The 127004-nt window shown below is 43.3% G+C and overlaps 2 protein-coding genes across 3 annotated transcripts; one reads left to right on the top strand and one right to left on the bottom strand.

Moving 5' to 3' along the window:
• Positions 1-5597: 5597 nt before the first annotated feature.
• Positions 5598-60449, bottom strand: ALOX5 (arachidonate 5-lipoxygenase). Of its 2 annotated transcripts, XM_070492979.1 has the most exons (14): positions 60150-60449; positions 52301-52499; positions 49388-49469; positions 35718-35840; positions 25240-25346; positions 23027-23199; positions 19288-19434; positions 11557-11760; positions 10730-10816; positions 8943-9121; positions 8511-8632; positions 8038-8138; positions 7495-7665; positions 5598-6329 (listed from the first exon to the last, which is right to left on the bottom strand). In XM_070492979.1, exons 1-14 carry the CDS (start codon positions 60297-60299, stop codon positions 6150-6152), a joined length of 2025 nt encoding a protein of 674 aa, XP_070349080.1. In that variant the 5' UTR covers positions 60300-60449; the 3' UTR covers positions 5598-6149. The 2 variants fall into 2 exon arrangements, with proteins under 2 accessions (XP_070349080.1, XP_070349084.1); XM_070492983.1 differs by lacking the exon at positions 7495-7665 and having other exon boundaries at positions 60150-60425.
• Positions 60450-112993: 52544 nt separating this feature from the next.
• Positions 112994-115473, top strand: LOC106846740 (olfactory receptor 13A1-like). The gene is made up of 2 exons (XM_014865712.3): positions 112994-113011; positions 114493-115473. The coding sequence occupies exons 1-2, from the start codon at positions 112994-112996 to the stop codon at positions 115471-115473; spliced, it is 999 nt and encodes a 332-aa protein (XP_014721198.2).
• Positions 115474-127004: the final 11531 nt, after the last annotated feature.

Below are 127004 nucleotides of genomic sequence, written 5' to 3'. Positions count from 1 at the left end.
AGGCCTGGAAGGACAGCAGGCTGGAGGCAGGTAAGAAGGGACCCAGGGCCCGGCACCAGGAGCCCAGCACAGCTCTGCCCCTGGCTCTGCCTAGGACTCGCTTGCTGCTCCTCACCGCTTGGGGTGTCAGGCCAGCGGGAGGAGGATGACCCCGGGGCTACAATCGAGCTGACCAGATGGCCAGGGGGCTGGCCTCTCTTTGGAAAAGATGAAAGGTCTGATGAAACACTCAGGGTAGGGGCAGGGCTTAGGACAATCAAAGCTGTCAGCATGGTAAAAGCAAAAGAGGAAGGAAGTCAAACTCAGCCCCTTTGCCAGGGGAAGGCCCTGGGCAGGAGCAGTGCTCGGCCCTGCTGGGAGGGCAGTGCCCAGGCTTCTGAGCCACGGTCAGAGAGGCATGGCATCACATATTTCATGTGTAAATGAAGCACGATGCAGTCACGTGACACACCACTTCACAGCTGGCTTTTTCCCCTAACAACCAGTCTAATATTTTTCTAGGGTGGAACATACATATCGACCTTATTCTAACTAATGCAGAATTTAGTTAACTAAATTCACTAAATCCTTATTGATATAGATTTTTAAGTGTTTAATATTAGAAACGAATTGTTGTCATTAGAAACAAGGCTGAAATCCACATCCGGGCCGTTTATCTTTGCATGCTTGGCTGCGTGGGGTTAGAAGGGAGGGGTAGTTCTGAAGATAAATTCCTAGAAGTAGAAAAAAGGGGTAGAGACATTTTAACTTTGAAGTTGCAAAACTGATCTCCAGAATTATTCACTTAGCTTCCCACTGTGAGAATGTGTCTTTCCTTACATTGTCATGAGGCTTTTTAAATTGTCACTAAAATGATTGATTGGCATTCCCTTGTGTCTCGTTGATGTTTTTTCACTTTGCATGTCTCAGATAAATGAGCTGGAGCATCTTTTGTTTACTGCCCATGTCTGTTTAAAGTTTTTTAATTTTTAAAAAACCCACAATAGATCTCTTTTCATTGTAGATAAACACAAATCCAGGCATATTTTTCAGTCTTTCAACATTCCTATCATAGGAGGTTTAAATCCTGCCTCAGCTATTTACCAGCTGGATGAACTCAGGCAATTAATCTCTCTCCGATTTTCCTTACTCAAAAATTAGTAATGATAACCTCAACTCTGAAAGGTGGTTGTTGGGATCAAATAAGAGAATATCCATAAGGTGCCTGGCCCATAGGAGGCTCTCCACAAATGGCAGCTACCATTTTAATTTTTATCTTTTTTATTGAGGTATAATTAACAAAGTTTCAATAGTTATATAGTGAGAATACATATATCCTAGATTCTACAATTAGCATTTTGCTATATACGCTTTACCACATTATCTCCCTCTATTCATCACTCTATCTTCCATCTTTTTTTTCATGCATTTCAGAGGAAATGGAAACAGTAAGTATACTTCACCCCAACCACTTCAGTCTGTAGCATTACCTAGAATATTTGTTTATGGTTCTTTATGTTCTTAGGTAAAATTTACATACAGTGAAATGCATAAATCTTCAGTTAGGGTTTGATGAGTTTTGACAAATGTATCCACCTGTGTAACCCAAACCCCTATTAAATCCAGAACATTCCCTCAATCCTGAAACTTCTCATGCCCCTTTCCAGTCCACCCCTGTCCCCATACCTCCCAAGGTAAAGATTGTTCTGATTTTTTGTTTTCAGCTTGCCCTAAAATTTAATTTTAACAGAGTCACACAGTATATACTCTTTTGTGTAAGCGTTCTTTCAGTCAGCAGAATGTTTCTGAGTTTCTTCTATGCTATTTTATTGGTTAGCTCATTCCTTTTTATTGTTGAATAGTATTCCACTGCATGGATATGCCAGTCTCTTCATCCATTTTCTTACTGCTGGATACGTGAGTTGTTTCCAGTTTTTGTCTCTTATGAATAGAACTGCTGAGAACATTTTTGTGGACATATGTTTTCATTTCTCTTGGTAAACACCTAGGAATGGAATGCTGGTTCAGAGAGAGTAGGGATATCTTTGGTTTTATAAGAAACTAAACAGATCTTTTTCCAAAGCAAGTGTACCATTTTATATCCCCACCGACAATGTGTGAGGGGTCCAGTTCTTTCATTTTCTTGCCAACATCTGGTGTTGTCAGTCACCAACATAAAATACAAGAATTTTTCTGTTCTTATAGATGTGTAGTTGTATTTCATTGTGGTTTTAATTTGCATTTTCCTAATAACTAATGATGTGGAGCATCTTTTTATGTGCATCTTATGTGCTTATTTGCCATTTGTAAATCTTCCTATCTGTCTCTTTATGTCAGGGGCTGGCAAACTACAGCCCGCTGGTCAAATCTAGCCCATGGCCTGTTTTTGTAACACCCTTGAGCTAGGAATGTGTTTTACATTTTTAAGAGATTGTTTTTAAAAATACAACAGATTGTATGTAGCCTGCCAAATCTAAAGTATTTTACAGAAAAAATTTGCTTCCCCTGCTGTATATATTTAAAGTGTGTATCTTGTATAAAGCATGTTGTTGGGTATTGATTTTTAAAATCTATTCTGATAATCTCTGCCTTTTAGTTGGAGTTTTTAGTCCACTAACATTTGATGTAATTATTGATATGGTTGGTTCTTTGTCTACCATTTTATTGTTTGATTTGTTTGTCCCCTCTGTTTTTCTTTGTTCCTCTTTTCCTACTTTCTTTTAATTATTTATGTATTTTTAGAATTCCGTTTTAAGTCATCTATGGGTCGTTAGCTATACATTATTTTTAGTGGCTGCTCTAAGTATCATAATCTACCTATTTAAATTTTCACAAGCTACTTAGAATTAACATTGTACCACTTGATGTAAGATGTAGAAACCATTAGACCAAAAAAGTCCATTTAATACCCATTGTCTTTTATGCTACTTCACATGTGTTATGCTTACGTGTATTATAAATGCCACATGACAATGTTACAATGTTTGCTTTAAACAGTCATGTGTATTTTAAAGGAATTAAGGGGGGAGTCTCTTCATTCACCAAATATTTACCATTTATAATAGTTTTCTATCCTTCTTGAGGATCTGAGTTTCCATCTGGTGTCATTTCCCCTCAGCCTGAAGAATTTCCTTTAGCATTTCTTGTAGTGTGGATCTCCTGGTGATAGATTCTCTTAGTTTTATTTTACCTGAAAATGTCTTTATTTTCATACTTGAAGGAAGTTTTTGCTGATTACAGAATTCTGTGTTGGTGATTGTTTTCATTCAAGGCTTTCTAAAGCTCTTCCACTGTCTTCTGGCCCTCACAGTTTCTGATGAAAAGTCGTCTATAATTCAAATCATTCCATTATATATGTCACTGTTTTGAAGACTTTTCTCTGTAACTCTGATTTTGAGGACTTTGAGACTGAAATACGGTTTTCTTTGTATTTATTCTGTTTGGGTTTGGCTGAACTTCTTGAAGCTATAAATTTATGTCTTTCACCAAATTTTGGACTTTTTGGACTTTATTGCTCCACATATTTGTTCTGCCCCATTCTCTTTCACTTCCCCTCTTCTTCTGGGACTCCAATTACATGTTTGTTAACTTTTGATATTGCCTACAGATCTGAGGCTCTATTTATGCAAAAAGAAAATTCTCTCTGTAGTTCAAATTGGATCATTTCTATTGATCTATCTTCAAGTTCACGGTCTCTTTGCTCTGCCCTCTCTGTTCTGCTAGTAAGCCCCTTCAGTTATTCTTTTCCATATATTTTGAGTTCCATTTGGTACTGGTTCTTCCCCTCCTCATTCTTCCTTCTTTCTTCTGCCTCTTCCTTCCCCTGCCCCTCCTTCTGCTTCATCCCTCTCCCTCTCCTCCTCTTCCTCTTCTTCTATGTTTAATTTTCTGCTGAGATTTCCTATCCTTTCATAAACTGATAGCATATTTCCTTTAACTCCTTGAGCACAGCTATAAAAACTTCATTAAAATCACTGTCGCCTAATTCCAACATCTGGGTCATCTTGTGATTAGTCTCTGTTGGTCATCTTTTCCCTTGAGACTAGGTCACGTTTTCCTAATGCTCTGTACGTTAAGTAATTTTGGATTGTGCTCTGTCTGTCGTGAATGTTATTTTGTAGAGATTCTGAGTTCTGTTATACTGCTTGGAAGAGTGTTTTTTTTTTTTTTAAGCAAGCAGTTAACTTGGTTGGAGTTAAACTGAAAACTGTTTGAAAGATCAAATCTCAGTTTGTTTTATCTTCAATTGAGCTGTTTGCAGTTGGCTCCATGCCTGGGTGGCTGAGGGGTCAGGCAGAGATTTGGATGGTGTTTATGCACAGAATTGGGGCTTTTCCTCCTGTGGCAGCAGTGGAGCTGCGCTACTCAAATATCCAGCAGCAGAGAACAGAACTGACTCACAACTCTGGTTGCTACACCTTTGGATCTCTGTGACACTCATGCCTGCATCATTTTTCTCATTCCTGCTTAATGCAAGATTTCGGTAATGGGCACCTTTGTTTGAGGACTCCCTATTAGCTGGAGCAAGACTTTCTTAGCAGTACACTGCAATCTGAAGCCCTTTATACTCAGTCTTTCCTTCTCTCTCTTCTTCCACATGTCAGACCTGCATCACCACCCTTGCCTGCTTCTCTTCCTCCCTGCTCCCTCCTCCTTTCTCGCATGGCCCTGTGGGTAATAAAAGTTGGTATGTTGGCTCTTGTGGGGACATGGAGCTGAGTGCCTCCACCAAGACCATTTGTTTATGGGGTCTGTCACCAAGGTCATTCACAAGTTGGTGGGCAGTTCTCAGAGGGATGGTAGGAAGTCTTGGGCAGTAAGAGGCTGTACCTCAGTCTCTCTAGTACCCACCCCAATGGCCAAGTTTCCTCAGGGGGACTTGTGGTTTCAGGAACACATGCACACCTTCTCTCATGCCATCTTGGCCCTGGTGGAAGCCTTTTACCCAAACACTGAGCTGCTGGCCTGCCACATCAGGTACACCTTCCAGAAATCCTGGAGACCTGTGGACCCAATTCTGAAGCCAGTGCCCGGGGGCTGTGGGTTGGGTATGTGTGTAGGAGGAGACACTGGATCACCGTGCCCAGGCTCAGGGCTGGCTCTGCTTCTTGGGCCTTGGGGAAAAAAATACATTGTTTTTTTAAGTCATGTTGAGTTCCCTGCTGTAGAAGAAAGCAGTCCCCAGCTCCTGAGACAATGTCTGGAATCTTTCCGTTAGGTGCCCTGCCAGGAGGAAAATGAGGGAGCAACAGGCTGGTGCCTTATGCCAGTTCTGGGCCAGCGCCAGGCCACAGAAACAAGTAAGGTAGTTTCTTTGTCCTCCAGGAGCTCGGAGGACCACATAAGAGGACAACAACAGAGGTCTGGACAAAGCCTTGGGGGAGAGATGAACTCTATCTGGGCAACCAAGGATGCCTCCCCAGAGGCGATGACACTGGGATATGTTCTGAAGAGTCGGAGCTTTCAGGGCAAAGAAGAGGAGAAAAGCACCTTCTATCCGGACTGGGGTTGGGGGCGCCTTTTGCCTAGATGGAATCACAATGATTATGGCTTTTTTTGCCGAGGGGAGGGGCATGAGTTGTTTGGGGCAACTGGAACATAGCATGTGGAAGGAGACCTATTTTTAAAAGCACTCCTTTATTTTTATGACAACCAATCCTTAATTCATGTAACAGAAATTTATTTGGGAACCTACTATATGCAAGACATTGGACGAAGCATAAATAGAACAGAAAATAATCCTTCCACGTCTCCAACAAGAATGAACGTCTACCAGTTAGCCTGATTGGCTGTTGCTGCCTGGTGCGGAAGGCTGAGCTGGGCACAGGGTAGGAAGCTACCCAGTCCTGCCCCGTGTAGGAGGGGTCCCCGCGGTGTTTACACACTTTGCTCCAAGAATGAGATTCACCAAAGACTGAGGAGCGAACAGGAAAATGCACCAAAGCTTAGCTAAAACGTGGCCCAACCTGGGGCAGCCTTTGGTTTGAAGCCAGTCAGCCTGGGGCCTGAGGGCAGAATTCCCAGGAATCTGGGACCTAAGGAGCGAGCTGCCAGGAGGCCTGCCCGTGGCCACCCCAGGATCCCGCCAGCCCGCGCAGGCTGGAGTCTGGGCGCCACGCCCAGCCTTGAGCAGCTGGCTGTCCTAAAGTGAGACCGGCTCAGGCAACCACTCAGATAGCCACACTGTTGGGAATCCGGTCTGGGGACAAGTAGTAATACGGCAGCTTCTTGTTCTTGTTGCGCTCGGCGATCACGCTGACGATGGCGTCAAGGTTCTTGCGGAATCGGGCCATGGCCTCCTTTACAGGCTTCTCGATGAAATGCTCCTCTGGGTACATGCCCAGGTATAGCTGAGGGCCCAAACACCGACAGACGGGCCTTGAGCCATCCCCACACACCGCCCCTTGGGAGGCGAGGGAGGGAGCCTGTACCCATCTTCCCATGTCCACCTTCTGCCGCCTGCTGAGTGAACCCCAAGAATGCTCCTGGGCTGAGGCCTCACAGATAAAGGGAAAAATGATGGCCCTGCTACAGCTGTAGGGTGGCTAAAAGGACATGTGATGGTGTAGGCGAATGGGGAGGTTGGCGGTGGTCCTGGCTGTGGGGGCCTGTGGCTGTGGAGCCCTGCTCCGCCCTGTCCTACACAGCACTCCTGCCTTCCCCCCGGCCTCAGGCCGCAGGGACGCAGGGCCTGCGCTGGCCTTCTCTCCAGCCCAGGACAGCCACAGCCGGGCCCTAGTGGGGTGGTGTGCTCATTCACACACTCACACTGGTGTCTGCAAATTAAAACTGGACATATCTTTTAAAAAACAATTGAATTGTTAGAATTGGCAAGTTTCATTCCTAGGCTGGAAAGGGTGGGAGAAACATCACATGCTATTGATGGGGTTTGGCATTTAGTTTGTGGCGGGCAGTTCAGTTTCAAGCAATTCCTCTACTAGAAATGTGTCCTCTGGCCCCACTGAACACACAGGCAGAGACACATTTACAGGATGTGAGTGAGGGACCAATGCATTAGCAAAGGCCCCAAGGCAACTTCAACACCCATGAAAATGCCAGGGCTCTGGGGCTGGTTGGACTGGTCCAGTCATTCTGTGCAGCACTGAGCCAGGGGGCTGTGTCTACAGGGATGCCCAGCTTCGGGATTAGGTTAAACAAGGTGTACGGTTATGCACTGTCTCGAAGGAGACCCAGGAAACTCTCAGTTGTTGCCTTTGGGGTGTCGGGGAAACACATGTGAAAGAGCTTTGTCAGTGGCTGGGGGTGTTGGGTGTGCCCTGATGGGAAAGTCCCCAGTGGAGCAGAGTCCCTGTGCTCACCTGCCCCACCCCCCCGAGCTCTGGCCAGGCTCAGGCCTGAGGACTTCCCGGGCCCCTCCAGCCTTGGAAGTCAGGATGCCTGGCTGGCAGGTGCCCAGCCTGAGCCCCGCATCACAGACCCCTGAGGTTGAGAAATGGGTTAAACCCAGGTAACCTGCCCACCAGAGGAGGCAGAACAGCCTCTCCGCCACCTCACCTCATTCTCCTGGAACTGGCTCAGTGCCCACACTGCACCCAGATGCCAGCAGGAGCGGCCGCGGTCTGGCAGTGTGTCCACGATCTGCTCGATGGTGACTATGCCCTTGGCCGTTGGTGGCGGGGCCCGCATGGTGGGGGGGGCATTGGGGATCCAGGAGCACCAGTCATACTGTGGGGGCAGCCACGGACGCACGTGGGCCCTCCTCAGCCAGCCGCTGCCCACTGCAGCCGGCCAGCCCACACCTGCCCGACTGGAGGGCAGCGGCCCGGCCACCAGTGTCTCCTCCCCCTGCCCCCTTCTCCCGCCGCAGCAGGGCCTGGGCCGTCCCTCCACAGGCCCTCTCTGTGGCCGAAGCCCTCAGCTTTGTGGGCAGAATTCCCATGGGAACACCCGGTTCCTGGCCCTGGGGCTGCCAAGGTACCCCCCCCCCAACCTCCCCAGGGAAGACTGGGAAGAAGGCCGCCCCGCCCGGCCACCAGGAGCAGTCAAGGGGACCTGGGCAATTTCCGGCCTGGGGGGGCTCGCCCTGCCCTTGCCCACCTGGCCAAAGTTCACCGCTGCGTGCTGGGCCGAGGCCGTGAAGATGACCACCGTCAGGTACTCGCACAGCTGCTCCCGGCTCTTGAGGGACTTGGGGAAGCCTGGGGTGGAGCCACCGGCTGGCTGAGGCCCCATCCCGGGAGGGACACCTGACCAGCGGAGACCCACCTCACCCCTACCCCGACCCTGGGTTCCCACACAAGTGCTGGAGGGCCCAGGCAACAGCAAGATACATTGGGAGGGGACAGCAGATTGGCCCAGTGTTCCAGATATTTCTGACCCGGGCTCCTAAGGGCCACAGAAAGCCTCTGAGATGTCCCCGTGAGGCGTACTGGTAGGCAGGGGTCCCTTGGGGGCTCTGGCTCCAGCATCGGGTGCTAAAGTGGAGGCCACAGGCCAGCACTGTCCAAGGAAAGTCGGAGGTGCAGGGAAGAACAGAAGAGGAGCCGTGAGGAGAGCCAGGGCGGCCCTACCTGAGGCCTTCTTGCCTCGCATGCCGTACACATAAACGTCCTTCACGAAGTCCTGCAGCTCCTGGTCCTCCACCACCACCTGGTCACTCTCATAGTAGATGTTCACCACGTCGGCCGTGAACCTGGCGCAGGAGGAGGGGCCCAGCTAGGAGTGGGTGACCTAGCCGGGGCCTGCAGAGCTGTGCCCCCGCGCCCCAGGGCAGGGCATCATGGTGACCCTGTCACTTACTCTCTAATGTCCAGACTCAGGTCGCACACATACCTCCCCCCACACACCCCCATTCCCCCATCAGTGCCCTGACAATGGAGCCAGGCCCCTGGCCCACTGAGTCAGCAATCTAGGCATCGGGCCTGGTCCGTCAATGCCCGCGCCCACTCCGCCAGGCCCTCCGCTCCTGCGCAGAGCGTGTCCCACAGCCCCCACGCACTCACGTCTTGATGGCCTCCCACACCAGGAGCCCGTCGTCCCGGTAGAAGTAGTAGGGAATGTCCTCTGTGCTGTCCATGCCCCGGGCCTTGATGGCCTCCGGGAAGCACAGGGAGGGGTAGGTCAGGTCCCGCATGGCCTTCTGCACCATCTGCACGTGCCCACCGCCCCCTGTGGCGTTGGCCTTGAGTGGGAGGGGAGAGGCGCTGTGAGCTGAGGCCGGATCCCCATCTCCAGCCTTACAGCCCCAGAGCTCGCCATGAGAATCTGTGCCAGGCATGCAGAGGGGCAAACCAGTGTCCTGTGAGGCGGGGTAGGAGGGACGTTCACTCATAGAACGCCAAGGCAGCCAGGTGAGGCGGTTTCAGGGAGGAGCCGCTGCCGGATCTAATGCGAGGGGCTGAAGCGGAGAGGGAGGGGCAGGGACTGGGGCAGTCACAGGAGGGAGGGGCGAGCTCCCAACCCAGGAAGGCCGCGGGGATGCCTGGCAGCGTGGGGCCTGGGCTGGGGCAGCCCTCGGACCTGCTCTAGTTCTGAGCACAGGCTGCTCAGGGTCCGAGCACTTCTGTCAGTGACCTCATCTTTCGGCTAAAGAGAAGGGCAGATTGCCAGCCCGCGGGACCCACTCAACTCTGCTGAGGGCCTGTTGTGTGCTTAGGTGAGGGCTGGAGAGGTGCTCAAGGTGGGACACTGGTCCTCCTCCCAGCTGCAGAGAGGCAGGCGCACACACGTGCTCGCAGGCCTGCACGGGCACACACTGTGGCTGGCAGTCGGGGCACAGAATCTTCAGAGGAGGACTGGGGTGCTGGGACCCAAGCAGGACCAATCAGAGTTGCTCCTTACTGTTTTCTATTTGGATGGGAGGTGATGGTCACTAGGAGGAACATGAGCCTGGAGCTCGCTGTGAATGGTTCTGTCCCCCTCTCATGGGGACAAGCCTGTCTGCAGAGCCTGCCTGGGAGAATGGGGCCAACACAGTTTAAAGAAAGAAAGAAATGGGAGCCGGCGTGCTTGCACCCTGGCGGCATCGTCTGAGGCTCCCTCACCCCATTAGGTCCAGGTGCAAGAGATAATACATTTCCTGTCCAGCTGCCGCTGGTGTGAGTTGGGTTTATCATTTGCAAACAGTGGCCCAACCTTGGTGATCATATGGCGGCTCACTAAGGGGAGGGAGGAAGGGGGGAAGGTCGCGGGGAGGGCTACCACGAGGGGCCAGGCTTGGTAAGGTTACAGAGGGTCAAAACGGGGTGGGGTGCTGCCTGAGAGAAGGTGAGGGGTGGGGAGGGACCAAAGGCCCCACTGAGGGGGAGAGCGGGTTGGGGGTGCTGAGCGCCTGGAAGGGCAGAGGGTGGGAGGCTGTGCTCAGAGTGATGGGCGGCAGAGCAGGAGAGGAGATGCAGGGCCCTAGTGTGTAGGAGGCGAGGAGTGGGTGCCAGGAGATAGGGTAAATACCCACACGCCTGAGGACAGTGTGGGGGGAGGTGACAGGGAGTCGACAGGGAGGAGGAAGAAATGTTGGGGAGCAGCAGGCAGAGCTGGGAAGAGGAGAGCTCGCCTGGGGGCTGCGTGGAAGGGGCAGGACACTGGCCAGAGGACCTGGGGAGCCTTCACAGGGAGCGCCTCCAGCGTCCCACCCTTCCCAGGCCTCCGCCCCTGTGACGCCAGGGGCCTGGTCTCCTGAGAGGAAACTTGGACCTCAGCTCAGGGGTGGCGGGGAAGTCACCGAGGCTCTGAGAAGTGGGTGCCCGCCAGGCTGGGCTCTTCCCGGCACGCAGGGGGCGGGGACACCCACCTTGTCAAACAGGCCGTACTCGCAGATGAGCTGCTCGCGGGCCTTGGTGTTGATGGCGATGGTGAACCGCACATGTGCCACCAGGAGCTGAGTGGAGGAGCAGGAGAGGATCTCAGAGAACGCCTCCTGACCAGCGCTGCCCCTCCTCAGGTACTCCAGGGACCCTCAGCACCCCCCATCCTGGCCCGCTGTGGAGGGGCGATGCTGGGGCTCAGGGAGGAAGCGACGGTTGCATGCTGACCTCCACGGCTGCTGCGTAGTTGCTGGAGGCCTGGGGAGCAGCTCGAGGCTTAGCAATAATGATAAAAATGATACAGTCCCTGCTTGTCTAGAGCTTGACCAGGGTCTGTTTTAACCTGTCTGAATTTATAACTACTTTAATCTTGACAATAATCCTATGAGACAGGGGTACTGTTTGAGCCCTGTTTCACAGATGAGGAAACTGAGGCACACAGAGGTATTTTTTAGCCTGCAGTCACTCCAGCAGTCAGTGCCTGTGGGATTCGGGAAGAGAGAAGGGCCGTGACAGTGGGGGCTGCCACCTGCGATCAATCAAGGGTCACGCTGAACTTATCTGCCTCTTCAAACTCTGCCCCCCAGCCACCAGGGTCTGTGTCAGGCCCAGGCCCTGTGTCCTCAGGAACCAGCAGGCTCCAAGCTGCTTTCATCCTCGGGGTCATGACAGTCCCCTGAGCATCTCTCCAGGGGTCCTCTCTGCTCAGCCGCAGTCCTCCTGTGAGGATGTCAGTGCCCCTCCTCCCTTCCTTCTGTCCCCCTCCCCATGTCTGGCTGCCCTCCCCAACCAGGTGGGGCAGCAGCTTGCTAACCTTGAAAATGGGGTGCACGGCAGGCAGCTGGCGGTACATGGCGATGCCAAAAACTTCAGACACCAGGTGTGTGCACAGAAGGTGGGTGATGGTCTGGTGGACGTGGAAGTCACTGGAGCGCACCCAGATTTTGGCCAGAAGCCAGTCATACTTTGCATCCGAAGGGAGAAAAATGGGATTCTCCTCTCCTGGGACCTGGTTGAGCTGAATACATTGGAGAAAGAAAACACATGGCAATATTTCTTTCCAGACTATAGCTATAGGAGAGCCTGGCCTCTCAGGAAATTCCAGAAGAATCCAAACTTCTTCAACAGTCACTCAGGAATCATGAGAGGATCATGGGGGAGGCAGAAGGCCCAGGGTTTATACTTCTCATCCCAGCTACACCACTACTACCTGTGGGACCCTGGACAACTTAGCCTCTCTGAGCTCTGAGGTCACCATCTGTAATAAGGGACAATATTTAGTCACGTCACAGAGTTATTATAGGAAGTGAATAGAGGGCATGAAGGGACCAGCATGGAGTGAGCACGCTTAGGTGTGCAGGGCTGTTGCTGTGGTCTCCCAGCCCCGCCCCCTCTTCTCTCCTGCCTTGTGTGCCCCCTCCCTCCCTGCTGGTGCCCCCCCACTTCTCAGACCCCTGCTGTTGGTCTCCTGCACTTTCCCTTCCTCTGCTCTTCCCTTAAATGCTGCTGTTCTCCAGGCTTGGCCTTGGTGCTCCTGACTTCCCTTCTTGCTCTCCATTTGCTCCTCCAGTTCCCAGGGCTCTAGGGCCCTCAGGATGCTGTGTCCCAGGTCACTGTCCCTTGGCCCAGACCTGCAGCCAGGTGCCGCCTCAGTAGAGGCGGGGCTTGTCTTCCTCTTTCCAGTTTCAACTCGACAGTGGACAATCTTTTCTAAAATGCAAATCATGCCGCGTCAATCCCTCTTTAAAAACACTCAGCAGGGGGTCGGGGGGGGGGCGCGCTGGCCCAGGGGCATAGTGGTTAAGTTCCCATGCTCCGTTTTGGTGGCCTGGGCTTCTTGGGTTTGGATCCCGAGTGTGGACCTAGGCACTGCTCATCAAGCCATGCTGTGGCAGCATCCCACGTACAAAACAGAGGAAGACTGGCACCGATGTTAGTTCAGCGACAATCTTCCTCAAGCAAGAAAAATAAAAGAAGAAGAAGAATGACAACAGACGTTAGCTCAGGGCCAATCTTCCTCACACATACACACACACACAAAAACACACACTCAGTCATCTGCTAATGCCAGAAAATAAAGCCCCCAAACTCCGTAATCTGCCACTGACAATGAATCCTGACGTTGACCTTCCCCACCCACTAGGCCCCTGGTCTCTCCCTCTGCCCATGACAACAGCATTCATGGCACCCGGCACAGCTTCAGGACCTGACAGCGTGATGGCCGGTAAGCCTGCAAGGTGGGTGCTGTGATCACCCCATCTTTCAGAGGACATAGAGCCTTGGAGGGTGAACATTCGGGATGAGAATGAACTGAGAAGACTGGAGGAGCAGCACTGGGCTGCAGGAACGGCCAGAGGGTGGGCGCCGGGCCAGACTCTTGGCTCTGGCTGAGGCCAGTGCGGCTGGAGCCCAGTGACCAAGGACACGAGAGCTGTGAGGAGGGCCAGACTGAGTGGGCTCCTCAAGGTCATGCTGAGTGTTCTAGAAGGTCATTTCCCTGTCTCTCCCTCGAAAATGGTGCTGCCCGGTAGAAATATAACGCAAGCCATATATGGAATTTTAAATTTTCAGGTAGCCACAGCATGGAAGTAAAAAGAAACAGGTGAATTTTATGTTAATACATAATTTTATTTTACCCCATATATCCAAAATATTTCAACATGAACATAATATAAAATTATTAAAGAGATATGTTATGTTCTTTTGTTTCTCTTTATAAGTCTTCGAAAGCAGATGTGTATTTTGCACTTCCAGCACACCTTAGTTCGGACTAACCACAGCCCAAGTGTTCTAGAGCCCCGAGGGGCCAGTGGCTCCAGCACCAGACAGAGCTGCTCCAGAGGCCAGCTGCACTGCTCACCCAGGGTCGACCAGTGTGGGGACGAGGGGAGAGCCGAGTTTGACCTTTACGGTATTCTTGTTTATTTGCTTATTAATGCAATTAGTTGTGAACCTTAAAATATCAGACAATTTCACATAAAAATTTGGATTACTAGGTTTTCCTGAAAAATTAGGTCTGTGAATTCTGCACCCATATTCTCATAGAAACATGCTCCTTCTCTCTAGTCCCAGCTCTCAGGCTCCCCACTGCCCCGCCCTGCCACTGTCCCACCCCTCCCACCATCCCCGCCCCTCCCCATACCCTACCCCTCCCACTGCTCTGCGTCTCCCCATCTCCCTGGAGCTTCACTCATGTGCACTAACTGCCTGGCCCCCCATTTTGTGCCTCCCAGAGTACGTGGGGTGCGGCCGCCCTCTGGAACATGCTCTGCTGCGTGCTGGGGGCTCTGCTTGTACTATCTCATTTATTTCTCACCATCACCCCGCAAGGCAGATTCCTGCCATTCCCATGTTACATGGGGGGAAACCAAGGCTCAGAGTGGTCAGGCAGCTCTCTCAAGTCACACAGTGGGTAGAGCTAAGCTGGGATGGGGCCCAGGGCTCTGCCCATTCCCCGGCAGTACCTTGGGGTCTTTCTCTCCACTCTCACTGCCTAGTCCAGACCCTCACTTGCTCTCCACCTTGAACTCCTACACAGGCCACTCCAATTTGGGGCTCCCCTCCTACCCATCCTAAACATCCTCCCCACTCTTGTCCAGGCCCTTAGTGACGCCATGGACACCAGAATGTGCCCTGAATGGCTTGGTGTTCTTGTTTTTTGGGTAAGGAAGTAGCTTTCTGTTTCTGATTAGAAAATAAGATGTACTTATTGTAAAAATTCCAGTCATTACAGAAGATCGTAAGAAAGAAAGCATCACTTCATAATCCAGCTTCTTTGCACATGTGCATCTTTATCTGTTTGACTTTCCATAAACTGAACACTATTATAATGAACTCTTTCTTTTGCTCACTTGTGTCCCAACCAGTCCATCCCAGTGTTCCCAACCCAGTGACCTATGTCCTTCTGCGCCTCCCCATGCCCACACGAGTACCTAGTCAGGTCCTTGAATTCAGTTGACATGGAGGTGATCATATAATCTTTCCCCTGGATCTTGCTTTCTGCTTTGCTAACTCCTCGTGGAAAGGCCTCCAGGTCAGCCCTCCAGGTCAGCTGGGACAGACCTAATCCATCCGTTTTTTGTTTTTTTTAAATTTTTTTAAAAATTGGCTCTGAGCTAACATCTGTTGCCAATTTTCTTTTTTGTTTTTCTTCTTCTTCTCCCCAAAGCCCCCCAGTACATAGTGGTATATTCTGGTCGTAGGTCCTTCTGGCTCTGCTGTGTGGGATGCCACCTCAGCATGGCTCGATGAGCACTGCTGTGTCCGCGTCCAGGATCCGAACCGGCAAAACCCTGGGTCGCAGAAGCAAGCGCGGGAACTTAACCACTCAGCCACGGGGCCGCCCCTAGCTCATCCGTTTTAAAGGCAGCATCACCTTTCACGGTCTGGGCACGACAGGTTTCACTCAGTCAGTCCTCTCCTGCCTTCACACTGACTTCAAGTTTGCTTTCTGCCCCGCAAACTCCTCTGCACAGTCATCCTCGCACGCGCATCCTTGCGGATCTGCTCTCTCATCTCTACTGCCTCGGCGCTGGGAGCCCGCGGAGCCGCAGAGATGCGGCCGTGCGACGTGGGTAGAGGGCGCCCCACTGCTGCGCTCCTTCCGCTGGGACGCACCAGTTCAGCGGGACTGGTTGTCAGAACACTTAAACGGTAAACAGTGGTGGCCAGGAGCCCCCCAGTGTCCTTCCTATCACACTGGCCACACCAGCCCCGCCCCCAGGAGCCTCTGACCACCCACTCTGCAATCCAGAACCTCCAGAGGCACACCTGGTGCAGCAAGCAGGTGCTGTGGACCTGCTCAGGGCAGGCCCAGGGGCCCAGGTACTAACTGCGCACTCCGCTTGTTAGGAGAGAGTGTGCGCGTCCCCGGCTGCGACAACTCAGGCTGGCGCGTGGGGGCGCCGTTCTTGCTGGAGGCTGGGTGTTACCACTTTTCTTTTCCCTGGCTGATGGGTCAGAAGCAATATGTCGTTGTCACTTTAATTTGCATTTTCTTAACTACTAGTGAGGTGGAGAATTTTTCCATCTACTGATGATTACCATCCCTCTTGTATCAACTGTCTATCCACATTCTCTGCCCATTTTTCTGTTGGGGTATTTGTCTTTGCCTTATCAATCTGAAGGAGCTATGTGTATATTATACATATTCATCTTTTATCTGTCACTATGTCACAGTTATTTTCCCCAATCTATCATTTGCCTTTTGGCTTTGTTTCTGGCCTATTTTACCATTCAATTTTTAAAACATGACACCATCAAATATGCCTATATTTTCCTTTATAACTTCTTGATTTCCTGTTTCTTCTTTAAAAAGTTTCCTTAGCACCCATGTTATACATTTTTTATTAAATTTTCTTTTACTTTTTTACATTTTAATCTTCACTTCATCTGAAACTTTTGTAAATAGTATACGTGTCCAATTTAACTTTTTCCTTGTGCAAAGGCAGTCACGATGGCCCCACTGCAATTCCATCGCTTTTCACTGAGTCAAATAACCACCATTGTCATACATTGAATTCTTATGTATGGGGCCTATTTCTGGACTCTTTATCTATATGCTGTCTGTTTTCATGTGTAGCATCCACTTTCAACAGTGACCTTATGGTATTCCTTGATATCTGGCAAAGAAACTCCTCTGTTTGCTCTTTTTCAAAAAATGTTAGCTATCCTTGAACATTTCTTTTTTGATATGAATCTTTAAATTCTTTTATTCAGTTTTCTCACCCTCCTATTCTCCCCCTCCTCAAAAAAGAGAGAAAACCTGACTGAAATTTTAATTGGAAATCCATTAAGTTTGTATGATAAAAGTTGGTAGAACTGACATTTTTATGATACAAAGTTTTCTTATTCAATATCAAAGCACTTCTTATTTCATTTGACATTCTTTAAAATAATTTTATAGTTTTTCTTTATATGAGTATTGTATGTTACTGTTAGCATGGAGGAAAGCTATTGGTGTTTTTGAGGAGTATATTTATTGACACTCTGCTAAACGTACTTATTAATTCTTGTAGCTTTTAAAAAAATTAGAATCTCTTAGGTTTTTTAGGTCCACCCTCAAATCATTACCACAAGAGAGTCTCCTCTGCTTTTTTACATGTTTATTGATTATTTTATTTTCTTATTTATCACACGTGCAAGGACCTCCAGGACAACACTGAATAACGATCATGATAGCAGCATTCTTGTTTATGACTTAAACAGAAATGGCTTTAGAGTTGCCATTTTTGAATGATATTTCCTGTCCTCATCATACATAAGTTTACTGTTTCTATTACTATTTTAATTTTTATTAATTGTGCCTACTAAATTCCCTTTCAGTGTCGATTGATATAATCAGAGGATTTTTTTCCTAATGAATTATGCTGATAGTTTTCTTGATATTGAAACATCTGGAATAAAGCCCACTTGGTGACAACATGTTAGTCACTTATTACACTGCTGCATGCACTTTGCTAATGTCATTCTTAGATTTCTTTTAAAATCTACATTTGTAACTTGTTTGGTCTTCGGCTTTCTCTTAGAGCCCACCTGTATTGGGTTTTGGTACTAAGGCTATGCCGGCTTCACAGAATGAATTCAGGGGCCGACAGACCTTACAGAGCTCTGGAAATGTCTGCTGTCTAGAGGTTGGCTAAAACTCAGCTGTTCATCATATTGGCCTCTCAGCTTTCCAATTGCTGGTGTGAAAATTGACCTTTTTTATATAACTTCTTCTTATAATTTATATTTTGCTAGGTTTTTATCCATTTCCACTAGCTTTTCAGATTGTTGCCACATTCTTTTTTTTTTTTTTTTTTTTTGGTGAGGAAGATTGGCTGTGAGCTAACATCCATTGTCAATCCTCCTCTATTTTGTATGTGGGATGCCTCCACAGCATGGCTTGATGAGTAGTGTAGGTCTGTATCTGGGAACCCGCGAACCCGGGCCACCAAAGGGGAGCACACTGAACTTAACCACTACACCAGTGGGCCAGCCTACACATTATTATTATTATTTTTTAAATGTGTGATTATCTTTTCTTTCTTATTCCTAATCTTGTATATTTTTGCTCTTTCTTTCAGCAGCCTCATAGGGGGGTTATTTATTTTCTCAGACAAGATTTTGGATTTATTATCCTCTGGCTTTCATTTGCATGGTTCTTTACAGTTTGCAAAGCTTCCATTTGCAGGAGAGGGAAGAGATTCAGGAACATGCTGTGACTTGTCTGAGGTCCCACGGACTGCTAGCAGGTGGCAGAGCCGGGACTTCAGCCAGGCCCTGACTCTAGGCCACTTCAAGAGGTCCCGGGGGACAGGCTGCTTCAGAGGCACATGCCGGTGGTAAAGGGCCCCTCTCCTTGGGTCTCCTAGCTCTGTTTACTTCCCTAACATCACCCATCCCTTTACCTTGTGCTCCAGTGTCTTAAGCACAGCATAGGGCTTCTCTCTGATAACACGCTGGGACTCCTCTGGGGGAGACAAGCCCCACAGACTGGGAGATGGGTGTGGGAATGGGGTCGGGAGGGTACAAACTCTGGAGCCAGACGGCCTGGTGTGAATCCCAGCTCTGCCGTTGTCTGTGTGCACCTGTGCCTCAGTTTCCTTAAGGATATTAGCAGTGTGTATTTTACAGTCAGAAATGTTAGTATTTCTGCAGTGAACATGTCTGATTGTAAAATATCATGTTGCCCCAGACCCGGGCCAGGGAGAGAGGTGTCACGTAATGAAGTAGACGCACTGCCAAAATCCTTAAAATCCTGGATTCTGAAACATTTGGGCCATCAGGGTTTCAGACTAGGACTTGCCTTTAGTCACGTGATTGTTGCCACAACCTTCCAACGTAGGCAGGCCCTACTGGCTACCTATCATTTTACGCAGATAAGGAAACTGAGGCACTGGTGCACACAGACAGTGGCAGAGCTGGGATTCAGACCTGGTTCTGTCCTGGGCGTTGTTTCCTGCTGTCTGCGTCCCAGATCCCACAGTGTGGCAGGGACCTGGTGCTGTGAGGAAGCAGAGAGCAGCCAGGAATGGGGACAGATGAAGCTCTGCCTGCCTCTCACCCAAATTGCTCCCCGCCCTCCTCCACTGCCGCTGGTGGAAACAAGAGCCCGTGGACACGTGAAGGCAGCATCCCAGGGCTGGCCCGGTTCCTGGTCCCAGGCCTCATGGTGCTTCTCTGTGGCCTCAGCCTCCAGCTCATCGCCCAGCTTCACCTGCCTGGCCCCTGCTGGTGTTTTGATTTGGGGCCCTGGCCAGGATGCTGGCCTGTGGGGCACAGTGCATCATCCTAGGGCAGGTCCTCCGCAGAGCACCTCGGCCTGCCAGGGATTTCACAAGTGTATCTTGGGGAATGGAGCCCTTTCCCTCTCGTGGACAGCGCTCCCCACAGCTGGCAGGAGGCCCCAAGTTCTTGTTTTTCCTGTCCAGCTTAGGAGATGCGAGGCACAGCAGCCTCTGCCTCCTGGAGGTTTGGCTGGAGCCACCCAGGAAATTCCTCCCCAAGCCCTGGCTGCCGAGGAGGGAGCTACCCAGGAAAGGAGCAGGGCCGGGCGGCCTACCTGGATGGCAATGGGGACAATCTTGTTGGCCCGGTTCTTGTACAGCAAGCAGATGGGCGCGGCCAGGAACTGCAGTGTGCAGGGGTCTGTTTTGTTGGCATCGATGCCGTCCAGCAGCTCGAAGTCCACGATGAAAATGTTCCCTTGCTTCAGGAGGCAAGAGGAAATACATCCCAATCAGTTTCAGGCAGAGACGGACCGAGAGTCAGTCCCAGAGGGCGGGAAGGTGGCTCTGGGGACCCCTGGCAACTCAGTGGAGTTCAGAATTTACAGTTCTCTCATCCTCCAGCTCAAAGGCTGATGCACATGGAGAGTTTTTACGGGTTGTGGAGGTTTTTTGGTAACACGAAGGGAGGCAGCCAAGTCTGCATTTGTGGTACCTGAAACCTGCTTGACCCTCATGAAAGATGTTGAAAAAACACCCAGAGTGACAGGTTAGTAAGAAGAAAGGAGACAGAGTTTAGGTGAAATAGATGAGAGAAGTCAAATACCACAGAGTGATGCTGCAGGACCCCACTGACATGAAGTTCAAAAGCGGGCAGACCCGAGGGGCAGGGGCAGGACAGGGTCACTCTCGGGAGAAGAGATGGAGGGGGGCGGGTCTGCAGGGGTGGGGTCCACAGAGGCAAGGGTCCACAGGGTCATGAGGGGTCTTCAAGGCCGGTGGAGGTCTTTCGGGGTATCTGCAGGGCTAGGGGGTGGTCGTGGAGCGTTCCGCATCCTGGTCTGAGGCTGGTGACACGGTGGGGTCAGTTGGGACATGTTCGCTGAGCTTGCTGACACTCCTGATTCGTGCCCTTTTCTATAGTTATTATACTTCAATACAAATGGATGTGCCTGGGACTTGGGCAAGGTAGACAGCTGCCCTTTTCAGACTACACTTGTGTCCTCTAGGGGGAGCCCAACCACAGCGCCGTGACGGCTCCTTCCGCGAGAATGGGGTCTGCTCAGGCCAGAATTTGGAGTTTGGGTAGATGGCCAGCAGTGCATCTTCCTAAGCGTTTCTTGTTTTAAGCGAGTAATGGAGGCAGGGGTGTGGTCTGGCTGGGGTGGGGGTCCGGGTTTGCGACATGGCAGAGACAGGTCACAGGCGCTCAGGTGAGATGTGTGTCCACAACTCTATCTGCAGAGGGCACACTGTGGCCACTGCGCACGCGCTTCAAGAATCCTGGCTTGGGGGGTGGGCCCAAAGATGGGAGAGGAGCTCAGAGCCTGGCCACCATCTGCCTCCTTTTCAGACAGGGAGAACCCTGGCAGATGTCTGACACCAATGATGAACTCTGAGCAGTCTGACCGCGACGTGTGTGGGCAGGGGTGGGGATGGAGGGATTATCCTGGTCACCAGGGCAGAGGGAGGGTGGGGAGAGGCTGGCTCCAGGAGAGCCGGGACCGGGCCACTCAGGACACCTTGTCAAGAAGGTGAAGACACCCTGACTGGGCTTCCATGATGGGCTGGGTAACAGGACTTTCAGAGCAGAGGTGACCATCAGTGACTACTGTGCCGAAGGAGCAGCTGCCAGTCAAATCTTGAGACAACCCAGGTTGGGTAACGTCATCAATGCTGGGCTAAAGGGAGGCCCTGGGAACCCAAGCCTGGAAACCAAATCCCAAAGCTGGGATGTGGGCCAACGTCGGGAACATTTCTCTGTTATTCCAGGCTACCTCCTCTCTCTGGGTCTCAGTTTCATGCTTCTGGAAAGGGAGGGGCCAACCCTGTCTCTCAGTTCTGACACTGCGGGATTCTGTAGCAGACACTGGCATTCCTGCTTGTCTGGTGTCCCTGTGCTCTCCATTTGGTCAGCATGCTCCATTCTCCTGGCCACAGTGGGTTGATTCAGGGAATTCGCTCTGGGCTCTGACACCTGCTGGGAATGTAGAGAAATAGGGACGTCCTTTCTGGCAGTGGGTAGTGGTTGCTAAACTGGTGGAAGGTAAGTCTGAAGCTGTTGGTGGTCCTCTTCCCCTCCACATAAGGAGATCCTCCTAAGAAAAAAACCCAACAGAGGCAGAGAACTGAGAAATGGAGAGATGATGCCAGGGGATTGTCTGAGCCCTGGCCCGGGCTCTGAGCTGTTAGCTCTGCTCCTACTGCTGCCTGAGCCAGTGCATTTCCTAGAGTAAGCCAGATGGAGCTGGTTATTGTGACTTGAAACCTAAAAATCCTCATATAAACTAAAGCAGTCTTGAAGAGCCGTAACAGTGAATCAAAACCAACAACAGGGATAGAATTTCTCTACAAAAATAAACCACGCAGGTGAAGACTAAAAAAAACTTAGAAGTTTTGGTAAGCCACAAGTCTAACATAGATCACTAAGATACTGCCAAAGAGACGTAGCACAAATGACAGTGGGAATTAAGAATTGTGCTGATGTGTGTAGGAGATGGGTGTGTGTGTGTGTGAGAGATGGGGCGGTGTGTGTGTAAGAATCCAGTCAATGGTGGCTATTAGATTATAGCTCCATGACCAAAACCACAGCTGAGCATCAAGACCATAACTCAAAGGACAGATGATGGTTGTGACAAAGCTGCCATACCCCACCTGCCCTGGAGGTGGCAAGGACTCCTGAGCAGAGGCTGTCACCCTGCCCAGGCGGCCGGGTGCTCGGTCTCTCCCAGTCCTAGAAGTTTCTCTGATTTGAAGTTGGAAGTGCACAGCCACGGAGTCACATTAATACATCCAGGAACAGAATGCAGAGGAATACTGTGTGTGTGCTCGTGAGTGTGCCTGCACGGGGGGCACTGTCAGCTGTCCATGTGATCAGGTAGTGTCCTGAGGCCGGAGCAGGTCCACAAGGGGCCAGGACTGCCTGCCCTGGGACCTCAGCTGGGCAGGTGGCCCTCCAGAGTGAGGTGGCAGGGTGTGGGGGCTGGAAGGTCTGTCCACAGATGGCACTGACCATGCCTTTCTGGCTGGGGCCCCAAGGAAAGCTAAGCAAGCAAGATGGGGGTGACCAGAAACAGCAGAAGGCCACCGAGACACCTGGGGGCAGGTGGCAGGAGGCCCAGTCATCCAGGCTCTAGTGGGAAGAGGCCAACTGCTGGGAGCCCATGGCCATTCCCAGGGCCTCCAGTCTCTGACACAGAGGGGCCTGACACCGAGTCCCCCCAGATCCGTGGAAGAGGCGGTTTGAACCCTTTCTGTCTCAAGACAAGCTTAGTCCTGGACATGGAGACAGCAGACCCTGCAGGTGAGGGCTGAGCGAGGGGGAGAGGGCGGGAAGTGATGACACCAACATTTCTAATTAGACCATCAAAAATTCCATCAGTGTTCTCTTTTTCTGTTCTTGTCCTGAGGCAAGGCTTGCTTCTCTCTCTGGTTCCCTCTCCTCTGCAAGGTGAGGGACAATCTGATGGCTGTGTGTGTAAAGCATCTCTCATGACGCCTGGCCCATACCAGTCCCTAGTCAGAGGGAGCCCTTTTAATTATTATATTGAAAATATTGAGATTATGCTCCAAGACTTGAGCATCATGGGGAAACATCCCCCTCAATTCCTCCTCCTACATTGGACAAGACAGTTTTCATAAATGCCCAGGAAAAGAAAGAGGCCACTTCACTGAGGGCAACTGATCTCACTATGGGCCAGACAGACAAGCCTGGAGATAGTGGCCTGGGGGCCAGCAAGCACTGGCCAGCAGGACGTGGTTTCCGCCCAGCAGAGTGTGACCTGGTTTTCTGACCCAGGCCATCTGAGCTGGGCGTCCGGCCTGGGCCGCCATCCCCAGCCACCTAGGTCCTACCTCGACCTCCTCCTCCAAGGTGAGCTGCCGCTCCAGGCTGCACTCCACCATCTCCGTGGTCACGGGGAGCTTCTCGGGCAGCTTCGTGCAGCGCCGGATCAACACAGGGTTGCAGCCGTTCAGGAACTGGTAGCCGAACATGAGGTCTTCCTGCCAGTGATTCATAACTCGCTCTACAGGGGAGAGAATCACAGTCCAGCCTGAGCTCTGAGTGGAGGCAGGCCGGGCTGCGGCCCTCCTGACCGTGGCCAAGGGCCAGAGTCCCTGCTGGGCCCCCTCTTCCAGGCATCAGCTGGCATCACAGCTGATCACAGGTTCCACCCACTGGGCCCAACTGCTTGACAATTGTGTCCGCCCATGGCACCACCCGCCATCCCTGAGCTGGCCTTTAGTGGCTCAGAAAGTTCCTGGGAAACCCCCCCACTTTTTTTTTTTTTGAGGAAGCCTGGCCCCGAGCTAACATCCGTGCCCGTCTTCCTCTACTTTATATGTGGGATGCCTGCCACAGCATGGCGTGCCAAGCAGTGCCACGTCCGCACCCGGGATCCGAACCGGCAAACCCTGGGCCGCCGAGAAGCGGAATGTGCGCACTTAACCGTTGTGCCACCGGGCCAGCCCCTGGGAAACCCCTTTTTCAAGTACAAAACCAAAAATAGACAATTGGGGTTGCATCAAACTAAAACGCTTCTACACAGCGAAGGAAACACTCAACAGTGTGAAAAGGCATCTATGGAATGGGAGCAAACATTTGCAAATCATATATCTGATAAGGGCTTAATCTCCAAAGTATATAAGGAGCACCTACAACTCAATAGCAAAAAAGCTAATAACCCAATTAAAAAATGGGCAAAGGACTTGAACAGACATTTCTCCATCCAAAGAAGACATACAAATGGCCAACAGGTGTATGAAAAAATGCTCAACATCACTAATCACCAGGGAGATACAAATCAAAACCATAATGAGATATTGCCTCACACCTGTCAGGATGGCTATTGTTAAAAACAGAAAAAAGACAATAAGTTTTGGCTAGGATGAGGAGAAATTGGAACCCTTGTCCCCTGCTGGTGAGGATGCAAAATGCGCAGCTGCTATGGAAGATGGTATGGAGGTTCCCCCAAAATTAAAAATAGAACTACCATATGATCCGGCAACCCCACTTCTGGTATGTGTTCAGGAGAACTGAAATCTAGAAGGGACATCTACACCCCATGTTCACTGCAGCACAATCCTTACAGCCAACGTGTAGAAACAGCCTAAATGCCCATCTACAATGGACTGGATAAAGGAAATGTGGTGCATACACACAGTGGAATCCTATTCAGCCTTAAAAAAGAAGGACATTCTGCAACACGTGACAGCATAGATGCACCTGGAGGACATTACGCCAAGCGAAATCGGCCAGACACAGAAAGACAAATACCACACAATTCCACTTATATCAGTTATCTAGAAGAGTCAAACTCATAGGATCAAAGGGTGGAATGGTAGGTGTTAGGGGCTAGGGGCGGGGGAGATGGGAAGTTACTAATCCATGAGCATAAAGTTTCAGTTAAGCAAGATGAAAAAGTTCTAGAGATCTGCTGTAAAACATTATACCTATAGGGGGAGAGAAAAAAAAAGAACTCAGGTCCTTCTGTCCAGGATGGAGGGAAGAGGAGGAGAGTGGAGGGCATCCTGGGGAGGCATCTGCAAGGGCAGTTTTTGCCCAGGGGCCTATTTCAATACCTACTCTTCACCCCGCCTTCCCGGCTCCTTGTCTTTCCGCTGCTGTTTTGTCCTTCCTGTGCCATCCCTGGCAATCACAAGGCTCTCGCTCCACCAAACACATCCTAGTCCAAAAGAACCCAGTGTGGCTTTTATGCAAACACCTAAAAAACAATCTAGGTTCTGCCTTTACTCTGTTCAGAAACATAAGTGATTGACATATATAAACACAAAGTTCCGGTATTTTTGAGACCTTTGATAATGAAATGAGGTTGAGGGTGCTCACCTTGAATGTCCCAGGAGGAGAAACTCTGGGCATGAGGGTGACCCCCCGTGAAACAAACTGCCTGGAGTACAGGGGATGCTGGCCGGGGTGATGGGGAGACCTGGACAGCTCAGCCTGGAGGGCCGGCCAATGTGCTGGAGCGGGTGGGGCAGCCCTTTCCAATTCCAGGATGGCATGCCCAGCTCCCCAGCACCACGAGAGCCCCCAAAGGCACACTCACCAGAAATAGTGTTGCTGATCTTGACGAAGATTTTCTCAAAGTCGGCGAAGTCATTCCAGGAAGACTGGAACATGTGCATGAAGCGGTTGATGAACAGGTTTTCCATCCTGCAGACCAGGAGACAGCATCACCCCTCAGACGTGCTCTGGCCTCGACTCCCTCTGCAAAGCCCTCATACCGTGGTCTCACGGAGCCCCTAGACACCCCAGGCAGCAGGGATTTGAACCCAGGGCAGCTCCAAGAAGGCAGCCAATTGGCCTTGTGGAACCAGGACCCACGCCTGATGCTCTTCCCACTGCACCTCCCCTGGGAGGAAGACTAGCTGCCTGCCCTCCAGAACAGTCTAGGGCACCTCTAATCCCATTCACGCCTGCTTTTGTCCATGCATGCATTCAGCCACTCGTCAAACTTTTGCTGCCCCACTCGCTGGGCCCGGTCCTGTGCAAGCTCCCAGGGACAGAGCGCCGCATCCCCTCGGCAGCTGCTCTATGGTGTCTCCTGGATTTGGGGGGATGAGTGGTTCCATTCCTCATTTACTTTCTGCCTAACCCTGGCTCTGTGCCTGGTGCTGGGGACACAGTTTCCCAATGCTCATCACACAGGACAGCCAAGGAACCAGGGACAAGAGCTCGCTGAACTCACAATGCGGGCCGCAGGCAGTGAGGAGTGAGGTCTGAGGGGGCCTGGGCAATCCCAGGGGCTTCCTGGAGGAGGCAGGCATAGGATGGGTCTGGGAAAGGTGGAGAAGAAGGGGAGAGGCTTCCCAGGCTTCTCTACATAACCCATGCAAGGCATAGGGCAGAGGTTTGGGAATTCTGGCCAGTGTTCATTGTGACAGTAGGCCTCAGTTTCTCTCTCTGGCACACACATGGCTGACAGTCCCCTCCCTGCCGTCAGCACTCGCTGCCCTCTCCTCCAGAGGTCACGCCTCCCCACCACTCTGTCTCCTGTAGGCCTGACTCAGGGCCTTTGCATGTGCGGTTCCCTTGGCCTGGCATGCCCTGCGCCCCTCCTTCTTTTCCTCCTGAGCATCCAGGGTGAGAGGATCTGGCAGGCCCGCCCAGTGTCCCCCACTCCCCCTTCCACGTGCAGGAAGCCACGGCTTCCCTGGACCAGGCTGGCCCTGGATGTGGTCTCTGCAGCAGAAGGCAGATGGAGGACAGACTCGACTGTGTGAAGACCCGCCTCTGCCTTAAGCACCAGGCGGGCGGCTGCATTGCTCAGTGCTGAGCCCAGGATCCAGCTGCCATCACTGTCTGAGAAGGTAGCACAGGTGCCTGGGGCAGGGCTGTGCTCCTCCAGAGGGCTCCCCTTCCTGCCCTCCTCCACCATGGGTGCCAGCAGAGCCCCTCCCCAGGGAGCAGCCCTGAGCTTCCCTGCACTGGCTCCAGGGGCAGCGGGCTGGCTTTGGCTGAGCACTGCCACAGGAAGGTTTGAGAGTCCCGAGCCTCCTCACGCCCTCCCCAACCAGCGGAATCAGGACTGAGGTTTGGGTGTTTTGTCCAGACTGGAACCTGGCTGATGGGGACAGAGGGCTCTGTCATCCCAGGGAGCCACCTGTGAGCATGCATGAGGGCAGCAAGTCCAAGTGAATGAAGGTGGGAACTGGGCAGACAAGCAGGAGACACTGGGGTCCCTCCTGCTCTGCCAGGCACAGAAAAGACACCGAGGCAGAACGTGACACGGGCTTGCAGACTCCCCTTCGGATTCCTCCCTAGTTTAGCAAACACCTCTCTCATTTGTACTGCCTGCCCTGGGACCCCTAGGAACCCACGCTGCCTGGGAGAGGGTCCTGCAGTCACAAGGCCAGTGACCTCTGTGAGCCTCAATTTCTCCTCTGTGAGGTGGACAAACCAGCTGCCTGCAGGTTACTGAGAGGCTGTAATGCCTGGAAGGTTCTGGAACACAGCCTGGGCAGTGGTGGCCACACACAGGTGGCACTCAGCACCTCGGAGCTGGAGAATAATGCTGGTGTCATGCCCTAGTCCGGGCTGGTATCTCCCTCACTTTTATCCCAGCCCCTCATGGGGAAGGAGGAGATTTACACACATGGTTGTTTCACACACATGCTTGTAGTGAACTTGCCACTGCTAGGCAGGCTGCCGGGGCCCAGGGACGCCCCAGCTCAGCTTCTTCCAGCCTTGTCCACTCCTTCCTCCCCCAGCGTCCGTGGCCCTCCTCCCCCATGGCCCTTGGTAGCTGAGCATCCTGGGAAGACACCCTTATTAAGCCAGAGGAGTAAACCTTACCGTAACCTCTAGTGTCAGTCTGGGTGTGGCAAGGACTTATTTCTGGAACAGGAGAGGCCTTCCCAGGCCTGTACAATCCTCACAGCCCTGAGGATGGCCCAGCACCAGGGGGTGCCCAGGAAAGAGGTCCTGGCCCCGGGGATCTCACGGGAACTGGGAGTGAGTCACAGCCCCACATGGGTCAGTCTCTCCAGCTCCGTCTCCTTAACCTCCAAACAGAAGCTTGGCACAGAAAACAGGGTGGATGTGGCAGGACTCAGAGGAAGCCACAGATCCAGGAAGAAGCGGTGTTAGTAGGAAAATATTTGCATGTCATCTCGAGGCAAAATATTTCTACATATAGTCATGAGCTGCATAACGACGTTTTAGTCAATGACAGACCACATATACGACGGTGGTCCCAAAAGATTAGTACAGAGAGCCTAGGCATGTGGCAGGTGGTACCATCTAGGTTTGTGTAAGTGCACTCCATGATGTTAGCACAACGATGAAATCCTACATCACTATACTTAAAGACAATCAGAATATGATATTAGGGACTTCAAAGATCTGTTGTTGCACAAAGAGCAACTTGCAGCCCAGAGAGGCACCTGGCTTGTACAGGGTCACAAAGTCAGGTAACAACACAGCCAGGTAAAGACAGAGCCAGGTAAAGACACAGCTGAGCAGGGAGCCACACGAGCTGCTGGCTAGGGGTGGGCACCAGCTGCTGGCCCTGTGCTGGGAGAGGCCGCAGAACTAGTGTCCTCTGCTTCCCCCACTACTTTCCTCCTTCTAGCAGCTTCTCCATTTTCTGTTTCATAGCTTTCCTGTTTGGAGCGAGGACAAAGCTTACTGAGAAGGGCTGGCCTTGTTCCAGGCAGAGCAGATGGCTTGGAGAAAATGAGTCGTCAGAGATACCCAGAAGTGGCACGGAAACCCAGTTGCCCAGAGTCGGAGGTTCAAGGGGGATGGCTTCTCAGTGACCTCAGCCTGAGCGTCAGTGTTCCACAGGCGGACTGGTTGGGCCACGGGCACGGTGGCACTGCTCGGATGTGAGCCGCAGGGACGCAGGCCAGGCCCTGGGTCTGCAGGCTCTGTCTGTCTATCAGGGACCAGCAGTGCAGAGCCCGCTGCCAGGCACGGGGTGGGTGCTGTTTCCCCATAAGACCACTAGGGGGCTGGACCACTAGGGTCTCGGGCCCCACCGTGTGCTGGGGTCTGGACACAGGAATCTTGGATGGGGCTGGAAGTCCACCTGCAGGCCCACGCCAAGGTGACAGGGCCGCTGAGGTGCTGGTCAGCACAGAGCATTGTGGGCCTGCCCTAAAATCCCAGCCCGATCACTTCCCAGCCACGTGGGCTTGGGCAAGTCCCTAACCTTGCTGTGCCTCAGTTTCCTCATCTGTGAAATGGGCATAATTGTTCCTGCCTCACAGGGCTGACATGATGTATAGAAAGCATTATTATATAAAAAGAGTTCAACGAATCTTAGCAACTAGCACCATGACACCCACCATGACCATCACTTACTGTTAATATTCAGGGCTGCAGCCTTAGACCGTGGCATTCTGGGGGCCCAGTGGGCAAGTTCATGATTACAGACTGCAGCACAGCAGTCTGCCCTCTCCTTTCCCCCGAGCTCTTCTAAGTCATTCATCCCCTTTCTTCCTTCACACCCCCTTCACAGAAGACTCTTCACCTACTGACGCCTCTTTACTTCCTCTCCTCTCTAACCCCCGAAAGTGCTCGCACCCAGGGCACCGTTGACTTCTGAGCGGCTGCATCTCAAGGGTCCTGGTCAGCCCTAAACTCCCTGATATCTCTGACGCATCTGACAACCAACCCCTTTCTCCTTGACACTAAAATGCCAAGGTCCTTGGATCTCGTCTCTGCTTCAAACCCCCATGGTCCTGCCCCCACCCCCAGGTAAAGGCCGGGACTCCTGCCCAGTTCCCTGCATTGGCAGCCTCAGTCCTACTCCCTACTCAGATCCCCAGTCTGGTCCTCCTGGATCACTGGAGTTCTCATTGCCCAGAATGCCATCACCTCCGCTCCTTTAATCAACGTGATGAACTCCTACGCATCCTTCAAGACCCAGATTGAGCTTCTTTTCTCTTAGAAAGCTTTTTTCTGATGTTGTCTCCCCAGACTTAATTCCTCCCCTGCCTCAAGTTTCCCCAGAACTCCTTTCCTAAAGAATATCTACCACATGCTATTGTGATGAGTGATCCACAGCTCAGTCCCCACTGGACTGTGAGTTTCTTGGAGCTGGGACCGAGGGGCCAGTTTGATCCATCTCGGGCCCCCACCCCCCAGGCAGATGTGGAGGTGGGGCACAGGAAGACAGAAGGCAAGCCTCCTGGTCCCTGGAACAGTCCTGGGGCCAGGCATACAGCAGGCACTCCATAAATGCCAGCTGAGCTAAACTGAAGCGCAGAGGAGGACACGGGAAGAGAGGAAAACAAGAAGGGGGAAGGTAAATGCACCTTTAGCCCTGGTTCTGCCACCTGTGCCAGAGGGACACCTGCTCTGGGAGGGGCCTCCTGCCCCAAAGGTAAGCCAGGCTGAGTGTGGAGAGCACGGGACAGCAACAGGAAGCAGATTTCCTTATGTCAGGGGTCAGGGTTTCTCAATCCCTCACGATCGATCGATAGTGTGGGGCACTGGTTCTCAGTGTGGCTCCAGACCAGCAGGTCCAGCGCACCCTGGGATCTTGTTAGAGATGCAGATTCCCAGGCCCCACCTCGGGCTGCCTGAACCAGAAACTCTGGGGGTGGGTCCAGAAATCCAGATTTCCACAAGCCCTCGGGAGATTCTGATGCAAGCTCTAGTCTGAGAACCACTGCTAAAGAGGCTGCAGTGTTTTCCAAGCTGATTTGACTGTAGAACAAACCCTTCTTTAGGGAAACACTACTTTATGCTTTGTGTTAGCTATGTCTTATTTTATGACCTTTTTTAATGACAAAAAAAACTATTTTAGCAAATATAATTAAAATTTTCCAGCTTTGTCTAACTTTTAGGTGAGATTTTTTTTCCCTTATATTTTCCTAACAAATTTATTTTCCGGTGAGACACATCTCTGATTTGATAACAAAATTCAATACACAGGACTGATACACAGGCATCAGTTAGAAGTAGGAGGAGATGACTTTTAAAATTTCCAAGGAGACTGGGCCTTCGGGTAGCATCTGTGAAGTTAAGGGGGAGAATCCTATGTTCCATGAGTGCTCTGGTGACGTGGAGCCAACTTGTTTCTGAGCTGGGGTGGCACTACGAGGGTGTAGGGTCTCGTGGCTTCAGTTTCCAAGCTACAAGAACGAGCTCCCTCTCTTGACTTCCCTCCTCTCCATCGCTTCCCTTCATCTTACCCTCTCTGGCTCCCTCCCAGACTCTGAGCTCCCACCCCAGCCTTCCCCTTGCTTCCTCTCTCCCTTCCCCCACTAGAACACCGCCCCAGCCACTGCCATCCCAGCTTTCTCTGGGCTCCTGCTCTTCATCTCAGGGGCCTGCTCTTTCCTTCATTTTACCACCAACTCCTTTCAAGGAGCTTTCAGATACATAATTTTGTTTGATCTCAAACATGCATCGGTGGCCTGTCTGTGGGGTTAGGAGCGGAGGTGGGGGGAGTTATTGCCATCAGACCACACTCCTCTCCCTACCCCCCAACAAAGCCTCTATCTTGCCCTTGACCCCCCTTTCCCCATCCCTTGTAGGGCTCCCAGCTTCACTTGGCTTCAATGCTCGCTGAAGCTTCTCTGTTTAGCCCTGAGCCTGCACGGCCCGCTGCCCGCTGGCCTCGCCACCCCAAGCTGCACAGGGCTCTCATACTCAACATGCCCCCAAACTGGACTCATCTTCCACTCTAAACCTCTTCTTCCCCACTTTCCTCTTTAATGACCACCCCACTTTCCGTACAAGCCAGACGCACAACATCAGGGTCCTCCCCTCAGCCTCTCCTTACTGTGATCTGAATTCCAACCAGATCCCAAGTCTGTCCATACAACAACCTGAGTCTTCCCTACTCTCCCGTTGTCTCTGTCTTTATTCAGCCTCTGTCCCACCCTTGAGCTCTCTCGTCTGACCCTCAAAGGCTGCCAGGTGGAGCTTCTGCAATGCGGCTCTGATTTCTCTCCCGTCTCCCCATTTCTCACTGAACACTGCAAATCCAGACCCACAGTGGTTGACCGTGGGTCAAGGCAGCATTTCTTGTATTGCCTTGCCAGGAAGATATCTGTGGTGTGGGTGAGGTGCCTCTGTGGCCCCAGGGAGAAGGATGCCCCTTCAAGAAGCTGCCCCCACCCGATCTCATCTGATGGGAAATGAGCAGTGGGTGAGGGTCTGAGCACCCTGGTCCTTGTGCGAGGCTGGTCCCCTCTCCCGGAACTCAGTCACATTTCTGCACTGTTCTACTCTACTGGGAAGGAAGCTCCTTTCTCAATTTCCTTTAAAGAGGACATCCCCTTATCAGCCCTGCCAACCTCCTGCAATCAAGCTCCAGGCTGCCAACGGGGAGTGGGGAGTAGATACATCAGCTGCTCCTCCTTTGATCCGCCAGGAAATTTCATGACTCACTTGTTTCTGTGACAGACCCAGCCATGTCCGACCTTTGCACATGACGCGCTCTCTGCCAGAGCATCCTTGTCTCACTTCTCTAGGCCCCCACCTGTGTCTGCCTGGCCAGCAGCAAGGCCAGGCCAGATACCCTTCTGCTGTGAAGGCTTCCTGGACCCCATAATGAGATAACACCAGGCAGAGTGGGAGTCCCTCTGTGAGTCCTTGAGCACAGGGGCCGATCTGAGGGAGCCTGGGCTCAGCAGGTGTGTGATGATAGAGGAGTGGGTCCTGGCTGGCCTGACCCCATTACCAAGAATGGATGAAGACTAAGGCTGTCTTTAGGGAGAAATTTCTCTGCGCAGGGTTGACATATGTGGCCTGTTATAGTCTCACAACAACCCTGAGTAGGAGCTCTGGCCTCATTTTTCAGGTGAAGATGCTGAGGAGCAGAGAAGTTAGATGGCTTCCCTAGGGTCACCTCCCACTGGCCCTGAGCCCTCCCCCATGCACTCCTGCATCTCTCAGGGTGGGGTCCCTCTGAGCTGGCTTGTGAGGTCCAGTCCCCTTGACTCAGGCTACACCTTCTAAATGCAGGGGTTGTGTCTCTCATCTCCTTCTTAGGGCCTCATGGTCTGTAGCTCACTGTGCCAATAGAGGTGGCGCTCAGCTGGCCGCTCCAGCTGGGCTGTTCCAGGAGGGGCTGAGACCCACCTCAGGATTTCTTTGCTCTGTTCCTGCCAAATAGTCCGTAGCTCAAGGGACCAAGTGACATGAAAGATGTGGACAAAGATAGGCTATGGTGTCACTGGAGAGAGAGTGGCCTGTGTGACCAGCATTAGGGAGCAGAGGAAGGAGACCTCACTCAGGCCCACGGGCTTCTAGGAGCTTCTGGGAGAAGGAGCACCTTCTGGGAGAAGGAGCACCTCACCCGAGTCTTGAAAAGTGATGAGTTGGACTTATCCAGGCAAAGGAGGGAAGAAGGGCTTCTGAGGCAGAGGACACAGTGCGTGCAAAGACAAGGGGGCACGAAGATGCTGTGCAAACTGGTTCCGCATGCACATGGCTGGAGTGTCCTATGTGTCGGGGCAAGAGAGGAGGCTAGGGAGGTGGGCAGACACCTGGGCCCTCACCTGCAGCTGGGGCAATCACTGAAGGATTCCGGATAGGGGAGTAAAAGAATTATATTTGCCTTGGTAGCAGAAGCCTCCAAAAAACTATACATGCACTTGAGAATGACCTTCCAACTGCTGTGTGGGAGGGAGTCTGGGAAAGCAGGTAGGAGGATGTTCCTGAAGGTCCCAGGGAGAGAGGCTGGAGCTGGGAGAGGAGGACATGCACCCTGAGACCCTAGGAGATGGACGTGATCCCACAAGCAACTGGGTGGAGGATGAGCCCAAGGGAGGCATCTAGGCCGGTGGTTTCAACCCTGACTGCACATTGGAACCCCCCAGGGAGCTTGAAAAATATACACATGCCTGGAATACAGATGCTGGATTAACAGTCAGGGTGCAGCGGGGCGGGGTAGACAGAGGCGGCATGGACTCTGTAATATGAAACACACAGCCAGGATTGAGAACACTGATCTTGGCTGCTGTTACCCAAGATAAGGATACATGAAAAGGAAAAGGTAATCATGTGTGTGTGTCTGTGTATGTATGTATGTGTGTGTGTGAGAGAGTGTATGTGTGAAGAGAGAGCCAGTGAGGTAGAAAGAAAGGCCCCTGGGAAGCCAGCTGGGTAACATTCAATTCATTTTGACAGACTTTAGTGAGCTCTTATTCTGTGGCAGCTGCTGTGCTAGGCTCCTGAGATTCAATTTGACAACGAACTTGAGGAATACTGAGCAGACATAAGAAAGGCATAGCTTGCCCTTCACTCAGCTATCTATCCATCCATCCATCCATCCACTTAACATCGATCAGCTCACCATCCACTCACCCTCCATCTATCCACCTCCATCCATCCATCCATCCATCCCTCCACCATCACTAAGCAGAGGTGGCACCACCCCCCAAAGCAGTATCATCTCCTCTGACCTCACTGCCTCTCCATCCTTATCATTTTCTCTCTGAACTGCCCGTCTCACAAGCCTTCTGTCCTGTTTGTCCCATTCTGGTCTAGGCTCTGCCCTACTAAAGCCACATGCCTGACTCAACACTGCCCATCCCTGGGTGGGAAGTGAGAAATTTAATTGCCATGATGTTTCCAGGGAGCCACATGTTGGATACTGCTGCATTACTAATCCAGACGTTCAGTTTCAATTTTTCTCTCCAGTTGATCCTGATTGTAGCAAGGGGAAACAAATCCCCTGCTTTGGACCCAAATAGACATGGATTCAAATCCTGGTTTTGCCAATTGCTTGACCTGGATTCAGCAGAGCCTCAGTTTACTCACCGGGGAACAGTACCTGCTTCCCAGCGTTGCCGTGAAGGTTAAGGAGATGACGGTATGTAAAAGCACCCACACCTAGTGAGCTGGCACTTGGCAGAGGTTTGATGAGTGTCAGGCAGTTTCTACTTCCTCCCCCTTACTTAGATGCAGCCTCGGGGAGACAAATGCATATGGTCATTCTGATGCAAGAGGATTCCCTGTGGAGGCTGATGGTGAGGCTCTGTGTGTGTGTGTGTGTGTGTGTGTGTGTATGTGTGTGTGTACAGTTCTTCCAAAATGTTCAAAGGAGGAAGGCCTTGGCTCAGGCCTGGGTGTGTGGCATCCTGCATTTTCCTTCCAGAAGTCCAACCAAACGAGGTGCACTTCTCGAGGGAAGCACCTATACAACCAACCAAATGTTGTCACAGAAACTGACTGGGTTGGCGGTTCTCCACCCCATCCATATGCCTCCTGGATGTGCCTACCTGGAGCCAGGGGCCCACCCTGGGAGACTCTCATCCTGGCTGTGGGGTCGCCTGGTCCTGGGAGGTGCCGAAGCTCCTCAGGGCATTCTAAGGCTCCATCAGTTTTCAGAATCATGGATTCAGGGTTTTCCAGATTTGCATGATTGTGAGAATTCCCTAAAGTGTCAAGGTGCAGATTCAAAGGCCCCTCCAGGAGCCCTAGGGTGGGGTTGGGGCTCCATATTTTTAACAAGCACCCAAGGAGTCTCAGGGTTCAGCAAGCTTTAAAACCCTGCAGCAATTCAACCATAAGGAGGGAGCACAGAACTCGGCTCTCTGCCATCTATGTGCAGGGGCCTTGGCCAAGGTATCTGACTTCCTTATTCCTCAGGTTCCTCAACTGCAAAATGGGGATAATGACTGTGCCTGCCTCATGGGTCGTTGTGATGGATGAATGGGGATGGGGATGCCTGCCAGGGATCAGCACAGGCATGCTGGCCATTATTACTGCAGAGGCCTGCTATCTAGGTGACAGCCTGGACACTGTCGACCCTTGAATTGGCCAGAGAGGGGACAAAATGTGGGTGGGGATGGGGCATTCCAAATAAAAACCTCTACTTCAGGCTGGAAACACAGCTTTGTTTGGTGTCTGGAGTTCTCTACAGGTTGTAACTTTGCATACAGGTTATCCTGTGATTGTGCACTGAAGATCCGCTCTATGGCCAAGAAATGACCAAATGCATTTGAGAAGAGCTGCTCCCCCAGCCCAAGGCCCCCACCAGGAAAGGAATGAGGGTCCCACCTCCGGCCCCGGCCATTGGAGGGGCTGCCCAGAGTCCTTAAGTTCTTATCAACTTACGCTTTGGAGTAGTTCAGAACAAAGTCCACTCCTTTCTCACTGTCAAACTGGATATCTCGGGGTAAATCCTTGTGGCATTTGGCATCGATACTCAAGGGGAAGCCAGGGTTCCACTCCGTCCAACTGAGCAGGAAAAAGAAAACTGGGTTAAATGCCTGGCTTTTGGGTCAGCCCCTCAGGCTGAAGGCTGCCCGTGTGGTCTGAGGATGTGCCCACCACCAGTCAACACTTTACAGCTGAGCATGCATCCAGTGAGGTTCTGGGATCCCTCCCAAGGTCCAGTGGCAGCCAACTTCGCTGTGTCCCAAGCATCACAGTGGGAGGCCTGAGGACCCTTATACCAGAGACTGGGCTTACAGCAGAGGGGTGGCAAATGGTAGGTGTGCACCAGTGCGTAAAAAGAAGTTAAAAGGGAAGATCTCATTTATTTGAGGCTGCACTCAACAGCAATGTCTCCCCACAGAGCTGCCTTGCCAGTCACTGGATGTAGAAGTGGTTGCAGCTGCCCCCCGACACCTGTCCTGGATGGCCCATGTCCCACCAGCTCAGCCAACACGCCCCCATATTGTGTGTGGTGGTAGGGGGAAAGGGAACAGGGGTCACGCCTTCCTAGTAGGGTGCACAAGGCAGCAGAGACGTTGGGTGAGGACCTCCAGGCACAGACCACTGCCAACAGTAGGTTTAGAGATTGTTATAATCAAATAGCTCCCCCAAAAGTCAGGCCATGTACTCTATCTGGCCAAAATCTTTAGATCCTGGTGTCCTGGAAACTTATCCTGCAGCACTGGGCATTTCTGTTTTTAGTTTTTAAAAAAAATTTTACTTCTTTTTTTTTTACTGTAAAAACAAAAGAAAACACTGTTAGTTTCTTCAGGGCTGGGAGAAAGATCTTGTAGTTGCTTAAAAACCAAAATTTACATTTTAGGATTTCAGCTTTTCCCTTTCTACTCCCAATTCTCCTTCCCTTTGAATCTGTTTTTATAAGAGGAAAGTAAAAGGTTGAGATTTTAGGTCATTAACAAGTCTTGAGTCTCTTTAATATCATCTTGTGCTTTTACTGTCACAAAATCCCGTTTTTTGTGGTGTCTGGTTGGCCCAGTAAGCCTCTCGTTAGGATCATAAGAGGTGAACAGGGGCTGGACCTGATTGCTCTTGGAGCAAACGCATTTTGAAAAGGGTTTTTTGATATATAGCACCTTGCATTTCTCACTGTTAGTTAACTCACAACATTCTACTTTCCTAGACTTTAAGGAAAATTTCTATTTTTATTGTTTGTATTAACACCAATGCTGGTACATTAACAGAGATAAAAATGTGGACAGGCATAAAATGTCAACTAGTTTATGGATTTTTTTCCCTTTGTTTTAGAAAATAATTCAAGGTATCTCCAACACATGTCTAAAATTGAGGCAGTCATCTGGTAGCCCCACTGGTATTAACTGTCAATTAGTCATAACAATTTAAACATTGCTAACCATTTTCTCCTTGGCACTGGGAAGTCCAAGGGCTCTAATGAATTTGAAGAGCCCAGCTGAGCTAGATTTTTTCAGTGTGTAAATATTGAGCCCAATGAGGACAAATGTGCCAGCAAACGCATTCACATCATCTGATGTGTAGGGTTTACGTGGAGAGTCATGGGGCATGTCTCCTCGGCACAGAAAGGATCTCCCAGGCCTTGGCAGCACATGCACAGAAATGCCCCACCTTGGGCTATCAGGAGATGATGGCCTCTCAGTGCACAGAGACAGGACAGTTCACCAGCTAACTTGCTCCTGGCCCCTGAAACCAAACAGCTCTGTCCCTTCCACTGCAGGTCACTGTTGCCTGAGATATGAAAAGCAGGGGCCAAAGGTCTTCATACCCACAGATAAATAGGCAAAGAGAAAACCACACTCTGTTGAGGAAGTCCAAGTTGAACAACCAGGCAGAAGGAAGGAAGAAGCAGAAAAGACATTTAATTTCTTAAGAAAAATGGAGAGAAGTCTTAAGAAGATGCAATTATAATGTAAAAAGAGTTTCTGCAACCACAAAACATGATTCCTGAATTGAAAATTCAATAGAGAAATGGAAAAAGAGAATAGTCACTGTGAGATCTGATTGGTCCCCTGGAAGACACAATTTATTCATTTGATAACTAATCATTGAGTTCCTGTTACGTGCCAGGCACTGCTCTGTGCAAAACGGAAGGAAATGTGACACAAATACAGAGCAAAACCTCAAAGATATGGAAGCCATGAATGAAAACATGGGAGACAAGAAGGCCAGGTACATAAGATTTAATATGCAGAGAATACAAGTTCCAAAAGGAGAGAGAGGAATATACGAAGTAAAAATCAGGGAAATAAGAGAAAAACTTCCTTAAGCTGAAAAGACCTCAATTTTCTGAGTAAATCCTAGGCAGAAAAAGAAAAAGGCATACCTAGACATATATGGATTAAATTTTTTTTTCTGCTTTTTATCCCCAAATCCCCCCGGTATACAGTTGTGCATACATATATATTTTTAGGTGTAGGTCCTTCTAGCTGTGGCATGTGGGACGCCGCCTCAACATGGCTGGATGAGTGGTGCCATGTCCACACCCAGGATCCAGACTGGTGAAACCCTGGGCCACCAAAGTGGAGCACGTGAACTTAACCACTCAGCCACTGGGCTGGCCCCAGTCCTGATTACATTTTAAAATGCCGAAGAGAGAGGAGAACGTGAAAGAGAGAGAGAGAGAGATGAGGGGAAAGGGGGAGGGAGAAGGGTAGGGAGGAGGCAGCAGAGGGAGGAGAGACATGCTTCCTAAACTTACAAGATTCCGGGAAGAGAAAAATAATCAAACTTTCATTAGGGTTTTCTCATTTGCGATACTAAAAATGAAGAGACAGTGTAAAGTGTTTATAGACTTTTCTTTTTAGATCATCATCTAAGCCTCTTAGATCAAATCAAGAAATCGACGAGGGCAGGAGAATCTTTTTGAGGGGTGGGGACGAGCATGGACTCAGATTGTATTACCCACGTACCCTTTTGGAGGAAATTAATTGAACACGTTCAGTCAAACAAAAATGAAATTAGAACAAACCAAGAATTTCATAAATACTGTAAACAGTGTTCATCAGAAAACAATAGCAAGTATAATTTAAAGTAACAAAAATATCAAAAGCATTTTCTCAAAAATCAAGGCCCAGAGAGGACTGATTCAATGATGCAATTTGTGAGTCATTGCTACTGTTACTTGTTTTGGCAATAAGGAAAAATATCAGTGACGTAAATAATGCAAAATAGACAAAATTATCATCTAGATAACATAATCTAATAACTAGGTAACTAAAAAGACTTAAAAATGATTAGATCTGATAAAAGAGTTTAGGAAGTTATCACAACAAATACTAAAAATGAGTAATTTATCTTTATTGCAGCAATATTTATTTACAACTGCAAAAACATCCCATCCAGAATGTAAAAGCTATACTTTTCCTTGGTATAAAGTAACCAGAAAGGTGACAGACCTGCATGAAGAAAACTAGAAATTCTACTGAAGGACATTACACAAATCTGGATGGAGGAAAGACACACTGTGTTTCTGGATGGAAAGATGGAGTGTCATTAAAATGCCAATCCATAACACATTTATATGTAATTTCAGAGCAATTCTTATCATGAAAAACTTAAAAAAGAATGGTGAGATAATAAAACAGCTATTAACATTTATTAGAAAGTTCTGATAGTCAAAGATGGCGCTGGGCCATAGAGTAGAAAAACAGACCAACACACGAAGTCTAGAAACAGACGCAAGAAGATATATGAATATAGTAAAAGACTAGTTAATACCTACTGAATGCTTTCTATGTGCCAAATACTAGTTGGTGTGTTTCATGCTTTCACCTATTTAATTCTGTCAAAACCCCTATGGGGTAGTAGTGTTATTTCCCCCATTTTACAGATGACGGAATTGAGGCACAGAGAGATTAACTGACTTGCACAGGACACAGAGTAAGGGGCAGTGAGTGGCAGCGGAGCCCAGGCATAGGACCACCGCCCTGTGCCAGGGCTGGCTGCCACAGGTGTCGTCCCAAGGCAGAGGGAAGGACTGCCTTGTGTAGTGAACAATAGACGGGGGCTTTGACCCCTACTTCACATCCTGTATAAAAATACATGGCAGATGAATTAAAGGCAAAAAGGCAAAATGAAAATCATAAAAGTAGTAGACAAAAATATAAGAGTATTTATGTAACATTAGCATGGGGAGTGCCTTTTTAAGCAAAGCACGAAACCCAAAAGTTATAAAGGAAAAACAATACACACAGTTAAGAAAATAAAGAACTAAAATCTGTGACAAAAGCAATAGAAGCCATGACATATGCTATACGTATCACAAAGGGACACTATCCTAACATGTAAAGCGCTCCTTTAGATTAATAATTTAAAAACCACAGAAAAATAAAGCACATAAATAGGCAATTCAAAGAAGAGGCTATGCAGAGAGGGTGAACTCTGGAAACCGAGCTGACAGAGACTAACGCACCAGTACAACGAAATGTTTGCACGAGGCTGCTTCTTGCAGCACTGCCTCTAATACCAAAACCAACCAAACATACGAGTGGGAAGCAGACTGAAGGTCCACCGATAGGACAACGGTTGAATAAATTATGGTATATTCACATAGAGGAAGAGATACGCGGCGACTTAAGACTGAGGAGAATCAGGAGATACTATTTCACACACCCTAGATCAACAAGAGTGAAATGCCTCAGGCGCGAAGTATGTCGACGACGTGGGGAAACAGCAACTCTCAGAAACGGCTCCTTGGGGCAAGAATTGGCAGAACCCTTTTGGAAAATAATCGACAATATCCAGAAAACTTGAAATGTGGTCTGCAACCCTGCAGTCTACGTCTAGGAATGTTCTCTAGAGTAACTCTTCTGTGAGAGCAACAGGAGACCCATGAGGAAGCCCACGGCAGCCGGCACGGCTTGTAACAGCCAGAAATGAAAGACAGCTCCCACAGGCATCAGGAGGAGAGTGGTCGAGCACGAAGGTTTATTCACAGAAGCTAAGATAATGGACCACACCTATCTGCGTCAACTGGTTGCTCTTCAACACAGAATGATGAGTGAGAAAAAGCAAGTCACAGAATGATTAGATTAAATGATGTAGATTAAAACCCACAGCACCATACATTGCTCTGTGTATGTGACACAGGCCACGCAGTCACAGTGGAAGGACATGGGTGGTGGGTTACAACCTGTGTTGACTTCTCCATCTCGCTGCCTGGCTGACTGAGTGACGAAGGCCAGCTGGACTTGCTGGCTTTCTGACACACTGGAGACTATTCTTAGTTGTTGTTTTATTTCTAAACCTTAATCTGGAAGCCCGAGAGTTCATGTAAAAGAGGAACTCCAAGATTATGCAGACAGCGCAAAGTTCAGCGTTTCCTGAGCGGAAGCAGAGGAGGGGGTTTGAAAAGGACAGATAACGTGGAAGGAGGAAGAAAAAATGACCGTTAGATCTAAGAAAGAGGCAAGTTATCTCGCCATTAAAGCCCCCTGCCCCTCTCCCTAGACCCTGCCAAAAGCTACACCCCTGAGAAATAAACGCAGCACTGAATCCACTTCTCCTGGTAAAGGGGCGTTCCCCACAGCGTGCTCCATAGGGTACTCGTTCTGCAGCACGCTAAGAGTCATATGTCAAATTCTCTTGGGAAACACTGGGTTAAAAACAAAACTAACTATGGTCCATTACCAGAGAACTTCTCAGAATCCTCAATGCTTATAGGCATCGTGAACCTCCAGGACGGGGATGTGATAAACAGTTTCCCAAATTTGTTTTACCATGGGACCCTTCTCTGGGGGAAAGTTTGGGGATTAATGCCCCAGGGCACACTTTGGAAAATACTGGGCTAAGACAATGTCAGTAAGACTAATGAAACTGACCAGCCATTAACATCTTAGTATGAATTAGTGTGGAACTGATAAAACTTGCTGTCCACTCACCTAACAGAACACAAACAGTTTCATATCACCACAGTCTAGGATTCCTTCCTTCCACCAGGCCAGAAGCACGTGAAGTGCTCATTGTACAGGCTTTGCCACAGGTGGTTGAAGTGGGGAGGAAAGCTGAGAGAGGAGCATAGAAACAACTACCTTTCAGGGTGGGAATGGGCGGTGCAGAGCTCTCAGACAATGCCTTGTGCACTGTTCCAAGTACAAACATTTCCAAACTCATCATACGGTGCCTGAGTGAGAGGCTTACATACCAATATTCTAAAACACATCACCAATTCATAAATCCCTAACATCACCCACAGTGTAATCAGATTATCCCCCAACCTGGACCTCGTATAAAGACACAAAAGTTTTATTTTAAAATGTTTATTGTGAAGTAGAACATACAAATCTATGCATGTACATAAACACACACTCACACATGCACAAAAATGCACAAAACATCTGTGTAAGTGACACCCAGATGAAGAATCAGAACATTGCCAGGACCCTCAGCCCCGCTTCCTGCTCAACCTTCCTCAATCACCATCTTTGCTTTTATGATGATCATTTCTGTGTTCTTGTCTATTTTCCACTGCTACATAAGTTTCCCTAAACAAGATAATTGCAAACTTTTAGGGATTGGCCAGACAAACTTGTGTCTGGCTTCTGTTTGCAACACTGTATTTGTGAGGTTCATCCATGCTGCTCTGTGCGCCAGCAGTTCACTGATTTTCCTCGCAGGGTAGAACGATCACAATTTTTTAACCTGCTCTACTGTCGATGGATATTGTGCAGCTTCTATATTTTGGCTCTCATAAATTCTGCTGTTGTGAACATCTGTGTCCACGTATCCAGATACTTATGCACATGGATTTGGATCCAGGAATAAATTGTCTGGGTCATAGATTCTAATGTAGCTTCAATTTTCTAGATATCGAAAAATTGTTTTCTACAGAGGTTGTATCAATTTATACTCCTGCCAGTAGTGCATGAGCCTTCCTACCCCTCCACAGGTTCTTTAACACTTTGGGTGTATGTGGTGTGTGTGCGTGTGTAATAATAGTGGGAGTTCATTGTGATCTCACTTTTGGTTTCCCTGATTACACACGAAGCTGAGCATCTTTTTTGTTCTCAAATCTCTTGCCTATTTTTCTACTAAATTGACAAGCTTCTTCTTAGAGATGTGTAGGGGCCCTTGGTATATTGTGAATAATAATTCTTGTCCATCACTCTGTGAATTGTCTTTTCACTCTCTTTGTGGTATGTCTCAGTGAGCAGAAGTTCCTCATTTCAAGGTAGGTGAACTGACCGTTTTCCTCTTATGGTTAGCGCATTTTGAATTGTGTTTGAAAAATCTTTTCCCCTTGAGGCTATGAAGAAAAATCTCTTAAAAGCTTAGGTCTAAAAGTTTTATAGTTTTGCCTGTAACATCTAAGTTTAATCAACCTAAAACTGAATTTTCTGAATGACAAGAAGTAGAATCCAATTTCTTCTTCTTCTCCTCCTCCTCTCTCTCCCCCTTCTGTACAGATGCCCCACCGCCCCAGAACTGCTCATCATCGGTGCCCTCCGTAATATATCAAGTAGCCATGTGTGTATGGCTCTGTTTCTCATTTATTCATTCTGTTTCATGGAAATGTAAGTTTTTCATGGAAAGGAGGACAGAGGTAAAGATAGTTTTGAGGCTCAGGCAATCACGCATTTCAGTGGGGATTTATCAACCACTGGACATCAGCGAGTTGCTGAGAGTGGGGGAAAAGAGGAGCTGAGAGATGAGAGATGCCTTGACAAATTAGAAAAGCTAACAAAAAGATACTGCCAGCTATGGCAAGTATTGGTGAAGTGGGTACCCATACACAGTTCGTGAAAACTGGTTAAAGATTTTTGAAGGGAAATTTGTCAATATATACTTATACTATTATACAATAACTTACCCTACTTGATTTAGTAATTTCATGTCTGGGCACCTATCCTAAGGAAATACTTAATAACGCACAAAAAGTTTCTCACAAAGATTTTCACATTGTTTATAAGAATAAAAAACTAGAAACTTCCTAAACGCCTAATCAGGCCGGTGTATAAGTAAATTATGGTGCATCTGTACAATGGAATATTATATAAAAGCTAGAATAATGTGATAGGATTTTTGTGATGAGATTTTTAAAATACAAGGAAATGATCCTGCTATACTTCTAAGGGGAAAAGAAAGGGAGGATGTCAAATTGTGTACACAGCTCAGTCTCAAATAAATAAAAGTGAAAATGGATGAATTACAGGTATTTTTCTGCTTCTACATTATTCCTCTTCTTTTGCTTTATTAGATTAAAAAAACCCTGATATACTACATATGCCCTGTAAGAAGTTAAACTATGGAGGAAGACGTGGAAAAGTGTAACAACCATCTCTCGCCAAACCCTGCCCCACCCCCGCCCAGCCCAGGAAACAGTGCTGAATGTTTAGCATGATTCCTTCCACCCCTTTCCCTTGGAAGGACTCAAACTTAAATTTCTCCAGGGGCCAAAGCAGGAAATGGAAGAAGCCTTCCTACAGACAGTAGACAGGTGTTGGACTGGGGACACCCAGAGAATAAAAGCCCTGTTTACTCAGAACTCCACAAAGGCCCATTAAACACACAAAGAGGCTGGATAACAGCCCACTGACCACCAGTTTCCAAATGTGCACTCTAGATCATGTATTATTTTTAACAACAGCTATATTGAGAAACAATTTACATACAATAAAATTCACCCCTTTAAAGTATCCAATTCAAAGCTTTTTAGAATATTTACAGAGTTATGCAGCCACCACCATAATCTAATTTTGGAATATTTTCACCCCAAATAGAAAGCTTGTACCCATTAATAGTCACTCCCCATGCCCTACTCCCCACTTTCAGCCTAGGCAACTACTAATCTACTGATCTTTGTCCATAGACTTGCCTGTTCTGGACATTTCATCTAAATAGAATCATACAATATATGGTCTTTTGTAAATGTCTTTTCCATTTAGCTAATGTTTTTGAGATTCATTCATGGTTTAGCATGTATCCACAGCTCATTCCTTTTTCATGCCAAATAATATTCCATTGTATGGATATACAACATTTTGTTTAGCTACTCATCAGTTAATGGAACATAGGTTGTTTCCACTTTTTGGCTCTTATGAATCACGTTGCTGTGAATATTTGTGTACCAAGTTTCTCATGTGGACACATATTTTCATTCCTCTTGTGTAGATACCTAGGAGTAAAATTGCTAGGAGGTAACTCTGTTTAAGATTTTGAGGAACTGCTAAACTGTTTCCCAAAGTGGTTGCATCACTTTACATTCTACCAGCAATGCATGAGGCTCAAGTTTCTCCATCCACATCTTGGCAGGACTTGTTATTATCTGTCTTTTTGATTCTATCCATCCTAGTGGGTGTGAAGTGGTATCTTGTGGTTTTGATTTGCATTTTCCTGATGTCTAATGGGGTCAAGCATCTTTTTATGTGCTTATTGGCCATTCATATATTTTCTCTGGAGAAGTGTTTATTCATTCCTTTTTATGGCTGAAATATATTCCATTGTATAGATGCACCACATTTTATTTATACATCCATTATTTAATGAATATTAGGACTATATTCACTTTTTGGTTATTATGGATAACACTGCTATAAACATTCATGTACAAGTTTTTGTGTGGACATGTGTTTTCATTTCTCTTACGTATATGCCTAGGTGTGCAATTGCTGGACCATATGGTAACTCTATATTTAACAGTTTGAGGAACGAGCAGACCATTTTCTGAAGCAACTGCCCCATTTTACATTCCCACCAGTAGTGTGTAACAGTTCTGATTTCTCCATGTCCTCACCAACACTTGTTATTATCTGACTTTTTGATTCTAGCCATCCTAATGAGTGTGCAGTAGCATCTCATTGTGTTGATTTGCATTTTCCTGATGAATAACAATGCCAAGCATCTTTTCATGTGCTTATTGGAAAACAAGGTCTATTCGGGTCCTTGTCCATTTTTAAATTGGATTATTTGTATTGTATGATTGAGTTGTGAGGGTTCTTTATATATTATGGATATAAGTTCCTTATCAGATACATGATTTGCAAATACTTTATCTCATCCTGTGGGTTGCCTTTTCACTTTCTTTTTTTTTCATTAAGGTTATGATAGTTAACAACCTTGTGAAATTACAGTTGTACATCATTATAAGTCATGTTGTAGGTACACCACTTCACCCCTAGTGCCCTCTCCCCAGCCCCCTTCCCCCTGGTAACCACCGATCAGTTCTCTTTGTCTTTATGTTAACTACCACCTATGAGTGGAGTCATATAGAGTTCGTCTTTCTCTGTCTGGCTTATTTCACTCAACATAATACCCTCAAGGTCTATCCATGTTGTTGTGAATGGGACGACTTTGTTCTTTTTTATGGCTGAGTAGTATTCCATTGTATATATATGCCATATCTTCTTTATCCAATCATAAGTTGCTGGGCACTCAGGTTGGTTCCATGACTTAGCTATTGTGAACAATGCTGTGATGAACATAGGGGTGCATGGGACTTTTGGAATTGCTGATTTCAGGTTCTTAGGATAGATACCCAGTAGTGGGATGGCTGGGTCATAAGGTATTTCTATTCTTAACTTTTTGAGGAATCTCCATACTGTTTTCCAAAGTGGCTGCACCAGTTTGCATTCCCACCAACAGTGTATGAGGGTTCCTTTTTCTCCACAGCCTCTCCAACATTTTGTCACTCTTGGTTTTGGATATTTTTGCCATTCTAACAGGTGTAAGGTGATATCTTAGTGTAGTTTTGATTTGCATTTCCCTGACGATTAGTGATGATGAGCATCTTTTCATGTGTCTATTGGCCATCCGTATATCTTCTTTGGAGAAATGTCTGTTTATGTCCCCTGCCCATTTTGTGATTGGGTTGTTTGATTTTTTATTGTTGAGTTGTGTGAGTTCTTTGTATATTATGGAGATTAACCCTTTGTTGGATAAATAACTTGTAAATGTTTTTTCCCAATTAGTGGGCTGTTTTTTTGTTTCAATCCTGTTTTCCCTTCCTTGAAGAAGCTCTTTAGTCTGATGAAGTCCCATTTGTTTATTCTTTCTATTGTTTCCCTCGTGTGAGGGGTTATGGTGTCCGAAAAGATTCTTTTGAAGCTGATGTCAAAGAGTGTACTGCCGATATTCTCTTCTAGAAGACTTATTGTTTCAGGCCTAATCTTTAGGTCTTTGATCCATTTTGAGTTTATTTTAGTAAATAGTGAAAAAGAATGGTTGATTTTCATTCTTTTACATGTGGCTGTCCAGTTTTCCCAGCACCATTTGTTGAAGAGACTTTCTTTCCTCCATTGTAGGCCCTCAGCTCCTTTGTCAAAGATTAGCTGTCCATAGATGTGGCCTTTTCACTTTCTTGATGGTACCCTTTGAAGCACAAAAGTTTTCAAATTTGATTACATCAATTTATCTATTTTTCTTTTGTTGCTTACGCTTTTGTTGTATCTAAAAATCCTTTGCCAAATCCAAGGTCACAAAGGTTTACCCGTCTTCTTCAAAGTTTTATACTTTTAGCTCTCACATTTAGGTATCTGATCCATTCTAAGTTAATTTATGTATGTGGTGTGAGGTAAGGGTCCAATTTCATTCTTGGCTTGTGGCTAATGAGTTGTCCCAACACCATATATTGAAATGACTATTCTTCCTCCATTGAATTGTCTTGCTGCCTCTATTGAAAATTAATTGACCACATAAGTGAGGGCTTATTTCTGGACTCTCAATCCTATGTCATTGATCTCTATATATCCATCCTAATGCCAACACCACACTGTCTGGATCACTGCAGGAGTGCAGTAATTTTGATATTGGGAAGTGTGAGTTTCTCACCTTTTTTTTTTCAAGATTGTTTTGACTATTCTGGGTTCCTTGCTTTCCACATGCATGTTAGAATCAGCTTGTCAATTTCTGCAAAAAAGTCAGCTGGGATTTTGATACAGATTGCCTTGAATTTGTACATTGCTTTGGGGAGTATTGCCGTTTTACGAACATTAGGTCCTCGGGTCCACGAACGTGAGATGTCTTTCACCTTAGTTAGAACTTCTCTAATCACTTTCAACAATGTTTTGTAGTTTTCATTGTACAAGTCTTGGACTTTTTTCGTTAAATTTATTCATAAATATTTTATTTCTTTTGATGCTATTGTAAATGGTATTGTTTCCTTATTTTAATTTTCAGATTGTAGAGTACCAGCATACAGAAAAACACTGAAATTTGTATATTTATCTTGTATCCTGCAACCTTGCTGATTTATTAGTTCCAATAGTTTTTTGGTGAATTCCTTAGGATTTTCTATATACAAAATCATGTCATCTGTGAATGGCAATGGTTTTACTCAGCATTCTTTAATGTGGGTGCCTTTTTTTTCCTCTTGTCCAATTGCCCTGGCTAGAACCTCTACCACAATGTTGAACAGCAGTGGTGAAAGCTGACATCTTTGCTCCTGGATCTCAGGAAGAAAGCATGCCGTCCTTCCCCATAAAGTATGACGTTCGTTAACTGTGAGTTTTTGTCAATGCCCTTTATCAGATTGAGGACGTTCCCTTCGATTCCTATTTTTTGAGTGTTTATTTTAATCATGAAAGGGTTTTGGATTTTGGCAAATGCTTCCCTGTGTGTTTATTGAGATAATCATGTGTTTTTTGTTCTTTACTCTATTTGCATGGTGTATTACATTAATTGATTTTTGGATGGTAAACCAACCTTGCATACTTGGGATAAGCCCCACCTGGTCACATTGTATAATGCCTTTTACACGCTACTGGATTTGGTTTGCTAGCATTTTGTTGAAAATGTTTACATTTACATTCATAAGAGATACTGGTGTACAGTTTTCTTTTCCTATGATGTCTTTGTCTGGTTTTGGTATAATACTGGTCTCATACAATGAGTTGAGACAAGTTCCCTTCTATTCGATTTTTTGGAAGAGTTTATGCAGGGTTGGTGTTAATTCTTTAAATGTTTGATAGAATTCACCAGTGAAGCCACCTGGGCCTGGGCTTTTCTTTGCAGGAAGTTTTAAAATGACTAATTCAATCTCTTTGCCTGTGATTGGATTATTTCTTAAGTCAGTTCTGGCAGTTTTTGTCTTTCTAGGAATGTGTCCTTTTCATCTAACTTATCTAATTGGTTGGTATACAGTTGTTCACGGTATACCCTTCTATTCATTTTAATTTCTGTGAACTTGGTATTGATGTTCCCTCTCTTATCTCTAATTTTAATAATTTGAGTCCTCTCATTCCTTTTTCTTAGTCTGTTAGCTAAAGATTTGTCAATTTTGTTGTAGATTATATATCAATTTTATAACTAAATTATTATTGGAAGACATAAAAAGTGAGGGGTAATCCTACAATGGAAGGTGGGAGAACATTACGATAAATCCAAGCTTTTACTGCCCCATTCCTTCTAAACGAAAATATGGCTGATCCTAAGTTTGCTCCACAACTCTCTTCACCATCTGTGCCTGGAGCGGTGCTCAGGTGGAGCCTGGGACTGAGGAGCACCACAGGGAGCTGGGGCCTTGGTCATCACTTATCAGTAGTGATGGGCCATAAGCTGAGGGCAGGGTTTATCTCATACCATGCCCCTGACATAGAAGAAACCATGGCCCTCTAGCCATTTGGTCTGATGTCATAACTCACCGGTACTGTTTTTGCCGCGTTTCCAGTTCTTTACGTCTGTGCTGTTTGAGGATGTGAATTTGGTCATCACGGGCCAACTTTGCTGTGAGGAAAGGACAAGTGTGAGAAGAGCCTCAGGAAGAATAATAACACCCCATATTCAGGTTTCCCTCAGACACCTTGCCCACGCCAAGTACTTCACACGCATCATCTCATTTAAACCTCAGCACACTCCCTCATTTTATACTGAGCAAACTGGGGCTTAGGCAGGTTGATTAGCTTTGCCCTTGAACTTTGCCCAAGGTCACACACCTAATAAGTGGATTTTCAACACAAAACTCAAATCCTATGCTCTTAGCCACTCCCTTTATAAAAGACAAATTCAGTTCCACCTCCTCCTGCCTGCTCACTCAGCAAGCCTGAGGGCTCTGCACCTTCAGGCCCTGAGAATCTTCTCCAGACACATGAGTCAGGCTTGGTTCTCATTCTGCTTTCCCGACATGGGCCAATGAATCTCTGCCTCTCTCCGGCAGCCCCACCGTGTGCCCATCTCTGGCCTGCCTGTGGATTTCCACGTGGGGGCTCTAACCTTCCACCTGGCCTCCAGGACACTGCTTCTGCCAACCATCCTGGGGTCCCTGGAGCAGAGCTGCCCTTCCTCTCTTCCTGGTCCTTGGTGGCTTTCTTTAAACCACTGCAGAGTAGTTCACTCCTCTCCCCTCTGCAATTTTCATGCAGAGCAGAAATGGCACCTGACTGCAGGCTTCCGTGTTGCCTGAGAGAGCAGCAGGGACTCATGTTTCTAAGTCCAACTGGTTGTTGCTTCCTGGAGAAACGTGTGACTTCGATCCAACATACAGACGCTGACACTATCCAGTTCCCTGTGGTGCCTGCACAGAGGACTGGGAACCAGGCTGAACTCTAAAACAGCATGTGGTGTCCTGCAGTGTGGGCTTTAGAAGAGACACAGCTGGGTTTGGGTGTGGACTTGGGCTGTGTCACCTCGAGCAAGCTGCCTTAGCTTCCTCACAAGTAAAATGGAGATAATAACGCCTATTTCTAGGGTCCTGACCCCCACACAGTGCTGGGCACTCAGTAAGTGCCCAGTAAATGGGAACAATAGCCATCGTTCTTGTCCTTAGAACCATATGGACCCGAGCATCCTCTTCCTCCCTCTAGGCCCAGACTGTAGAGGTGTCTCATCTCTCATTCCAGGAGTGGGGCAGGTGGCTGAGGGCAGGTGGTGCTTCTCAGGGCCTTTAGAGCAGGGAGGTTGGTTCACGATTACCCTTCATACTATTGTTTAAAGGGAAGCAGTGAACAGAGTCAACAGAGATCTGAGCAGCAGGATTCCAGAGCATCGCCTGAAAAGGGGGCCCAGAACAGTGATTTTCCAGCTCTCTGGGGTGAGTGTCTCCCCCACTATCTGCATCTCTGCTGGGGGCCTCAGCTCCTCCCAAGGGAGCTCGGTCTCCAGGACACACCCCTCTGGATTGTTCTGGCATTCTCTCTCCCCATCCAGGACTAGCAGTGCTAATGGCCCTGCACGCTGGCCTACACCTTCCTAAATATCCCAATATGAATGTGCCATACGTTTTTTACTGGAAAGAGATTCAGGGTCTGTGGGAAGAAGGACTCCACAACTGAGACGGTGGGTGAGAGGGGCAGGAGGGGGATTTGGAGCTAGTGTTTTTCCAACCACTGGAAAAGGAAAAGTGCCCCGTCTACAGCCTTCCACATTCTGGCCAACCAAAAGACAAAGTGAATCTTGTGATCTTTTTCCTGCCATGAGATCAGGGGACAAAACTCCTAGCCCCAATCATTTAGTTCAGGAATATTCTTGGAACTTGGTGTCTTAAGTTAAATTCCATGTCAGAAACAATGGGACGTGGCCTGAAAGTTTAGAAACACCAGGTAGAGAGGAACTTTTTCCTCCTTGGTCTCAGTTTTCTCAGTTAAAAAATGGAGGTAATACTCTTGTTTTACTGACCCCAGTGAACTTCTGTGAAGAACAATGGACAAGTGACAGAGAATGCAATGTCAACTAGGAGGCGTTCAATGGTGCCACCGGTAGAAGCAGCTCTTCTCTTCCTCGTTATTCTAGTGATGCATGGCATCTAAAGACACATCCTTCCAGGATTAGAGTGTGAGCAAACTGAAAGGCCATGACTTGAAGTAAGGCAGAACCTCGACCTGGACTGGACTCATGCATGTGAAGAGGCTAGTGTGCAAGGAGAAGCCATTCAGAGGGAGAGCGGCCTCAGCTGACCTCTGCCATCTGCCTCTTCTCTCCGCCTCCATACCAGGCCAGCTGCGTCTCTTATGAAGATTGGCCTCCTGAGGAAGGCCCAGATGGGCGTCTGCACATTTGAGGGTCTTGTTTAAGAGGGCAGATTTTAGGTTCTTTTCTCTTTCAGCAAAATGTGGTACTTCAGGTTTAACAACTGGTGACTGTGAACATCAGGCCTGCCCATGGCCCCTCCATGTGGGGTGCCCTGGAGCCCAGGCTCTACTGTGACCTCACAGAGGGCAGTCCGGGCCTGGGTGTCTGTGAATCTGGCCAGTGATGCCACTTCCCTGACACCTGGAGAGCTGCCCATGTAGGGGTATGTCCCAGGGGTATTTGTTACTAGGGACCCTAGTTACCATCTGACGAAAAGGGGTCATAATCTTCCCCCTGAAGGACCATAGCACAGAGGGACAACATGGCTGGCCATGTGCCTGAGGCCTCACACTCCAGTCTCTGAGCCTGGGGCTCATGAGCACCCTGAGGAAGGTCATGCCTTCTGCAGGTGCATTGAGGCATAGGGCAGGTGCTCAACCCATGACAGCATTGTCATTATTCCCGTGAATATAGTTCTTTGAGGAAGGTGGTCAGCAAGCCCTCTCGGTTCCTGGCAAGCCCAGGGAGTGGAAGGGGCCTGAGCAGCTCACCTCGGCCATCTCTCAGGACGATCTCGCCCTCGCCCGTGATCCAGCGGTAGCAGGGGAACTCCACGTAGTCCCCGGAGGGCGTCTTCAGTGTGATGTACTTGAGGTACCAGTCATCATGCAGCCAGTACTTGCGCTTCTCGATTTTGACCAGGTGGATGTCGCCCAGCTCTTCATCCACTGTCACATCATAAGAATCAACCTGAGAAGGAGAAAAGGCAAATCAGCCCATTGGGGTCCTCCGAGCGTTTGTATCACCCCTTAGTTCATTTAGCAAGGCTCTGTGCTGTGCCCTGGGCGACAGAGATGGAAGTCTAGTGAGTAAGGGCTGGCCCTGCTTGGACAGGGACATTCTGCTGTCTGCATGTCCTCAGGCTGGAGGAGGCAGAGACTGCAGGCAGGAGTCCCCTCTGCTAGGCTGTGCGGTGAGGGTCCTCTTCCGCTGCCCCCACTCACAAGGAGGGCAGCGAGGCTGCTGGCCTTTCCACCCTGACAGGCCAGAGGGGGCAAACTGGCCCTCACACACAGGGGTGACCCTTTACAACCTGCAAAGGGCGTGCTGAAGATGGCAATGGATCCCCACAACAACCCTGGGAGGAGGGGGCGGGTTATGACCCGTGTCACAGACGAAGATAATGAGTCTCAGTAAGTCCCATCTCAGCTATTCAGTGGCAGAGCTGGAATTCCAGTACAGCCTCTCCACCTCTCTCTCGTTCTCAGTGGCGTGAATAACTGAGTGAAAATGGGGAGGCTCAGGTCTAAGCGAAGTTGCATGGATTCAAGTCCTCCTGGGGCATCTGCAATTCACTGAGCCGCAGTGATGCCGAGGAACTCAGACCAAGCAGTTCCCCCTCTGTCTGGGGCATGGCTATGGGTGGAGGCTGGCCTTGCTGTTGAAAGGTGCTACCCCACGCCATGTGCAGCGCTGCCCCTCAGGCCCCTGGGACTGAGCTGCTCAGCACCCTGTGCTGCGAGGCTCGTTCCTCCAGAAGACAGGCAGGCACAGTGGCAGTGCTGGGCAACTCTCGCTGCCCCGTGGCTCCTGGATGGTCTATGTGTCTGCAGTTCTCAATGGCAAGGAAGGACGACGCCTCAAGCATTGCATTAGGCGTTCTGAAGACCAGCAGGTTTGAGAAGCCCTGGATCCAATTCCTTCCCAAGGCAATTTCTAAGCCAGATTTCACCAATCCTTGAACTTCTTCCTTGCCAGCAGAACCCAGAGTTGTCAGCATGATACTGAAGTAAATGGAGGGGAGGGGTGGTCATCCTGCACATGACCCCATGCGTCCCTATTGCCAACCCTCTCCCACCAACCTGCCAGAAGAACCCCTGGGAGGACTTCACAAGAGGAATGGGAAGTTGGATATTTCAGCAAACCTCTTGTCTCAGAGCACAGTGAGCAGCTCGCGTGCTGTGGTTGCCGAAGATGCCAGACGCTGCGGTTAGAAAGCAGAAGGCCCCTCCCCGTGCCCTGTGGTCTGGGCCTGGGTCCCCAGTTAGAAACAGTCTCTGAGGAGCCAGTCCTGTGTGCTGGGATGACATTTCCAAGTCCCTAACAGGTGCACAAGCTCATCTGTCCTGCCGAATGCCCCATCCTGCAGGATGAAACCCCCTCCTGCCCCATAGTCTGTCGTGCAGGAGAGCAGTGAAAGGAGGCCTGGGGAGGCCTGAAAGTACTGACCCCCAGGGCCTATGGGACCTCTGTATTGTGCTGACCCTTGGGGAGAAGCCGGCAGCCCAGGGATGCAGAGTTGGGAGAGGAGTCCCAGGGAGGGGCAGGCGACCTGAGGAGCGGGGAGGAGGGGGAGGGAAGGAAGGATGCAGCTCCTGTTGGGTGGCTTCTAGGGGGCAGGGAGAGAAGGGAGACCCCGGATCTGAGGCATGAGGGGGCCAGGGCAGGAAGGCTCTGATGGGGCAAGAGGCCAAATGTCCATCTGGAGAAGCAGAGTGGGGACTGGGTGGCCCAGGACTGGCTATCTGCAGGGTCCACCCCACTCTGGGCCCCGCCTGCCTTGGGGATCTACAGAGACCTCAGCTCTCTGTGAGGCCAAGGCAGAGATTCCGACCCAGGAGCATCAGGGGAGGGGAGTGAGGGGCAGAGGACAAGCTGAGCCCAGTGTCAAGACAGCACTGCCAGCCTCAGGGGGCCCTGAATTCACATCCTAGCACCAGAGTGACTGACCATGGGCCTCAGCAAATTGCTCCATTCCCTGAGGCTCTGTTTCTTCACCTATCAAGGATAAATAATGCCCGGCTCGCAGGACCACTGAGAGATCCAAATGACATGATGTCTGAGTGGGCTGCTTTTTCCAAGGGCACAGGCCATCAGCTGCTGTGTCTATCAGAACCACATGGTCCTCCCTCCCTGACTCCTGGGGGTCATAGGGCGTCAGGCTCCATACAGCCTGCGAGCAGCCATGAGCTAGCCTGGGTCCCCACACTGCAGTCCATCCTTGACTACACCTGCCCAATTGAGTAGCCAGAAGTAGATGTGGGAGAAAGAAACTGAGTTCATGAGCTCAAACCTCTTGGCTCAAAACCTGGAGGGAATTGCTGTGGGGTTGGAGAAGGGGCTCTGAGGCCAGAGTGAGAATGGGGGTAGGGGAGGGGCATTCTTGGTGTTGGCAGGGCAGTCTGAGCAAAAGGAAGTCAGAGTGTGGTGAGGCTGGGGCTGGGAGAGGCTGCTCCAGGGGAAGTGGTTTTCTTGTGGTTCCAGGGGCTGGAGGGGGCTGAAGGTGTCTGGGGGTGGATGCCAGGAAGGCTGGGGTGATGGGGAAGAGAACAGTCATTCTAAAGTAACAGGCACCATGAGCATCTGAGGTGGGCACTCTTATGGCAGGAAGGAGCCCAGCCCCTTGGAATACAAAGAGAAGGGGGATGAGGCTAAGGGAGCCTCACCAGGACTGGGGGATTCTCAGAGAGAGGGTCAGACGTGCAGCTGTGGGTGGTGACCAACAAGGGAGTGATAAAGCAGCTTCTCTGAGGGAATGGGACAGTGGGGTCCCCCTTCAGCACACCTGTGATGCAGTCACAGGAGAATGGGACCCTCTAGGTCCCCCTTCTCAACCCACCCTTGCAGGTGCTTGGTAGAGGGCCCTGGAGTTTCACCCGGGATGAACAGACTGGACAGACTTACAGGGACTCAATATGCCATCTGACAGTGTCTTTGGCAAGGAGAGAGGGACAGGCCTGCAGTGTGGCTTGTCTCTGGCTGACCTTGGCTTCAGGCCGGGTACTACAGGAGGTGAACCAGGCTCCAAGGAGTTCGGTCCAACCCAATTCAGGTAGTCTCAGGGACAAAGTCTGGTGACTGCGGCTCAGGCATCCAAGAAAGCCACTACTGGAGAGTCACAGAGGATAGAGAAAGGCCTCCAGGAAGATCTTAGGGTCATGTACATTAAACAGCAATGTCAGGCCTTAGGAAAGTACACAGAGTTACAAGGTGTGATGACCTCCTTCCCTCCTCTCTGTGGGTCAGTATGCTGGGCACATGCTGTGTTTGTCATCTATTTGCTGTGACACATTGACTTCTCATGTCTACTCTGTAAGGTGAACAATATTAACAGTGAATGGCCCATAACAGGCCCACAATAAATACAGTACATATGCATGGCTGAGTGGGAGATTATCCCATTTTACAGAGAGAAACTGAAGCCCAGAGAGGTCAGGCAGTTACTGTGCTATGAGTAACTGGTGGTCCCAAGATTAGAATCCACACCTGTGTAATGGCCCAGCCCCGGCTGCTGCTCCTGTTCCCCGCGGCCTCATTGTGGGAAAAGCCCTGGACTGGAAGCTAGATGACCCGGCTTTGAGCCCTGGTTCAGCCTCTTGATTGAGTATGAAGAGGCTACATGGGTTGGGGTGGAAGGACATGGAAAAGTTTCATAAGAGACGGCATGTGAGGCAGCTCATATGAGCTGGTAAGATTTCAGAGGTGAGGTGAGTGGGAAGGAGAAGAGGTGGGCGGGGCATTTCAGATGTAGGGAACTTAGAGCAATTCCCTCGGGTGTGGAATTCGCACACGGAAGGCAGAGGCTGAAGCATGGAGTTCCTTGGGGCAGAGGTATCAGGTGCAGTGGTCAGATGCTGGAGAAAGACATGGAGGCAGGGAAACATGCAATTCATCAGCCTCATTTCATGGAAGGGCCAGTTTGCTGATTTCGCTTGTTGCTCTCAATTCTATATTGGATATATGGTTTTAAGGCTTTTGAGTATTTCAGCAAAGTGTTAGCTGGTCAATTTTCATTTGATCTTTATATCAGCATTTTAAGAAAGGTTTCATTGGTCTCTGCCCCAGATCCCTGCTGCTGCTGGGACAGGGAGAGGGCTCTCTCTGCTGGAGCAAGGACAGTCATGATGTGGCCCTGCCTGGGATGCTCATCTTGGGGCAGGGGAGCTGATGGGGAGTGGGAGGGAAGAGGAGGAGGCTGTGGAGCAGAGAGAGAGGAAGATTAAGGGGTAGACAAGAGAGAGGGGAGACTACAAGGACGAGCAGGGGAGAGCAAGGGGCAGAGAGAGGGAGAATGGGGGCAGTAGTCAGGGAGACTGAGGAGCAGAGAGGGGAAAGTGCAGGACAGAGAGCCGGGGAATGAAGGCGCAGAGGAGGAGGAGCTGGGGGAGACTGGGAGAGAGAGAGGTAGGGAGAAAGTGGAGCAGAAAAGCAGAGAGAAATGGGGTATTAGGGGATTGTGGGAATAGGGAGTAGAGGAAGGATGAGGAGGAGGAAGAGGAGGCAGAATGTAGGGAAGAGATGAGACAAAGGGAAGATGGGGATAGAGACAGAGATTCAGGATGATAAGGAAATATTTATTCTTCATTAATATGTTCTTATTCTCGAGAAGGAGGTATTCTGGAATGTATTCTTCATGAATATAAGAATATTCACTGAATATATTTAAGAAGTATATATAGTTATAAGACTCATTTACAATGACTGGATATATTCAAGGACAATATATTAAACATCACTCTATTGCCCTAAGCTTTCCTAAAAGTGTTGTCATGGAACGAAAATGGGTCAAGTAGGACTTCCCAGAAATCTTCAGACCTGTTAAAGTCATCCGATCCAACTGGAATTACTTTAAATTCAGAGTGAAAGAAACAAGTCAGTTTGTCAAATGCGCTTAGACTTGGGCTGGACTCTGGGCTGTTCGAGTCCACAGTCTGGGCTTTCTGCAGCAGACCGAGGGGAGCCAGTGAAGGTGTGACCATCTACCGGAGAATCGCACCTGGAGGGGTTGGGATTGCCAGTCCTGGGGTCCTGAATCACTGTGAAGAACGCTGAGGAGAATAATCAGGGATTTGTGACCAACATATTGAGAAAAAAATCAGTCTTGTGCATTATTTGACTGAATTGTGCATGGAGAACTGGGGGTGTTGATCTGCCAATGACCTGGAAATGACTGAATTGGTTGCCCGGAAATAGTCTTTATTGTTGTTACGGTTACTGTGTTAACCATATTGACTGTAGCACTTTCCTGAGTACAGTCATGCGTCTCTTAAACAGGGATACGTTCTGGTTCTGAGAAACGCGTCATTAGTCGATCTCGTCGTTGTGCGAAGATCATAGAGTGCACTTACACAAACTTAGATGGTGTAGCCTACCACACACCCAGGCTCTATGGTAGTAATCTTGTGGGACCACTGTGTATAAAGCTCTTTGACCGAAACATTATGTGGTGCATGAGTGTCAAATGAAACAGCCGTACTTTCTTACCAAGTATTTCCTCTAAGGGACAGACTGACCTTAAAGGGACACTGGCTGGACCATGAGGAAGTAGCTCTGAGATGTGCAAGACAAAGTGTGGAGTAACTTTGCATCAACAGGAACTTTCTCAAAAGCTGGTTTTTTCAAAGAGCCTGTGGGAGCCGGCTGACTCCTCTGCAGTGCAGCAGCCCCCCCTGACCTGCCCTCTCTCACCTCAATGGAAATGTGACATGCAAATCGCTCCTGAAATTTGTTTCTGGGACTCTCACTGAGGTGTTTAATCACAGTGTCATTTGAATGAATTCTCAGGGTGGCGAAGCCAGAATAGAGGGAGGGAATAATGAACAGAGCAGGGTCTCACCCCTCCTCCAACGACCTGTTAGGGCCACACCACTCTGTCTTCTCCGGGGAGAAGCCACACGTGGGGTGCCTTGTGCTGCCCAGTGTGAGCCCAGCCTGTGTGGTGTGTGGAGAACGGGGCCCACGGTGGTCACTTATAAAAGGGAAGTAGTCTGTACCCTTTCCTCCTCCCCGAGTGTTGGCGGAATCCATGAAATAATGGGAATAAGTGAAGGTGCTTCAGAAATGGCAGCGGGTGTCATCCCCAGCAGAAGACTCATTAGGCCTTCGCACCACTGTCCTCAGGGCCAGTTCCCTGATTGGGGAAATCAAACAATAGATTCTTATCCTCAACACCTGACCCCCTTGAAGAGAAAGGCGCTCAGGCCAGGTTAATATGCTGAATTTTGCTAAGTGCCAGGCCAGCTTAGAGGGAAGTTCTGAGGCTCCTGGGTAGGGATCAAGCCCACTTTGAGTTTGGAATTCCGAAAAGGAGTGGACTATTATTTACTTACTTTAGGCTCTGCAGACCTAAAACATACTTCATGAATTTTATCCAAGACATATTTGGTTGAACCACAAGAAAATTGCCACTTTTCTTTGTCAAAGTCAGCTATGAGCAATTTCATATGCTTCCACCTCATAACCAACTAAGTGGTGACAGCTTTGCAAAGTCTAAATCTTTTTGGTCGAGGTCAGGGGCTGGAGGTGGTGGAAGGGAACAGATATTCCCTGGGCACCTGCAGCGTCTTGGGGTTATCACAATAGTCATCTAATGCTCCTCCTATGTGCTTGCCACTGGGCTGGGCACATCACTGAGTGCTTGGTGAGGACCTGCCATGTTCATAGAGAAAGCCATCAGGCTGGAATTCACGCCCAGGTCAGCATCAGGAACCCGCTTCTAAATGAGGCCACCTGTGCACAGCCTCACATAGCACCTGGCACCACAGACTAGAGGTGTCACACACACCAGCTCCCTTTGCTCCCTGAACTCCCACAGCTCCCGGGTCTCTAGTGAGGAGGGAGGGGAAGCCCGTTTCCCTCTTCCTCCTCCACTGAGCCTCACACCTCGGGTGGAAGTGTACCCTAGTGTGCACTCTGCTGGGAGCCAGTGACAACCTCCAGGTCTGCAAAAGGCTTCTCCTTGTTTGGGTTCGCTTGGTCCTTCCTTCTAAATCCCTCTGTCCTGAGAATGTGAGCTCCCCAGGTGAGAAGACATGGGCTAGCTCCACTCTGGGCCACCAGCTGGGCTTGGGCTCACCCAGGACTCCTGGGCCGGCCTGAAGCCAGCCCTTCCATTTTACATTTGGGGAAACTGGGGCCCAGAGAGGGAACAGAGTGGGCTAGGGATCAGGCCGAGAGGGAACGCAGGCCCCCAGACCTGCGCTTTTTCCCCACAGCTCGCAGCTGCTCCGAGGTGCCACCTGTGCTTCACAGCAGAGCAAGGACCCGCAGGCTCCGTGAGCACACCCCTCCACCCTGACGACCCGCGGAAAGGCGGCACGAGTAATGCTGCCCGCAGCACTCGCCCAGTTAAGGGGCCTCTCAGAGCCTCGGGTCCCCATCTGTGAAATGAGAGCAAGCTTTACACCTTCTGCTCCCAGGGGAGAAGCGCAGCCCCCTGCAGACCTCACCCTGGAAGCGCCTCGCCCCCGACCTGGGGTCCCAGCCGCCCTGACGGGGTTCGGGACGCGCCCCAACCCGATCCCGGCCGCCCAGAGGGGATGGAAGGCTCTCCCCGCGCTGGGCCTCTGCCGCCCGCCGGGTCCCGGGCGCCCCCAGCCCGCCCCGGCCGCGCGCACTCACCGCGCCACGCTCGAAGTCGTTGTAGAAGGGCTTGTCCAGCAGGTGCTTCTCGCTGCAGCCCGCGGAGCCCACGAGGCTGAGGTAGATGTAGTCGTCGGTGCCAGCGAACCACTGGCTGCCGGTGGCCACGGTGACGGTGTAGGAGGGCATGGTGGCGGGAAGCGAGCGCCACGAGCCGTGGGCGCAGCGAGCGTCCGAAGCTTCCGCGCCTGTCCCCTCGCGTCCGCGCCTCGCCGACCCGGCTGCTTCTTCCTCCCACCGCCAGGGCCCGGACCCCGCCTCCGGCCCCCAGCCCCGCCCCTCCCCGGCCCCGCCCACGGCCAGGCCCCGCCCCCATCTCCACCCCCGCCCTGGCCCCGGGCCTGGCCCCGCCCCCACCCCCGGCCCAGGCCCCCCCCTACCCCCCCAGCCCCGCCCCCGCCCCGCCCTCCTGCAGCTCTGACCGGATGGGACCCGCCTCGGACACGTAGATGTCACCCATTCCTGCGTCTCACCTCCTCGGCTTGGTGTCTGTTTCAGCAGTCAGGGGACCCGGGCAGCCTAAGCTGCCGTCCCGTCCCCTCATCCATCTATCCATCCATTCATTCGCTCGGTCTCTCATTCATTGTTACCACTCTTCACCAATCTTTCCTGCCTCGGTATCCCTCGGTGCCAGGCTCTTGTATGGCTCTGGGGTTGGGCTCCCGGGAACGCTAGGAAACGAGACATAGTCCCTGCTCTCACCAAATTCTCAGTGTGAGGTGAGGCCGCACGACCCCGGCAACTACTCCCGCTGTGGCTACTTAGAGCAGCGATGCACTGGGAGTCTACCGCGGGAAGAGGAACCCACCTGGTGAGTCAGGAAGGCTTCCTGGAGGAGGCCAGCTGATACTGAGGGTGGAATCTGCAACGCAGAGACTTTTGTCAGCATTGACTTCTTACACAGGCTTGGTTGAATGTCACTCTGGGCCGGGTGCAGGCGGGCACCGAGGTGAGTCAGATGCCTGCCATGCTCAGGCCGCGAGATTGTTAGTGTATAATGGGAGGCAGGGCAGCCAGAGAGAGGGAGGCCAGGACAAGAAAACCCACGTGTGGCCACTTAGAGGTTGTTTGGAGCAGGTCAGCGCTCTTGGGAGGCGAGGGGCTGAAGAAACTCGGGGGCCAGGAGGCTGGGTGCGTGGTGGGAAAGGAGTCAGGCTTGTTTGGAGATGGCTCATGGGAGTGGACCAATGGCTGGAACTCCTAGGGAAGAAGATGGACTCCACAGCAAGAAGGTTCCAGGGGTTAGAGCCGGTACCTGGGGAACAGGCTGCCCGGCGGAGTAATTGGAGGCGTGCTAACTGGCGGTGGGCAGAGGCCTGGAAGGGATGTTAGTGGAAGGCGTGCGCCAGAGGGAAGCTTCCCGCCGGTGGTCAGCTATCCACTGCCGCGACCTGACCTCAAAAGTCTTCTGTGTTCGCCTACACCTCCCCCACACCCTCATTCCCACCATCACCCTCCCGCCCCCCAACTTCAGAACTGGCTCAGACTGTGGTGGTCATTCAGTCATGAAATGAGCTAAAATTGAAAAATAGGTTCCTTCCATTTGAGGTGGTGGGTATGTCAAGTCACCTGCTTTGTACACTCATTTTTAGGCACGGGCAGAGGCAGGCCAAAGGTAGGCTCACCATTTCTGGGAGCCTGGGCTCTACCTCATGGCAAATCCTGCTGCTTCCTGTGCCTGGCAGGACCACCACTCTGGGCAGAGAGGGGTACCTGTCATTCCACCTCTATGGGTGGAGGGGAGGGCAGATTTCAGTGGGACTGGCTTTATTCATCAAAAGACAGACAGCAAAGGGGTTCTTGGGGAATCAAACTGTAGGACATGAAAGGCATAGTTGAGATGAGATGGATGAAGACAGCACAAAAGTGGAACGTGACCCCTACCAGGCAAGATAGTACTCCAGGAAACCCTGGAGGAGGTGTGAAGGATGGCTGTGCGTTTGTCCTTTAAGAATAAAATGGCTATTATTTTTCTTTAAAAAACAAAATACAATATATTTCTTTTGACAAAAGTAGTGACCTATCATTGTAGAAAATGTTGAAAATATAGAAAAGTTTGGTACAGAAACAAAATTCATAACAACAAGCAGAAAAAGCAATTAGTGAAAATTCTGCACATCAGACATTTTTACACCATTAAGAGTGCATTGTATGTGCAATTTCATGTCAAATTTCTGTTTTTCTTAATATTATGACATATTTTCCTATGTAATTTCACTTTTTATGTATTTCAACGACTGTGTAATATTCAATTACATGGATATACCACCATTTCCTTAATCAGTCCACTAGTATTGGGTGTTTAGATTGCTTTCCTTCATAAATAATGCTATATAGTACGTATCTTGTGCTTAAAACATTTAAAAAAGTTTTTCTTAAGATAAGGACTTAAGAACAGGCCAAAGTATATGAACATTTTGAGACCTTTGTAACACGTTGTTAAGCTACTTTCCCAAGGACTGCAGTAATTTATACTCATGCAGAAAATGAAATGTTTGCTTTACAGAAACTTTGCTATCATGGGATAGTTTCCAGAACATCTCTACGTCTTGTCCTCACTGTCTCTGTGCTGGTTCAGGCTTTCAGCATCTCCTGTATGGATTGTCACAACAGCTTCCCACCTAAGCCCTTTGCCTCTAGTCTGACTGCCCCCTCCCGCTCCGATTCTCTAATCAGAATTGTTTCCCTGTAACATGGATAGGATCATCTCACTGCCTTACTTAAAGACCATCAATGCTTGCTTCCTTTTCTTCCTTCCTTCTTTCCTTCCTTCCTTTATACAGCTTCATTGAGATGTAATTAGCATACCATACAATTCACTCATTTGAAGTGTATAATTCAATGGTGTTTAGTAATATTCAGATGGTTGCAAGACCATCGCTACAATCAGTTTTAGTATATTTTTGTCACCTCGTTACCTCCTCATCTTTCCAGCCAGGGCAAACACTAACCTACTTTCTGTGTTTATAGATTTACCTGTTCTGGACATTTCATATGAATGGAATCATACAATAGGTGATCTTTTGTGACGGGCTTCTATCACATAGCATAATATTTTCAAGATTCATCCATATTGTGGAATGTATCAGTACTTTATTTCTTTTGTTGCTGAATAGTATTCCATTTTATGAATGTACCACATTGTGTTTATCCATTCATCAGATGATGGAAATTTGAGTTGTTTCCACTTTTGGGCTATTATGAACATTCATGCATACATTTTTGTGTAGACGTATGTATTCATTTCTCTTGGGGAGATAACTAGGACTGGAATTGCTGGATCATATGGTAACTCTATGTTGATCATTTTGAGGAAATGCCGGTTTGTTTTCAAAAGTGGCTGTACCATTTTACGTTTCATCAGCAATTTATAAGTTTCCATTTTCTCTACATCCTCTCCAACACATTATATTCTCTGTGAAGTGGTATCTCGTGGTTTTAATTTCCACTTCTTTAATGGCTAATGATGCTGAGCATCTTTTCACATGCTTATTGGCCATTTGTATATCTTTTTTGGAGAAATGTGTATTCAGATCTTTGACTCATTTAAAAAATTAGCTTATTTATCTTTTTATTATGGAGTTGTAAGTGTTCCTACATCCTGGATAAAAGTACCTTATCAACTATATTGTTTACAAATATTTTGTTGCTTCTGTGGCTTGTCTTTTCACTTGTTTGATGGTTATGTTTGAAGCACGAAAGTTTTTAATTTTGAGTAATCCCAATTTATATATTTTTTCTTTTGTCACTTGTAATTTTAGTAGCATTTCTAAAAGACTGTTGCCTATACTAAGATCACAAGAATTTACTCCTATGTTTTCTTCTAAAAATTTTATAGTTTTAGTTCTTCGTTTAGACCGATGATCCATTTTGCCCATTTTTATGTATGCTGTGATATAGGGATCCATTAAAAAAATTCATTCTTTTGCATATGAATCTTTAGTTGTCCAGCATAATTTGTTGGAAAGACAATTCTTTCTCCATTGAATTATCTTGGTACCTTAGAAAAAAATCAATTCACCATAAATGTAGGGGTTTATTTCTGGACTTTCAATTCTATTCCATTGACCAATATGTGTATCGTATGTCAGTGTGATGCGTCTCAATTACTGTAACTTTTTGGCAAGTTTTGAAATTGGGAAGTGTGAAGCCACCCTTGTTCTTTATTTTTCAAGAATGTTTTGGCTATCTTTCAAGAATGTTGGCTATTTATATTTTAAATAAATTAGAGGATCAACTTGTCAATTTCTGCAAAAAAAAAAACCCAAGCTAGTATTTTGATAGGGATTACATTGAAGCTGTAGATCAGTTTGGAGATATTGCTATCTTAACAATATAAAGTGTTCTGAACCGGGAACATGAGATATGTTTCAATTTATTTAAATCTTTTATAATTTATTTCAATAATGTTTTGTAGTTTGCAGTGTACTTTTTTGTTAAATTTATTCCTAAATATTTTATCCTGTTTTTTGAAGGAAAGCTATTTATTTATTTTTGGTTCCCCCCCCTAGATTTATTAGGGTATAACTGACAACTAAAAAATTGTATATATTTGAGGTGTTCAACATAAGGGTTTGATATACAGATACATTGTGATGTGATTACCACAATCAAGGCAATTAACACATCAAGCCAATTAATATATCCATCACCTCACATAGTTAGCATATTTTTTTTGGTGTGGTGAGAACACTTAAGATCTACTCTGTCAGCAAATTTCAAGTGTACAACACAGTATTATTAACTATAGTTAATAACTAACTATATTATTATGTTGTTGTTATGGTTATCAACTATGTGATGAACAACTATAGCTGTATATTAGATCCCCAGAACGTATTCATCTTATAACTGAAAGTTTGTACCCTTTGACCAACATCTCACGATTCTTCTCACCCCGAGCCTCTGGTAAACTCTACTCTCCGGTTCTAAAAATCTAAATCTAAAAGTTTGACACTTTTAGATTCCACATGTAAGTGAGATCATACAGTATTTAATTTCTGTGTCTGGCTTATTTAACTTAGCATGGTGTCCTCCAGGTCCATCCACGTTGTTGCAAATGGCAGGATTTCCTTCTTTTTTATGGCTGACTAGTATTTCATTATATATGTATACATACACAACACATTTTCTTTATCCATTCATCCATTGACAGACACTTAGGTTGTTTCTATATCTTGGCTACTGCGGATACTACTGCAGTGAACATCAGAATGCAGATACCTCTTTGAGATCCTGATTTCATTTCCTTTGTATATATACCCAGAAGTAAGGATGCTGGATCATATGGTAGTTCTATTTTTAATTTTTTGAGGAACCTGCATACTGTTTTCAGTAGTTGCTGCACCAATTTACATTCCCACCAACAGTGTGCAAGGGCTCCCTTTTCTCTGCACCCTGGCCAACACTGGTCTCTTCACTTTTTGATAATGGCTATCCTAACAGGCGAGAGGTGAGATCTCATTGTGGTTTTGATTTGCATCCCTGATGCTTAGTGATGTTGAGCATCTTTTCATGTACCTGTTGGCCATCTGTATGTCTTCTTTGGAAAACTGTTTATTCATATCCTTTGCCCATTTTTTTAATCGGGTTGTTTGTTCTTCTTGATGTTGAGTTGTATGAGTTCCTTATATATTTTGGATATTAAATCTTTATCAGATATGTGGTTTGCAAATTTTTTCTTCCATTTGGTACATTGCGTTTTCATTTTGTCAATTGTTTCCCTTGCTGTGTAGAAGCTTTTTGGTTTGATGTAGTCCCACTTGTTTATTTTTGCTTTTGTTGCTTGTGCTTTTGGTGGTGTATCCAAAAATCATTGCCAAGACCAATGTCAAGGAGCTTTTACCCTCTGTTTTCTTCTAGGAGTTTTATGGTTTTGGTTTCAGGTCTTACGATTAAGTCTTTAATCCATTTCGAGTTAATTTTGTAAGTGGTGTAAGATAAGGGTCTACTTTCATTCTTTTGCTGTGAATATCCAGTTTCCCCAACATCATTTATTGAAGAGACTTTTCTTTCCCCATTGTATATTCTTGGCACCCTTGTCATAGGTTATTTGACTGAGCGTATGCGGGTTTATTTTTGGACTCTTTATTCTGTTCCATTGGTCTATGTGTCTATTATTATGCCAGTACCATGCTGTTTTGATTACTATAGCATTGTAATATAGTTTCACATCAGGAGGTGTGATGCCACCATCTTTGTTCTTCTTTTTCAAGATTGTTTCAGCTATTCATGGTTCCATACAAATTTTAGGATTGTTTTTTCTATTTCTGTGAAAAATACTGTTGGGGCTTTGATAGGGATTGCACTGACTCTGTAGATCACTTTGGGCTGAAGGGACATTTTCACAATATTAATTCTTCCAATCCAAGAACATGGGATACCTTTCTATTTTTTTGTGTCTTTAATTTCTTTCATCGTTATCTTATAGTTTTCAGTGTACATGTCTTTCTCTGCCCTGGTTAAATTTATTTCTAGATATTGTATTCTTTCTGATGCTACTGTAAATAGAATTGTTTGCTTAGCTTTATTGTCAGATTGTTCATTGCTAGTATATAGAAAAATATTTGATTTATTTACATTAATTTTATAAACCACAAACTTACTAAACTTAATTTACTAATTCTAATGGTTTTGTGTGTGTGTGTGTTTGTGCATATGTGTGTGTGTATTCCTTTTATGCAAGATTATGTCATGTGAGGATAGAAATAGTTTACTTCTTATTCATCTGTCTAAATGCCTTTGCTTTCTTTTTTTTTTTTGCCTAATTGCCTTCTCCAGAACCTCCAGTACAAGGTTGAATGGAAGTGGTGAAAGCAGATATCCTTGTTTGTTCCTAATTTAAGGGGTGAATATCTGGTCTTTCATCATTAAGTATGATATTAGCTGTGGTATTTTCATAGGTGCCCTTTACCAAATTGAGAAAGTTCCTTTTATTCCTGTTGTTTTTTAGTGTTTTATCACGAAAAGGTGTTGGAGTGTATTAAATGCTTCTTTTCTGCATCAATTAAGGTATCATTCAGTTTTTCTCCTATATTCGATTAATATGGAGTGTTACTTTAGCTCATTTTCAGTTAAGCTGGCCTCCCAATCCTAGACAAAGCTCACTTGGTTATGATGTATACTACTTTTTCTTCTATTTAATCTTGCTGGATTCAGTGCTAGTATTTTGCTGAGAATATTTGTGACTGTATTCATAAGAGATATTGATCTTTAGTTTTATTATTATGTCTTTTTCTGGTTTGCTATCAGGTTAATACCAGCCTCATAAAATGAGTTGGGAAATGTTCCTTCACTAGTACTTTTTGGAAAAGTTTGTAAAGAATTGGTCTTAATACTTCCTTGAATGTTTGGTAGTAGTCAGTGGTAAAGCCTTCTGGGTTGGGCTTTTCTTTGTGGGTGGTTTTTTGATTATTGATTTGATCTTTTCATTTGTTATAGATCTATTCCTTCTTGAGTCAGCTTTGGTGGTTTCTGTTTTTCTGAGAATTTGTCCATTTCTTCTAAGTTATGTAATTTGTTGGCATACAGCTGTTCATAGTATTACCTTCTAATCGTTTTTATTTTTGTCAGATCAGTGCTGATGTTCCTCTTTCCTTCCTGAGTTTAGATACTTGCGTCTCCTCTCTCCTCGAACCCCTTAATCAATCTCTCTCTTGTTATTCTGCTGAAGGTTTCTCAGTTGTGTTCATCTTTTCAAAGATCAACTTTTGGTTTAATTGATTTTCTCTGTTAATTTTCATCCTCTATTTTATTCTTTGCCACTTTGCTCTTGTTTCCTTCTGTCTGTTGTTTTAGGTTAGTTTTCTCTTATTTTGATAATGTCTTAAGGTGAAGTTTCTTTATTTATTTGAGATCTTTACTTTTTTGTATCCTTTTTTTAATTGATGTTATGGTAGTTTACAACATTGTGAAATTTCAGTTGTACATTATTATTTGTCAGTCATCTTACAGGTGAGCCCCTTCACCCTTTGTACCCACTCCCCTCCCCCTTTCTCCCTGGTAACCACTGATCTCTTTGTCCATGTGTTTGTTTATATTCCACATATGAGTAGAGTCATACAGTATTTGGCTTTCTCTGTCTGGCTTATTTCACTTAACATAATGCCCTCAAGGTCCATCTGTGTTGTTGTGAATGGGACAATTTTGTCCTTTTTTATGGCTGAGTAGTATTCCACTGTGTATGTATATATACCATATCTTCTTTATCCAGTCATCAGTCAATAGGCACTTAGGTTGCTTCCCGTCTTGGCTACTGTGAATAATGCTGCAATGAACATAGGGCTGCATAAGTCTCTTTGAATTGCTAATTTCAAGTTCTTTGGATAGATATTCAATAGTGGGGTGGCTGGGTCATATGGTATTTGTAAGTTTTTGAGAAATCTCCATACTGTTTTCCATAGCAGCTGTACCAGTTTGCATTCCCACCAACAGTGTATGAGGGTTCCTTTTTCTCTACAACCTCTCCAACATTTGTTATTTATTTGTCTTGGTTATTATAGCCATTCTAACAGATATAAGTTGATATCTTAGTGTAGTTTTGATTTGCATTTCCCTGATGATCAGTGATGATGAGCATCATTTCATGTACCTATTGGCCATCTGTATAGCTTCTTTGTAGAAATATCTGTTCATATCCCCTGCCCATTTTTTGATGGAGTTGTTTGATTTTTTATTCTTCATTTTTAGTATAGGTGTCTACAGCTATAAAATTCCCTCTAAGTGGTGCTTTAGCTGTGTCTAATAAGTTTTGGTATGATGTATCATCATTTTCATTCAGCTCAAAGTATTTTCTAATTTCCTTTATGATTTATTCTTTGACCTATTGGTTATTTAGGAATGTATTATTTAAGTTTCACATATTTGTGAATTCCCCACATTTCCTTCTGTTATTGATTTCTAATTTTATTCCATTGTGGTCAGAGAACATACTTTGTATGATTTCCTCTGTTTACATCTTTTGAGGCTTGTTTTATGGCCTCTCAGATGGCCTATCTTGGGGAATGTTTAACATGCTTTTGAGAAAAATATGTATGCTGCTGTTGTTGGGTGGATTGTTCTATAGACGTGTGTTAGGACTAATTGTTTTATACTATTTTTCAAGTATTCTATATTTTGTTGATCTGTTGCTTGGTGTACTATCCATTATTGAATGTAGGGGTTTAAAGTCTCTAAATATTACTGTTGATCATCTATTTCTTCCTTTAATTCTCTCAGTTTTTTCTCTCTCTCTATATATATACGTGTATACACACACACACATATATAAAATGCAATTGCCTTTTAAATCAGTTAAGGAAAGAAAAGAGAAAAACATACAATTGTCCTGAAATGTACTGTCTTTTATAATTACCTATATAATTACATTTACTGATCCTCTTTGTTTTTCTGAGTGGGTTCAAATTATTGTCTGATGTTACTTGCTTCATGTTGAAGAATTTTCTTTAGTGTTTCTTTTAAGGTTCACCTGCTGGCAAAGAATTCTCTTAATTATAGTAATCTCTGAATGTCTTTATTTCACCTTCATCTTTGAAAGGTAGTTTTGCTGGATGTAAAATTCTTTTTATTATTATGGCAAAAATACATTAAATAAATGTATCTTTTTTTCTTTACTTCGTTCATTTTTCCAGTAATTGTATTTTACAAAAGTGTCTTTTATTGTGGTAAAATATGTATAACAGAAAATTTACTACTATCGTATTGATTTTTAGGTGTTCAGTTCAGCAGCATTAAGTACATTCATAATGTTTTTGCTTCTATCACCACCATCCATTCCAGAACTCTTTTATCTTCCCAAACTGAAACTCTGTTCCCATGAAACATTAATTATCCATTTCCTGCTGTCTGCAGCCCCTGGTAACCACTAGTTTATTTTTCGTCTTTATGAATTTGACTACTCTAGATACCTCATATGTTGAATCATACAATATTTGTCCTTTTGTGTCTGGCTTATTTCTCTTAGCATAATGTTTAACATGTTTCATCCATGTTGTAGCATTTGTCATTTCATTCCTTTTTAAGGCTGAATAATATTACATTGTATGTATAAACCACATTTTGGTTATCCATTTAACCATTGATGAACATTTGGGTTGTTTTCACCTTTTGGCTATTGTGAATAATACTGCTATGAACATTGGTGTGAAATACTTGTTTAATTCCCTGCTTTTAATTTTCTTTTGGTTTATACCCAGAAGTAGATTGGCTGGATCATATGTCAATTCAATGTTTAATTTCTTGAGAAATTGCCATACCATCTTCCACAGTGGCTGCAGCATTTTACATTTCCACTGGCAATGCACAAGTGTTCTGATTTCTCTGGATCCTCACCATCACTGTTATTTTATGTTGTTTTGATAATAGCCATCCTAAGGGATATGAAATGGTATCTCATTGTGGTTTTGATTTGCATTTCCCTAGTGATTGCTGATGTTAAGCATCTTTTCATGTACTTATTTGCCATCTGTATACCTCATTGGGAGAAATTTCTATTTAAGCCGTTTGCAGAATTTTGAATTGTGCTGTTATTTTTTTGTTGTTAAGTTGTAGGAGTTCTTCATATAATTTGGATATTAATCTCATCATATATATGATATGTGAACATTTCGTATCATTTCATGGGTCATCTATTCACTACGCTGACAGTGTTCTTTGAAGCACAAAAGTTTTGTGCACAAAATAAAAGTTTTGAATTTTGATCAAGACCAATTTATCTATTTTTCTTTTATTTCCTATGCTTTTGGTGTAATATTCAAGAAATTGTTGTCAAACCCAATGTCATGAGGATTTTCTCCTGTTTTCTTATAAAAGTTTTATAGTTTTAGATCTTGAGTTCTGCTTTTTGGTCCTTTTTGAGTTAATTTTTGTGTGTGATATAAGTGTTTTACTTCATTCTTTTACATCTAGATATCCGGTTTCCCCAGCACTATCTGTTGAAAAGACTCTTCTTTCTTCATTGAATGGTCTTGGTACACTTTTTGAAAATCATCTGACCATATATGTGAGAGTTTATTTCTCAGTTTTCTATTATATTCCATTGGTTTCTATGTCTGTCTTTATGCCAATACCACACTCTTTTGATTGCTATAGCTTTATAGTAAGTTTTAAAATCAGGTAGTGTGATGCCTTCAGTTTTGTTTTTCTTCTTCAAGGCTGTTTTTTAATCCAAGGTCCCATGCCCTTCCATGTGAATTTTAGGGTGGACTTTCTATTTCTGCAAAAAACATTGTTGGGCTTTTGATAGAGATTGCATTGAATCTGTACACTGTCTTTGATAGTATTGATATCTTAACAATATTAAGTGTCCATGAAGTCATCTATTAACATGAGATCTCATTTCATTTATTTGTGTCTCTAATTTTTTTCAGCAATATTTTGTAGTTTTCTGAAGTCTGTTGTCTTCTTGGTGAAATTTATTCTAAAGTATTTTATTCTTTTTGATGCTATTGTAAATGGAATTACTTTCTTTTTTTGGAGGAAGATGGGCACAGGGCCCGTCTTCTTCTACTTTATATGTGGGAAACCTGCCATAACATGGCTTGATGAGCAGTGTATAGGTCCACACCCAGGATCTGAACCAGCAAACCCTGGGCCGCTGAAGTGGAGCATGTGAACTTAACCGCTATGCCACTGGGCCAGCTCCTGGAATTGTTTTCTTAATTTCCTTTTCAGATTGTTCATTATTAGTGTGTAGATGTGCCATTAATTTTTGTGTGTTGATTTTGTATCCTCCAACTTTGATGAATTTGTTTACTTGTTCTAACAGTTTTTTTGTGTGTAATCTTTAGGGTTTTCCACACATTAAATCATGTCATCTGTGAACAGAGATAATTTTACTTCTTCCTTTCCAATTTGGATGCCTTCTATTTCTTTTTCTTGCCTAATTACTTTGGCTAAAACTTCTTACATTTTGTTAAATTGATATAAGATTCTTCGTTGACAATTTTTTCCTTTCAGTACTTTGAATTTCCATCCCGATGCCTCCTGGCCTCTATTGTTTCTAGTGAAAAGTCATTTGTTATCCTTATTGAGGTTTCCTTTTGTGCAAGAAGTTGTTTTCTCTTGCTGTTTTCAGCATTGCTCTTTCAACATTTTGACCATGAGGTGTCTGGGTGTGGATTTCTTTGTGTTTGTCCTACTTGGATTTCATTGAGGTTCTTGGATGTATAGATTAATATTTTTGATCAAATTTGGAGGTCTTCAGGCATTACTTTGGATATTTTTTTCTGTACATGTCTCTCCTTTCCTCTAGTGCTCCCATTAGGTATCTGTTGGTATGCTTAATGGTTTCCCATATTACTCTGAAGTTCTATTTATTTTTCTTCATTTTTTTTCTTGCTGTTCTTCAGATTTCACAGTCTCTATCAATCTGTCTTCAAATTCTTTCACTATTTCTTCTGCTAGCTCAAGTCTACTTTTGATCCCCTTTGGTGAAATTTTTATTTTGGTTATTGTACTTTTTAACTTCAGGATTTTCATTTGGTTGTTGACTTAAAAAAATATTTTCTATGTCTTTATAAATATTCTCTAATTGACAAGACATTTCATCACATTTTCTTTTACTCTTTAAGCATGGTTTCCTTTAGTTTTTTGAACATATTTAAAATAGTTGCTTTGAAGTTTTTGTGCTATGTCTGACATCTGGACTCTCAAAGGCAATTTCTGTTGCTTGGATTTCACTAAGGTTCTTGGATGTATAGATTAATATTTTTGATCAAATTTTTCTTCTGTATAGGTTACCTGTTTCTTTGCATGTCTCATAATTTTTTGTTCCAAACTGGATGTTTTAGATAATACTTTTTTAGCAACTCTGGATACTCATTTCCGCCAGTCCCATGCACCCCATGCCAGGTTTTTGTCATTTGATTGTTCATTTTTTATTGACTTGACTGCACTATATATTGAAGTCTATTTCCCCTTCAATGTTGCGGGGCCTCTGATGTCACTCCTCAGGGGCACAGCCTTGGGCATGTGCATTTCCAAGCTGGGATGACAAGGCTTTTAGCAATGCTCTCTTTGACTTTCTCTTTCCCTTATGTAATAAATTTTCTGCTTCTTTTGGTATCATACCCCACTACTAGCCTCCAGTAATTGCTGGCTGATTGCTATGTTGTTTTTCATAGTTTCCTGGGGGCACAAATTGCTCTATAGTTTGATCACCAAATAAATTTGGACCCTTTACAGGAATAGTCTTTGTAACTTGTGTTTGAAGATTGCTTTAACCTAGGAAGGCTCTTCTTAGCTGTTTCTTTCCTTGGTTTCTATGTACATTTCTACTTGGCTTATGGTTTAGGTTGTTGCTCTCATTAAGCTGCCATCTTCCTCCTAATTTCTTGCCACCACAATCTCCACTGTTTTTGACATCACCCTTAAGGTTGAACTTCACCATGCTCTCTTCCAAACAAAGTCAGTCCCCCTAGGCAGAACTATGGAGCTCTTTTCTTACAGCCTGCCTCTCTCCCTAGGCAGGTCCACCATGCCACTGCTCTGGAGCTGGGTTGGAGACAGTGGCATGCTTTTCTCAGATGACTTCTCTGTGAATTGGGCAGTGAGTGGGGTAGTAGCCGCTGTTCTTCAGTGTCTCTTTGCATGGAACCTCCTCTCTTGGCATGGAATTTCCACCCTGTGAGTGATCTGGGGTGAGGGCTCTCAGGACCCAGCATTCTCAGCTTGCTGTGCCTGGGATAGAACTTGCGCCCTAAGAGTGGAGGCTGGAAGGGTGGAAGAAAGGAGCTTTAGACCTCTCGGCCAAGCTTGCCTGTAACAGAGCTTCTGCAATATAGAGCCAGATGAGAAGAGAAATAGTGGTGGTCTGCCCCTCCCTTGCTGGGGGACAAGGGAGCTCTATCTTCTTGGCTGCACATCCCCAGAATAGGGTTTCTGTTGCACTGAGCTGGGTGGAGGGGAAGGAGGGAATGGCTCAAGGCTTAAATGCCACAGACTCTCACTGCTCTTACTGAGATTTGTAGATTTTCTTGGATAAATGTTCCTTCATTTGCTGTATGCTTTTAGGACAATTTCCACTCACTTTAATATTTTTTGTTTTGTTTTTAATTTTCACCAGTAATGGTTGTTTCACTCTGGAGAATGTCTGTGGAGCTCCTCATGCCATCATTCTGGAAATGCTTCTTGCATCGTTGCTTCCTAACACCTGAAGAGTGAATCCTTTTTTTTTCAAATAAAAGGAAGCAGATAAAAGTGGAGATGCTCCAGCTGAACATAAAGTGAACTAATGCAGGGGCTGGAAGTGTTGATTGATTGGCTTTTTTTCTTGTTTCATCCCCAGCTGTCAGCTCTCTCCTTGATACAGGTGGAAACACTGTGGAAAATCACTTGTCCTTAGGGTGAAGCACTCACTCTGTGCACTAGCCCTTCACAATCTTGCCCTGTCTGCTCTCATCCACTCACTCCTCCACCCTTCCCCTGTGTATCTGTCAGGGTTCCATCAGCAAACCAGAACCAGAAGGATATGTGTATACATGGAGAGATTTATTGCAAAGATTCACTTATGTGATTGTTGGAGTTGGGTGAGCAAGTCTGAAATCTGTAGGTCAGGCTGTCAGGAAGGGCAGGCTGGAAAACTCTCAGGCAGGAGCTGAGGCTACTGTCCACAGGAGGAACTTCTTCCTCAGGGAAAACTCAGTTCTGTTCTTAAAGCCTTTCTGTCGATTGGATTAGGCCCACCTAGACCTCTGTTACATAAAGTCAACTGATTGTAGATATTAATCCCATCTGTGAAATATCTTCACAGCAACATCTAGATCAGTGTTTGGTTGAATAACTGGGTACTGTAGCCTAACCAAGTTGACACATAAAACTGACCATCATACCATGCTTCCACTACTGTGCTCATTCCTGAACACTCCATTTCTTAGCATTCCCATGAAATCTTGGCATATTTCCTTCCCTTGGTCTGGAGGACTCCTATTCTCCTTCTCAGTCTCCTGATTTCCACCTCTAAGAACCTACGCAAATGTTGCTTCTCCCATGGAACCCTCCTTGACTTCCCCAGGGAGAGTTCTTTGCACCTCTTCTGGGCTCACACAACATTTGCTCATACTCATGTTTTGGCACATTGCCACTCTGTCCCATCAGTATTTGCTTCTGTCTCCATTTTCCCCAACATATTCTGAAGTACTTGAGAACAGGGACTGTATTTTACTGATCTCTTGGTCTTCAGCACAATGCCAGGCATGGAAGCACTATAAATGGAAGCTGTAAATAGGGAGGCTGAGTTAACTGGAGAGCCTGCAACTTACTAGGAAAGTATGGTTTTGGTGTTTGGCAAAGCAGACAGGCGGCATGAGCCTAAGCTCATGAGAGCAGCTCTAACTTGCCCTCTAGCTGGTCACATGGTCCCTGACTCATGGAGTGGACCTTGTGGCATGTCCACAGGAAGCTCTGCAGCCCCTGTGCTCATAACTGCAGTAGGACAAGGGTGCTGCTCCAGCAGGGCAACATGGCTGGCCAGGGAAGTGACTGGGGACAGGTCCTTCTGAGTAGTCATTTTCCCCTGGAGGGTATTTTGTGGGACCACACCTTCTTTTGGCCAGTTCCAAACATTTATAGCTCATTTCAGTTTCTCCTGGTCCATTTGCACAGTGAAATAAAATTAAGCACTGTCTACCACTGAGCAGTAAAAAGAAATGCTCATTCATTGGGGATTTAGAGAAAGAAAGAAAAAGTAATGAATTGTCCGGAAAGCCATCTCCCTGTGCCTGCCCTAGGATGGATGACTTCAAAGTCCTCAGGTGGATGTTACTAGTCCCTACCAGCCGCGTTGTTTGTTTAGGTCATCTGTCCCGTCCCAGGAAGAATAAGAGGAAGAAGACTAAGTTTTAAGAAGTTCACATATCTTTGTAAGGATCCTGCTGTGAGGATAATGATGAAATGTCTATTGCAGCTTCTTCAGCCTGTGGTCAGAGCTCAGACAGTTTTAGGTGAGTGTCTTCCCTCCTCCCATCTTCTCATCCCTTGTGCTTTGTGCTTCAGTTACATAAGAAGTGGGGGAGGGCACCCCAAGCTACCTTACTGTGGTTTATGCTCTCCTAAGACCCAGGAAGGTTTACCATCTGTAGCACAATTCAACTACTCTCCTTTACTTAGGGAGACAAAGCTAATTAGCATTCTTCCCTTTGGAACTTCTTGACTAAGTACAAAGGTACTTTGTGTGTGTGTGTGTGAGCAAGATTGGCCCTGAGCTAACATCCATTGCCAATCTTCCTCTTTTTTCTTGAGGAAGATTGTCCCTGAACTAACATCTGTGCCAATCTTCCTCTATTTTGTATATGGGACACTGCCATAGCATGGCTTGATGAGTGCTGTATAGGTCTACGCCTGGGATCTGAACCTGCGAACCACAGGCTGCTGAAATAGAGCACGAGAACTTAACCCCTAAGCCACAGGGCAGCCCCCAAAGACACTTTTTGATCCATGAAGGACAAAATTCTGAAAGACTTGTTATATTTGTTATCAGCGCCTTTTTCAAAAGGGAAAACAATTCTCATGCTCAGGCTGAAACCCATCTGACAGTTTTCATCCCAAGACTAGATAATCACAAGAAATTATTTCTGTGAACTCTAACTGAACAAGCACAAGAGAAATAGTAACTCCAAGGGGTCTGAGCATTGTCTTAGGTCCTCCTAGAAGCTGGCCCTAACTCCTATCTGAAAGCGCTCCTCACTGTTCTCTCCCCCTTCGTGACCCATGAACTTTCTTCATGCTACCTCACAGTGTCTTGTGTCTTCCCTTGTTTGCTGTCTGTCTCCTGCTAGAGGCTGAGCACTCTGAGATCTTGCCTGTTCTGTTCACTTTCACATGCGCGATCCCCACAGCAAGGATTTCAGGTGACATGAAGGTGGGGAGAAAGGGAAATAGTAATTTTTCAGGCACTCGGTGCTAAGAAATTTTACATACTCTGTCTCATTTATTCTTACAACACTCCCAGGAAGTAAATGCCATTACTCAATTTTACAGAGAAGAAAGCCCATGTTTAAATACTCCTGAATGGCATTGTGTCTGTGTGCGTGTGCACGTGCGTGTGTGTTTCAATGTCTCAAGCCTGTGAGAATTGCAGTCAGTATCCAAGAAAGTGCCCCTTAGAGTGAATAAATCTTAAAGAAGAAAAATGCTACAGTATGATAAAAACCCAATACCCGAAAATGTCAGTTCTGCATGTGATGTTAGCTACCCTTTACTAGAGCTTCATATTGCCAGGCATAAGGTGAGCATCTTATTTGGGCAGGTACTATTCTGACCTTCATTTTACAAATGGAGAAACTGAGGTAAAGAGGGACCAGGTAACATTCCCGAGGTCATATAGCTAGTACCTGGTAGAGCTGGGATTTGAATCTTGGCAGTCTAACCTCAGGGCCCCTGGTCTTAATCAAAGATGTGGGGGAGAAGGGAGGTATGCTTTGTAAAATGAATGAAAAAAACCTCACTTTTAGAGTTTAAGCCTTTTTGATCTACCAGACTAATGATATAGTATCAATGAATGTGTGCATAGCACTTCATACATTACAAGGCATTTGCTTGCACATAACTCCATTGGCTTCTCACAATGGCTGTGGGAGGCATGGCAGAGGAATGTTGTTATTCTCAGCTGACAGTTGGGAAAGAGGAGCTCAGAAAAGTGAAGTGACTTGTCCAGTAAGTCTATTCCGTGAGGCGGCCACGATGGCTCTCCTTCATCTTCTCACCTATCCAGGACTGGGGGCTGGTGGGGTTTCACACCAGGTGCCAGCTCCCCAGGGACCAAGTCTGCAGCTAAAGGTCCTGCTTGGAGAGGGAAAGAGGGGAGCCTGAGGTGGGAGGAAGTGGATAAGGAGGGCACACCCTTATCTTTACCCAGCTTTGGGGACAAACACTTGACATCTTTGGTCTTGGAAGGCTGATGTGGCCAGGGCCCCAGACAGCTGGGCTGGTGGCAAAGTGAAGAGCTGCTCCAGAGTGAGTGGGGCGGAGGAGGGGAGAGCAGGATTCAGGAGAGGAATCTTCCTGGTTTTCATCTTAACAGTTGATCCCCAAGTGGTGGTAGCAAAAAAGGCAGAGTGTGGAAGGTGAGTCTAGGGTGTCATGGGCCACCACGTGTCCTCACTAAGCCGCATCCCTCTCGGAAGTGTCAGAAATGTCTCTGAGGATTCCTGCGTTTGGGAGGAGCCTGACTCCATCACCCACTGCTCAGTGCTCAGCACTGGGATTTGCACTTAGTGGATGCTTAATAAATGTGGAATCAGTGAATTTCCATCTTGTTTAAGTCCTGACTTTTGTAATCAGGCAAGCCCCTCTGTCATTTGATTATTCTGCATTTTGGCACCTCTCATTTAATCTTGTCTATAAACTCTGATATTTGACAAAGGTGCTTCTGCAGCTGCAGATGCTCGGCTCTGCTCTGTGTCCTCTTCATTCTGGGATCGAGGCTCAAGGAGCAGCATTTTGTGGGACACTGCCATTTTCAGGACAGGGCTACCATATGTGGGAACCATGCAGTGGTGAGTACAGCTTCTGTTCATTAGAAAATATGACCTCCTTAAGTGCTGAGCAGCTTTTTCAGCATGAATTTTTTGCCCATAGAAGGTTGGGACTTAAGGATTGTTTCAAACCTCAAAAAATCACAGTCTCTTTTAGTCCAGGCTAGCAGAATTTGTTTTTGTTTTTGCTTTTGGGTTTTTTTTTTTTGCAGTACAAATCTTTCAAAAATATAACAAGCTTTTAATTTATGTGATATGTCAGACTCGTGCTTATAGCTACACACACTTCGTTGATACATGCCTCCCGTGTAGACTTAATTACCAGTGTCTTGAGCAAATCAGGTTCTCTATCCTTGGTCTTTTTCTCTGAGCCATTTGTCCAACTGAAAGGATTTATTGGGTGACTCCTTATTTCAGAATTTAGTAAAATGTCACAACTGCCCCATTAACTTGGCACCTCACATGAGATTGGGTTTTACCGAGACTTTTCTGCTCACAGCTCTTCTAAATTTCATCTTGTACTGGCTACAAGTGAGAAATTGTTGCAACTTTCAACACTGCAAATCCTGGAATTTCTGGATTCCCTGTATTCCTTTTCATCCTACTTCCAACCTGGTCAATTATTTTCTGAGCTCATTTTTTTCCTGTAGTACTTTGTTTAAGATGCATCCCACAGCAATCAAGGCACTCTTTTAATAGTCTGTTTTCCTAATTCTTCGCCTGAAAGCACAGAATTATTCGTGCATTATTTGTTCTCCGAATTATGTTTACCGCTACAGAACAGGGGTTGCCATCATTCCAGGTGCCAACAATAGCTTCCTCGCTGCCCACCCCTGGAGTCAATCCCTCATATGTTAACAGCCTTTGTCACTGTTGTTGTTGTTGGTCAGCATTGCATTTTTTAGGTAACAACGTCAGTATTAGTCTGCTTCCATTGGTTCTACTGCAGCAGCAAACAAACCTAAAATCTCAATGGCGTATGGTAACAAAAGATTATTTGTCACTCATTTTACATGTTGGCAACATACTGGCCACAGCTCTGCTCCACATCCTTTTTGCTTTGGAATATGGCCTAAAGGAGCAGTCTTTATCTGGGACATTGATGTGCTTGTGGAAAAGGGAGAAAGAGTGATGACAGAAGCACATGATGTCATCAAATATAATATAAATGATATAATTTTATAATATGTATCATTTCCACATATTATTTGTAACAATATTAAAAAAGTGTATATTCTTGAATTTTAGTAAATGTTTAAAATCAGGACTTGATGTTAAATATTATCAAATAATTTTTGTAAATTTATTGAGGTTATATGTTTTTTCCTTTAGCTGATTAATTTGGTGAATTTTATTAATAGGTTTCCTAATTTTGAAGCTTACTTGCAATCCTCTAACACAAAGCACTTTTCTTTGCTAATTTTATTGAGGTTTTGCATTCATATTAATTAGTGTGTTTTGTCTCTGGTGTGTGTGTACATGACATCTTTGTCATTTTTCCTTGGATATCTCGCAGGCATCTCAAACTCAACATGTTCAAATTAGACTCATGATCTTTGTCCCCAAGTCAACTTCTCCATTCTGTTCTATCTCAATACAAGTCACCAACACTTAGACAACTGCTTAAGCCAGAATTACGTGAGTAAACTTAACATTCTGCCTGTCCCATCCTATCTCCTATATTCTATCAATCACCAATGGTGGTTGATTCTACTTGCTATATAATGCTCCAAATTGCCCGTGTCCCTTCATCCCTACTGCTACAACTCTGCCATTTTTAACATGACCCCTCTACTATTCTTGGCTCCTTCCAATCCATTCTTCCAGCTGTAGCCAGATTGATCTTCTAAACAAGAGAGCCTCATTATGTTACCTCATCACCACCACCACCAACGTTGTCTGCTTAAAATGCTTCAAAGTTTTCACATTGGTGTAAAGCTCAAAATCTTTAAAATAGCTTACTAGACAGTGAATAGTCTGCCCCCAACTGCTAGTTTATTAGTATGTTTTAAATTTTGAAGTTTTGTCAAGAATTACTAGAATTGCATTTTGAATTGTAATTGTTATTGAAATGTAAGTCCATGTCTAAAAGAATTCATTTCATGCTCATAGCACTTTCCAATCCTGATTTCCTTATTGATGACATTTTAAAATTTATTTTTGTTTTTTATTTAGTCTGTTAGGTATGCAAGCATACATCTTGCAGAAAGGTAATTGGATGCCATCATTAGTTTTTGAATAATGGGGATTGTTTTTATGTTGCCTTGATCTTTGAATAATAACTTGGCTATGTATTAAATTCCTGAGTCAAATCTCTTCTACCTCAAAACTCTGTGGACCTTGCTTCACTATCTTCTAGCATCTGAAGTTACTGGGGAGATGCCTTCCACCAGCTTTGGACTTGATGAACATTTTTAAGCTAAAGATTTGGGTGTCCTTTTGATTCTTGAAAGTTTTCTTCAATAATATCTTTTTATTTGTTCTATTCCCCTTCCTGGTTCCTTTTTCAAGAACATCAAGTATTCATATATTGGATCTCCGTTGTTTCTCCCCTGTGTCAATCACTTTTCTAATAGCTTTCATTTCTTTGATAATCTCAACCACATTCTTCACATTTTTCTCAAGGTTTTTCTCCACGTCATTCGTTCAGTTTTCTGTAATGGCAATTCTACCACTTACTGCTTCTTAGTTAGGATGTGCATGGCTTTATTTTTTAAAAATTTTCCTTATTTTCATTGGCTCCTTTTTTCTCTTCTAAAAGAATTTTATTATTCCTTCTTTGATCTCTTGACTATATTCTTTGATGTGTGGTTTCATAGAGTTTACATTTCCTTTGAATATTTTTGTCAAAAACTTTCTTTTGTGCCTAAATTGAAACTTCTTTCAAAATATATTAAATATGTCTTTTGTACACTATGTTCTTTTCCTTAATATTCTGAGTAGAACTTTTGCATTAGTCTTATGCTGTTTTCCCCTGAAAATTCATTGTTTTGGGTTTGCTATTTTTACTTTACAGTAATTATTGTATTTAATCCTAATAATAACACTACTATTATTATTCTCACATTGAAAATAAAAGAATATGAGAAAAAAACATAAAGTTGACATATTATGACCTTTGAGATTATAAGGAATACAATCAACATTGAAGGTCTAACTTTTTTGAATCTTGGTATATGCAATGGACCGAATTGTGTCCCCGCTAAATTCATACATTGAAGTCTTAACTCTCAAGGTGACTGTATCTAGAGATAGGGTTTAGCAGGTAATTAAGGTTAAACGATATAACAAGAGTTAGGCCCTAATCCTATAGGACTGTGACCTTAGAAGAGGAAAAGATCTCTCTCCCTCTCCCTGCCACGTGAGGACACACTGAGAGGGCAGCCATCTGCAAGCTGGAAAGACTTCTCAGCAGAAACGAAATTAACTGACACCTTGATCTTGGATATTCCAGACTCCAGAACTGTGAGAAAATAAATTTCTATTGTTTAAGCCCCCCAGTCTATGGTATTTTGTGTGGTAGCCCTAGCTGGATAATACAATATAATAATGTAACCTCAAATTTCATAAGGTAAAAACTTAGAGAAATATAAGCATAAATAGATAAATTTAACTAATTCCTATGAGAAACAATACAAGAATTAAGAAATGTAAATCTTTACAAAGTTAACAAGTATGATGGTAGAGAAAACACCTATATATAACAGCACAAAAAAGATAAAATAACTAGAAATATACTTGGTAATACATGTGCAAAATTTATGTGTAATACCTTCTAATCTTTTACCAAGAAATATGAACCAAGACACTAAAATGGAAAGACATGGCTAACCCTTAGAGAGGAGGATAAATTTGTAAAAATGTCTAATCCTCCTAAATTATCCATAAGTCAATGTAATTTCAATAAAGATATCAAGGTTCCTTTTTGGAACTGTATAAGCTGATATTAAGGTTCACATGGGGTCAAGATAAAGTAATAGTCAAAAAAATTCTGGAAACCATATTGAAACATATGATTTAGCTACAGTAATTAAAACAGTTTGATACTGAATCAGGAATAGGCAGACATGAATTCAGAGTCTCAATGTAGCCTCAAATAACTCTGGGAATTTAAAGTAAGGTAAATACTGCATTTCAAAGCAGTTGTGAAAGGACAGATTTTTCAGTAAATGGGTTAGAACAATGGTTCTTCTCTTCCCATCTTAATATTTACTGGATGAATCAGGTTTGATTGTAGTAAAATACACATATCATAAAATTTATATTCTTTATGATTTTCAAGTGTACAGTTCAGTCATCTTAAGTTCATTCACATTGCGGTAGCAGCATCATCACCATCCGTCTCCAGAACGTTTTCATCTTGCAAATCTGAGACTCTATGCTCATTAAACAATGACTCTTTATTCCCCTCTTCCCTTAGAACTTGTTAACGACAATTTTCCTTTCTATCTTTATGAATTTGGCTACTCTAGGTACCTCATATGAGAGAAATCATACAATATTTATCCTTTCATGACTGGCTTATTTCACTCAGCACAATATCTTTAAGGTTCATCCATGTTGTAGCATATGCCAGAATTTTCTTCCTTTTCAAGACAGAACAATATTCCATTGTATGTCTACACCAGATGTTTACGCATTCATCTATCAATGGACGCTTGGGATGCTTTCACTTTTTTGGCTATTGTAAATAATGCTGCTATGAACATGTGTGTGCAAATATCGGTTCGAGTGCCTGCTTTTGGTTCTTTTGAGTATATACCCAGAACTGGAATTGCTGAATCGTTTGACAGTCCTATGTTAAATTTTTGAGGAACTGTGAAATCATAGTTTTAGGTATAAAATATTAGACCTTAAAATTACTAAGTAAAAACACTAGATATTTTCAACGTTATAAACAAGGCTTTTCTTAGCAAGATGGAAAAGCTGAAACCCATAACAGGGAAGACTTGTTAATTTGACTACATAAAAAGTCAAAATTCCTGTACACACAGACACACACATAGATACACATACGAAACAAAAGCTATTTGTAATGTGTGGTGGATGAAATAATTTCCTAATATAGCAAGAGCCCATGCAAGTAATTGAGAAAAGAATAACAATGCAAATTTAACAAATATGAAAAGCTGTTCAACCTCTCTAGTTAAAGAAATAAAATATAAAACAACAACATATTTTTCACTTAGCAAAGATGAAATACCAAAATAGTATGAGTGTAGTTGTAAAAATGCTTCCTTGGTTGGCAATTAGGCAATATTTATGAAAATTCCTTGTCACAGTAATTTCACTTCTAGATATTTATATTACTATGTGTATTCTGTCCTGTAACCATAAATTGCACAGTTTCTTAGTGATGGTTCTATATTTAAATGGATTCCATGCTTACTATCAGTATTTTTTTTTTTTTACCACATCTTCTTCATTATGAGCCATTTATTTTGATTCATCTTTTAAGTGAATGCAATTTGCCATCAGGTAGGATTCTTTTTGGTCAAAAATAAATTTTTAACAACTGTATTGGAATATAATTGACATACAGCAAGCTGCACACATTTGAAGTGTACACTATGAAATGTTTGGTCACATGTGAAACCATCACCACAATCAAGATAATTAACAAACATATTCATAGCTCTCAAAAGTTTCTTCATGCTTTTTTGTAATCACTCCCCATGCCTCCTCCAGGCAACCACCAATCTGCTTTCTGTCACTACAGATGAGTATACATGTTCTAGAATTTTTGCACAAATGGAATCATACGGTAGGTACTCTTTTTTTTCTGGATTTTCTCTTCACTCAGGAGAGTTACTTTGAGATTCATCCATGTTACTGCATGTATCAATTATTCATTCTTTTTATTTTTGAGAACTGTTTAATTGTATAGTGTATTGCTTTTTGTTTATCCATTCACTTGTTGATGAACATTTCAGTTTTTTGGCTATTACAATAAAGCTGTATGAACGTTTATGTACAGGTCTTTAAGGACATACATTTTCACTTCTCTTGGGTAAATGTCCAGAAGTAGAATTGTTGGATCAGATGGTAAGAGTTTAAGAAACTGACGAGCTGTGTTCCAAAGTGGTTATATGTTTACATTCCTACCAGCAGTGTGTGGGAGTTCCAGGTGCTCCACTTGTCATCAACACTTAGTATGATTGTTTTAATGTTAGCCATTTAAGTGTGTGTTGGTAGCTCATTGTGGTTTTAATCTGTATTTCCCTAATGACTAGTGACATTTGCATATTTTCAAGTGCTTATTTGTGACGTATATTTTCTTTTGTGAAGCATCTAGTCAAATCTCTTGCCCATTTTTTTCAATTGGATAGTTTGCTTTCTTATTAGTGAGATTTAAGTATTCTCTTATATTCTGCATAAAAGTCCTTTATCAGGTATATGATTTGCACATATTTCATCTCAGTCTGAGATTTGTCTTTAACGGTTTCTTTTGAAGAGCAGAACTTCATAATTTTGATGAAGTATAATTTATTGATTTTTTTCTTTTATGAATTGTGCTTTTGGTATTGCATATAAGAAATCTTTGCCTAATGCTAATAAAAACCTATTTTCCTATGTTTCCTTCTAGAAATTGTGTAGTTTTAGGTATTTATACATTTACGCCTATGATTCATTTTGAGCCAATTTTTGTATGTAGTATGTGGTATGAATCAAAGTTCGTTTCTTTGCATTCGGATGTCCAATTTTTCCAGCACCATTTACTTGAAAAGACTACCCTTTCTCCACTAAACTGCCTGTGCACATTTGCCCAAAATCAGTTGAATCTCTATATGTGAATCTACTTGTGGACTAACTATTCCATTCCATTGATTTACTCACCTGTCTTTTCACCGGTAGCACGTTGTCTTGATTATGGAAGCTTTATAATAAATTTTGAAGTCAGGTAGTGGTATTTCTCCAGCTTTATTCTTTTCCAAAGTTCTTTTGGCAATTTTAAGTCCTTTGCATATTCATATAATTTTTATTTTACTTTATTTTATTTTTTTCCTTTTTCTCCCCAAAACCCCCCAGTACATAGTTGTATTTTCTTCGTTGTGGGTCCTTCTAGTTGTGGCATGTGGGACGCTGCCTCAGCGTGGTTTGATGAGCAGTGCCATGTCCGCGCCCAGGATTTGAACCAACGAAACACTGGGCCGCCTGCAGCGGAGCACGCGAACTTAACCACTTGGCCATGGGGCCAGCCCCCATATTCATATAATTTTTAGACGTAGTTTAACAACATCTACAAAAAAGCCTGCTGGGCTTTTGATTGGGATTGCTTTAATCTATAGATTAATTTGGAAAGAACTGACATCTTAACACTACTGAGTCTTTTAATCTGCAAACATAGCATATCTCCTCATTTTGTTAGTTCTCATTTATTTCTTTTACCAATATTTTGTGGTTTGGGGGTACATATATTGCACATCTTTTGTCATATTTATTCCGAAATATTTTATATATTTATATATAATTGAAATATTTTATATATTTAGGAATAAATTAGTAATTTCAATTGCCAGTTGTTCATGGTAAGCATGTAGATATAAAATTGAGTTTTATATGTTGGTCTTGTACCTGCAACACCCCTAAACTCACTTATTTGTTCTAATAGCTTGTCTTTTTGTTTTCTGTCTTTGTATTTTTATTTTTTAATTAATTAATTTATTTTTTGAGGAAGCTCAGCCCTGAGCTAACATCTGCCAATCCTCCTCTTTTTGCTGAGGAAGACTGGCCCTGAGCTAACATCCATGCCCATCTTCCTCTACTTTATATGTGGGACGCCTGCCACAGCAAGGCTTGATGAGTGGTGCCATGTCCGCACCCAGGATCTGAACTGGCGAATCCTGGGCCACCAAGAAGTGGAATGTGTGCGCTTAACCACTGCGCCACTGGGCCGGCTCCTGTCTTTGACTTTTTAGAATCCATAGGCTTGTTTGCATATATAATCAAGTTGTCTATGGAAACACATACATCCTTGTCCTTTTCCTGATCTTCAGAGGAAAGCATTCAGTCTTTTACCATTAAGTTTGGTGTTAGCTGTATGGTTTTCATAGAAGCCCTTTATTAGGATGAGGGTGTTTCCCTCTCTTTCTGGTTTGCTGAGGGTTTTCATCATGAATGGATGTTGTATGTTGGATTTTGTCAATTATTTTTCTGCATCTATTGAGATGGTCATATATTTTTTCTTTTTTAGTTTGTTTATATGGTGAATGACAATTGACTAATTTTCATATATTAGAGCAACCCTGCTTTCCTGGGACAAACCCCACCTGGTCATACTATATTATCGTTTTTGTATATTGTTGGGATTTGGTTGATGAAATTTTTATCCAGAATTTTTGTATCTACGGTCATGAAAGATAATGGTCTGTAATTTTTTAAATAATGGCTTCATCTGATTTTAGTACAAGGGTAATGCTAGTTTCATGCAATGAGTTAGAAAATATCCCATCGTCTTCAATTTTCTAGAGTTTTTATTGAATTGGCATTATTTTTTCCTTAAATGTTTGGCAGAATTTACCAGTGAAGACTTCTGGGTCTGGAGATTTTTGTGGCAAAGTTTTTAATCTCCAAGTTCAATTTCTTTAATATGTATTGGACTATCAGCTTTTCTGTTTCTTCTTGAGTGAACTTTGGAAATTTGTATCTTTCAAGCAGTTTGTCTTTTTCATCTAAGTTGTTGAATTTGTTGGCATAAAATTTTCACACTATTCTTTCATTACCCTTTTAATATCTCTGTTCCCTGTAGTGATTCCCCTTTTTCATTTCTCATGTTGGCAATTTGTGCCTTCTCTTTTTTCTCCTAATTAATTTTGCTAGAGATTTATCAATTTTGTTGATCTTTTCAAATCAAAGGTTTATGTGTAATGGATTTTTCTCTATTTTTTGTTTTTGATTTTATTGAGTTTTGCTCTGATCTTTAATATTTCCTTTCTTTCGCTTACTTTGGGCTTAGTTTGTTCCTTTTGCTAGTTCTAATGAAATGAGACAGAGGTAATTGGTTTGAGATCTTTCTTCTTTTGTAATATGTGCATTTAGTGCTATAAATGTTCCTTTAAGTGTGCTTGAATTTGCATTTCACAACTTTGATATAGTTTATTTCATATTTGTTCAGTTAAAAATACTTTCTGGGGCTGGCCTGGTGGGTCGTGGTGAAGTTTGTGCCCTCTGCCTTGGGGACCTGGGGTTTGCTGGTTCAGATCCCAGGCGCGGACCTAGCACCACTTGTCAGGCCATGATGTGGTGGCATCCCATATAAAGGAGAGGAAGATCGGCACAGATGTTAGCTCAGTGATGATCTCCCTCAAGCAAAAGGAGGAAGATTGGCAAGAGATGTTAGCTCAGGGCCAATCTTCCTCACACAGACACACAAAATCCTTGCTAATTTCCCTTTTGGTTTCTTCTTTCTTCATGTGTTATTTAAAAATTTGTCATTTCACTTTCAAATATTTGAGGATTTTCCACATATGTGCATATTATATATATATATATATATATATATATATATATATATATATATATATATATATAAACAGATATGTATATATCTGTTAATACATGGCAAGTCATGCCCACGATTTGTTGGGGGTTTTTTTGCAGGGAAAGATTTGCCCTGAGCTAACATCTCTTGGCAATCTTCCTCTTTTTTTTTCCTCCATGAAGTCACAGTGCATGGTTGTATATTCTAGTTGTAAGTCCTTCTAGTTCTTCCATGTGAGCTGCCACCACAGCATTGCAACTGACAGCTGATTGGTGTGGCTCCACAACCAGGAAACAAACCTGGGCACCAAAGAGGTGAAGTGCCAGACTTTAACCACTAGACCATCAGGGCGGGCTCCAGATATTTTTCTATTACTGATTTCTCACTTAATTCCATTGTGGTCAGATAACCTACTGATATTCCTTTGGATGGACATATCATATATTGTTTATCCATTCATCCAATGATGGGCAGTTGGGTTGTCCCTTCCTTTTGGATATTATGAATAATGCTGCTATAAATGTCATTTACAAGTTTCTGTGTGGGCATATGCTTTTATTTCTTTTGGTTATATATCTAAGAGTATAATTGCTGGGTCACATGGTAATTTTATGTTTAACTTTTTGAGGAACTGCTAAACTGTTTTCCTAAGCAGTTGCACCATTTCACATTCCCACCAGCAATGGTGAAGATACCATTTTCTCTACCTCATTGTGGACACTTGTTGCTGTTTTACTATTTGATTCTAGCCATGCCGGTGGGTATGAAGTGATACCTCCTTGTTGTTTTTATTTGCATTTCCTTTATGACTAATGATGCCAAACATCTTTTCATGCTCTTTTTGGCCATTTGTGTATCTTTTTTGGAGAAATGTCTGATCTAGTCCTTTGCCTATTTAAAAAATTGAATTGTTTTATTTGTTGTTGAGTTGTAAGAGTCCTTATATATTCTGGATGTTAAACTCTTATCAGTTATATGATTCACAAATATTTTCACCTATTCTGTAGGTTGTCTTTTCACATACTTGATAATGTCCTTTGAAGTATAAAAGTTTTTAATTTTTTTGAAGTCCGCTTTATTTTTTCTTTTGTTGCTCATGTTTTTGGTGTCAAATCTGAGTATCTATTGCCAAATCCAACATCATGAAGATTTCTCTCTGTTTTCTTGTAAGAGTTTTGTAGATTTAGCTCTTATATTTAGGTTGTTGATCTATTCTGAGTACATTTTTGTATATGGAGTGAGAAGGGGTCCAACCTCATTCTTCGCATGTGGTGATCCAGTTGTACCAGCACCGTTTGTTGAGGAAACTCTTCTTTCTTCCTTGAATGGTCTTGGCACCCTTGTCAAAAATCAATTAGCCATAGATGTCTGGGTTTTCTTCTGGACTCTCAGCTATATTCCATTGATTTATATATCTATCCTTTTGCCACTTCCACACTGTCTTGATTATCACTGCCTTGTTGTTAAGTTTGAAATTGAACAGTGCGAGTCCTTCAATGTTGTTTTTCTTTTTCAATATTGTTCTTACTATTTGGAACCCCTTTGCAATTACATGTGAATTCAAGGATTGACTTTTCCATTTCTTCAAAAAAGGCCATTGGAATTTTGATAGGGATTACATTGAATCTATAGACATCTTTGGGGGAGTTTGCCATCCTAACAATATTAAATCTTCCAATCCGTGAACATGAGATCTTTCTATTTAATTAGTTCTTCTTCAGGAATATTTTATAGTTTTCAGTCTACAAGTTTTTTGCTTTCTTGGTTAAATTTATTTCTCTAATTTTACTCTTTTGGATGCTATTGTAAATGGAATTCTTTTCTTTTCTTTCTTTCTTTTTTCTTTAAAGATTGGCACCTGAGCTAACAACTGTTGCCAGTCTTTTTTTTTTAATTGCTTTTTCTCCCCAAGTCCCCCAAGTACATAGTTGTATATTTTAGTTGTAGGTCCTTCTAGTTGTGGCATGTGGGACGCCACCTCAACATGGCCTGACGAGCTGTGCCATGTCTGCGCCCAGGATCCGAACTGGTGAAACCCTGGGCAACTGAAGTAGAGTGTGCGAACTTAACCACTCAGTTATGGGGCCAGCCCCTGAAGTTGTTTTCTTAATTTCCTTTTCAGATTGTTCATTGCTGGCTTATAGAAATGCAACTGATTTTTGTGTGCTGATATTGTACCCTGCAGATTGTGAATTTGTTTATTAATTCTAGTAGTTTTTTGATGGATTCTTTAGGATGTTCTATATATAGAATCGTTATTTGCAAATAGAGGAAATTTTAATTCTTCCTTTCAAATATGTATACTTTTTATATCTTTTTCTTGACTATGTGCTCTGGCTAGGCCTTACAGTGCAATGTTGAATAGCAGTGATGAAAAGGGGAATCCTTGCCGTTTTTCTGATTTTAGGGGTAAGGATTATAGTCTTTCCACTTTGAGTATGATGTTAGCTGTGGTTTTTTTCAAAATGTCCTTTATTATGTTAAGAAAGTTTCCTTCTAGTCTTAGTTTGCTCAGTGTTTTTATCATGAAAGGGCGTTGAATTTTTCCAAGTAGTTTTCCTGTGTCTGTTGAGATGATCATATGTGTTTTGTCCTCTATTGTATTGATATGATGTATTGTATTAATTGATTTTCTGAGTTTTAAACCAACCTTGTATCTCTTGGATAAATCTCACTTGGTCATGGTGTATAATTCTTTTCATCTATTGCTAGAATTGGTTTATAATATTTTGCTGAGGATTTTTATGCCCATATTTATAAAAGATATTGCATTTCTATTGTCTTTTGTAATTATATAGTTATCTTTACCAGTGCTCTTTGTTTATTTTCATGTAGATTTGCATTATTATCTGCGGTCACTTGCTTTTAATCTGTTTGCTAGCAGCCAATTCTCTTAGTTTTTGTTTATCTGGAAAAGTATTTCACCTTCATTTTTGAAATATAGCTTTGCTGGATATAGGATCCTTGGTTAGACAGTTTTTTTCTTTGAGCACTTTGAATTCGTTTTCCCATGATGGTCTGGCTCCTGTGTTTCTGCTGAGAAGTCAACTGTTAATCTTATTAATTCCTTGTAAGTAATGAGCGCTTTTACTCTTGTTGCTCTCAAGATTTTCTCCTTGTCACTGACTTTCAGCATTTTTACTGTGCTATGTCTGTGGGTCTACTTGGCATTTGTTGAGCCCCCTAGATATGTAGGCTATTGTTTTTCAATAAGTTTGCAATGTTTTTAATTATTATTTCTTTGAATATTTTTTCTTCTCTTTTCTCTTTACTTCTAGTGCTCCCATTATGTGTAAATGGTGTCCCATATTTCTTTGAGGCTGTGTTCATTTTCGTTCATTCTCTTTCTCTCTGTTTATTGTCTTGCATAGTCTCTATTGATCAGTCTTTAAGTTTGTTAATTCCTTCTTCTATCCATTTAAATATAATATTGAGGCCATTTAGTGAATTTTTATTTTAGTTACCACATTTTTAAGCTCCAGGATTTCCACTTGGTTCTTTTATTAATTTTTACTTGTGGTAAAAATGCATAGCATAAAATTTATCATTTTAACCATTTTAAAGTGTACAGTTTAGTAGTATTAATTATGTTCACTTTGTTGCACAACAGATCTCCAGAACTTTTTCATCTTGCAAAACTGAAACTCTATGTCTCTTAAACAACTCCTTTTTTCTGTGTTCTCCCAGCACCTGGCAATCACCATTCTACCTTCTGCTTCTATGAATTTCACTACTTTAGGTATCTCTTATAAGTGTAATCACACAGTATTTGTCTGTTTCTGACTGACTTATTTCATGTAGCATAATGTTCTTCAGGTTCATCCATGTTGTAGCATGTGATAGGATTCCCTTAATTTTTTTAAAGACTTTTTAATTTTTTCCTTTTTCTCCCCAAAGCCCCCTGGTACATAGTTGTATATTCTTCGTTGTGCATCCTTCTAGTTGTGGCATGTGGGACGCTGCCTCAGCGTGGTTTGATGAGCAGTGCCATGTCTGCGCCCAGGATTCGAACCAATGAAACACTGGGCCACCTGCAGCAGAGCACGCGAACTTAACCACTCGGCCACGGGGCCAGCCCCAGGATTCCCTTAATTTTTAAGACTAAATTACATTCCATTATATGTATATACCATATTTTGTTTATCCAGTCTTCTGTCAATGGACATTTAAGTGGCTGCCACCTTATGCTATTGTAAATAAGTTGTAATGAACATAAGAATCCAAATATCTGTTCAAGATCCAGCTTTCAATACTTTTGGATATACCTAGAAGTGGGATTGCTGGATCATGTGGTGATTCTATTTTTAATTTTTTTGAGGAACTGCCATAACATTTTCCACAGTGGCTGCACCATTTTTCATTCATATCAGTAATGCTCAAGGTTTCCCTTTTTTTTTTATATATATCCTTATCGATGCTTGTTTACCAGGTTTTTTGATAGTAGCCATTCTAATGTGTGAGGTGATATCTCATTGTGGTTTTGATTTGTATTTCTTTAATGATTAGTCATGTTGAGCATCTTTTCATGTGCGTTTCGTATGGGCATTTGTATATCAACTTTGGAGACATGTCTATTTAAGCCCTTTTCCCATTTTTAAATCATGATATTCTTTTTCGTTGTTGAGTTGTAAGAATTCTTTACACATTCTGGATATTAGTCCTATGTTAGATATATGATTCATAAACATTTTTCCTGTTTTGTAGGTAGACTTTTCACTCTGTTGTTGTATCCTTTGATGCTTAAAAGTTTTAAAGTTTGATGTCCCATTTGTCTATTTTTGCTTCTGTTACTTGTGCTTTTGGTGTCATATCCAAGAAATCATTGCTAAATCCAGTGTTATGAAGATTTATCTCTATGTTTTCTTCTACGAGTTTTATAGTTTTGGGTCTTAGATTTAGATCTTTAATTCATTCTGAGTTAATTTTTGTATATGGTGTAAGGTAAAATACCAACTTCCTTCTTTTGCATGTAGATATCCAGCATTCCCAACACCATTTATTGAAGAGACTTTCCTTCCTCCATTGAGTGGTCTTGACGTCCATGTCAAGGATCATTTCACCATAGATGCCAGGGTGTATTTCTGGATTCTCTATTCTATTCCATTGGTCTTTATGTCTGTCTTTATGCCTGTTCCATGCTGTTTTAATTAATATAGTTTTGTAATATGTTTTGAAATCAAGAAGTGTGAGATCTCTGACTCTGTTCTTTTCCAAGATTGTTTGGCTATTCATGGTCCTTTGAGATATCATATGAATGTTAAGATGAATTTTTCTGTTTCTGCAGAAAATGCTGTTGGGATTTTTATTGAGATTGCGTTGAATCTGTAGATTGCTTTGGGTAGTATTGACATCTTAACAATATTAAGTCTTCCAATCCATGGACATAGGATGCCATTCCATTATTTGTATCTTCTTTCAGCATTGCTTTGTAGATGTCAGTGTACAAGTCTTTTGTCTCCTTTGTTAAGTTTATCCCCATGTATTTTATTCCTTTTGATATTATTGTAAATGGAGTTGTTTTCTTAATTTCCTTTTGGATTGTTCAGTTAGTGTATTGAAATGCAAATGATTTTTATGTGTTGATTTTGTTTCCTACAACTTTACTAAATTTATTTGTTAATTCTAACAGGTTTTTTGTGTAGTCTTCAGAGTTTATAAGATGTCACCTGCACACAGAGATATTTTACTTCTTCTTTTCCAATTTTGATGCCTTTTATTCATTTTTCTTGCCTAATTGCTCTTTTTAGGACCTCCAGTACTATGCTGAATAGAAGTGGTGAGAGCAGGCATCCTTATCTTGTTCCTGATCTTAGAGGAAAAGCTTTCAGTCTTCAGCATTGAATATGATATTAGCTGTGGGATTTAATGTATGGTTGTTATTATGTTGAGATATTTTTCTTCTATTCCTAGTTTGTTGAGGGCTGTTTTTTGATCATGAAAGGGTTTTGAATTTTGTCAAATGCTTTGTCTGCATTAATTGAAATGATCATGTAGTTTTTGTCCTTCATTCTGCTAATGCAGTGTATTACATTGATTTTCATATGTTAAACCCTCCTTTCCTTATAGGAATAAATTCAGCTTGGTCATGGTGTATAATCCTTTTAATGTGCTGTTGAATTCAGTTTGCTAGCATTTTGTGGAAGATTTTTGCATCAATATTTATCAGGGATATTGGTCTGTAATTTTCTACTCTTGTAATGTTTTTGTCTGACTTTGGTATCAGAGTAATGCAAGCCTCACTAAATGAGTTTGAAAGTTTTCCCTCCTTTTCAATCTTTTGGAAGAGTTGGAGGAGGATTGGTGTTAATTATTCTTTAAATGCTTGGAGCATTTTCTAGTGATGCCATCAGGGCTTCTTTTTGTTAGGAAGTTTTTGTTTTTCCTTTGTCAGGAGGTTTTTGATTACTTAATATCCTTAGTAGTTATAGATCTGTTCAGATTTTCTATTTCTTCATGACTCAGTCTTGGTAGGTTGTGTGTTTCTAGGAATTTATCCATTTTTTCTGGATTATCCAATTTGTTGGCATAGAATCGTTCATAATATTCTCTGATGATCCTTCTTATTTCTGGGGCATCATTTGTAATGTTCTCTCTTCTATTTATGATTTTAGTTATTTGAGACTTTTTCCTCAGTTAGTCTAGCTAAGGGTTTGTCAATTTTGTTGTTCTTTTTTTAAAAACCTGACTTTTATTTTTGATGATTTTTTTCTTTGTTTTTCTAGTCTATATTTCATTTATATCTGCTCTAACCTTTAGTATTTCCTTCCTTCTGTTAGCTTTGGGTTTAGTTTGTTTGTTTGTTCTTGTAGTTTCTTGAAGTATGAAATTAGGTTGATGATTTAAGATCTTTCTTCTTTTTTAATGCACACATTTACAGCCATAAACATCCTTGTTAGCACTGGTTTCACTGCATCGTATAATTTTTGGTATATTGTAGTTTCATTTTTCTTTGTCTTAAGGTATTTTCTAATTTCCCTTGTGATTTTTTGACCCAAGAGTATGTTGTTTAATTTCCACATATTTGGGGATTTACCAGTTCCCTTTTGCTATTGATATCTAGTTTTGTATCATTGTAATCAGAAAAGATACTTTGTATGATTTCAATCTTCCTGAATGTGCTAAGACTTATTTTGTGGTCTAATATGTGGTCTATCCTTGAGTATGCACACTTAAGAAGAATGTGTATTCTTTTCTTCTTGGGTAGAGTGTTCTGTATGTGTTTGTTAGGTCTATTGGTCTATAGTGTTGTTTAAGTCCTGAGTTTCCTTATTGGTATACTGTCTAGTCGTTCTATTCATTGTTGAAAGTGAGATGTTGAGGTTTCCTACTATTAATTGTTTTGTTGTCTGTTTTTCCCTTCAATTCTGTCAATATTTGTTTCATACATTTGGGAGTTCTCATGTTGGCTGCATATATATTATAATTGCTATATCTTCCTGTGAGTTGGCCTTTTATCATTATATATTGTCCTTCTTTCTCTTGTGACTGTTTTTGATTTAATGTCTATTTTGTCTGATAGTAGTATAGCCAGTCTGCTCTCTTGTTTACCATTTGCATGGAATATAATTTTCCGTCTTGTCATTTCAACTCATGTGTTTTCTTAGATCTAAATTCAATCCCTTATAGACAGTATAAATACAGGTCCTTTTATTATTAGTTTTTAAAGATTGGTGCCTGAGCTAACATCTGTGGCCAATCTTCTTTTTTTTTTTCCTTCTTCTTCTCCCCAGAGTCCCCCCAGTACATGGTTGTGTATTTTAGTTGTGAGTTCTTCTGATTGTGCTATATGGGATGCTGCCTCAGCATGGCTTGATTAGCGGTACCATGTCCACACCCAGAATCCAAACTGGCAAAGCCCTGGGCCACCAAAGTGGAGTGCATGAACCCAACCACTCAGCCACGGGGTCAGCCCCTGGATCTTACTTTTTGAATCTATTTTTCAATCTATGTCTTTTGGTTGAGGAGTTTAATTCACTTACATTTAAAGTAATTACTGACAGGGAAGGACTTATTTTTGCCATTTTATTCATTATTTTCTCTATGTCTCATAGCTTCTTTGACCCTTGTTTTTTCTTTTACTGCCTTTTTTGTGTTTTGCTGTTTTTTTTGAAAGGACATGTCTTGATTCCCTTCTTGTCTCCTTTTGTGTCTATTCCATAGATAACATCTTTGTGGTTACTATGGGGATATGTGAAACATCTTAAAGATCTAACAATCTATTTTAAACTTGTAGCAATTTAACTTGAATTGCATACAAAGGCTGTACTCCTTTACAGCTCTCCTCCTCCCCTAATGTTACCAAGGTCACAAATTACATCTTGATATAGTGTATATCTATTAACAGTTTTCCATTTATAGTTATTTTTATGCTTTTTAATTTTCAATTCTATACTAGAATTAAAAATAGATTTATGTACTCAAATTACATAATACAGGTTTATATATTTCCATATATTTACCTTTACTAGAGAACTTTATATTTTCATGTGGCTTCATGTTGTTGTCTATAATCCATTTATTTCAACTTGAAGGATTCCCTTTAGCTTTCTTGGAGAGCAAGTGTAGTGGTAATGAACTCCCTCAGCTTTACTTCATCTGGTAAAGTTTTAATTTCTCCTTCATTTCAAAGGAAAGTGTTGCTGGATATAGTATTCTTTGTTGATAGTTTTTTTTTTCTTTCAGTACTTTGAATATATCATACCGTTGCCTTTTGGCCTACAAGGTTTCTGCTGAGAAATCCCCTGATAATCTTATAGATGCTCCCTGCTATGTGACAAGTCATTTTCTTCCTTCTTCTTTCAAGATTCTCTCTTTATCTCTGCTTTTCATCAATTTGATTATAATCTGTCTTGATGTGTGTCTCTTTGAGTTTATCCCAGTTAAAGTTCACTGAGCTTCTGAAATTTTTATGTCAATTTCTTTCCTTAAATTTGGAGAGTTTCCCTCCATTATTTCTCTAAATATGCTCTCTAATCCTTTCTCTCTCTTTCTTTCTGGGACTCTTATAATGCCTATTTTGGTCCCTTGATGGTGTCTTGTAAGTCCCTTAGGCTCTCTTCACTTTTGTTCATTCTTTTTGTTGTTGTTTCTCTGACTTGATGATTTCAAATGACTTATCATCTAGTTCACTGATCCTTTCTTCTGCTTGATCAAGTTTGTTGCTGAACTTCTGTAGGAAATTTTTAAATTCAGTTATTGTATATTTTTAGATCCAGAATTTTTGTTTGATTCTTTTTTATGGTTTTATCTCTTTGTTGATATTCTCATTTTGTTCATATGTTGTTTCCCTCATTTCATTTAGTTGTCTGTTTCTCTTTTAGCTCATTGTGCATCTTTAAGACACTTGCTTTCAATTCTCTGTCAGATAATTCAGAGACTATTAGTTTTTTGAGGGTCAGTTTCTGAAGATTTATTTTGTTCCTTTGATTGGACCATATTTCCTTGTTTCTTTGTATCTCTTGTGATCTTTTGTTGAGATTTGGGCATTTGAAAAAAACACCGTATCTTTCATTCTTTATGGATTGTCTTTGGGTGAGGAAGACCTTCACCAGTCAGTCCAGTTAGCAGTCCTGGGACCTCTCAGTGGCTTTCTAGGGATGCATTTTCCGTGGACCCTGTGTGTGCTTTTCTTCCAAAATATATATGACTGCTTTTATCTGTCTTAATTTCCCTAAGACGCTTGCCTCTGCTTCCTCTCAAGAGCTTTCAGTTTTGGTTTCTATCATATTCCTCTGCCCATAATTTCTTGCTCCCCTGGCACTTGTCTGTGGAACTGCAGACTTCCAGTTGCTCTAATGCACCATGTTACTCACCTCTGTTTTAGGGGGTCCTGTAACCTGGCATCCAATCAATACCACCATTTCCATCAATACCCCAAATCAGATGAGACAGAAACCAGTCCCTCAGGCACCCACCTGACAAGACAAATATTGGTTACAAGTTCCACTCTTTTCTTTCCATCCCTAGTGATGAGCTGAAGAGTGGGCGATTTCCTCCTGAGGGTCCCACACTGTGCTGGAGATGGGGAGGGGCAGAGATGAGCAAAATACTATGAACTTTCCTATCCTTTGTGTGCAGTTTTTTTCTTGGCTGTGTGTGCTTGGCTGCTGCAGGTTCTTAACTGGTTTCTAGAGTTCTCAAAGAGGTATTTTGGTTCACATGTTATTGTTAACTCAGTGTCTCTGTGGGAGAACAAGGACTTGGAACTTCCTAGTCCACCATCTTTGTGACATCACTATATATACTTTTTTTTTATAACTCCTATTGCTTTATTAATATTCGCTATTTGGTACAATATTGCCCTCATACCTTTCTTTACTTCTTTAATTACATTTTCCTTTAGTTCTATGAACATATTTATAATGGCTACTTTGAAATCTTTTCCTGTTAAATCTGACATCTGGTTGCTCTTGTAGGTGGTTTGTGTTGTGTACTTTTTTTCCTGGTATATATGTCATACTTTCCTGTTTGCTTTTCTTTACGTCACTAGTAATTTTTTTCTTGGAAACGGAACATTTTAGATAATATGTTATATCAACTCAGAGTACTGGTTCCCCCACCCCCAGGGCTTATTATTATTATTTGCTTGTTTATTTGTTTAGTGAGTGGATCACTTTAGTGAAGTCTGTTTCCTCCCCACAGTGTCAAGACTCTCTAATATAAGCCCCAGGGAGGCACAGCTTTCAGCATGCCCACTGTTACCCTGGGATGACAGCAGGACTGGTAGGTTTCTCTTCCACTCTTTCCCTGATCATACCCAGCTGTTGAACTTCACTAATCACAAGCTGATTGCTGTGTTGTTTTCAACAATGCCCCGGGGCATAAATGCTTCCACAAATTAATTCAATGAAATTGAGGTTCCTTGGAAGGAACAGTTCCTGAGGTCAGTATTTGACATTTCTTATGACCCCATGAGGGGTCCTCCCAGCTGTCTTATTCCTTGTTCTCTCTTGTGAACTTGATGGCATACAATCTAGGCTATATCTTCATTATAGCCACAAATCTAGTCCCAATTGCCTTTCACCACAACACCCAATGTTCTTGAGACTGCCCTAGCTTTGACCTTGGTTGGATTTAAATTTACTATCTTGCTATTTGCTTTGTCTTTGTCTTATCCATTTTTGTTCATGTTATTCACATTTTCTGCTTTACTAGAGTATTCTTTATGATTCCATTTGATTTCCTATTTTGGCTTGTTAACTATAACTCTATGTTTATGTTCATTTAATGGTTGCTTTTGGGTTTATAGTATTCAACTTTAACTTATCACAGTGTACTTCATGTGATATTATACTATTCCTTATACAGCATAAGAAGTTACAATACCATAATCACATTTCTTCCCAGGTGGCCTATGTGTCATTGTTATGGTTTATTGCACTTTTGAAAATATATATTCCCCAGGATACATTGTTATTATTTTCCTTTAAAAATAGTTTAATAGTTCTTTATCTTTTAAAGGGATTTAAATAATAAGAAAAAGTATTACATTTATTCTTGAGTTACCATTTCTGGTGCCCTTCATCCTTTGAGAAAATGTGCATTTCCATCTGGTATAATTTTTCTCAACACTGAAAAGATTTACTTTAACATTTCTTGTTTTCCCTGTGTACTGGTGATGAATTGGTTTCACTTTTATATTTCTGAAATGTTTTGTCACCTTTATTTTTGAAAGAGATTTTTTTATCAGATATGGAGTTCTACACTGACAGTTTTTTCCTTTCAATAATTTAAAGATATTTCTCCACTGTTGTCGTGTTTGCACTGATTCTATAGAAAGTCTTCTATAATTCTTGCCTTCTGTTCTCTAGATTTAATGGGGCTCTTTTACATTACAGGCTGCTTTTAAGATTTTCTCTTTATTGCTGGTTTTAAGCTGATGTCTTGGTGTGGTTTTCTCGTTGTTTATGGTTGTTGGGGTTTGCTGAACTCATTAGGTCTGTGAGTTTATCTTTTTCATTAAATTTGAAAGAATTTTATCCTTTATTCATTTGAATATTTTTTCCGTTTTACCACCCCTCCTTATCTACTTAAGGGATTTAATTATACATATAAACACACATATATTTAATTGCACAAATATAAATTACACATACATTAGGCTATTTGAAGTTGTTTTATAGCTCACTGATGCACTATTATAGTTTTTGTTTTTTCGCCTATGTTTCATTTGGTTAGGCTCTATTGCTGTTTTTTTTTTTTTGAACTTTTAGTGAGGCAGATTGTCCCTGAGATAACGTTTGTTGCTAATCTTCCTCTTTTTGCTTGAGGAAGACTGTCCCTGAGCTAACATCTGTGTCAATCTTCCTCTGTTTTGTATGTAGCGTGCTGCCACAGCATGGCTAGATGAGCAGTGTAGGTCTGCGCCTGGGATCCAAACCCCCAAACCCTGGGTCACTGAAGTGGAGCATGTGAACTTAATGACTATGCCACCAGGCCGGCCCCTTCATTACTGTTTTTCAAACTCACAAATCTTATTTTTTTTTAATTGAAGTAATATTGGCTTATAACACTTTGCAAATTTTCGATGTACATTATTACATTTTAGTTTCTGTGTAGACTACATTGTGTTCACCACCAATATTCTAGTTTTTATCCATCACCTTACATATGTGCCCTTTCACCACTTTTGCCATCCCCATAACCCTTTCCTGTCTGGTAACAACTAATCTGTCCTCCTTATCTATGTGTTTGTTTATCTTCCACATATGAGTGAAGTCATGCTGTATTTCTCATTCTCTGTATGACTTCTTTTTCTTAGCACAATACCCTCAAGCTCTATCCATGTTGTCACAAATGGCACAATCTTATCTTTTTTATGGCTGAGTAGTATTCCATTGTGAGAGTAGACATCCTTGTGTTTTTTCCTGTTCTCAAAGGAGTGGATTCCAGTTTTTCTCCATTGAGTGTGATGTTGGCTATGGGTTTGTCATATGTGGCCTCTAGTAACTTGAGGTAGTTTCCTTCTATGCCCATTGTATTTATAATTTTTATCATAAACGGATGTTGGATCTTGTCAAATGCTTTCTCTGCATCTATTGAGATGATTATGTGATATGTATTCTTCATTTTGTTAATGTGGTGTCTCACATTGATTGATTTGTGGATGTTGAATGATCCCTGCATCTCTGGAGTGAATCCCACTTGATCATGGTGGGATTTTTATGTTTTTCAATGTATTGTTGTATTCGATTTGCTCATATTTCATTGAGGATTTTTGCATCTATTTTCATCAGTGATATTTGTCTGTATTTTTCCATTTTTGTTTTTTCCTTTTCTGGTTTTGGTATCAGTGTAGTATTGCCCTTATAAAATGAGTTAGGAAGTGTCCATACTTTTCAATTTTTTGGAATAATTTGAGAAGGATAAGAATTAAATCTTCTTTAAATGTTTGTTAGAATTCACCAGAGAAGCTTTCTGGTCCTGGACTTTCAGTTTGTGGGAGATTTTTGATTACTGTTTCAAAAGCTTTGCTTGTGATTGGTCTATTCACATTCTCTATTTCTTCTGGGTTCAGTTTTGGGAAGTTATATGAGTCTAAGTATTTATCCATTTCTTCTAGGTTTCAAGTTTGTTTCATAATATTCTCTTATAATCCTTTGTATTCCTGTGGTGTCCATTATAATTTTGACTCTTTCATTTCTGATTTTATTTATTTGAGGCTTCTCTCTTTTTTTCTTAGTGAGTCTGGCTATGGGTTTGTCACTTTTGTTTATCTTCTCAAAGAACCAGCTTTCAGTTTCATTGATCCTTAATATTGTTTTCTTAGTCTCTATTTCATCTATTTCTGCTCTGACTTTCATTATTCCCTTCTTTCTGCTGACTTTGGGCTTTGCTTGTTCTTCTGTTTCTAGTTCTTTTAGGTATAGTGTGAGCTTGTTTATATGAGATTTTTCTTATTTTTGAGGTAAGCCGTATTGCTATAAATTTCCCTCTTAGTACTGCTTCTACTGCATCCCATAAGTTTTGGTCTGGTGTGTTTTTATTTTCATTTGTCTCCAGGTATTTTTTGATTTCTCCTTTGGTTTCTTCATTGATCCAGTGGTTGTTTAGTAGTATGTTGTTTAGTCTCTGCATATTTATGAATTTTTCAGCTTTTTTCCTGTATTTGATTTCTAGTTTGATAGCACTGTGGTTGGAAAAGATGCTTGAAATGATTTCAATCTTCTTAAGTTTATTGAGACTTGGCTTTTTCCAAAATGTATCGTCTATCTTTGAGAATGTTCCATGTATACTTGAGAAGAATGTGTATTCTGTTTTTGGATAGCATGTTCTCTCTCTCTCCCTCTCTTTGTCTCTGTCTCTGTCTGTCTGTCTATATATGTGTAAAGTCCATCTGGTGTACTGTTTCATTTAAGGCCACTGTTTACTTGTTGTCTTTCTTTCTGGATGCTCTATTCATTGATGTAAGTGGGATGTTAAGGAGCCCTACTATTATTGTGTTGCTGTCAATTTCTCCCTTTAGGTCTATTAATAGTTGCTTTACATACTTTCGTGCTCCTGTGTTAGGTGCATATATTAATAAGTGATATGTCTTCTTGGAGGAATGTCACTTTTTTCGAGTAATTTTATTGAGATCATAATAGTTTATGACATTGTGTAATTTGGGGTGTAGATTATTATTTATCAATTTCTGAATAGACTTCATTATGTCAGTAGTCTAATTTTTGTTAATCACTGTAGATATGGGCCCCTTTACCCCTGTTGCCCACCCCCCAACCCCCTTCCCTTCTGGTAACGACTAATCTGTTTTTTCATCTGTGTATTTGTGATCTTCCACATGAGTCAAATCATGCAGTGTTTGTCTTTCTGTGTTTGGCTTATTTTGCTTAACATCGTACCCTCAAAGTCCATCCATGTTGTTGCAAATGGGATGACTTTATCTTTTTTATGGCTGAATAGTATTCCATTGTATATATATATATCATATGTTCTTCAACCATTCATCCATTCATGGGCACTTGGGTTGCTTCCATGTCTTGGCTATTGTGAATAATGCTGCAATGAATATAGGGGTGAATAAATCTCTTTGGATCATTGATTTCAAGTTCTCTGGATAAATACTGAGTAGTGGGATAGCTGGATCATGTGGTATTTCTATTTTTAACTTTTTCAGAAATCTCCATACTGTTTTCTATAGTGACTGCACCAGTTTGTATCCCCACCAGCAGTGTATGAGGGTTCCCTTTTCTCCAAATCCTCTCCAACATTTGTGTTTTTTTTTATCTTGGTAATTATAGCCATTCTGACCAATGTAAGGTGATATCTCATTGTAGTTTTGATTTGAATTTCCCTAATAATTAGTTGAACATCATTTCATGTATCTGTTGGCCATCTGTATATGTTCTTTAGAAAAATGTCTGTTCATATCCTTTGCCCATTTTTTTTGAGGAAGACTAGCCCTGAGCTGACATCTGCTGCCAATTCTTCTCTTTTTGCTGAGGAAGATTGGCCATGAGCTAACATCTGTGCCCATCCTCCTCTATTTTATATATGGGATGCCTGAGACAGTATGGCTCCATAACTGGTGCATGGGTCCACACCTAGGATCTGAACCAACAAACTCCAGGGCCAGTGAAGCAGAGCACAGGAACTTAACTGTTATACCACCAGGCCGGTTCCCCTGCCCATTTTTTGATTCGGTTGTTTGTTTTTTCGTTGTTGACATGTATGAATTCTTTATATATTTTGGAAATCAACTCCTTGTCAGATATATGATTTGAAAATATTTTCTCGCAGTTGGTGCATTGTCTTTTCGTATTGTTGATGGTTTCCTTTGCTCTGCAGAAACTTTTTAGTCTGATGTCGTCCTATTTGTTCACTTTTTCCTTTGTTTCCCTTGCCTGAGTAGACATGGTATTTGAAAAGATGCTGCCAAGACCAATGTCAAATAATGTACTGCCTATATTTTCTTCTAGGAGTTTTATAGTTTCAGGTTTTACATTCAAGTCTTTAATCCATGTTGAGTTAATTTTAGTGGATGGTGTAAGATAATGGCCTACTTTTATTCTTTTCCATGTGGCTGTCCAGTTTTCCCAACACCATTTATTGAAGAGACTTTCCTTTCTCCATTGTATGTTCTTGGCTCTTTTGTTGAAGATTAGCTGTCCATAGATGTACGGTTTTATTTCTGGGATTTAATTCTGTTCCGTTGATCTGTGTGCCTGTTTTTGTGCCAGTACCATGCTGTTTTGATTATTATAGCTTTGTAGTATATTTTGAAGACAGGAGTTGTGATACCTCCAACTTTGTTCTTTTTTCTCAGGATTACTTTGGCTATTTTAGGTCTTTTGTTGTTCTATATAAATTGTAGGATTCTTTGTTCTATTTCTGTGAAGAACATCATTGGGATTCTGATTGGGATTGCATTGAATCTGTAGATTGCTTTAGGTAGTGTGTTCATTTTAGCTATGTTTTTTCTTCTGAGCCATGAACATGGAATATCTTTCCATTTCTGTATGTATTCTTCAGTTTCTTTCAATAATGTCTTATAGTTTTCAGTGAATAGGTATTTCATCTCTTTGATTAAGAAAGCATCAAATATAACTATAAATATTTCAACTTACTCACAAACTCACAACATTAAAAACAGAATCACTTGTAACAGCAGTACCTCAGAAGAGTTGAGGAAATGGATGGAGCCTGCTTAGGTTAATGGAGGTAAGAGGCTGTGAGAAAATGGATTAATTCATCTACTGGATATTTTATAAAAACCCCCCAGTAACCACTACACAAAAAATCAGAGCAGAGCCACAATTCACAAAAATAAAGAAAACTGAGAAAACCTCCTCAGAAAACCACCAAAATGAAATGACAGTCAAAAATACAAAGGAAGAGAAACAAGGTAAACATAGAACAATAAGAAAACACAAGAAAATATGGCAGTATTAAGCCCTCATATATCAATAACCACTCTAAATGTAAACGAATTGAATTCTCCAATCAAAGGACACAGAGTATCTGGGTGGATTAAAAAACGAGACCAAACAATATGGTGCCTCCAGGAAACACATCTTAGCTCTAAAGACAAACATAGGCTCAGTGTAAGGGCATGGAAGACAATACTCAAAGCTAATGGCAAACAAAATAAAGCAGGTACAGCCATACTTATATCAGACAAAGCAGGCTTCAAGTTAAATAAGACAATGAGAGACAAAGAGGCGCTGCATATAATGATAAAAGAAACATGCCACCAAGAGGACATAACACTTATTAATATATATGCACCTAACACAGGGACACCAAAGTATGTAAAACAATTATTAACAGACCTAAAGGGAGAAATTAACAGCAACACAATAATACTAGGGGACCTCACCACCCCACTTACCTTAATGGGCAGATCAACAGATCATCCAGACAAAGTCACAAGGAAATAGTAGATTTAAATGAAACACTTGATTAGATGGACTTAATAAATATATAGAGAGCTTTCCATCCAAAGAGCGCAGAATACCCATTCTTCTCAAGTACTCATGGATCATTTTGAAAGATAGACCATATGTTGAGAAATAAGGCAAGCCTCAATACATTTAGAAGATTGAAATTATCTCAACCATCTTTTCTGACCACAATGTTATGGAACTAGAAATCAACTACAAGAAAAAAACTGGGAAAGTCAGAAATGCATGGAGACTAAGCAACATGTTAAATGAAGAAATCAAAAGGGAAATTAAAAGATACCTGGAGACAAATGAAAATGAAAATACAACATACCAACTTTTATGGGATACAGCAAAAACAGTCATAAGAGGGAAATTCATAGCAATACTGGCCCACCCAAACAAACAAGAAAAATCTCAAATAATTTTAGACTGAACCTAACAGAAGAAAAATAACAAAGCCCAAAATCAGCAGAAGGAGGGAAATAATAAAAATATGAGCAGAAACAAATGAAATAGAGAGTAAAAAAAAGAGTAGAAAGGATTAATGAAACTAAGAGCTGGTTCTTTGAGAAGAGAAACAAAATTGACAAACCCTCAGCCAGACTCACCAAGGAAAAGAGAGAGAAGGCTCAAATAAATAAAATTAGAAATGAAAGAGGAGCAATTACATTAGATACTGCAGAAATACAAAGAATTATAGAATACAGTGAAAAACTATATGCCCACAAATTGGATAACCTACAAGCAATGGATAAATTCTTAGAGTCATACAACCTCCCAAAACTGAATCAAGAAGAAATAGAGAATCTGAATAGACCAATCACAAATACAGAGATTGAAACAGTAATCAAATACCTCCCAAAAAACAAAAGTCCAAGACCAGATGGCTTCTCTGGAGAATTCTACCAAACATTCAAAGAAGGTTTAATAACTATCCTTCTCAAAATATTCCAAAAAATTGAAGAAGATGGAACTCTTCCTAACTTATTCTGTGAGGCCAACATTACCCTGATACCAAGAACAGGCAAGGATAACACAAAGAAGGAAAATTACAGGCCAATATCACTGATGAACATAGATGCAAAAATCCTCAACAAAGTATTGGCAAACCGAATGCAACAATACATTAAAAGGATCAGACAACATGGTCAAGTGAGATTTATTCCAGGGATGCAGGGATGGTTCAACATCTGAAAATCAATCAATGTGATACACCACATTAACAAATGAGGACTAAGAATATGTCATCATCTCAATAGATGCAGAGAAAGCATTTGACAAGATCCTACATCCATTTATGATAAAAACTCTCAATAAAATTGGTATAGAAGGAAAGTACCACAACATAATAAAGGCCATATATGACAAACCCACAGCCAATATCATACTTAACCTTGAAAAACTGAAAGCCATCCATCTGAGAGCAGGAACAAGACAAGGGTACCCACTTTTACCACTTCTATTCAACACAGCACTGAGGTTTTGGCCAGAAGTATTCGGCAAGAAAAATGAATAAAAGGAATCCAAATTGGAATGGAAGAAGTGAAGCCCTTGCTCTTTGCAGATGACATGATTCTATATATGGAATGTTGCTTTTATAATTATGTATTCCCCTTTTGTCTCTAATTATCTTGAAATCTGCTTTGTCTGATATAAGTATGGCTATATACACTTTCTTCTGCTTGGAGTATCATCTTCCATCCTTTCACTCTAAGCCTACGTTCATCTTTAGAGCTGAGATGTAGTTCCTGGGGGCAGCATATTGTTGGGTCTAGTTTTGTAGTCCATCCAGCCACTCTATGTCTTTTGAGTGGTGAATTCAATCTATTTACATTTGGAGTGATTACTGATATATGAGGCCTTAATACTGCCTCTAATCTCCTGTTTTCCAGTTGTTCCACATTTCTGTTCTTTCTTTTCCCTTTTGTTTTTGACTGTCATTTTAGTTTGGTGGTTTTCTGTGATTGTTTTCTCTTTATTTTTGATTTGTGACTCTTCTGTGATTTTTTGTTTTGTGGTTACCATGAGATTTGTATAAACGATCTCATAGATGAGATAGTCCTTTTTCTGACAGCCTCTTATCTTCACTAGCCTAAGAAGGTTCCATCCCTTTCTTCTTCCCTTTCTATGTTTTTGTTGTCACACATTATTTTGTGTGTATGTTGTGAGTTTGTGACCAAACTGAAGTGGTTATAGTTGTTGTTAATGCTTTCTTTCCCTCCATCCTTATGTTATAATTGTTTGCTAACTTAATCTGATAGAGAGCTGCAATTTTCTGATTTTGTCTGTGCATTTATCTCCTTGCTCAAAGCTTTGTAAACCTTCGCCTTTTTGTTTCAGATAGGGGGACTCTATTCAACATTTCTCGTAAGGCAGGGCTAGTGGTAATACACTCCCTCAGGTTTTTTTGTCTAGGAAAGCTTTTATTTCTCTGTAATAGCCAAAGGATTACTTCACTGTATGGAGTATTCTTGACTGATAGTTTTTATCTTTCAATATTTTGAATATATCATTCCACCCTCTCCTAGCATGTAAGATTTTTGCTGGGAAATCCACTCGAAGCCTGATGGGGGCTCCTTTGTAGGTTATTTTCTTCTCTGTTGCTGCCCTTTATATTCTTTGTCATTGACTTTTGACAGTTTTAATATTATATTCCTTGGAAACATCTTTTTGCATTGAGATAATTAGGAGTTTATTAGCTTCATGTATTTGCATGTCCAGTTCTTTCCCCAGGTTTGGGAAGTTCTCAGCTATTATTTCCTTGAATGAGCTGTCTGCTCCTTTCTCCATCTGTTCTCCCTCTAGGATACCTATGATCCTTCTGTTACTTTTTCTAGTTGAGTTGGATATTTCTTGAAGAATTTCTTTGTTTTTTAAAAATTTTAGTTCTCTCTCTTCCTCCACCTGAATCATTTCTAGGTTTCTATCTTTGAGCTCACTACTTCTCTCCTCCAGAAGGTCTTCTCTATTTGTAATGCTTTCTACATTACTTTTTTATCTCATTAATTGTGTTCTTATTCTCCAGAACTTCTGTCTGGTTGTTTTTTAGAGTGTCAGTCTCTTTGGTAAAGTATTCCTTCTGTTCATTAATTTTATTCCTGAGCTCATTGAACTGTCTTCCTGAATTTTCTTGTAATTTGTTGATTTTTCTTTATGACAGGTATTTTGAATTCTCTGGCAGTTAGATTGTAACCTTCTGTGACTTTAGGTCTGGTTTTTGGAGAGTTCTCATTTTCCTTCTGTTCTGTAGTGTCACTGTAGTTCTTCAAAGTGTTTGATGACTTGATTCTTTGCTGGTGCATTTGTGGTAGTAATCATCTTTTCTTATTTGGTTACATTTTTGGTTACTTTGGTTCTGAGCTGCTTCTGGTTGTGTTTGAGAGCCTGCACTTTCCACTCTCCACTGCCTCTGCCAAAACATCATCAGTGCCCTCCTTGTGCTGCTTGTGCCTCTGGGGTTACTGGTTCCTTGCTGCTTAGATGTCGCTGCAATCTCAGATGATTCATTTGGGGTCACCTAGCTGTGAGCACTTCTGCTGCTTCTGGGATCACCTGGGTTTTGTGTTCCTCCACTGGGTCTCTGTGGACTTGGATGCTTCTGTCCTATGTGCCCCCTGTGCTAGTGTTCCTGGGTCATGTGGGGGTGCTGGATGCACTGCTGCCAGGGGTGCTGGCTTCACAAGTGCTGCTGACACTGGGTGGCCTGGGGACTCAGTGACTTTTATGCATCCCCAACTGCTGGTGGGGCTGGTGCTGGGGATGCTGCCACTGGGGTCTAGGTCACCAGTTCTGCTGTGGTTCCTGATGCTTCTGGTCACAGGTTCCACCTGCTATCACTAGGCAGGGTTGGGAGTTGATTTTTCTGATCCTGCCCTGTCTGCTCACAGTTGTGCGGGTCAGGCTGCCATTGCTGCCACCACTCTGCTGACTGTTGTGCAGGAGGGGCAGCTGCTGTGCCCCTGTTGCTGTTCTGAGGGCATTTGTGCACATGGGCCAGGCCACCTTCATCTCCATCACTGTCACATGGGCTACTGTGCAAACTCACTAATCTTTTCTGCACTGTCTAATTTGCTCTTAATTGCACCCAGTCTATTATTAATTTCAGACATTGTGATTTACAGCTCTAGAAATTCAATTTGAGTCTTTTCATATCTTCTTTGTATACATTTATTGTGCTTTTCTTTAGCTTCTTTAACATATGGCTTTAACATAGCTTTCTCTAACAGCTTCTTTAACGATAATCATATCGTTATGATTACTGTTTTAATGTCCCTGTCTACTAATTCTATTATTTTTGTCATGTCTGAGTTGGTTTTGATTTATTTTTCTTGCTATGGGTATATTTTCCTACTTCTTTGCATGTGTGGTCTTCAAATAATGCCTGGTATAGGAATTATTTTTAAGATTCTGTGGACATCTTAAAGAAAATAACAATGTTCAACAGTTTGTTCTAGGGAAAAATGAGCCTTTCCTGGTTTTTCTGCTGGTTTCTCATAGAACCTGCACAGAGGCTGGGATAGAACAAAAGCTGAGGACAAAGATGCAGAAAGATTGAGATGGGGAGGAATGAAGTTGAGGAGCTCCAATAGAATGGCATTTCTCTTCTTAGGAACTTCTTAGGAATTTATTCAACATTCTTAGGAATGTAGGAGGCAAGGCCAATAGTTGAGTGTGAGGGAAGAGTAGAAGAGGAAGGACTTGAAGAGTATGAAATGTGCTCAGGGCTGCAGCTGAGTGATAAGAAATCAACCAAAAAATAATCGGGTTGTTTTAATAGCTGGTCCTAGCTGAGGTTAGTGCTTAGGTCTGGAAAATGTGGGCAGTAGTATTGTCCAGGCAAGACTCCTCATGACATTCTGTAGATCCCTGAGTTTTCACTCATTTCCAAGCATCTCCTTGGACAGAAGTCCTCTCTGTGTGCTAAGTCTCACAGCACAGATATTACTTTCTTTCAGTCAGTCGTGCCACACCTCTGCTTGGCACTCTTCTTTATCAGATGGCAACTTTTTGGGGTTATGCATAACTTTTCAGAGTCCCACCACTTTAGGACTCTTTCTGGATGCTGCATAAGGATATTAGAACTCTTAAATTAATTTAATCACTTTCTTTTAAGTTTAAATGTTGATCATTGGCCTCTCTACTTCTTTCACCTTCCCTTCTCTTTTGCCTCCTTCCTGAAGAGCTGTATAATCATCCCCCTTTTCTGTGTTGAATCTCTGTTTTAAGGAGTAACATGTAAAACTTATTCTGACTGCCAGTCTATTTTGTAATCTCCTACGTTTACTTTCATCTTGTATATCTGTGACAATTGTTAATTTTTTCCAAAAGTTTATTTCCTCTTTTTGTGTACATGTGACTTCCCAACTTAACTACATTTCCCAGCTTCCCTTGCAGCTAGATGTGGCAATGTAATGAAATTTTTGCCAGTAGAATGTGAGAAGTTATGTGTACAATATCTGCCTCAATTGCTTAAAATAAATTGTGTTCCTTAGCCTTCCTGTGTCTTCCCTGCCTATAAGGCAAAATGTAGAGGTTGTGACAACTTTCCTTATGGTGGAGAGAATAACAGCCTAGGTGATGAAGAATGTTTGACTTGTGAGGAAGCTGGGTCCATTAATGATTAATGGAGCAAGGCTACCCCATCAGTCTGAAACTACCCCACCACTCATGCACACCATCAGACTGTTGAGTCAAAGAGAAAATATTGAGCCACTACATATTTGGGTCTCTTAATTATAGCAATTTAGCCTTTAACCTAGAATGTACATTTATTCCTAAATAGTAATGTATCATTAACATCACAGGAAGGGAATTCTTTTTTATGTATCTTTTATTTTGTTGGAAAAAAGGTAATCTGCTTGGGCTTTATTCTGCCAAGTTAGAATTTTTCTCTGTAATTTTTTCTATAGATGACTCATCCATAATAACAATTAACATTGTTTCTAAAATGGATTGATATACATCATCTTATTTAGTCCAAAGAAAAATCCCAAAGGTAGATATTATTATTTCCATTGTATAGATTAAAATATTTAGATTCAAGAGAACTGATCGGTGGTTACCAGGGGAAAGGGGGCGTGGGAGGAGGGCACTAAGGGTGAAGTGGTGTACCTACAACATGACTAATAATAATGTACAACTGTAATTTCACAAGGTTGTTAACTATCATAATATTAATAAAAAAATTTAGATTCACAGAGATTATGAGATGTACACAAATTCATACAGCTACTTAAGTAAGACAGTCAGGTCTCAAAGCCATTTATGAACAATTTTCTTTATTCCTTGTTCCATGTATATCATGCTGCTTAGTAAAATTAAGACTAGTTGAAGTACCTTTTAACAACAAACTCACTTAACTCTGCAACCAAACTAATCAGTCACTTAATTAACAATCCTGTGTTAAGTGCCAGTTATGTTCAAAGCATTTCTTATGGTGGTAGGTAATAGATTTCTAGCCTGTTCTCTGAGTGCTAACTAACACAGAAGAACATATATATGTAAACAGGTGCCAAACTGGGGGAAGAGGAAATAAAATATTGCTAAGTGCTTTTCATGTGTCAGGTCTCGTGATAATGAAGCAAGTCTTATCGTTATTATAATTAAGCCCTGGAGAGGTTAAGAGACTCGCCCAAAGTCACACAAGTAGTGGGTTTAGGGGTTGGGATTGGATGCTGGGTCTGTAAAGACTCCAAAGCCCATGTTATTACCACTATCATGGTGGGGGAACCCTTGAATGTGACAGAGATTCATCAGAGAGTGGTCATTTCCTTCTAGGATTCATGGGGGGCTTGATAAAGGGATGGAGTTAGATCTGCGTGGGATTTGGATAGGGAGAAAAAATATGGGGATGAGGAGGGGAAGACTGCTTGGGAAGAGACCCAATGTGTGAGTGAAGGACAATGAGGGGCTAACACCGTTGTTGGAGTGGTTTACACAGGGGAACATGGGGACGTTTGCTCCATGCCTCTAGTCTACCAAGGAAGACAGTCTAGAAGTTCTAGCTGCCTGTCTGACACCCTCACCTCAGTCCATATGTGTGAGCACATTCTTCTGAGCACCTGTAGCTGGGTCTTCACTGCCCCAGAGTCCATGACCTGGGAGAGAGGTTCGGTCTGGCCCTCTGCTCAGGCTTACACCCTTTTACGTACATTTGGGTGAGAAATCTGAACTGGCCTTTGTGTGAACACCAAAGACAGCTAAGTACCCAACAAAGAGGCACTTAATTTAATTGCTCCTTCAGGATCCACTTAGACTAATCACCATGAACATTTCCCCCAGGTGTCTCCCACAGGCAGTGACAAATTTTGCTAAAGATGAGCCACAAAATCTTGGCCAGATCAGCTTAAATACTGGAAGAAAGCTTCATCCTGTCTAGATTGATCTTGTCTTAGATTGTGTACTGCCTTGTTGTCACTATGTTTCCAACCTCAGTTGTGGTTGACAGAGAAAGGACAGAAATACATAAAATCTATTATCTCCACAAAGATGAAGGACTTTTTCAAGGTAATTAGGAATATTCTAAAGATGGTTCATTGCATGAGGTGATATAAAGGAACGAGAAAAATTTTACTCATAATGTAAGTCTGCTTAATTTGGATCATTAACTGTATAAAAGACCTGACACTTTTGGTTTAGCTGACTCAGAGTCAGTAACATTTGTGGGTTTCTCACTGTGTATGGTCACTGTTTGATCAGTAAATGAAATAATAGTGCAAATAGGATACCAAAACTGGCTGAGAGTTTAGGGTTTGCATTCTACACTTCAATCATAATAAATGATCATATAAATTCTTGGTTGATTTTTCTTTTTCTGGACTTTCTTTTGACATTTGACAAGGTTGGATTTAGGGGGGGCAACTAACAGATTACACAGCAAAGAATTCTAGGCTGGAATCAGAAGGCCTGTGGCTAGGTAACATCTTTGTCACTAATACTCTGTGTGACTAGGGTAAGTCACATAGACCCCTTGTGACTTAACAATAAATAGGTTGGACTAGGTCATCTTCAAAGTACCTTTCAGATTTAAACTTGGACATAAGAGATTTTGGCACTTTTCTGATTTTTCACTTTTTGTTCTTAAAATATGTTTATAATAGGAATATTTACCTTCATATATAATAAAAGGACATTGGATTAATTATGTGATGTCTGTGAGCAGTGGGGTGCCGCAGAAGAATTGTTAGAAGGAGAAATACATGACAGATCTGCCTTTTAGAAAGCTTATTAAATGGAAGAATCAGAAACTACAGAGCAGTAAAAAGAAGGAAATGAAATCAACTACAATCCATCCCCACTGTTCAAATTCTGGTCTATCACTCGCCAGGTGTTATTCCACGGGCACATATGCAAAGATGCCTTTTTCTTTTTTAAGTCAAAATGAGATTCTATTGTACAGACTAGTTTTCAACCTTTTCATTCTGTTTTCATAATCATCAGTTGAACACTTCTAAAGTATCATTTTTGATTTGGTAAGTACAGAGCATTTTATTTATCAATATAATATACTCACCTTTAAGAGTGTAGGTTGCTTTTAAATTTTCACTATGATAAATAATGCTATGGGGACATCTTGAAAATACTCAATTATTTCCCTAGGATAAGTTCATAGAAGTGAAAGTTTTGGCTTAAATGGGATACAAATTTTAAAAGGTCTTCATCTTGGCACTCATGCTAAAGTTAGTCAATATCACGTTTTTTGAACTTTGCTAAACTGTGGCTGATAGAGTGGATCATTGATTTAACTTGCATTTCTTTGACTGAGGTTGAGGATGCTTCATGAGTTTAATTAGCCATTTGTACCTCCTTTTAACGACCCAAACTTTCATACCCTTTTCTTGTCATGTTTGTGTGTTTATCTTGGTTGTAAGTCCTAGTGCATCTATACAATATTGCTCATGCCAGGATGTCAGGGATGAATGAAACACAGTAGCAGCTTTCCTTTGGATGCCTCTCAATTCTCTCTCTAGCCCTGAAATTACGTGAAGCTGTGGGTGGAGATTCACCTGATAGTCCCAGAAACCCCTCTCAGCCCGAGGACCATGAGCAACCAGACTCTGGTAAAAGAATTTATCCTGCAGGGCTTTTCAGAGCACCCAGAATACCATGTGCTCTTTTTCAGCTGTTTCCTCTCCCTCTACTCTGTGGCCCTCACAGGCAATATCCTCATCATTTTGGCCATCACCTTCGACCCCGGGCTGCATACTCCCATGTACTTTTTTCTCTTCAACTTGGCTATTATGGACATCATCTGCACCTCCTCCATCATGCCCAAAGCACTCGAGGGTCTGATATCAGAGGAGAGCTCCATCTCCTTTGGGGGCTGCATGGTCCAGCTTTATTTCCTCACATGGGCTGCATCCTCTGAGCTGCTCCTCCTCACAGTCATGGCCTATGACCGGTATGCAGCTATCTGCTACCCCCTACATTACAGCACCGTAATGAGCAAGACCTCCTGCAACATGCTGGCTGCAGGTGTGTGGGTACTCTGTGCCTTCAACACGGCCATCCACACTGGGCTGATGCTGCGCTTGCATTTCTGTGGGCCCAATGTCATTACACATTTCTTCTGTGAGGTCCCTCCTCTGTTACTTCTCTCCTGTAGCTCCACCTATGTGAACAGCATCATGATTGTCCTGGCTGATGCCTTTTATGGCATGATGAGCTTCCTGATGACCATTGTGTCATATGGCTTTATCATCTCTAACATCCTAAAGATGCGGACTGCAGAGGGGAAGAAGAAAGCCTTCTCCACTTGCTCTTCCCACCTTATTGTGGTGTGCATGTATTACACTGCTGTCTTTTATGCCTACATAAGCCCTGTCTCCAGCTATAGTGCTGAGAAGAGCAAGCTGGCTGGGGTGCTGTACACCATGGTGAGCCCTACTCTCAACCCCCTCATCTATACTTTGAGAAACAAGGACGTCAAAGCAGCCCTCAGGAAGCTTTTCCTCTTCTTCAGAAATTAATTTGTACCTTCTTAAGCTCTTCTTTGGAACTACAATTTTAGTGGTAACTGACCTTTCTGTGAAGGGTCCAATGAGGAAGTTTCTGGACTGGAAGGTAAGTAAACTTGTCTGTTCTACCTCTCCCATTATGTAGCAGAATGTCTACACAGATGAGCTTGGAATTCTAGTGCCCTGAGGCTGGCTGATATGAGGATTGTGGTTGGATGTGGGCCTCTGAGACATGGGGTTTCTAAGTCTGACTCCAAAGTAACGTCAGTGTTGAGTTCACAGGGAAACAAAGCTCTCAAGGAGAAGAAATGGCTCTTGTGTTTCAGACTTACATCTGTTTGAAAATATTTTCCTGTTTCCTTTTTCTTTTGTATATACAATATTCAGTATAAATCCTGAAATCACACCTAGAATTTAGGTACATAGACCTGAGAAGAGTTAGGCAGGATATGTGGACCTCACAGCACTTGCAGGATTGCCAGACTGAAGAATTGCTTCAAGGTGACCACTGGCCCCTAAGAAACTTCCACTGCTACTCTCTTACCTCGATTGTTTCCTCTGGAGCCAGTTAGACTTCAAAAATAGTTTCTGAATCTAATGAAAGTGTTTTTTTCTTTTTTTTCCTTTGCTAACACTCAAGGTAAAACATATTATTAGGATCACCACTTTGTTTATTTGTTTTAACAGCTTTATTGAGGTTAAAAGATATACAAAAAAATTTCACATATTTAATGTGTACCATTTGATGAGCATGGACATATGCAGTCACCATTTTGTTTTGAATGTAGAAATTTCAACTTTAACACTTGATGCATGGGCTGTGTATCTAGACAATGCCCAAGATTTCTCACCCCTCCTTTACTTTGTGCTCAGATCATGAGGGTTTGACACACCTCACTGACCTGGAGTGGGGACAATGGCTCTGATGTAGCTCTAAAAGTTGCACAGCATTTTAAGAAGGCACTGCTACCCTCCCACTGTTTCAGAATACAACTGGGTAGACAAATCCTCCATGTCTAATAAGGCAAGTCTTGAACTTGGCTCTGTGCTGTTAGAAAACCAGACTGGAAAATCAATTCTCTTTATCACGATCCATTAAAGGTGACAGAAGAAGTTGTGAATGTTTAATTGAATCTTTGGGATTGAATAAAAACACATAGTATTTGCTATTGAGATGGAAACTGAAAGTAGAGTTTGACATTGATTTAGAAGGGATAAATTGTCCATGGGTTTTCATCCAGTGTTCTCATTATCATTCATGAGAGGCACATTGATTTTGGGTATGAAATTCAAGAATTTTATGAACCATAGGCTGACTGTGGCAATGGCACATAGGTTGGTATGGACCAGGTCTAGTCTTTTCTAATAGAATTTTTACACCCAAAGAACATATTGAAGCCTCCAGTGCTCTCAGTTTCCAATGCATAAGGCTTTGAAAACTACCACTAATGCATCAATGTGATTACTAATAGATTTTCAACATGCCAGCAAGAGTGCATATTGTGTTACTATATTCATCTTGGTTTCTTATAGTTTTTATATTTTCTACATTTTGTAATGGATTTTTAAAAAAAAAATAAAACATACCTAGATGAATATTGAGTGTTTGAGAGCTTTACTCATTTGACAAAATAGAAATATGAGACTTGATCTCTCTTCTTAGAAAACAGGTATTCTGGTTAAGAAGGCACTAGTGCCCATGAAGATGAGTGTAAAAAGAAAAGGCATGAAGAGTGCTGTGTTGCAGGAAGTGGTGTCATGGTCTTGCGGATGCACAGAGATGTGTGTAGTGCCTGAACTGGTGGGGGGGGGGATAAGGTTTGGGTTCAAATTCAGACTCTTTCAGAACACTCAACCAATTTGAGCTGTAGTTTCTTTCTAAGTATAATGAGGACAATAAATAAGCCTAGAGATGCTGCCAAGATTGAATGAGACAACTGAAGACAGTGATATCAAGTGCTATGTAAGTTTAAGATATTACTATGGTGAGTGATCACTGAAGATAGGAGCAGTCAAGGAAGCCTGAATGTCACAATCCCTTACCACTGCCTGCCCTAGGGTTATGTTTGTGGTGGTTAGCTGGAAAAGGGAAGTTGGGGCCAAGTGGCATGGGACCACACAAAAAGGGGCTGTTGTGGATTCAACTCTCTCAAATGACCTAGCAAGGAGAAGCAACTGGGATGGGTAAATGAAAAACCATTCCCTGATGGTTGTTCCCCAATATAATGTGGATCCTGTTTATCTCAGGAAGCTTCAGGCTCATGAGTGACATCATCTCTACTCAGGAAAGGTCAATGAAGAAAATTTCCTGACAGAGATGGACTGTCGACATCTCCTTAACCCTAGATTCTCTCCCAGCTCCCTAAAGCCCGTCTTCTTTCAGCTCCAACACTTTTTCCCTGCCCTTCAAACTTATACGGGTCCATTTTAGTCCTCAGATCACTTCTTCTCTTCCCTGCTCAGTCGAGCCCCATCTCAGGCTCTGTTCATCTTGTCCCTCTGAGCTCTATATGAGCAGCTGGTCCTTCTTTCTGTAGCCCTCTTGGTCCAGGTAGAGCATCCCTCTCTGCTGGAGTGTCTTCTTGCTTGGGGTTTTCCTTCTCGGGAACATATGCCTTCTTTCCTTTAACTGACCTGACAAGTGAGACTTTGTTCTTTTTGTGACTCCTTTTTCAGGAACTGGCACCAATTTTCCTCCTTTAGCTGAGACAGAGAAGCAGCCCTTCTTCTTCATAATGTTATTTCTTAAAATTAGTCCTTGTGATTTAATGCAGACAGACTCATGATCCCACAGGCATCCAGCAGGCAGCACTTTCTATGACTGGCTGACTGTGACTTCACATTATCAGTTCTTTGACGAGCCACAGAGAGGAACTGATAGAACTTCCTCTTCACCCATTTTCCTGCTTTTTGTCTTTGATAATGAATATCAGTCAAGAAAACACATCCTTTCTTCAAATTATTCTCCAACCACAAGGCCTTACCCTTTCGGCCTCTCTGGCTCAAGCAGACCTCCTGTACATGGTGCTGACCAGATTGATCTGCCAGCACCAGCAGCCATGCAACAGTGTCAGGCTGATGCAGATAATATATGGGCCTATGGTGCATCCAGTTCCCTTTCTGAGGACTCTGCTTCAGGATCTGAAATCTTAGCCACATTCCTGTCCTTTGATCCCGGACAAGAAGGTAGTTGTATGCCTGTGTTTTATGTTGACTTTCCTTTTTCTTCAGTTTAGGAATTAATCCTTGGGTTTGTCAACCTCAACACTATTGACATTTGGGCTGGGTCATTGTTGTGGGAGTTGTCCTGTGCATTGTAGGATACTTAGCAGCATCCTTGGCCTCTACCAACTCAATGACAGTAGAACCACCCCAGTTGTGAGAATCAAGAACATCTCTGGACAAAGCCAGAGCTCCTCAGGTGGAGCAAAATTGTCTCTGGATGAGAACCACTGAACTACAACCACTAGAGATGGCCTCTCACATTAGGAAGGATTTGTGGGTGTTGCCATGCCACTTTTGCTGCTATGACTAGTGCCTCCAATGACAGGACAGCTTCTGCACATCAAATCTGAGACTAAGTACTGCCAAATTTGTCTCTAGGTTTCCAGTAACACTGCAAGAGGCTAGGTAGCATGTCCTAGTCACACAATGAGTGGGAGGTGAAGGCAAGACTTGAATGGAAGCTCAGTGAATCCAGAGCACAAGCTCTTAACCACCAAAGTATATTATAGCCTGTCATGGACTCCAGCTTCTGGTAGTGTCCACAGGTGGGACAACAAGGGACTTTGTTAACAAGCAGTAAGCCTGCTGCAGCCCCTGCCCAACGTGACCAATGGATCAAGAAGAGCAATCTTTTTGAAAGTGTTACACTGTCCTCAGTAGAGAACACAAGATTTAGATCCTACTAACTTTTTTCAGAGCTACAGGATTGTGAAATGATGTGTGCCACTTGACAGAGATGAGAGACCTGAGCCACTTTCCCAGACATGGGTTTTTTAGACCCTGTCCAGCAGGTGCTGGCATTTATTCCAGAGAAGGGGCATCTCCATAAGACTGGAGAAGTCTCATCACATTTAATTTCCAGTGCATGGAGCAGACGCTTATTTTATTTTATCTTTTAAATTTACTCTAAGAACCCCCTTTCTAGTGGGAAAGGAGTCCAGAGGGGTTACTTTCATCAAAGGCAAGCAAGAGGCATTTGACCCACCCCCACTGGACATAGCTAGAGACAGAGCTAGGCTTTAGTCCTCCACTACCAACTGGGGTGAGCCCAGTACCTTCCTTGGATGAGAGCTCTACCCAACAGCCAAGGTCCTATAGCCGGATCCTATAGCTAGATCCTATAACAGATGGGCCCTACAGCTAGAGGATGTTCCTGACATTCCCTAAAAAAGCATGTGATGAGGAGGGGGCCTGGGCTCTTGAGGACATCTCTTTACACTTGCCCCATGTCACATTAAAAGATCAAGTCATGAATTGGTCTTGCTTTGTCGTGTTTTGGTGGTAAGCAAGCCTCATGTCTTTGGCAGGCTGACTCCCCGTACACAAGCCTGAACCTGTTAGTAGTATTGTACTGAGTTGATCTGCCTCTGTGTGCTTCCCTATGCTGCCTTTTCCTCCTTAAACATTTGTACTCAGACTGTGATAGACTAGTCAAAAGAATGAGACCTATCAGAATGCTCATTTTTCTGAATTATATTGAATTATAATCAACAGATGTGATTAGGTAGCACCATAAACGTGTGCTTTCTGGGACAGAACTGTCACTTATGTTTCCTATATTGGACAGTGGAAAAACTCAGAGCCCAAATTCTCATCCAGCCACCACTTAGATTCCCAGGGATGCTAATGAAACTGCCCAGCATAAGTTTTGTGGGGTCTGCATGCCAGGAAACACACCACATTCTCCTGCTTCCCTCTGTGTTGGAGTTGCTACATGAACTAGTTTAGATGGAGGGGGCAGCAACTGGCTCATTATTAACCTATAGTCTCTCAGCTCCAAAGTCAGCTCTGGGACTCTGGGCCTGGGGTTCTGAAAACCATATTTTGCTTTTGCAGGTGAATTTCTGTTACTCTCTGCACAGAGGGGGCCCTAGAGGGATGCTAAAGGACTGGAGGAGGGAGCTGGGACTTGCTCTGTCCTACTTGTTTCCTGCCTCTGTCACCATCACCCAGTGAGGAAGTGATTGGGCCCATTGGCAGTAGCTGGATGCAGTTTTCACACTTGTAGGAGCAGCCTCATTGGGCCCCTTGGACATGCCAGCATGTGGTCATCAGTGTCGCCTACCCAGAGTTTTGAATCCCAGTCCAGTAGGAGCTCTCCTCCAAGGTCCTATGGTAGCAGCACCTGCTGAGCAATGTATGTTGCTCAGAGGGCCGAGCCCTAGCTCTGTGTGGTCTCTTCACACACAGGAAGACCTGGGCTGCTCAGGATGCACAACCCCATCAGAGGTCTCTGACCAGCTCAGTGGAGCCCCTTCTCTGGTTTTCTCAGTTACGGGGGCCTTAAGCTCACCTCTTTGTTCCTCCAGTCCTAGGAGATAAACCTGCTTTCTGCGCTAGCTGTTACTATATCACCTCAGAGTTCCTTTCATGTCCTACAGTCCTCCAAAACTTTTCTAATTTCTACATTGAATTCTCTCTGTTAAGATACGTGCTGTGGTTTCTGTTTTCCTTCCTGGACACCAATGGATTTGGGCTTCCTTCCAATGGGTTTTTGGTTTAATGCTGCTGCTGCTCCCATGGTCTCCAGCAGGACAGCTCTGAGAGAGCTAAGTCCTGCTTCTCCTATTTCTGTCTCAGACACTGACAACTGGTTGAATCTATGCCTTTCAAGGGCCAGAGCAAATTCTGCCCCAGGCATGAGGAGACCATAATTCTGAGTTTGTTTACATTTCTGGTTTCTGATGACCTGAGATGATATCTCCCATGAGAGGTAAAGGTTCTTTCAGACATCCTCTTCCAGACTTCTAGATCCTTTTTAAAAAGAGGTTAACATGCTTCTTCTTGTGCAGCTGGGCTGGAGAGGAATCTCTTTGGATGCTCTAGAAAAGCTTTCTCTCCTGACCTGATTCTCCACTTTAGAGCAGAGCGTATAGTCTTATCCTCCCATCTTATGATGAATGTCCTTGCTTTCCTGGTGCACCTCCCACTGAGGGTAGGGAGAGGAGCCTTCATCTCTCCTTCAAATATAGAGTAAATTATATTGGTGTTTGGTGTGCATTTTAGAGGTCCTTTGTTCATTAAAGTCCCCTTCTTTGTCCTTTCTGGAGGTCCTAAGGACCCCTGTAAAACTCAGTCACTCCCATCCCTTCCTAATACATCAGAGTTTCTGAGGTGGTTATACAGGTTGGCTCTCTTGGATCATGGGATCCAGTTATATGACCACACATCAGTGTTCTTAGTCACTCCCCTGGTCAAAGCCTGAGAGTCATTGTCCTCAATGGTTGGAGGCTAATTATGGCATTGAGAGGACTCAGAGATTACAATGCAGTGTGTATGAACAAGATGAATGTAAGACAAGCCAATAGCCTTTTAATTGAATCAATATATGTTATAAAGCCTACATAATATACTCCTGAAAATATTATTTTCCCAGTGGGATGACTATTTGGCCAGGATTAACCATATCATTATCTCAGTTCTAACTATTTCCTTATAGACTTCCGTTCTTTCCTTCTTACCACAGATACTTATGCACCCCTCATCAATCCCTTTAATACCTGCTGAAGATACAGCAGTGAGCTAGACAGGTAAAAATTGTCCAACCATCTATTTTGGAAGGCAATTTAACAAGTGATGAACAGAAAATGTCATCAAGGGAGAGAACACCCACTGCAAGGGAACCTCACTTACTTGTAGGGGTGCAAAAAGGCTCCTAAAATAGTGACAGTTAAGCTAAGATCTAAAGGATAAGGAGATAGGCTAATTTTGGGTGCGAGTGAAGAAAGAGGGTATTCTAGGCTTAAAGATTTATGGCAAGAGCCTGGGGGCAAGAGTGAGTGTGGCACATATGACCAATTGAAAGAAATAAGAATAGTGCAGATTAAAAGTGGTGGAAGTTTGGGGCCAGCCTGATGGTGTAATGGTTGGGTTCATGCGCACTGCTTTGCTAGCCTGTGGTTCACCGGTTGGGATCCCAGGTGCAGAACTACACATTGGTCATCAAGTGATGCTGTGGCAGTGTCGTGCATACATATAGAGGAAGATTGGTAGGGATGTTAGCTCAGGGCCAATCTTCTTCACACACACAAAAAGGTAGAATTTGACCAAGATGGTGACACAGGAGGCTCCTGAACTTCCCACAGACACACTGAATGTACAGCTAAACATGGAGTAATTCCCTCTGAAAGAAATCCAGAAACTAGCTGTGTGACTCCTACACATTGAGAAAATACCCACAGCAAGACGGGTGGGAAAGGCTAAGACATACTCTCACCACAAACCCACCCACAGCACAGTGTCATACAATCGGGAAGGAATCTCCAACTCCCAGCTTCTCCCTGATGAGCAGGGTTTGGACTGTATATATCTAGTGCCCCAACTTTTAAGACTTTGATCCAAGAGCTCTGAAATCCAGTCGAGCTGGTGTCCATGATACCCACAAGACTATAGCAAACAAAGAAGCAGTTCTCAATGGATTCATGAGCAATTGCTGTGTCTATACCCCCAGGGCACAGTGCAGACAGAGCAGCCAAAAATGCCCATCTTCCAGTCTCTCTGAAAGGGGACTAACTGCATACATTATAAGCTGCTTCCTGAAGGTCTCGCTTCTAATTTTAGCATACATCTAGGGGCTGGCTGTGATCTCCTCAGAGACTGGGGAAGCTGGCAGACACTTTCTCTGTCTCCTCCCTCGGGCTCACTCCAATAAAACCAAGTCTCTGTTATCTCCCTGGAAGGAGCTTGTACACATCTATGGCATCCCAGCTTTTGATTGCCACTAAGGGATGGGCCCCAGGATGGCCTGGCTCTGATTTCCAGCAGGGCTTGCATTCATGAGTCCCATAGGACTATAGCAAACAAAGAAGCAGTGTTTAAACAGGTGCAGGGGCACCCTTCCCATGGCTATAGACCTGGACTTAGCACAGAGGAGCAGGCAAAAATGCCCATCTCCCCATTTCTTCCTGGAGGGTGTTAACTACATACTTTTACAGCTGCTACTTGATGATCTGGCTTCTGATTAGTCTGTATCTTGCTGCTGACTGCAATCCTCCCTGTTGGGACATGGGTAGGTCTTGGCACACCTTCAACTACTGGGAGCCACTAAGAACAAAGAAGGTGACTTGAACAATCACAAAGGTTTGAGAGACAACTAGCAGCTTGGGAAAGCTGATTGACAAGGTTTATCTCCTATATGAGACCACACAGTCAAGACAGAGAGGTGGCTTTTTATTTTAATGTACATAAACCAACAGAGAGTCAAGGAAAATGAAGAAACAAAGGAATATGTTCCAAACAAAAGAACAAGATAAATCCCCAGAATCAGATCTTAGTGAAATGGAGGTAAGTGATTTATCTGACAGAGAGTTCAAAATAGTGTTCCTAAAGATGCTTACTGAGGTCAAGAGGGCTATGCGTGAACAACGTGAGAATTTCAACAAAGAGATAGAAAATATTAAAAAATTTCAAACAGAAATCACAGAGCTGAAGAATATAACTGAACTGAAAAATTCAACAGAAGGATTCTACATCAGACTAGACAAAGAGGAATAAAGGATTGGTGAACACAAAGACAGGGCAGTGGAATTCATCTAGACAGAGATAAAAAAGAAAAAAAATGAAAAAGAGTGAAGAAATCTTAAGGAACTTATAGGACACCATCTAGCAGACAAAAATATGCATTACAGAGCTTCTAGAATGAAAAGATAGAGAAAGGGGCAGAAAGCTTATTCGAAGAAATAATGGCTGGGAAACTCCCTAGCCTGGAAAAAGACACAGTTATCCACATCAATAAGATGAATCCAAAGAGACTCACACTGAGGCACATTATAAATAAATTGTCAAAAGTTAAAGATAAACAGAGAATCTTAAAAGCAGCAGGAGAACAACAAGTTGTTATGTACAAAGCAACCCCCATAAGACTATGGGAGATTTTTCAGCAGAAATTTTGCAGGCCAGAAGGAAGTGGCATGATTGTTCAGAGTGCTGAAAGAAAAAAGAAACTGCCACCCAAGAGCACAGTTTTCCTTCAGAACAGAAGGAGAGGGAGAGAGTTTCCTATGCAAATAAAAACTGAAAGAGTTTATCACCACCAGACTGGCCTTAGAAGAAATGTTAAAGGAAGTTCTTTAACCTGAAAATAAGGGTGCTAAATAGTAACAGGAGAATATATGAAAGTGTAAAAGTCACCGATAAAAGTTAATACATAGTTAAATTTAAAAAACTCTAATATTCTAATGGTGGTGGGTAAATCATTTATAACTATAGTATGAAGGTTAAAAGTCAAGAGTATTAAAAATAACTGTAACTATAATAAATTATTAGTTGGATGCACAATGTGAAGAGATGTTAATTGTGACATCAAAAACATAAAATGTGTGTAAGTGTGAAAAGTAAAAGTATTGTATGCATTCAAACTTATGTTATCAGCTTAAAATAGAATGTTATAAATATGTTTTATGGAAGCCTCAAGGTAATCACAAAGCAAAAACCCATAGTAGATACGTAAAAGATAAAGAGAAAGGAATGTAAGCATACCACTACAGAAAACCATCAGATCACAAAGGAAGAGATCAAGAGAGGAAGAAAGAAACAAAGGGATTACAAAACACCAGAAAACAATGAAGAAAATGACAATAGTAAGTCCACATCTATCAATAGTTACTTTAAATATAAATGGAATAAATTTCCCAATCAAAAGTACAAATGGATAGCTGAATGGATAAAAACCAAAACCCATCTATATGATACCTACAAGAGACTCTCATCGATGTCGAGGAGACTAATAGACTGAAAGTGAAGGGATGGAAAAAGATGTTCCACACAAATGAAAACCAAAAGAAAGCAGGGGTAGCTATATTTATATCAGAAAAAATAGACTTTAAGCCAAAGACTCTAACAAAGAAGGCCATTATGTCATGATAAAGTAGTCTTCTATCAAAAGGATATAACATTTAAAAAAATCTATACACCCAAATAGGAATACCTAAATATATAAAGCAAATATTAGCAGATCTGAAAAGAGAAATAGATAACAATACAATAAGAGTGGGGGGATTCAATATACCATTTTCAACAATGAATAGATCATCCAGACAGAAAATCAATGAGGACTTAAACTACACATTTTACCAGATGGACCTAACAGACATATACCATACATTCCATCCAATGGGGGAAGAATACCCATTCTTCTTCAGCACACATGTAACATTCTTCAGGACAGATCATATGCTAGGTTGTAAACGAAGTCTTAATTATTTAAGAAGATTGAAGTCATATCAAGCATACTTTCTGACCACAACAGTATGCACTAGAAATCAATTACAAGAAGAAAAGTGGAAAATTGACAAATATGTGTATATTATAGGATACAGCAAGAGCAGACGTAGAGGGAAGTTTATAGTGATAAATGCTTATATTTAAAAAAGGAAAGATTTCAAATAGCCTAATTTTACACCTCAAAGAACTAGAAAACAAAGAATAAATTAAGACCAAAATTAGTAGAAGAAGGAAATAACAAAGATCAGAGAGGAAATAAATGAAATAGAAGTTAAAAAGACATTAGGACAGATCAATGAAAATGAGAGCCAGCTTTTTTGAAAGATAAATAGACAACATTTAGCTAGACTTACAAGAAAAAGAGAGGACTCAAATAAACTTATAAATGAAGGAGGTGACATTACAACTGTACCGTACAAATACAAAGGATCATAAGAGACTGCTATGAACAATTATATATGAAGGAATTGGACCACGTGGAAGAAATGGATAAATTCCCAGAAATGTACATCTTACCATGACTGAATCACGAATAAATAGAAAATCTGAACATACTAATTACTACTAGTAAGGAGATTGAATCAGTGTTCAAAAGCCTCCTAACAAAGAAAATCTCAGGATCAGATGGCTTCACTGGTGAATTCTAGCAAACATTTAAAGAAGAAATAATACTAATTCTTCTCAAACTCTTCCAAAAAATTAAAGAGAAGAGAATGCTACCAAACTCATGTTACAAGGCCAGAATTACCCTGATATGAAAACTAGACAAGGATACTACCAGAAGAGACAATTACAGGCCAATATCCTTGATGAACATAGATGTAAAAATACTCAACAAACTATTAGCAAACAGGATACAACAGCATCTTAAAGGGATCATACACCATGATCAAGTGAGACTTACCCTGGGGATGCAAGGATGTTTCAATATATGCAAATCAAACAATGTGATACACCACATTAACCAAATGAAAGATAAAAATTATTTGATCATATCCATATATGCAGAAAAAGCATTTGACAAAATTCACCATCCTTTCATTATAAAAATGGTCAACAAAGTGAGTGTAGAGGGAACATATGTCAACATAATAAAG

This window comes from Equus asinus, chromosome 2, assembly GCF_041296235.1.
Source record: "Equus asinus isolate D_3611 breed Donkey chromosome 2, EquAss-T2T_v2, whole genome shotgun sequence".
Taxonomy (NCBI): domain Eukaryota; kingdom Metazoa; phylum Chordata; class Mammalia; order Perissodactyla; family Equidae; genus Equus; species Equus asinus.
This window is presented reverse-complemented; position numbering and strand designations above follow the sequence as displayed.

Bases quoted from the DNA above. Each gene is read 5' to 3' on its own strand.
- ALOX5 (XM_070492979.1), bottom strand. From the start codon at position 60,299: ATGCCCTCCTACACCGTCACCGTGGCCACCGGCAGCCAGTGGTTCGCT. The intron at 19,435-23,026 runs GTAGGACCTAGG...TGCCTCCTGAAG, and splicing joins CCTTGGAGGAGGAGGTCGAG to CAAGGGAACATTTTCATCGT. The intron at 10,817-11,556 runs GTTAGCAAGCTG...TCCTCCACTCAG, and splicing joins CCGTGCACCCCATTTTCAAG to CTCCTGGTGGCACATGTGCG.